Raw genomic sequence first — 144,179 nt, 5'->3', positions numbered from 1 at the left:
GATAGGGTACGTCTAGACTACATGGCTCTGTTGACGGAGCCATATAGATTTGTTTATTTGGCAAAGGGAAATGAAGCCGTGATTTAAATAATCGTGGCTTCATTTAAATTTAAATGGCTGCCGTGCTCTGCCGCTCAGCTGTTTGTCGGCAGATCTGGGCAGTCTGGACGCTCCCCTGTCGACCTTAAAGCCCTTTGTTGACCTCCCCGGTAAACCTCATCCCACGAGGCATAAAGGGGAGGTCGACAAAGGGCTTTCAGGTCGGCACAGGAGCATCCAGACTGCCCCGATCTGCCAACAAACAGCTGATCATCAGCTGGTCGGCAGAGCACGGCAGCCATTTAAATTTAAATGAAGCCGCGATTATTTAAATCACGGCTTCATTTCCCTCTGCCGATCAGCCTAATCTACATGGACGGAGCCATGTAGTTTAGCCACATCTTTAGTGGGCTCTGTATTTAGGTCACCTAAACATTTTTCATTATATTATATTATTCATTATATTAAAATAAAAATTAATAATAAATATAATACATTGATTATATAATGAAAGACTACAAGATACTGCATGCATACAAGTGAGAAGAATTAAATCTGCCATGCCATATCTCTAGAGTTCCTGACTTTGTAAACTAAAACAATGTTTTTTAATGTATATAATTTTTAACCTTCTGTGAATTAACTTTGAATGCAGCAAGGTGCTTAAGCTTGGTCTACACTACATGCTGATTTTGTTATAACTACATTGTTCATGGGTTTGAAAAATCCACACTCCTGAGCAATGTAGAAGGTTCTACATCAGCAGAAGAGCTTCTGCTACTTAGCTATAGCCTGTCATAGAGGTAGAGGAATTAAGCTGACAGGAGAGCTCCCTCTTGTCAGCTTAGAGTGTCTTCAGTAGACATATGACAGCAGCAACAACTGCACCGGTATTTTTGTAATGTGGACCTGCCCTTATTCTCTGTCCCATGGATCGGAGTATCTGCTATTAAGTTCAGCTGAGCTCTTGGCTTTTTGAGTTCACCAATCCAAACAAGTCATTGATAAAATGGAAAGAATCCTGAGATCAACAGATTTTATGGAGTTCTGAGGATGATCAGGACTATAAGAAAAGACTGAAATATGTATAGGTTGGCTAACAGATCAGAAAGAGCAGAGTGATTACCAGATATGTGATTGGCATCAATGTTAGGAAAAGGGAGAAACTGTACAGTGTCTCTGGGAAGAAGTGGTAGGATGAAGATGAGCAGAGGAATCTTAAAGTTAATAATGAATACTTTCCTAGTAATAATGCCAGTTTTTCTATGGAGTGGTCTCCCAGTCTCCCAAGGAATATATTACAATGGAGGATCCATCACCCGAGTTATTCAAAAACACATTGGAAAGATCCTGCATTTTGTGACAGATGGATTCATTAGGGCTCTTAGGGATTTCTGTCTTAGTAGTCAAATGCATATGTTGTAAATCAAAGTTTTTCCTGAATAAGGAATTAAAGACTGTCCCCACAGTTATCATATTTCCATTGGCCAAATCTTCAGAACTATTTCACTTTCTGAAACTGCTATTTCCTGCAGAACATGAAAGAGCAGATGAAAGGATGGAGTTACTTTCATCAATATCTTATTTCCTTCCTTTAAGGTATTGGGCTTGGATTATTCCAGTGTCATTTGAATTCTTTCTTTGTTTGTAAGAGAACTGTTCCAAACAATTTGTTTATAAAGTGAAATCATTGTATTGCATTAAATTGTCTTTCCCCATTATGTTGCTGTCAAAGAATGATGATAAATATAAACCATCAAACATGGCAAATTTGTTTTCATTAGGAAGCTTTTCAATTGTGTCTGTGTGTTGTTTCCTAAGCTCCTTATATGTAACCTCTAGGAATTGCCGGGAGATGAGAGGCACACAGATTGCCTGCCTGCTTTTTATTTCCTCTCCTGAGATTTCACTACTGCTTCTAGCAAGCTTAAAATAATCTTTACACAAACAAATCTATTCTTTTGTCTTACTTAGCCTTATCTATCAAGCCCATTTCAAGAGTGTGGATATGAGCAAAATAATTATATGCATTTCAAGATGTTGTAAGCTACATGCAGGACCTGAATACTAATGTGTTTCAATGCGTTGGAATTGGAAGCAGATAGCAGGGCAGCGCCACATTGATATTTCTTATATAACTACAAGGTCTTTTATTGATGTCACTAAAACTTATGTATGTTTTGTATTGAAGCCTAAACTATCCCAGGAATCATGCAACATCAGAAATATTTATTTTTCGATCACCTGAAATAATATTTGGAAAAAATGAAAAATAAAGTAACAACAGCAGTGGATACACAAAGAAGCTGTAAGCATATTTTCACAGTTATTGCTCTGCAGCTACATTAATTGATATTTTGTCATTTCACAAATCCCTCAATGTACATAACAGCAAGGGTGGCCCATTTCTCCCGTTGGACTAGAAAAAGTTTAAACTACAAATGAAACAATTCTAAAGTAATAAAAATAATGAATAGAATAAATGTATATATTGTATACGCTCCTCCTTCACAAACTAGTAGAAACACAATTGTTATGTCTATGTATTATTTATTAATCTGTTCACACTTGAAATTCCATTGTACTTGCTCTGGGTGTATAGTCAAGTGGAAAATGCCCTGTCCTGAGATGTACTATCTTTTATGATTAGTTAAAACTCCATACAAGGAACTATTTCATTCTGGGGAGCATAAAGAAAAGATTAAAGGTTTTCAGAATGAACACACTGTATTTCAGGGGACTTAGAAAATGGTTTATGTTTGTATTTAAGTTGCTTTTTTCCAAAGGGACCTTGCATATATTGCAGTTCCCATTTACCTAACTCTTGACAGCACACAAGATTTAAGGTAGGTTGCAAAAAAAGCACATGTATATCCATAAAAAAATAAACTGTATTCAAGCACTGGGAAAACACTTTTTATTGCATTTATTTTTCTTTGTGAGTTTGGTTGATTTTAGTGTTCATAGAAATGAGAGATTTATAGCAACGGCTGTTTTGAGGCACAGTGCTGATAGGAGCTATGCATGAACATCTCTATACATCTCTGCAAAGGCACTTCAATCCTGACTTACAGCACCTCTGCTGTTTTAAGTGCTGGCTAACTATGCATCCCCTGAGCAGAGGCTGTCATGCTTGTGTTGAATTGTATGGTGGTTTTGTGAACTAGACGTTGTTTCACAGGGGACTGTAATGAAACCTCGAAACTAAATTTGCCTTTCCCTACATCCATGAGGTAAAGCTAATGTTTCAAAGATATGCACCAAGCACATTATTTCACAGAGGCAGAACAGACTGGTAGGATGAGGCTTACAAAGGCATCTCATTACTGTTATGTAATGTTTAAATAAAATTAATTTAGTTGCTAAATGCAAGCCTTAATAATAAGACCACAGTTTCCATGAGGACTCCTTGTGGTTCAAACTGCACCAGGAGCACATAGGTCTGGGACACTGTGGGTACGTCTAGACTACAGGCTTTTGTTGACAGAGGCTTTGTCGACAGATACTGCTGACAAAGCTTCTGTCGACAAAGAGCGTCTAGACTGCATCCAGTTCTGTCGACAAAGCAAGCCGCTTTGTCAACATGAAAGTGTAGACGCAAAGGACAGTGTAGATGCAATAACGCCTTCTGTCAACAGAACTCTGTCAACAAAAGGCATTATTTCTCGTAGAATGAGTTTTACCACTGTTGATAAAACTGCCGAGTTCTGTCGATGTTATGTCGATAGAACTCGGCGGTAGTGTAGACGCAGGTATAGTTTTGTTGACAAAAGTCCACTTTTGTCGACAAAATCCTGTAGTCTGGACACACACTGTGAAGGGACAATGGATAATATTTTTCTGGGGTTAGAGACCTGTAGAGGACTAACAGCCCCACCTGTTGCATCTAGGAAAAGCCTGGCTGATCCTTACAAAGGGAGGAATAGAAACCAGAAAAGAAGGCTGCAGTACATGCCAGACACTAGATCAAATGCTGTCAGAAGTAACTCCAAGAAACAGATGGGACAGCAAGGAGACTGGGAAAATCTCTATTATCACAAGAAAAAGGCTTTGAGGTAAGAGCCAGGAACTTCAGGGTCAATGAGTTCATGGAGTAAAGAGCAGAATTAGGGGATATGAGCTGAGGGGAGAGCCTGTGAAGCACTGATCCAGTTTTACTTTAAGAAGCCTTGAAATAAAATCAACAGTAATTAATATAAAGATCAATAGTAATTAATATAAAAATTATCTTGCCTGAATTCTATGATACAGACCCAGGAAGGATTTTCCCAGAAAGGACACTGGCTTTGCAGGCACAGGCCTGGGACCAGACAGAAGAAGGTGCTATAAGGTAGGACCTTTCATATTCTTCTCCATATACCCATATGTATCCCACAAACCTAGTGGGTGAGGTTCACTGTCCCTTGAAGTGATACTTAGGGTATGTCTAGATTACATGCCTATGCAAATAGAGGCATGTAAAATAGGCTGCCCGACATAGTCAATGAAGCAGGGATTTAAATATCCCCGGCTTCATTAAAATGACCACCGTGCTGTGCTGACTCAGCTGATCATCGGCACAATGTGCAAGTCAAGTCGTGGATCGATCGACAAGGGAAGCCTTTGTCAACCACTCCCTTATGCCTTGTGAAATGAGGTTTACAGGAGCAGTTGACAAAGGCTTCCCTTGTCAACCAGTCAGCGTCTTGACTGGTGCGCTGTGCCGACGATCAGCTGAGGTGGAACAGCGTGGTGGCCATTTTTATTTTAATGAAGCCGGGGATATTTAAATCCTGGCTTCATTGACTATGTCGGGTAGCCTATTTTACATGACTCTGTTGGCAGAGGCATGTAATCTAGACATACCCTTAGACCACTTACAGTGAGAGATAAGAGCAAAGGAGCTCTACAGCTTAAGCTGAGAGCCAGGTGGCTTTAGAGCTCAAACTGTAGGGGTATGTCTACACTACAGCACTAATTCGAACTAACTTAATTCGAATTAGTTAATTCGAACTAAGCTAATTCGAACTAGCGCATCTAGACCTAAAAACTAATTCGAATTAGCATTTTGCTAATTCGAACTAGCATGTCCACATTGAGTGGACCCTGAACCGAAGTTAAGGATGGCCAGAATAAGTGCCAGCAGGGCATCAGGTTAAGACTTAGAGCGTGGAGCTGCTGTCTCAGGCTAGCCGAGGGTTGTGCTTAAAGGGACCCGACCCCCACCCTGGACAGACAGTTCTCAGGGGTTCCCCGCTCGCTTGTCTACCTCGATGAGGGACAGCAAAGCAGTCCTGGCTTGGAGTGCCCTGAGTGCTGCAGGCTGCCATCTGGGGGGAGTCAATCAGGGGGCTGCAGGAGAGCTTCCACCCCGAGGAGACCACAGAGCCAGCCCAGTCCTCCCCATAGGGGGCTGGTACCCCATTCCTCCCTCACATCCTTCCACTTACCCCTCCCTAGCCCCCTTCCTGATGTACAAAATAAAGGACACGTGTGTTAAAAAATAGAAACTCTCTTTATTGAACAAAACTCGGGGAGACTGGGAAAAGGAGGTGGGAGAGGGGAAGAGAGAGAGTGGGAAAGGGGAAGAGGAAACCTGGGAGGAGGGAACTGGAAGGGGGAAGACAAAGGGAAGAAGGAGGAGGGGAAGTATCAAACTATGGTACACTATATCTTCAGTACTGTGTACAGATGTGATCTCACCCCAGAAAAGATATTTTGGCCTTGGAAAAGGTTCACAAAAGGGCAACTAAAATGATCAGGGGTTTGGACCAGGTCCCATATGAAGAGAGGCTAAAGTGACTGGGGCTTTTCAGCTTAGAAAAGAGGAGACTGAGGGGGGATATGATAGAGGTCTATAAAATCATGAGTGGTGTGGAGAGGGTGCATAAAGAAAAGTTCTTCATTAGTTCCCATAATAGAAGGACTAGAGGACACCAAATGAAATGAATGGGTAGCAGGCTTCAAACTAATAACAGAAAGTTCTTCTTCACAAAGCAAATAGCCAACCTGTGGAACTCCTTTCTGCAGGAGGCAGTGAAGGCTAGAATTATAATAGAGTTTAAAGAGAAGTTAGATAAATTCATGGAGGTTGGGTATTAGCCAGATGTTATTAGCCAGGGGGTAGAAATGGTGTCCCTGGCCTCTGTTTGTGGAAGGCTGGAGATGGATGGCACAAGACAAATGGCTTGGTCATTGTCTTCAGTCCATCCCCTCCAGGGTACCTAGTGTTGGCTGCTGTTGGCAGACAGGCTACTGGGCTAGAAGGACCTTTGGTCTGACCCAGTACGGCCATTCTTATGTTTTTATGTTCTAAGCTCAGGGCTCATGGTCGGGGGGTCTCACTGGACCACCTTGATTTTCATGCAAACCTGCTCCTGGGTGGCCAGGCTGGCAGCTATCCTGCCCTAGACGGCCACTTTGCTGTGCCTACTGTGGAGGTCGTGGACGTTAGCGGCTTCCCCTGAAACCTCGATGAGGTCCACGATGTCCGCACTAGACCAGGCGGGCGCCCGCCTCTTGCGGCCCCGGGCAGGCTCCTGGGAGCCACCAGCCTGGTCCCGGGAAGAGGCAGAGGGCTGGGTGGCAGCGGGTGGCTGGCTCATGTCGTTCCAGGTGTAGGGTCTGCTGGCTGGGTGCTGGCAGGCTTGCACCTGGCACGGGCACTGTAGCCAGACCGTGCCCCCTTAAGGGCTCTGGGGCCGGGAGGGGGGCAGATGAGTTTCCCTGGTCATGCCCAGAGTGGCCACCAGGGCAAGCTGGGAAGGGCTAGCCTCTCACTAGTTCGAATTAAGTGGCCACACAGTCCTTAATTCGAATTGCTTAATTCGAACTAGGCATTAGTCCTCGTAGAACGAGGTTTACCTAGTTCGAATTAAGCGCTCCGCTAGTTCGAATTAAGTTCGAACTAGCGGTTTGTATGTATAGCGCCTATGAAAGTTAATTCGAACAAATGCCTGTTAGTTCGAATTAACTTTGTAGTGTAGACATACCCTAGAGGCTCCTACACTAAGCTCCAGAGGTCCCAGGTTCACCTGTTGGTGATTACACATACACACATTGAAAAATTATGAAAGGCTGCTCACACTAATAGAGCATGAAACAGTAGATGCTGGTTTCACCTCTGCCATGACACAGAGGCTATGTCTAGACTACAATCCTCTTTCGAAAGAGGCTTTTTCAAAAGATACTTTCAAAACAGCCTCCTTTGAAGAAGAGCGTCTAGACTACAACCAGTACTTTCAAAAAAGCTATCCGCTTTTTCGAAAGAGAACACCCAGGCAGTCTGGATGCTCTCTTTCAAAAAAAGCACAGTATGCATTATATAGCACCTTGTTTCGAAACAGCACTTTCAAAAAAAGGCATTATTCCTCGTAAAACGAGGTTTTCTGCGATAGAAAAAACTGCCGCATTCTTTCAATTTACTTTCGAAAGAACGCGGCAGCAGTCTAGATGCAGGGGAAGTTTTTTTTTGAAAAAAGGCTACTTTTTTCGAAAAAACCCTGTAGTCTAGACACACCCAGAGTGTGAAACTGTCAAGTACATTTCCATCCTGAGTACAAAAAAAAAAACATATACTAGGCACAGCATGCAGACTTGCCTAAGGATATATAATAGTGGTGGCAAATGTCCAACCTTTTAACACTTTCTTTGCATTGAAAGACTAAATGTACCTCTGTATCATGCCATTATGTGACAATTGGGTTTGGAACAGCCTAGAGACTAAGTTTCAGGCTGCTGGAATGGAGGCATTTTTAAATTTCGCAACCACCCATCTATTGTATGGAAAATTGACTCTATATAAAGAGTGTCTATAAATGAACACTCTGAATCCTTGCTACCTGCATAAATTGACTGACTTGGAAACTGTGCTGGACATGCATGGAAAGAAGGGTGTACATGCATTGAAAGATAGATGAGCTATACTTCTAGAGCTGAACCTTCCTCATTCCCACAAGGGGAACAAACATAAAGGCTGTACTGTACGTTAAAAATAATAGATCACCCCCAGTTCCTACAGCTGTTCAGGCTGCAACTTTATTTAATTAGCTGACAATATTAGTACAATATGTAATAAACAATTGCTTTCCTAATTTATTTTTATGCTCCCCAAAGAATTCTTATAGTCTTTTATGGTTTCCTTAAATATTTTTTGGCACGGCTGATTTAATTTCCAGATTTATCTTATTTTGAAAGTGTTAAAAGTTGCCAAAGGCAGCTCTTCTGCTCAGTCTTTTCATTCTCTCTCTTGGAGTTATTCAACACTGGTTAAGTCTACCAACTCCTGAGAATCTTTCTCTGAACTTTACAATTTCATCCAGTTGCATACTCTCCAAATCAGCTGATCAAATCACCGATTTATTTATTTTCACTTTAACTTGGTGAATCAGGTGAATGAGTGGTTTTTTTCTTTTGCTCTTGGAGCTACCTTTCCATGGGAAGTAGAGGGAAGAGAAGAGAAAAGAGGAGATTTTCCATATAAGTTTTCTGTAACTTGTAAAATGTATTGAGAATATACTTAAATCAGCTACAATGTTAAATAAGTATAAAATAGCTAGAACTGATGCAACTGACCAGCCTCCTAAACTCAGAATATCAGTCAATTTAGTTCCTCTTTATTGCTTTCATTTTTGGCTGTCATTCTCTGTCTCTGATCCATATGAAAGGGATTATAAAGTTTAAACAAAAACCAGGTGTTTTCCCTTGCCTGTTTGAACTTGAGTGACTCCTTGATAAAAATATATATTATTACTATTTTTATATTTTATATTTTACTGCAGTTTATCAAGAAGAAGCTTTTACAGAAAATGACTTAGTGGCATAAGTGACAAAGTATTTTGCTATATGTATCATGTGCATGTGGGTGTGAAATAATTTACTATTATAGCCTATATTATTATAGTTTTTTTACCGATGTAGGGTTTGTTTTATTTTGAGTGGTTTCTAGTCCTGTGATATTAATTATCATTCTAAAGCTTTGGAAAAAGTTAAAGATTAAAACCTGGTGATTTCAAATATTCTCCTATTATAATTATCTGTGCTGACCCTTCCCTGCCACTGCCTTTGAGTCTCAACATGCTTCAATATTCCTAGCTGCTCCCTGAAATCATTCTTGTCAGTGTCCAAATCACTTGCAAGTGGGGATCAGTTTCCATGCAATTAAATAGAATGGCATGATCTTTTATTCTGGTAGGGAAGGATCAATGCTGCAAGAATGCTTTCCTCCCTCAGCACCGGCTGGCATACACTGTGAAGCTCAGAGTTTCTAATGGGAAATCAGTACCCATAAACTGAGAATCTTTAGCAAGGCAAAGGATCTATACATGAAGTCAGCACATAATTATTATTTCTTTTATTTTCACCTTCCTAATGTTAAAGGTAGGTAAATTAGAGGCTTAGTAGTAGGTCTGTTTAAATCATGACTCTTCAATATACTGTAAAACTATGTCTAATGAAGTGAAGTATGTAACAGTTGATAAACAGGTAGAAAAATCTCATTGCAGGAACACATTTGTATGTGTAGACATGCAAATGCATTTTGCTCTAGCAGATGAATTTGAAAAATAATATAGATTATGGCCTCCTGCTGATAAGAAAATGGAAAACCAGCACTGTCTCCAGTACCTCTGATATCATTGTCTGGTTGTAAAAACAGGAGACACTAGATGTTCTTCAGTTAGGCCACAACTTTTTCCTAATGTCAGGGAGTACCTAGCAGATGAAAATGCACAGTGCAGGTAAGTCCCTCATCATTGACATATCATGGAACATATTGTTAATCCTCCCCTGTTTATATCCTTGTCCCCAGACAACCCACTGCAGGGATCTCACCACCCCTCAAATCAGGGCTGGCTCTACCATGAGGCAAATGGAGGCAGCTGCCTCAGGTGCCAGACTGTGGAGGGGTGTCACTAGGCCCCAGAGTGTAGAAAATTGTGTCTGCTCTGGTTAATATCTAGATAGCAGAGCAGTACCATGAGAGGAGTAGAACAGGAAGAAGGCAGAATCAAGACTTTTCAAAGTTTGGCACAAGCGAGGAGGCATGGGGATGTCATTTGAGCTCCCTGCCTCAAGTGCCAAAATGTTGTGGGCTGGCCCTGCCTCAAATGAGGGGTATAGGGCAGCAGGCTCCCTCCCATGTCAGTTTTAGCCTCCCCAAATATCCCATTTCCAGTCATTTAAAGAATACCTCTTTTAAATCCTTTACCAATCCATTTTATCTGATCACCATATCTACTCCCTATGAAGTATCTGTGCTGTATATCCACCACACGGAGGCACCAGCCATTAGATTGGCTGTGACCTTCCTCTTCCACTACATGTCCAGATTCCCAGACATCTGTGAAGGCCCTCTTTAATATCAGCCCAAAATGTGTCAGCTCCTAAGCCTAGCAGGTAGACACTATCTTCCCTGAATAAGTATGGTGTGATGTGTGCTACGTCTAGATGAGAAATATTCACCACCAAGTCCCATGCTACCTATGGTTGCCTATTCACATATATCCTAGCCTTTCTGACCCCAAAGGGCTTCACAGCTCCCTGCCCAATATGGCATAGCATCATGTATAACCAAATATTTTTTATTTATTGAAGAAGAGCCAGGATCTGCCTCAAATCCTCTTAGCTCTGATTAAGTCCATTCCATTATGTGTCCTAAATCACTTCCCCCAATCACACAATCACAATCACAGCTTGCTCCTGCGCACAAGCCCCCATGGATCAGCAATAGCAATAGCTGGTCCCATAACATACCTCCTCCTGTAGTAGCAAGAAAACAATTTGAGAAGCAACTTCTGAGACTACTTCACTTCCCACCACAAATTCAATTAGTTTACCAAGGAGTGTTTGCTTCCCCAGGATCCCTGGGGCAATCCAGAAGGCAATCCATTTGCTGGATAGACTACCTTCAGTTCCACCCACCCTCCAAACTCTTGCCCATGTAGGAGGATCCAACCTCCCTATCTCTCATGTCCACTTTGCCTACTCCAAGCTGTGTTGGAGCTCTCTTACCTCAACTGCTCTAGCACACCTACTATAGCTAGCTGAAAGTTGGGGGATGTGCCCCTTCTGTCCTCATTGATCTGTTATGACCTTCAGTTTGAAACTTTCTTTTTCTCTTCTTGCTACAAAAGGCCTTCTACTGTCACTGCAGGTAGAAATTGAAGGGCTCCTCCCCCTGGTCCAGATAAAAGAAGGCTTTCCCTGCACCCTTATGAATCTAAATAGTCTCCTCTCTATTCTGGACGGTAGAGAAATGGGCCTGGCCTGAATCCACCAAAGCAAGTGTCATCTACTCCTTAAGGAGCACACACACACCTTTTTCCTGAAAGCCAGACACCGGTCCTTATGACTTATTCTGTGAGTCTTAACATTACAGTTGAGAGTCATTCAGTATAGTCAATTCACAAGCAGATTTCGCCAATTGTAAAAGAACTCTTGACATCATCTGAATTATGGAAATCTTTGAGGAGTATAATGCACTTCAGCTAATTTGCATATCAACATTCAGTAGCATTATGTTAAGTAAATGCTCCATTATGTTTTCCTCCAACAAAAGTTTGATCCTCCATCAAAAGACAGGACTTTTACAATATTTTTTTTATATAAAACATGCAGGTTATGTATCTAGAAAAAAGTGGATGAGGATTGAAAATGAAATATTAAATTAGTTTATACTACAGTAACAATGCCACAGGTTATTCGAAGGCATCTAATAGACAAGAAATAAGTCTATTAATATGGAATAGAAATTTGTCCTTTGAAACTTTTCCCATTATTAATATAGAAATCACATAACTTCAATAATGCACTTTATGCCTTTCTTTAAAATTGATACTTGGTCAGAAACAACTCAGCTTGTGCGGTTTCTGCAACAAGTGAATTTTCCACTACTCCAGGGACCTAGGCTTGCTTATTCTATAAAAAAATGGGAATTGAGAAGTTTTCAAATGCTTCAGTTACAAGGAGATGGGACTCCTGCTGGGTGCAAGCATTATAATAATTCTGAAAGAGGTAGATTAAAAGAGAGGGGCTCCCTGGTGTGCTACAGACATTGCTTTTTGTTATCACTCTTGAAAGGACAGATCTCTGACAGAATAGAAAAGTTTTATTGTTGAGACAAGCTATGCAATTAGTTATTTTGAAAGGATCCCTATATAATATTTCATAACTGTATCACTTAGTAAACACTAACTTAATTATTTGAAGCCCTGAGGAAAATAGTTGAATTAATAAGAATATAGTATACTAGACGATTTACCCAGTGTTGGGTCTTTAACTCAATTATTTTTTTATTTTTGGAAAAAAATGTGAATGTACATGCTTTAAATAATTGCCCTGGGCCGGGGATGAGGGGTTCAATATGCAGGATACCTCTGGTACAGAGGACTACCACAGCCCTCTCTCACCTCAGAAGCTTGGGGTCAGAGGAGAAGTGCCTCTCCATGGCAGATGCAGCTCCAGTAGTCACAGCTGTGGGAGGGGTGCTTCTCCCCCGGCTGAGGCAGATCCAATTTCATCTGTCCTCTGAACTCTCCAGATTAATAGTAACAGAATAAAATTAATTCAACACATCAAGATTTAATGGAGGAAAAAATCCTCCACTTTAGATTGAGTCCATCTTCTTGGAGAACCTAGGGGCCAGATCCATAAAGATACTTAGGCACTGCAATGCCTAGCCCATAGGCACTCTGCCAACAAGGGGTGTAAAAAGAGGTGGAGGAGGAAGAATTGCAGACCCACCAGCTGTCACCTTCCCTCTTAGCTTACATCTGAACTGCAAAGGTTAGCTTTGTGACTGGGACCTGCCACCCAGATAGGAGGAAACATGCTGGGGCCATCCTCCCCACAACTGGGGAGCCCCTGCTAGAGTACTGCCACTGTGGCCTTCTAGGGAAAGCCCTGGCAATTCCCTGATCTGGTCAGAGCAGCAACATGGAGGAGACTGCAGTGTGGATACCAGGCCCAACCTTAGGGCAAGGCATGCAAGGTGGTTGCCTTGGTCCCCATGACTTCAGGGCCCTGGGCTGCCCGGCGTCCACCCACCTGGCTGCTCGCTTGCTTCCCTGGTTGGGAGCTTCCCGGCTACATGGTGCAGCCAACCACAACATGCCACCTTGCGCCCCACAAACTTTTTGGCTGGGCTTGGTCGATACTGAGTTGCCTCTTGGGAAATGAGGATTCAGAGAACCCATGGAGGTGAGGAGTACTTCTTGCACTCTGCAGGCAGAACCCTATCATGGCACCAGTGGCCTGAACTTAGAACATCCCAGCACTTTCTTCCTTTACATCAGCCCTGAAAACCTACCTGAAGCTGGTCCTGTCCTTGCCAACCCATGTCCATATGGCACACTTTCCCTAGAGTGGTGTCTATAGAAGGACAGGAGAAAGGTCCTTTCCCTGGGACTACTCCTTAGAAAAATTCTCATTGGCTTCTACAGCCTGCTGAGAGTAACCAATAGCCTTGAGGTTAGGGTGCTCCTCTAATACACAGGTAGACCTGGGTCCAACTCCCAGTTGAAAGCAGGAATATGAGCTTGGGTTTTCCACAATTTAGATATGAAACATGCTCTGAGGACACTTACGCGGCTGTGTCCCACTTTTAAGGTAAGCATTCCCAAACCTAGTATGAGAATCTCTCTTCAGGGCATCAAGGATTTCACTTGAAGTAGGGCTCCGAGCAGCTTATTAACTGTGGGGCAGTTAGGTATCTTCATATAACCCTTCTGCCAGATGAAGCCTGCAGCAGTCAGAGCCAGGTTCAATATCAAGGGATTCCTCTCTCTCCATCCAATACAGAACTGGCTTGGTGGACTTAGACATGTGAACAGATAGATAAGTACCTAAATATCTTTTGCAGCTCCAGATAAGATAACTTAGAATGCTGATCCCACAACCTTTTTGTATCTACTTGGTGCAAACAAAATCTGTAACCGTGGTGTCTTGTCTGATACCAAGTCTCAGAGGGGTAGCTGTGTTAGTCTGTAAGTTTAAGAAAATGAGTAGTCATGTGGCACCTTAGAGACCAGCAAATATATATCATGAGCTTTCATGGGCAAAATCCACTTCTTCAGATGAACTTGGCTCAAAAAAAAGGGGGAAAACGAAAAAGGGGGGGGGGAGAAGTACTTGTCAATTGTAGTGCCAGTGCTAATGAGAATTGTCCCATGCTTAGTTTTGATCTCAACTGGGTGTTGAATGTAAGGAAGAAAAGTAATAGAGAAGTAGCCGTATTAGTCTGATCTTGGTAAAACAAACACAAAAAGCAGTCACATAGCACTTTAAAGACTATCAAGATGGTTTATTAGGTGATGAGCTTTTGTGGGGCAGACTCACTTCTCCAGATCACATTTTGAAAGTGAATTGGCATGACCATGATATAACAGAGGGATACAGTGAAGTAAACGAATTATACAGTAATGAATCAGCTTCATAGAATAGAAGGTGGGGGTGAGGGAATGAGGAAGAGACAAGGAAGGAGAAAATTGCTTATTGTAAGAGTCAATTAAGTGGCTAATCTGGAGTTACTATAAATATCAAAAGGTGGGGAGGCTGTCTTTGTAATGTGTAAGGTATTATCATCTAAATTAAGGCCCATTCACAAAGTGTTGAACTTTAGCATAAATAAAAGTTCTGAAGTATCCCTCTGTAATCTGGTGTTAAAGTCACTTTGAAGTAAGATGCATGTTGTCAGGTCTTTAAGGGAATGGCCAGTTTGAGTAAAATGCTGGCTAACAGGTTTCTCTGTGTGGATTTGTGAGCACTGATTCTCTGATGTCTGATGTCTCATTTGTGAGCATTGATTCTCTGGAAAAGTGACTGACCAGTTTGTCCAATATACATCGCAGAGGGACATTGCTGGCACACGATGGCATATATCACATTGCTGGATGTACAGGAATATGAGCCCTTGATCGTATAATTGACATGGTTAGGTCCAGTGATGGTGTCTCCAGAGTAAATATGTGGATAAAGCTGGCAACGGGGTTTGTTGTAAGGGAAAGTTCCAGGGTTAGTTTTAATGTGGTATGCCCGGTAGCTGTTAGTCAGAATCTTCCTGAGGTTAGGTGGTTGTCTATTGGAGAGTATAGGTCTGTCACCCAGAGCCTCTCAGCGTGTACCATTCTGTTCCATTTAGGTTGTAGGTTATTGATATTGCACTGGTTTGAGTTGGGGGCTATAGGTAAGAACAAGTGGTGTCCTATTGTTGATTTAAAGCAGAGTTTATAATGGGTCATCTAGTTCATGTCTTTGTTCAAGCCCCGTGAAACAGTGTCAAATTTGTGTATGAAATTCCTTTGTAGAGAATGGCTACTTTTAAATCCATTAATGAGCATCTAGTCAGGTTAAAATGTTCCCTTACAGGTTTCTGTGTTACCACGTCTAATAAATGCTGCCATGGTACTTCATGGGAATTGTTGTTTGTTTACTTCATGTTCCAAATCTTCTCTGTCAGCTGGGATCTTTGCTCAGATTGCATCTCCTATGATGTGCCACAGGTGGTGAAGCTAATCACCATTTGGAGCCCCATGATCACAGTGCCTAATGGGGGGATGGAGCCAAGTTTGGGACCCTGGCCACAGAACTTAATGAGGAAAATGAGGCAACCAAATTTCACGTATGGGCATTCTTTCACCCAAAGATCTGGCAGGATCCCAACATTGCTAGTATTATTAACAGGTCCCATATAATCCATGGCTATGAAATTAGTCACACAGCTTTGGCAGAGAATTGTGTTGTAGCATCTCAGCTTCTCATTTAGGTGCGTCTTCACAGCAGCGTTATTTCAGAATAACATAGTGTTTGTCTATACTACAAACCATTATTTTGAAATAATGCTAAACTGGAGTACTTCTTTCTCTGACTACTGTAATCCTCATTTCACAAGTAGCAAGGGAAGTCAAAGGAAGAGTGTTCTTCCTTCAACTTTCTTCTGTGTAGACAGAACCAAAAGCTGTACTAAGCTATTTCAATTTAAACTACGCAATTGATGTAGCTAAAGTTGCATAGTTTAATGCAGCTTTAGCCCTGCTGTGTAGATGTACCCTAAGTGTCTAGTCTTAGACTACATTCCTCTTTCGAAAGAAGAATGTGAATGAGGCAAATCGAAAGTTCAAATGAAGCGCAGGTTTAAATATCCCACACTTCATTTGCATATTTGCATTCGAGCGCTTTTTCAAAAAAGGGTTTTTTGAAAGTGGAAGTGCAGTCTAGAAAGCGCACTCAAACCCCTTTTTTGAAAGAACCCCATCTAGACTGCGCTTTCACTTTCAAAAAACCTTTTTTCGAAAAAGCGCTCGGACACGAATGCGCAAAAGAAGTGCGGGATATTTAAATCCACACTTCATTTGCACTTTCAATTTGCCTCATTTACATTACTCTTTTGAAAGAGGAATGTAGTTTAGACGTGCCCTTTATGTATTTGGGATTATCCATACAGAGATTTAGCTAGAGATATGCTAGTGTTAAAATCTAGAGATCACCAGCCTGCTTAGCACTAATTAATCATGTCCTGCTGCCATGCACTGAGTGCTTTGATTTACTGCTGATCAAAGAGTGTTAGCACATAGCAAACTAGTTCACTGTAGATTTACGCTGCAACTTGCCATGTACTAATTCTCTTAGAAAATGTAGCCCTATCTATTCCAGGCCAGGGCAATACTGCAGCATGTAGCTGATATGGTCATCTAGTCAGTTGAATTCAACAATGGAGTGCTGCTAGAAGAGCTTGTCAAGGTAGACAATCAGGAAAAGGTATTTCAAAAACTCACAGGATTTTAAAAGCTGGTGGGCTTCTGGTCTCTGTGACGTCTGGGCAATGCAGTTTACAAGCATAACCCGAGTTTTCAATTTGGGGCATTGAAATAGCTGCTTGAGGACTGTGAGGGTACGTCTAAACTACATTGATCCATCGACGGAGCCATGTAGATTTGTTTGTTTGGCAAAGGGAAATGAAGCCACGATTTAAATAATCGCAGCTTCATTTAAATTTACATGGCTGCCGCGCTGAGCCGACAAACAGCTGATCAGCTGTTTTCGGCTCAGCGCGCTAGTCTGGACACTCCCTTGTCAAAATGAAAGCCTTTTATCGACCTCCCCGGTAAACCTCATCCTACGAGGCATAACGGGGAGGTCGATAAAGGGCTTTCAGGTTGGCGTGGGAGCGTCCAGACTAGCGCGCTGAGCTGACAAACAGCTAATCAGCTGTTTGTCGGCTCAGCGCGGCAGCCATGTAAATTTAATGAAGCCACGATTATTTAAATCGCGGCTTCATTTCCCTTTGCCAATCAGCCTAATCTACATGGCTCCATCAATGGAGCCATGTAGTTTAGACACAGCCTTAGGGTTGAGAAAGGCACTTTCTCTATTTTGTGCTGTGATAACAACACTTCTCAAGGAGGAGGTGTAAAATGTTGACTTATTGAAAGGAAAGCTTATATCACTAGGTGACATAATTTAAGTGTAGACACATGGACATTTAGTTTGACACAAGGTAACTTACACTCTTCTAATTTTTCAGGATAAACCAGCCTTTAGCTGCACAAGTGAGAGGCCAGCAGGGTTCAGAACCAAATTGAGAGGCACAATCTCTCTGCATGGATAGAATTAGTCTCCTGCAGATTTTTGGGGAATACATCAGATTTGGCAATATTTCCTATGTCTTACTGCACAGGGGTACTTCACTCCTTCACGTACTGATAGGCGAGGAAATCTGTGAGGGGGGACCACCTCAAATCACTTTTCCATTAGAGGAGATTATCTGGTCCCAAGTTTTTAGACTGAGCTTCTAGTGCAATAAGCAAAGCATTTCCCAGTATAGTATCTCTATTCACTCCCTTTAAATGTTTATGGTCGTGAACACATTAAGAATTAGAGAACTCAGTGTTTGGCACATAAGTATTATAATGTTAAATCCTTAAGTAAAACAAGAATACTAAAATTGGAGAAAGCTGACTTTTATGGATTCAGAGATACAGTTCTCAGAAAGTAAAATGGCTGTTTCACTAAGGGTGTGTCTAGACTACATGCCTCCTTCGACGGAGGCATGTAGATTAGCCAGATCGGAAGAGGGAAATGAAGCCGCGATTAAAATAATCGCGGCTTCATTTAAATTTAAATGGCTGCCCCGATCTGCCGATCAGCTGTTTGTCGGCAGATCGGGGGAGTCTGGACGCGATGCCCCGACAAAGAAGCCTTTCTTCATCGACACAGGTAAGCCTCGTGAAACCAGGTTTACCTGTGTCGATGAAGAAAGGCTTCTTTGTCGGGGCATCGCGTCCAGACTCCCCCGATCTGCCGACAAACAGCTGATCGGCAGATCGGGGCAGCCATTTAAATTTAAATGAAGCCGCGATTATTTTAATCGCGGCTTCATTTCCCTCTTCCGATCTGGCTAATCTACATGCCTCCGTCGAAGGAGGCATGTAGTCTAGACACACCCTAAGAGTGGAGGGAAGAACATCAGTAAGAACCAGTAACACAATTAAGCGTAGGAAAAGCTCTCTCCTACATGGATACTAAAATGAATAGTTGGAAGTAACCCAATGTCATTTAGCACATTTATATTTTAAAAACATGTTTCAGATTCTGTCCTGCTGTCCGTGCAACAATTAGATGTAAAATGTTGTATGGATTTTTTTTTCTGAAGCCAAAATAGAGATCTGAAAGGATTAGTGGCAGAAGGAGGTCACTGGGCTCTTAGTTGTCAGTATAGTGACAATATGTTGCTTTACAGCAAGATAAAAATAACATTGAAATGAAAGAGACTAATTTCAAGGTACTGGTCTCTAGCCTCTTACTTCTGTTCAATGACATCTTAAGGCAGCTTTTACGATGAAGTTAAATGACAGCATATGGCAAGACAAGCAGCTAAATATTTTCACGCTTCTGGTCCCATACTAGTCATCAGCCATTGGAGATATTGATTATATGGGAGAAAGATGCAGGCTGCTAACAAAACTGACAGCAGCATTCTCACGCATCATTCAGTATTGAATAGCATACAGCTACTTGTCAAAGCAGCAAATGTCTTGTCTAGGCTTCTGTCCACAAGGTCTTGCTGACTATTATCTATTTCATGAATTTTAATACTTTAAAGAAAAGTGAATATCTGTAAGGTCTGTCATAAGTACCATTGTGGAAAACAAATCAAGTCTGAGGACAGATTGAAGTAAAAGAAAAGTGTTTTGCACGTACTGTATGAAATTGCTCCGATATTTCATTTCTTCGGTTTTTACTTCACTTGGTGTATGTAAAAGGATATCCTATCATTCAAAAATGTGCCAAACGTCTTCTCTAAATAACAGCTTTCAAGCTACATTGGGGTTGCTCTGAAGAAACTTCCCCACTCTAGGAGCTGCACATTGTGAGAATATTTTATACCTAATCATAAAATGAAAATGTGCTGTGTCTTAGAAACAGCCTGACTGTGTGGTGTGCAATGGGTTCTTAATCCCATTAATGAGGGTCTTTGGCATTTTTATAATGAAATAAGAATGGTGTTTTCTAACACTATGAATAGCATATCCCTTCTACAGAGTTTTAATTGTTATTTACTCTCCCTGCCATTCTGTTAATGGGAGATTTGAATAGATTGGGCTTTTTTTTTTTACATTATTTCAATATCAAGTTAAAAAGAGAAATAAATATTCAGGATGTAGAATGCTGCACTTGCTGTAAGCTGAAAGTGAACTTGACCCTGTCTATTGGCTAAACATTTTTGCAGACATCATTAAATCTGGTTGAGGATAGAAGGTTAACAATGAATCTGGCATTGTTTGAATGTTCACTGAACTGAAAGCTACAGTTATCTCTAACAGCTAATAGACATCTTTTTTCCCCATTAGTGAAATATTTGAACTGCATGAACACTTTAACCATGGCACATACTAAACCAACAGCAAAACAAAACCATCCTTAGCATTTGCATACATTTCCTAAATGTTTCTGATTTTAAGTAAAGTTCTTCTGTCTCATCTCTTCTAATTACATGGGTCCCAATATTACTCTTCTGAAAAATAATCTCCTCAGCTCTATATCATACATATACTTTTCTGAAGATTTATGAGAAAGTAAATTTTCAATTCTTAGTGTTTTTTACAAATTGGACAGGAGTAGAGGTGCAAATGCCTCTGCAGATCATATCTTAGCTGTAGTTTACCTGATAGCTATACTCCTTGGTGGAATCTAAGAATGCATTGCATGCTCATGATGAAGTACTAACAAAAAAACCCTAATAGACAAATAGCAAAGATTGATTGGCATTTTAGTAATTTTTTTTCATTTTAAGAGCACATCAACTGAACAAAAAGGCTAGGGAAGTGCTTTATTCAACTAAATAGCCCCACTGAAATCAATGAGGATACACTCATCTGACTAAGCTTTACTTATGTGAGTTAGAGTTGCAGAAATAAGCTCAATATTGGTAGCACAGAGGAATATGTTTTGGATAAAAAGACTGCATCAAGACTAACTTATTGTGAACCTGATTTAACAACACTTGCAGTGAAATAGGGTGGAAAAACAATCCAAGCTCCTTAAAGTGCCCAAAAGACATAGGGGGAAGATGAGGATTTCCACATGTCATCAGGGAAATAACACTGCAGATGAAGGGATGAATAACAATAGAAATGTTGTCAGCTTAGGTATAACAGTCAGGCCATATCTACATTACACGGAAGATTGATGCTGCCACAGTCTGTCTTCTGTGTTCTATTTAGTAGGTCTAGTGAGGAACTGTTAATTCAAACCTAGAGGGTACCCCCATTGCCACTGGCACTCCTGTTCTTCGTAAAGAGTAAGGGAAGCTGATGGGAGCATTTGATCCTGTTCACCTCCTGCTGTGTGGATGATGATTTAAGATATGTCAACTCCAGCTATGAAATTAACATAGTTGGAGTTGGTATCTTAAGTTGACCTGCCCCTTTAGTATAGACTAGGCCTCAAAGGGGTAAACTTCCTACTTGTTCTGGAAGATTGCCTGTACCTGTAGATGCAGAGGTAGGAATTCAGGAAAGAGACAGAATGGCCAGACTTTAAGACACAGATTTTCCTAAAAAGCTTCCATTATAAAATAACTATTTAATTTAGAGTAAGAAAAAAAGACAGTGTGCTTGTAAACAGAGGTCATCTAGCAATAAGACAAGAACTGTAATGTGCCAGATCCTCAATTGAGGTAAAATGGGACATACTTCAGTGGAGCAAGACCAAATGACTTAAACTAAGGGTCTAATTCAAAGAGAGAACAAATACTAGGACTGAGATTTAGGCATCTGTATCTCAAATAGTACTGTTAGAGAGTTTCTCATGATATCAAAGGCAAAAATTAAAACCCTTGGAATATTTGGAATGTGCTATTTTCCCCAACATTTTCAGAAGACTATTCATTTTATTAAAGAACAACAGCAAGCAATTATGGTTCCATCTCTGGCTTTTAAACATAGCAAGAAACATGTTATTGAGGCTTTTAAGAATATATGTGGTTTACCTCACAAGGACATTCATCTAGTGTTATAAATAATAATGGAGCCAATTATGCAAGAGTAGAGTGTCATGGTCAAGTCCCATGTTCGCCATGTCTGACTCTTCTGATGTAAGATTATTATAAGTATAATATTGAAGAACTGTCTGGCACAGGCTGTTTAATACGCATGGGCTGTGTCTAGATTGCACCCCTTTTCCGTAAAAGGCTTTTTGATCCCAGCCATTCATGTTAGTGCTCACAGCACATACACACACTAAGGTCAAAATTTATTTGTTTGGCAGGTGGGGGGGGGGGGATTCTTTTCCCATAACTCAAAATGTCCAACAGCTACTTTCTTCAAATGTAAAAGAACAAATCACTTCGCCCTGAGACCAAAAATACAGGTTTTCATCGTCAAGGTGACATTTTCAAATTAGAAACAAGTAAAACAAGGGAGTTATAGTGAAGCATTCTACCCATTGTGTTTGCCACTGAAAACTCAGTCATTATAAGTAGATTGGGTCCCTTTACTTTTTTATTATTAAATTAGTACTTTGATACAAAATCAAAAATGATATATTTACAATACATAATTTGAAACCAGGTTATAAATGTTAATCTGACACAACATGCATCATATAAAAGTCACACAATATATAGGTGTAAATCAACCAAAAATTGTCATATTTTTGGGCCTGAAAATATATTCCTGTGCTTGTGAAGCTTACATAGCATAGCACAAATCCCTCTGGGTTCTGCAGCCTTGTGCCACAGTCCCTAATGAGTGAAAGTATGATCTCTCTGAAAAAGCTTGGGCAGTATGAATTTTGAACTATCGAAGTTGGTGTCTGAGCTTATTTAAGCTCTGAGACTGCTGAGAGAACAACCAGCAGAGCCTGCAGATACCATGGCTACCACTGCATAGCTCACAGGTATAATTGGCTGTTGTGAAGTACAGAAGCTTGGGTGTTAGCTCAGGTCAGTAAATTACTGAATAAGCTCACACGAGGTGTGTTGATTTTACTGAATTCGTAAAGAATACACAAAACAAAGGAAATGCAACAGATGGTAAAGAAAATAAAAAAATAAACATTGTCAGGCCTTGGGCCACCCTTCATATAAATAATACTATGAAAAACAAGAAAAGGCATTAGAAGATGTCAAACCAGTCTACTGGCAGGATCTAAAAAAAATATACCAGCTACCCTTTCAACTGTTTTAAAAGAGAACGAAAAAGTATAGTACAAAGCCATATTTTATTTCAAATTATAGTATATGCCATATCTTATTTCAAATTTTATACATTTTTTTTGGCCTCAGGTATTAACCTAGTGCCCATTACTTTTTTTTTTCTGATGCCAAATCACTTGCATCTATTTTTTGCTGAAAGTTAAATATTTCAAAACTGCTTTAGGGTTCTTCCTAAAGTCAGACTGTTACCTGTTTAGATTTCTAATGCCACAGCAGCACTATTCTTGACTGCAAATAAAATGGACTTTGGCAGCCCCTGGGAATTGGACCTGTTCAGAGCCTTGCAGTGGTTTGCCTTGAGAAGGAGATGGACTCAGTAGCTGTAGCTTATACATTTCTTCATAAGATTTCCATGTGTCTGTCACTTTTTCTTAGATCAATATAAACTTTTGTTAATGGTTATTTATAGTTTTCAGTCAGGTTAGAAATCAGATCACCTCAGCCAAAACCAGAATGTGCAGAGGGGCATCACAGAATTAAAAATCATCGGCAAAATGTTTAAACTCTAATGAACCCCCAAAAAGGAGGCTTGTTTAGGGAAAGGTTCGGCTTGGTTCATGTTTTGTACAGGTATCAACTTGTCCACACTTATCTACTGGGAAGAAAAACAGATTCTGAAAAGTCATCAGTCAGGATAAGCAGCTGGGGGGGGGGGGGGAGAGATGGTACAACTAGTTCTCTACATGTAAAATTAAAGACGAAAAGTCCACAAAAATGTGAGAATCCCTGTTGTCCTTTTCACATGTGGAAATCTGGTAGACATTCTTTAATCAACTGTAGACTTGCAGCATATCCACAGCACATTCCAGGTCTGGTATTTCTATTAGAACAACAACTTGCTTGGTTTTTTTTAAGTCAAAGATTCTCAGCACAAAAATCAAAACATTCTCTAATGGCATTTCACAAAAGCTTACAAAATTACATTTAGAGGAAAGCTTTAGTAGGCTAGTTGGAAATTCAGATAGTTCCTTCATTAGATTTCTCAGATGAAGCATAGTTTTCACCTACAAAACTTGTTTTTCATACTTAATAGAGGTGCTTAAAAAGCATTGTTATTGTACTGAAATCTGCTGTACAGTACAGAGTTGGAAGGATGTAAGCAGTCTTGTGTCATCCTAGTGGAATTTTTTCTCCTGCCTACCTAACTGCCCTGTTGTCCTTCTTCATATCTTCACCTTCACGAGCAGAATAAAGTGAAGGTCAATATAGATCAATACAGAGTCAATGTAGACAACTCATTATTTACATTAACTATTGGTGGCTTCCAAGATGTACCCCATAGTTTCCCACCCTGATCACTCTGGCACGGCACGGCACAGCACGGCACGGCATGGCAGGGCTAGGAAAGCTCCGGCCAAGGAAGCTCCCAGACTGCAGGGCCTGAAGCACAGCCCGCTGAAGAAACAACAACCCCCGGAAGGGGGGGGGGTTAAGAAACTGACATGGGCACTGCCGGAGGGCAGTGTCCTGAAGAGGATGCCGTGGCCTGGAGGGAATGGGGGAGATACCACCCAAGGCAAGGCACACAGCTGGCCAGAAGGAGCTAATTCCCAGGACAAATGACTGGTGGTGCTGTGGTGGTGAGTGAGCCCCCTCACAGAGCAAGGACACAACAGTGTTATTCTGGAAAAACTGATGCTATTTCAAAATCACAAAGTGTGCATCTACGCAGCAAGTCATTATTTCAAAATAATTTCGAGACAGCTGACTTCTTACTCCGATTCCTGTAACCCTCATTTTATGAGGAGTAAGGGAAGCCAAAGGAAGAGTATTCTGCTGCTATATACTTTGTACTATATAGACAGCACCAAAAAGAAAAATTAAGCTATTTCGAATTAAGCTATGCAATTGATGTAGCTGAAATTGTGTAGCTTAATTTGACTTTAGCCCTGCTGTGTAGACATACCCTTAGATTTTTGGTCTCAGCTCTGAATTTATGTTCCAGATCTTTATAAAATGAATTAATGTATCTGGAAGTTGGAACTTCCTTGTTCCCAATAATGTTTAAAGTCCCAAAAATATATATAGCCAAAAATAAATCTATGGCCAATCAATCAATCTTGTATCCATGATTTATTGCTGAATAAACACGTCAGGACCTAATCCATTCATAATAATACATAACCTTAACAAATGGAAGTGTTGACTCAAATTCAGAACTTCCACCCTGTGTGAAATTTGGGTATTGTTTATAGTTGTTTTGACTGCAAAGAAGAACAAAAACACTAACATATGAAAAAAGGCAGAATAAATAATTTTAATACAATCTTTTTTATGGCATATCAGTGTATTACCAGGAACCATTTTGATTTTCCAGAAGCTACATTTTCTGTCAAAAAAAACCTTTTACATGGCAAATTCCTGACCAGTTCTACTTAATAATTGTGACAGTTACATAGAAATATGGAGAGGAGACAAGACACATTGACACAGATCTTCCTCTACTAAAGAAAAAGTCTGCAGGAAAGGACTCTGGGGAATGAATCAATATGACAGTTCCCATGTGTTGTTTCTCCCTCTATTGTTCCATTCTGGATGGAGCTGTGCCCTCTTCTGCTGAAGGTTTGATCTCCAGAGTTTAGCCTGAATAGGAAATGAGTAAAATCTGGCTAAAAGCGTCAGGATGTATCCCCGTAGAATATGTAACATTGAGAAAAAATCCCTTAATTTTGAGGACTACACTGTAATCTAATAAGTAAACCCTGGAAATGCACATTCATGTTTGATTTCAGGTGTTTCAAAATCCTTATATTCCCTTTAAAAAAAACCATTTAGGTCTGGCGTTGGTTCAGTCGCAGCCCAGGCCTGAGTAGCTTTGATGCACAGATATACTTACTGTCACACAGATTAATTTTTTGTTAACAAAATATATTTCTGATGCAGTTCCTTCAGTGACTCCCCTTTTCTGATTCAGAGGGGGAAGATATTGAAATAATTAGATACTGACCTTTAACAGTATAGTCCTCACCATGCATCCAACAAACCCTACAGACTGGCACATCCAGAGGAGAGAAGTTTACCTTTGTTTACTGAAGTTCTTCCCTGGCCTCTTCTCCCTAAGGTCCTGTGATCTTCAGATCACCAGGAGCTGTGCTCTGGGAAACTCTGACACAGCCATACAAGGTGGTATGGGGGAGACATGTATTTGTATGAGGGAAATCCTTAACTTCCGTTACTTGGCCATGTTTAAATTAGTCACAATCAAACTTTCAGTGATATTAAAAACAGCATTTTTCTTAGTAGAAATAATAATCAGTGTAAATTATAGACCAATTCCTTCAAAACCAATAGCCAAAACAGCTGATTTTGAGCAACAGTTTATTTTTTTTAAAGGAATATATTAAAAACAGGGTTTTTTTCTTTTTTCCCATGTATTTCCCCCAGGCTAGTATAACTGTCTAATATTACGTAGTTAAAATTGTATATGTCCAACTCAACTCTGTGCAACTATATTGGCTGCATTATAAATTCCTACAAATAAATCTTAATACAGAAACCACACACTTAATTTTAATGACTTGGATGGCAACACTCTAATTCTAATGGTCACAGATAAACCCCTAATGATAGTTGATTGCAAAAAAGTAGCATTAATCAGTGATTTCTCATTAATCGCTGTAGTAATAATCAGACTACAAAGCCTGTCTGAACTCAGTCAACAGGCTCCAAGTGTTATGGTGCACTGCTTAAGATCTCCCTTCTTGACTGCATTGCATGCAGGTGAATCAACTCTTCTAGAACTCCTTGTCTCCAGTACCATCACCGAAATAGTAAGAGAACATTAACAAGTTGTTATATACCTTGTTTAAATCATAGCCATTGAACATGAACAATTGTTTAGGAGTTCCTTAAGTGAAGATACAGTCTCTCATTTTCCATTTCATTTGGTGGGAATGATGGGCTCATTTTTGTAGGCAACCAGATTGGCTTACCGGGGAAATCCTTGGTGAGCTTAAACACAAAAAAGAAGCTTGCAAGAAGTGGAAACTTGGACAGATGACTAGGAAGAAGTATAAATATATTGCTTGAGAATGCAGGGGAGTTATCAGGAAGGCAAAAGGGCAATTGGAATTGCAGCTAGCAAAGGACGTGAAGGGTAACAAGAAAGGCTTCTACAGGCATGTTAGCAATAAGAGGGTGATCGGAGAGGGTATGGGGCTCTTACTGGCTGAGGGAGGTAACCTAGTAACAGATGATGTGGGAAAAGCTGAAGTACTCAAAGCTTTCTTTGCCTCTGTCTTCACAGACAAGGTCAGCTCCCAGACTAACGCACTAAGCAACCCAGTATGGGAAGGAGGTTGACAGCCCTTGGTGGGGAAAGAACAGGTTAGGAACTATTTAAAAAAGCTAAACATACACAAATCCATGGGTCCAGATTTAATGCATCCGAGGGTGCTGAGGGAATTGGCAAATGTCATTGCAGAGCCTTTGGCCATTATCTTTGAAAACTCGTGGATATCAGGAGAGATCCCGGATGATTGGAAAAAGGCAAATGTGGTGCTCATCTTTAAAAAAGGGGAGAAGGACAATCCAAGGAACTACAGACTAGTCAGCCTTACCTCAGTCCCCAGAAAAATCATGGAGGGGATCCTCAAGGAATCAATTTTGAAGCACTTGGAAGAGGGGAAAGTGACCAGGAATAATCAGCATGGATTCACAAAGGGCAAGTCATGCCTCACCAATCGGATTATCTTCTATGATATGGGAAAGTCAGTGGATGTGATGTACCTTGATTTTAGCAAAGCTTTCCATATGGTCTCCCATAATATTCTTGCTAGCAAGTTAAGAAAGTATGGATTGGATAAATGGACTGTGGATAGAAAGTTGGCTAGACTGTCAGGCCCAACGGATCGTCATCAACGGCTTGATGTCAGGTTGGCAGTCAGTTTCTAGTGGAGTGTCCTAAGGATTGGTTCTAGGACTGGTTTTGTTCAACATCTTTATCAATGACCTGGATGAGGGGATGAATTGTACCCTCATCAAGTTTTCAGATGACACTAAGCTAGGGGGAGAGGTAGATACATTGGAGGACAAGGATAGGGTCCAGAGTGACCTGGACAGATTAGAGGAATGGGCCAAAAGAAATATGATGAGGTTCAACAAGGACAAGTGCAGAGTCCTGCACTTGGGACGGAAGAATCCCAAGCAGTGTTACAGGCTGGGGACCTGGGGGTTACAGTGGATGAGAAGCTGGATATGAGTCAACAGTGTGCCCTTGTAGCCAAGAAGGCTGATGGTATATTAGGTTGCATTACCAAGAGCATTTCCAGCAGATCTAGAGAAGAATATTCCTCTTTATTCGGCTCTGGTGAGGCAACGTCTGGAGTATTATATCCAGTTCTGGCCCCCCAACTGTAGAAAAGATGTGGATGCAATGGAGAGGGTCCAGTGGAGGGCAATCAAAATGATTAGGAGGTTGGAGCACATGACCTCTGAGAAGAGACTGAAGGATTTGGGTTTGTTTAATCTGCAGAAGAGAAGAGTGAGGGGGGATTTAACAGCAGCCTTCAACTTCCTGAAGGGAGGTTCCAAAGAGGATGGAGAAAGGCTGTTCACAGTAGTGACAGATTGCAGAACAAGGAGCAATGGTCCTTGTTACAGTGGGGGAGGTCTAGGTTGGATATTAGGAAAAAACTATTTCATTAGGAGGGTGGTGAAACACTGGAATGGGTTACCTAGGGAGGTGGTGGAATCTTCATCCCTAGAGGTTTTTAAATCTCAGCTTGACAAAGTCCTGACTGGGATGATTTATTTGGGATTGGTCCTGCTCTGGGCAGGAGTCTGGACTTGATGACCTCCTGAGGTCTCTTCCAGCTCTATGATTCCGTGATTTTAAAACATTTTGCTGAATACATTTGACAAGTTAATTATTGGAATTTTTTTTAATTTATCCAAATTCCTTTTAATTTGCCAGAATATAATATTATTCATTTGTTTTCAAAAGGAACACTACAAAATCAGATACATTTTAATTATTTCTCATCTATTATTTTTTCTCCAATAAATGAAAGTGGAATCGTACAAAAATGGATAAGTGTTTTTAAAACTGTTTTCCTTATCAGCACATATTGATTATAAACTTATGAACCAAACAAGACACTTCACTTATTTATTTCTCATTTTATAATATGCTGTAAATTAGATTTTGGCCTAGCTAACTCTTCACATTTGGGATTATTCCAAACTTCATGTGGGGTGAGGATTTCTGAGATATATTGACTACATGAGTACAATCACACAAACACAGATCATTTGTTGACCCAGTAATTTGTATCCTGTTATGAGGGCAGATGCAACAAATCTCACATAACAAATAAGCTGAAACAAAATACAGGCCTATGTAGCACTTTAAAGACTAACAAGATGGTTTATTAGATGATGAGTTTTCGTGGGCCAGACCCTATTTGATCTGAGGAAGTGGGTCTGGCCCACGAAAACTCATCATCTAATAAACCATCTTGTTAGTCTTTAAAGTGCTACATAGTCCTGTATTTTGTTTCAGCTACACCAGACTAACACGGCTACATTTCTATCACAACAAATAAGGATATTCATCTAAATGGCGCATTTTGTAAGATTTTTTTCTAATCTATTTACAATATATGCCTCTTAGAATGAAGAAGCTAGATCATTAAAGAGAAGCTAGATAATTTCATGGAGGTTAGGTCCATAAAAGGCTATTAGCCAGGGGATAAAATGGTATTCTTGGCCTCTGTTTGTCAGAGGCTGGAGAGGGATGGCAGGAGACAAATCGCTTGATCATTGATTGACCAAAAGGAAACGACGGGTGGTGGTGGTCGGGGACTCCCTCCTAAGAGGGACTGAGCCATCCCTCTGCCGTCCGGACCTGGAATCTCGAGAGGTGTGCTGCTTACCGGGAGCTCGCATTCGGGATGTCACTGAGAGGCTTAGCAAGCTGATCAAACCTTCAGATCGCTACCCCTTCCTGCTTCTCCATGTAGGAACGAATGATACGGCCAAGAATGACCTTGAGCGGGTTGCTGCGGATTATGTAGCACTGGGAAGAAGGATCCAAGACTTTGGAGCGCAAGTGGTGTTCTCGTCCATCCTCCCTGTTGAAGGGAAAGGACTGGGCAGGGATCGTCGAATTGAGGACGTAAATGCGTGGTTGCGCAGGTGGTGTCGCAGAGAGGGCTTTGGTTTCTTCGACCATGGGACTCTGTTCCGGGCGGAAGGATTGTTAGGAAGAGATGGGATCCACCTAACGAAGAGAGGAAGGAGCATCTTCGCGGGCAGGCTTGCGAACCTAGTGAGGAGGGCTTTAAACTAGGTTCGTCGGGGGACGGTGACCAAAACCCTGAGGGGAGTGGGAAAGTCAGATACCGGGAAGAAATGCATAGAGCAAGGAGCGAGAAAGGAGGACCCCAGTTTCGAATGGAGAAGATAGTGCAATCAACTGGTTACCTGAAGTGTTTGTACACTAATGCGAGAAGCCTGGGCAACAAGCAGGAAGAACTGGAGGCCCTGGCCCAGGCCAAGAAATATGATTTAATTGGGATAACAGAGACTTGGTGGGATGACTCGCATGACTGGAGCGCTGTCATGGAAGGGTATAGATTGTTCAGGAAGAATAGGCAGGGGAGAAAAGGAGGAGGAGTTGCACTATATGTAAGAGAGCACTATGATTGCTCTGAACTCCAGTATAAAGAGGGAGAAAAAATTGTTGAAAGTCTATGGGTCAGGTTTAAAGGAGCAAACAGCAGTGATGTTGTGGTTGGTGCCTGCTACAGGCCACCAAACCAGGTGGATGAGGTAGATGAGGCTTTCTTCGAACAACTGAGCGAAGCTTCCAGATCGCAGGCCCTGGTTCTCATGGGGGACTTTAATCACCCTGACATCTGTTGGGAAACCAATACGGCAGTACACAGGCAATCCAGGAAGTTTTTGGAGAATGTTGGGGATAACTTCTTGGTACAAGTGCTGAAGGATCCGACCAGGGGCCGTGCACAGCTTGACCTTCTCCTCACAAACAGGGAGGAACTAATAGGGGACGTAGAGGTGGGTGACAACCTGGGAAGCAGTGATCATGAGATGGTAGATTTCAGGATCCTGACCAAAGGAAGAAAAGAGAGTAGTAAAATACACACCTTGGACTTCAAAAAAGCAGATTTTGACTCCCTCAGAGATCTGATGGAAAGAATCCCCTGGGATGTTAACATGAAGGGGAAAGGAGTCCAGGACAGCTGGCAGTATTTTAAAGAAGCCTTATTGAAGGCACAGAAAGAAACCATCCCGACACGTAGCAAGAGAGGCAAATCTGGTAGGAGACCGGATTGGCTTACAGGGGAAATCCTTGGTGTACTTAAGCACAAAAAGGAAGCTTACAGAAAGTGGAAACTTGGACAAATGACTAGGGAGGAGCTTAAATGTATAGTTCGAGAATGCCGGGGGGTTATCAGGAAGGCGAAAGCGCAAATGGAGTTGCGACTGGCTAAGGATGTGAAGGATAACAAGAAAGGTTTCTACAGGCATGTCAACAAAAAGAAGGTGATCAGAGAGGGTGTGCAGTCCCTAATGGATGAAGGAGGTAACCTAGTGACAGAGGATGTGGGGAAAGCTGAAGTACTCAATGCTTTCTTTGCCTCTGTATTCACGGACAAGGTCGGCTCCTGGACTCCTGTGCTAAGCGACGCAAGATGGGAAGAAGATGGACAGCCCTTGGTGGGTAAAGAACAGGTTAGGAACTATTTAGAAAAACTAAACGTACACAAATCCATGGGTCCAGAATTAATGCACCCAAGGGTACTGAAGGAGTTGGCAAATGTCATTGAGGAGCCTTTGGCCATTATCTTTGAAAAGTCGTGGAGATCGGGCGAAATCCCGGATGATTGGAAAAAGGCAAATGTAGTGCCCATCTTCAAAAAAGGGAAGAAGGACGATCCAGGGAACTATAGGCCGGTCAGTCTTACCTCGGTTCCTGGAAAAATCATGGAAGGGATCCTAAAGGAATCCATTTTGAGACACTTGAATGAGAGGAAAGTGATCAGGAATAGTCAGCATGGATTCACAAAGGGCAAGTCGTGCTTGACCAATCTGATTAGCTTCTATGATGAGGTAACTGGCTCAGTGGACATGGGAAAGTCAGTGGATGTTATATACCTTGACTTTAGCAAGGCTTTTGATACGGTCTCCCACAATATTCTTGCCAGCAAGTTAAGGGAATGCGGATTGGATAAATGGACGGTAAGATGGATAGAAAGATGGCTAGAAGGCCGGGCCCAGCGGGTAGTGATCAACGGTTCGATGTCAGGATGGCGGTCGGTTTCTAGTGGAGTGCCCCAAGGTTCGGTTCTAGGACCTGGATGAGGGGATAGATTGCACCCTCAGCAAGTTTGCAGATGACACTAAGCTAGGGGGAGAGGTAGATACGCTTAAGGGCAGAGATAGGGTCCAGAGTGACTTAGACAAATTGGAGGATTGGGCCACTAGAAATCTCATGAGATTCAACAAAGACAAGTGTAGAGTCCTGCACTTGGGACGGAAGAATCCCAAGCATAGTTACAGGCTGGGGACCAACCAGTTAAGTAGTAGTTCTGCAGAAAAGGACCTGGGGGTTACAGTGGATGAGAAGCTAGATATGAGTCAACAGTGTGCCCTTGTAGCCAAGAAGGCTAATGGCATATTAGGATGCATTAAGAGGAGCATTCCCAGCAGATCCAGAGATGTCATTATTCCCCTTTATTCGGCTTTGGTGAGGCCACATCTGGAGTACTGTGTCCAGTTCTGGGCCCCCCACTACAAAAAGGATGCGGACGCATTGGAGAGGGTCCAGCGGAGGGCAACCAAAATGATTAGGGGTCTGGAGCATATGACCTACGAGGAGAGGCTGAGGGACTTGGGTCTGTTTAGTCTGCAGAAGCGAAGAGTGAGGGGGGACTTGATAGCAGCCTTCAACTTCCTGAAGGGAGGTTCCAAAGAGGATGGAGAGAGGCTGTTCTCAGTAGTGACAGATGGCAGAACAAGGAGCAATGGTCTCAAGTTGTGGTGGGAGAGGTCCAGATTGGATATTAGGAAAAACTATTTTACTAGGAGGGTAGTGAAGCATTGGAATGGGTTACCTAGGGAAGTAGTGGAGTCTCCATCCCTAGAGGTGTTTAAGTCTCGGCTTGACAAAGCCCTGGCCGGGTTGATTTAGATGGGATTGGTCCTGCCTAGAGCGGAGGGCTGGACTTGACGACCTTCTGAGGTCTCTTCCAGTTCTGATTCTATGATAAGGGGATGGTTGGATGAAATAACATGATCTTGGTAACTAATTGACCATTCATTTCCAGTTGGAAATAGGTCAATGGAGGGATGATAGGAGTTGCTATAGGGAACTTTCTGGGTGTCTGGCTGGTGAGTCTTGCCCACATGCTCAGGGTTTAGCTGATCGCCATATTTGGGGTCAGGAAGGAATTTTCCTCCAGGGTAGATTGGCAGAGGCCCTGGAGGTTTTTCGCCTTCCTCTGTAGCATTGGGCACAGATCACAGCTGAAGGACTCTCTGCATGTTGGGGCCTTCAAAGTATTGGAAGGCTTCAATATCTGAGACATAGGTGAGAGGATTATTCTAAGAGGGGTGGGTGAGATTCTGTGGCCTGCACTGTGCAGGGGGTCAGACTAGATGATCATAATGGTCCCTTCTGACCTTAAAGTCTATGAGTCTATGAGCTTGATCATTGTCTTCAGTCCACCCTCTCTGGGGCACCTGGTGCTGGCCACTGTCGGTAGACAGGATACTGGGCTAGATGGACCTTTGGTCTGACCCAGTATGGCCGTTCTTATGTTCTTATGTTAATAATCATCACTGGCCTTGTCTACACTAGTAATTTTGAGACCTGCAGTCCCCAGTGGTTGTTGTTCCACTGATGATAGCAGCAGTTTAAATAGCATTAAATGGACTTACCCCTTTTTAATACTGAGGTTATGTTGACACAAAGCAGCTTAGAGAATGTTTATTGGTGTGGCTAGACAAACGTACTAGCTCTGCTCAAGCTAGCATACTAAAAACAACATAGTGACAGTGGGGGTACAGGTGGTAGGATGGGCTAGCTGCCTGAGTACATACCCAAGGGGGTTGTCCAGATTTGTACTTGGACTGTTATAACCATTATGGAGAGGTATGCTAGTGATACCCTTGATGGAAATATGCCCATTGTAATTACAGGTCTGAAAAACTCTAGTGAGGTATCACCATGAGGCTCAATTCTGAGGTATATAAATATCTTCATAAAATTTATACCAGAAAGTCAAATTACTGAGTGAATGTTGCTGTCACTGAAATAGAGGATGGGGGGGGGGGGGGGGGGGGCAGTGCATGAGGTTGGAGTTTATTGTAACACATAGGTTTTTCTTCCTCCTTTAATTTCACCCTTTTGCCATCTCATCATAAAAATGACACCAGTTTATGAGCATATAACTTAAACTTCAACTTAACTAAACTCCTTACTAGATTTGTATGGGCAGATATCTTGGGTCAACTAGATCCAGAGTAATTTCAGTCCTGGAGAAGCCTACTGATAATAACAGCCCCCTCTGACTGCTACATTAGAGTCATGGGGATTAAAGAAAATCTCTTAAAAGCTAAGCCTTGTAAATTCTAGTTTAAATATTCTGTAGTGCAACCATTTTACTGACTAAACCTGTGACTGTATTATTATTGTATGAATGTTTTTGCATACCTATAGTATACAAAGAGAAGTCCACTGCCATGGAGAATTCACAATCTTACTTAGAAAATTCAGAAAATTTGGAATTTGTTGCCATTAGTTTCAATAGAGATAATATTTCACCCATCAAACCTAAATGTGCATTACTTAGAGAAAAGTATTAGTTTAAAGTATCTGATAGTCCAACTGTTATATGATAATTTTGTCTGTTTTTAATTCTATGCACAGGACTATCTAGATGAGGGAACATCACAGACTGAATGTATAGGTGGGGAGAAGCCAAAATATAAACCAAAATGGAGCTATTATGCTAACACCAAAAAACAGCAATAAAGTTTGATGGAATATTCAAATATAGGAGTCTGTAGAAGCTGATAGGGGCTAAGTGTAGGTTTATCAAAAACTCTTAAAATTACAAGCTATAATTGTAATTTATAAGGGATTTTCTAGGCTTGCTTCAAGACAAGACTAAGGGGCTCGCAGGGAAGCATTTGGTAGCAAGCAGTTTGTAAAAAGCCAGTCTAAAGTAAGATTGGTTAAGTTGTGCTTCTTTAAGGGAGCAACCTTCTCTCTCTCTCTCTCTCTCTCTCTCTCTCTCTCTCTTTTTCTTTCTCTCTCTCTCTCTTGTTTTTGGTGTTTTCTGTGAAAAATCCTGACCCATGTCGTCATCATCCTCTCCAACCCAGGCCAGGGCCTTCTTCTTAGGTATGGCATGATAGGGCCAAATTATTTTCCAATTTTAGTATGTTTTACTTTTTGGAGTCAAAGGATATGTCTACACAACAAAACTATTTTGGGATACTTCTGGTATCCCAAAATAGCTATTCCGCATCTTTGAATATGCCTGTTATTTTGAAATATATTTTTAAATAACGAGCGAGCTATTCCAGCATCCCTGTAACTCTCATTCTATGAGGGTTGAGGGATTTGTTGAAATATAACTTTATTTTGAAATCTGGTGCTGTATAGCAGCACCAAATTTCAAAATAAGCTATTTTGAGGTCAAGGTGCTGTGTAGACGCTCCTAAACTGAGCAATTTCCATTATGGTAGTTCTCTTTTATGCACAATTTTCAACCACCTCTCTTTAGTTCAGTGTATTTTACATCAAAGTTAAATTGATCTCTGAGATCCCCTTTTGGAAAATAAATAAAAAGCAGTTTTTGCATGCTTGCCAAAAATTCACAGATATTTTCTTATTTTTATGGTGTTCTCAGATAAAAAAATATATTTTGATTAAAAAAAGTCTGTGGTAGGTATATAATGTTTCTTCAGTATCTCTATTATGTTCTTTTACTATAGCCCGGGATGTTGTTGTGGAGAACATAAATCTTTAAGCACAACAAATATTGCTTTTACCCTCAACAAAGTTAGGAAAACAATCCTTTAGTTTATCTGTATCTTCTTTAACATTTGCACAAAAATGCTGCTTAATATATGTTGCAAAATCTTTTTCATTCAATTGCAAAATATCCATGGTGTCACTGGCAGCCATTTTATCTTTTTTTCATTCTTTATAATCCCACCATCAGCCCCAGACTTACTTTGTTCTCTGTGTAATTATATTTTGCAGAGTCTTAAATTTTCCCACAATGCACCATTTACAAAGAGCTAAAACAGCCACAATTTGGGAGGGTATTAGGAAGACTGAGATATGGGTTGGTGGACTCAAGCTTCCATTGTGGAGCACCGAGTTGTGACACATGATTTAACAATTCTTAACCCGGGATTACAAATGAATGAATAACCCAGGATCTGCAAACTCGAGTTCTCCTTGCCCTGGGCTTACACTGCAGAGTAGACATACCCTTAGACAACCCATATCACATGTTTCTCTCACAACCCCATGTAGCCTGCAAGCAGGCCCAGGAAATCACTTAAAATTTATTATTCAAATGACACAGTAAAATATTTGTCTTTTTAAATACAAGAACAGTGCTGATATAGATCTCCTGCTAGATAGATTACTGGCGGCCAAGCTTATTTTAGCTCCCTGCTCTCTTTGAGTACAAGACTTATCTAAAATATCTCAAAAAACCACTATTTAAAACACCTAATATGTACTAATCAAAGCAATGTGCCCTGGATGACTACTTTATGTGCAGTGCAACTCCTTTAAAAACATCACATAATCATATGCTTGACTTTTCCTTATTGAAAAGCACTGTGGTTGGTGCAGGAAGCATCCAGGTTCAAAGTTTGTTCTTCTGTGCTCACTTCTTAGATTTTTTTTTTTTTTTTTTTTTTTAACCATTGGTCTGAGAACATTTTTCTTCATTTTAATTGGTCATATTTTTGAAAGTTTTTTTCTCCCTCTTTTTAATATGTGGAATATTTTAAATTACTTTATGTTCAACAAAAGCTGCCTTAACCTTAAAAACATAGTACTGTATCTGCAAAACTTACTAATTTGATCAATTTTTCTTATTGCCCAGAATTATAAGAATTTGATTTAAAAGACTGTAGCTAGGACTGAATCACAACATTTTGGGTGATTTGATCTGAGGAAGTGGGTCTGGCCCACGAAAGCTCATCATCTAATAAACCATCTTGTTAGTCTTTAAAGTGCTACATTGTCCTGCATTTTGCTTCAACATTTTGGGTAATATTTTCCATAATGCCTGTATGATGTAGGAGCCTAAGTCTCATTGAAAGTGAGTGGGACTGTTCACAGCTCCAATGGAAGTCAATGGAATGTGAGCTTTGACTACAAAAAATGATATGCAATGCTATATACTCTGAACACATATATATTCTTCACTTAGAACAGTGGACCCATTGAACCACAATTTCTGTGGAAACTGGGGTTAATATATCACATTAGTGAAGCACTCAGATATTATAGTGATGGACACCACAGGGAAGCTCAGAGCAAAATTAATAATTCTGTATAGTGTGTAGTTAATAAGTCATGGATACTGTTGAACAAGGAGAAAGAGGACCGAATAGCTTCTTATTCAAAATATAGTGGTAGACTTCTGTTAATGTTACAAATTCAGGTTTTCATTGTATTAATGCAACAAAACCAGACACAAATATCCCAACTACTTGGAACACGAGGTTGCCATATCTAAAGGAATATTGTACATCCAATTTTTTAAGTCTCAGGGTTAAGAAATTAACTGCTTTCAATTGAGCTACTATTTTAGCTACTTGGTCACCAATGAAATCTTCCATAGCATGCCCCACACTGGCAACTAACGCTTTACCACTAAATATGGGTATGTCTACAGTACCCTCCTAATGTAGGCATACCGCACTACTCATGGAATGAGGAGTACAGCTAGTTTGGATTAGGAAGCCTAATCCGAACTAGCTACTCCATGCCGCGTGTAGCCGCACGGCACGGGGTTCGAACTGCCGGCATTTAAAAATGGCGCCGGCTGGCTTCATGCAAATGAAGCCCAGGAAATTCAAATCCCGGGCTTCATTTGCAAATGCGGTATGCCTACATTACCCTCCTAGTTCGAATTAGGAGGGTAGTGTAGACATACCCAAGAAGAGTCAACTGCAGCTCCAAGGGTCCCTCTACACATCACTGTAACTCGAAATAATATATGCAGTTTGAGCAACTTATTTTGATGCTATTTCAAAATAGCTTATTTCATTATTTGGTGCTGTCTACACAGCACCAACTTTTGAAATAAAGTGCTATTCCAAAACTCCTCATAGAATGAGATGTCAGAATAGTGATCTCAAAATAATTGGCTTGCTGTGAAGATGAAGGATAGCTATTATGGGATACTCTGGTATCCCGAAATAGCATTACAGTGTAGATGTACCTTAAAATGCTCATATTAAATTCAAACAGGTTCATCTTTCCTTCCTTTCAGTTGGCAACTATTTTGGTTCCTCTTATATTTTCTCCTGATTTTCCTTTTCATTTGTTCCTGAGGTGCTTATAAATCCTTCCAGATGCTGAGAGAATGAAAGGGATGATTATTGAGGTAACACAACAAATGTGTACTAAAAATGAACACTTTTATTTGATGGCTAAAAAAATACTACACTACTCCTTCAGATAAAATATGCATGTATTTCATAAATCATTCTCCCCCACTTTTCCGCCATTCTCTTTCCCTTTATTCCTAGCACCCTAGGCTTGTGGTTCAGTGACTGATAGGTCAGGGCAGATGATTTACCACCACTTTCCTCACTTATGGGAACAAATCAAGGAAGAACATCTCTAAAAGTAACACCAGAGCTTCATTCTAGGCTCAGCAGTAGCTGTTGTCAAGTGGATTCACTGAATCTTGGCTGCATCTCTGCAAATCACTGTACTCTTTTTAGGTTTTACCAGCTTTCTAAAGGCTCCCAGGCAGACAAGAAGTTGCAACACCTTTGTACTGAGGGACTCTGCTTCCAAAGACTGTGTGCCTAGGGGTATGTCTACACTACAGTGTTAGTTAGAACTAACGGACGTTAGTTCGAACTAACTTTAATAGGCGCTACACTAGCGCTCCGCTAGTTTGAATTTAATTCGAACAAGCGGAGCGCTTAGTTCGAACTAGGTAAACCTCATTTTACGAGGATTAAGACTAGTTCGAACTAGCTAGTTCGAATTAAGGGCTGTGTAGACCCTTAATTCGAACTAGTGGGAGGCTAAGGCTTCCCAGGTTTCCCTGGTGGCCACTCTGGCCAACACCAGGGAAACTCGTCTGCCCCCCTCCCGGCCCCGGACCCCTTAAAGGGGCACGGGCTGGCTACGGTGCCCGTGCCAGGTGCAAGCCTGCCAGCACCCAGCCAGCAGACCCTGCACCTGGCACGGATCGAGCCACCCACCCGATGCCCCCCAGCCCTCCCCCTCTTCCCGGGACCAGGGTGGCGGCTCCCGGGAGCTTGCCCGGGACCGCAAGAGGCGGGCACCCGCCTGGGCTAGTGCGGACATCGTGGACCTCGTCCACTATCTCCGCATTAGGCACAGGAAGGTGGCCGTCTAGGGCAGGAGAGCTGCCAGCCTGGCCACCCAGGAGCAGGAGTGCATGAAAATCAAGGTGGTCCACTGAGACCCCCGACCCTGAGCCCTGAGCTTACAATGGCCGTCCTGGGTCAGACCAAAAGTCCATCTAGCCCAGTAGCCTGTCTGCCAACAGCGGCCAACCCTAGGGACCCTGGAGGGGATGGACCAGAGACAGTGACCAAGCCATTTGTCTCGTGACATCCCTCTCCAGCCTTCCACAAACCTTGGGCAGGGACACCACTCCTACCCCCTGGCTAATACCACTCCATGGATCCAACCTCCATGACTTCATCTCACTTCCCTTTAAACTCTGTTCTAGTTCTAGCCTTCACAGCCTCCTGCAGCAAGGAGTTCCACAGGTTGACTCTTTGCTTTGGGAAGAACAACTTTCTGTTACTAGTTTGAAGCCTGCTACCCATTCCTTTCCTTTGGTGTCCTCTAGTCCTTCTTTATGGGAACTAATGAAGAACTTTTCTGTATGCACCCTCTCCAACCAACTCCTGCTTTTAGAGACCTCTATCCTGTCCCCCCTCTGTCTCCTCTTTTCTAAGCTGAGAAGTCCCAGTCTCTGTAGCCTCTCTTCATCTGGGACCTGTTCCCAATCCCTGATCATGTTAGTTGCCCTCCCCTCTCCCAGCCTTTCTCTTCCCCTCTCCCACCTCCTTTTCCCAGTCTCCCCCAGTTTTGTTCAATAAAGACAGATTCCATTTTTGAACACAATTGTCCTTTATTTTGTACATCAAGAAAAGGGGCTAGGGAAGGGTAAGTGGAAGGAGGTGAGGGAGGAATGGGGCACGAGCCCCCGATGGGGAGGACTGGGCTGGCTCTGTGGGCTTCTGAGGGTGGAAGCTCTCCTGCAGCCCCCCAATTGCCCCCTCTCCCCAGATGGCAGCCTGCGGCAAGTGTAGCCGGTCTGATGGCCGAGTGGTGTGATGTGCCCAGTGTGGGCACTCAGGGCACTCCAAGCCAGGACTGGTTTTCAAGCGGGGCACCCCTGAGAACTGTCTGTCCGGGGTGGGGGTCGGGACCCTTTAAGCACAGCCCTCGGCTAGCCTGAGACAGCATCTCCACGCTCTAAGTCCTCATCTGATGCCCTGCCGGCACTGCTTCCGGCCATCCTTAAGCCCTGTTCAGGGTCCACTTAATGTGGACATGCTAGTTCGAATTAGCAAAACGCTAATTCGAACTAGTTTTTAGTTCAAGACGCGTTAGTTCGAATTAGCTTAGTTCGAATTAACTAATTCGAATTAAGTTAGTTCGAATTAGCGCTGTAGTGTAGACATACCCTAGATGTGCACAAGAAAGCAGCTTGCAAAAACCAGAATTAATCTGGGCCAGAATATGAGAAGTACAGAAACTTGTAATGTTTGCTGAGAGATTTCACACTGAATTCAAGTATAAAAATTAAGGAATGAAGTAAATAACTAATTTCTCATTGTGAAGATGAAATACTTCTTTACAAATGAATTAGCAAGACCATGTTCTGCTATTTGCCTTTATTTAAAGTTCAACATTATTAACATTCAGTGGAAATGAAAAAAATACCCTTTCTAGATTAATTTTGTTTCTCATATATATAACTTTTCTTAATTGTTTAATTTTTTTTGTTTTTGCTGCCCTAGCTAATTTCACTTCATCAAGTGAATGGAACAATTAAGATGTTCAGAGCCAGGGGTTAATTTAGCTACTCTATTATGAGACATCAAAGAAAGCATTAAAGAAATGCAATTTTAGATTAATTATTTTTTCCACAGTTACTGTTCAAGTCTCTGCCCCTACCCCCAGAACTATAAACTTAACTCCATGTAAATAACAGAAAATTCTCTCTGAGCCTACTTCATTTCAGCAATTTTAAAGTAATAAACTCTGATCTAATGTTGTGGAGCATCTAGCATAACATGTTCCAAACAGTTATCCATTGAGAACTTCCTATTGTCTTGCAGAGAGCTGGCTGGTGACATAGAGGCTGTGTCTAGACATACAGGCTGTGTCTGTCGACAGAGAGATGTAGATTAGGCACATTGAAATTGCTAATGAGGCAGGCATTCAAATATCCCGTACTTCATTAGCATAAATATGGCCACCATTTTTTTTCGAAATGGAGCTTTTTTTTAAAAAACGGCAGTCTAGATGCAGATCTTTTGAAAAATAAATGTTTTTTCAAAAAATCCTGTATTCCTCAAAAAATGAGGTTTACAGGATCTTTCAATAAAGGGTTTATTTTTTGAAAGATCTGCATCTAGACTGCTGGGTTGTTTCGAAAAAGCTGTGTTTAAAAAAAAGCAGCGGCCATGTTTATGCTAATGAAGCACAGGATATTTAAATCCATGCCTCATTAGCAATTTCAACATGCCTAATCTACATTTCTCTGTCAACAGAGAGATGTAGTCTAGACGTACCCATAGGCTACGTCTAGACTACATCCCTTTTTCGGAAAAGGGATGTAAATTAGACGTATCGCAATTGCTAATGAAGCGGGGATTTAAATCTCCCTGCTTCGTTAGCATAAAAATGGCTGCCGCTTTTTTTCCGCACGGAGCTTTGCCAGAAAAAAGTGCCATTCTAGACGCTGATCTTGCGGAAAATAAAGCCTTTTCCGAAAGATCCCTTATCCCTCTTCAAATAAGGGATAAGGGATCTTTAAGAAAAGGCTTTATTTTCTGAAAGATCCCCATCTAGACTGGCGCATTTTTCCGGCAAAGCTCCATGCGGAAAAAAAACGGCAGCCATTTTTATGCTAAAGAAGCGGGGGAGATTTAAATCCCCGCTTCATTAGCAATTGCGATACGTCTAATTTATATCCCTTTTTCGAAAAAGGGATGTAGTCTAGATGTAGCCATAGTGTCCTAACTGGCTAAGAAAAAGAGAATTGAGGAAAAATCAAATGAAAAATAAACTGTGTGATTAACTTGTTTTCAAAATAGACAAAATATATATTGTAGTAAAGATGAGTAAAATATGTAAATATTTTCTGCTACTTCTATCTCATGTGCAACCAGTTGCTGCTCATTTAGATTAAGTTTTAAAGGAGCCTTGCTGGCCAAACATAATACAGATCATAGATGAGGGTGTGAAGGGATGTTTCCCTCATGCTTATGAAATGACTTATGAAAACAAATAGGCATAACTCAAGTACAGGGGTGGCCCGTGGACCTAGCAAACAAGGCAGTTGCCTAGGGCGCCGTGTACCCGGGCACCCAATGATGACATCATAGCCATTGATGGCCGTGCAGGCGGGGGCACCGATCGTGCCTTCCGCCTAGGGCGCCAGCTGCTGCAGCCGGCCTCGGGCCACTCCTGCTCAAATATACTTGGGACAAATTGATTCATGTAACCTATTAATCTTAATGTCTTAATCCACTGAGCCTATATATCTTATTTTGGTGTATGTATCATTCTTTTATGTAAAGTTAGATATGTGGAGTATGGAATGGTTTATGGTTTATAAATGTGCAAATGAAAGCCATGAAAGGTGTTACCAATGCTGGGATGCCTCAATGTTTCGGCAGTCATAGGTGAACAGCCCCTTTTGTCTTTTATGTCTTAGAAGGTCCTACGATATTATAAGACCTCCCTAACTGGTAGGGGCTGGCCAGGTAATTTCCCATCTCTGTGTGGAATATACAAACAGAACTCTGGCCCAAAGTGGAGCTCTAAAACAAGGGAAAGATTAGCAGGGTCTTTGTCTTTTGTCTGGCATGGCACACCCTAGAAAATGAGCCAGAAATCCCAGGGAAAAGGAGACTTCCCTGGATGGGAGGCTTAGCTGGAAAAAGAACAATTTTAGAGTGAGTTTGTAATAAGTTTGTACTGAGGTTTTAGTGTTAGAATTAGCTAAACGATTTCTGTCATTTTAAGTTTGTATTCTACTTTGCTCTACCTGTTCTCCCTTATAACCACTTAAATCCTACTGTTTGTACTTAATAATATCCCTTTTATTTACTATCAAGCCCAGTGTAAATAATTGTTACCTGGGGAAGCAATCAGGGTATGTCTACACTAGAAAGTTAGTTCGAACTAACGGACGTTAGTTCGAACTAACTTTCCTATGCGCTACACTAGCGCTCCGCTAGTTCGAATTTGAATCGAACTAGCGGAGCGCTTAGTTCGAACTAGGTAAACCTCATTTTACGAGGACTAACGCCTAGTTCGAACTAGCTAGTTCGAACTAAGGGCTGTGTAGCCCTTTAGTTCGAACTAGTGGGAGGCTAGCCCTCCCCAGGTTTCCCTGGTGGCCACTCTGGCCAACACCAGGGAAACTCTATGCCCCCCTCCCGGCCCCGGACCCCTTAAAGGGGCACGGGCTGGCTACGGTGCCCGTGCCAGGTGCAAGCCTGCCAGCACCCAGCTAGCAGACCCTGCACCTGGCACGGCACAGAGCCACCCACCCGATGCCCCCCAGCCCACCCCCTCTTGCCGGGACCAGGCTGGCGGCTCCCGGGAGTTTGCCCTGGACCGCAAGAGGCGGGCACCTTCCTGGGCTAGTGCGGACATCGTGGACCTCGTCCACGATCTCCGCACTAGGCACAGGAAAGTGGCCGTCTAGGGCAGGAGAGCTGCCAGCCTGGCCACCCAGGACCAGGTGTGCATGAAAATCAAGGGGGTCCACTGAGACCCCCGACACTGAGCCCTGAGCTTACAATGGCCGTCCTGGGTCAGACCAAAGGTCCATCTAGCCCAGTAGCCTGTCTGCCAACAGCGGCCAACCCTAGGGACCCTGGAGGGGATGGACCGAAGACAATGACCAAGCCATTTGTCTCGTGCCATCCCTCTCCAGCCTTCCACAAACTTTGGGCAGGGACACCACTCCTACCCTCTGGCTAATAGGACTCCATGGACCCAACCTCCATCACTTTATCTCACTTCCCTTTAAACTCTGTTCTAGTTCTAGCCTTCACAGCCTCCTGCAGCAAGGAGTTCCACAGGTTAACTATTTGCTTTGTCAACAACAACAACTTTCTCTTACTAGTTTCAAGCCTGCTACCCATTCCTTTCCTTTGGTGTCCTCTAGTCCTTCTTGATGGGAACTCAGGAAGAACTTTTCTGAATGCACCCTCTCCACCCAACCCCTGCTTTTAGAGACCTCTATCCTGTCCCCCCTCCGTCTCCTCTTTTCTAAGCTGAACAGTCCCAGTCTCTGTAGCCTCTCTTCATCTGGGACCTGTTCCCAACCCCTGATCATGTTAGTTGCCCTCCCCTCTCCCAGCCTTTCTCTTCCCCTCTCCCACCTCCTTTTCCCAGTCTCCCCCAGTTTTTTTCAATAAAGACAGAGTCAATGTTGGAAGAAACGTTATCTTTATTTTGTACATCAATAAGAAGGGGGGCTAGGGAAGGGCAAGTGGAAGGAGGTGAGGGAGGAATGGGGTACGAGCCCCCGATGGGGAGGACTGGGCTGGCTCTGCGGGCTTCTGGGGGTGGAAGCTCTCCTGCAGCCCCCCAATTACTCCCTCTCCCCAGATGGCAGCCTGCGGCAAGTGCAGCCGGGCTGATGGCTGAGTGGTGTGATGTGCCCAGTGTGGGCACTCAGGGCACTCCAAGCCAGAACTTCTTTGCAAGCGGGGCACCCCTTAGAACTGTGTGTCCAGGGTGGGGGTCGGGACCCTTTAAGCGCAGCCCTCGGCTAGCCTGAGACAGTATCTCCATGCTCTAAGTCCTCCTTTTATGCCCTGCCGGCACTGCTTCCGGCCATCCTTAAGCCCTGTTCAGAGTCCACTCAATGTGGACTTACTAGTTCGAACTAGCAAAACGCTAGTTCGAACTAGTTTTTAGTTCTAGATGCGTTAGTTCGAACTAGCTTAGTTCGAATTAACTAATTCGAACTAAGTTAGTTCGAACTAGCGCTGTAGTGTAGACGTACCCCCAGTGTGTATATTCCCCCTTTAATTTTACCTAAATAATTCATTTGGGGTTCTGATCCCATTTGAGGAGTGGTATCCTGGGAATCTGGGTGTTAGTCCTTTTGCAACTCTTTGTGCAGCTGGGGATGTCAGGGTCACTGCCATTCCTATTTCTCTTTCAATGAGTAATGGACAATATTCCTATTCCCCAGATGTTGCAAGTTCTGTCCTTCTGATGGCAAAGGAGGAGGCAGCTCAAGGCTGCCACAACTATGGCAATGCCTATAGCCCTTATTTCACCTTGTGATGCCATATCTGAGGCCACTCCTGTAGGGAACCAGGATGGAAGAGTATCAGCTATGCACTACTCCCACAATTTTCACGTCCATCCTAAAAGAAAAGGTCTGCACAAGAGGCAGCCACCCTCTCTACATAAGGCCTATGTAGGGAGGTGATAACCATCACCATTTTGCTCTGGAACACAAGTCATGGTGAGGGACACTAACCACTCCCCATGGAGTAGAGAACTCGGTGTTTACTTCCCTCCCTTCCCAGCAGAAGGAATTGTATGTGTGCAGATTCTCTCCCCTTCCCCCATCAACAGACTGTCATCACAGCAGAGGACTTCTGCTACCTTTTTCCCTTATCGGAAGACTTGGTGTTTCTGAGATAGCTCCATCTGATGTGTTAGCAGTAGGTGGCCCTTTTGCTGGGGAGGCAGGGATGTGACCTACATAGGACCTTATGCTAACAAACCATGTGTACAGCAGGAAAGACTTTTACACACCACTTCTTTTGCCAACAGATTCTACAAGCTAGGGAGATTCTACATGCAACTGAGTCTGTGTGTAGCCAGCTCTCATGATTTTACCAAGAGTCTCAAAACAGCCATATTTTCAGAAAACCTCAAAGGCTGGTATCAACAGATGTCATGAGAACCTCAGATATAATTACAACAGCGAATTGTAGCACTCTTGGCTGCATAGAAAGTTGCACAGCCAAACATTCAGAAATCACAAGGCAAATAAAAATAATACATACTGTATTAATATATTTTAAAGCTTATTTTAAGACAGTCTTGAGATTTTTGGACTGACTCTCATTTTTGAGATTTTGCAATACACATCCAGGGTTTCGTATTTCCTGAATATAACCCACTCAAGTATAGGGAATAGAGAAACCACCTGCCATCCAAACTAAATAGTACAGGTCCCTTGCCAGTGTATACCACCACTGCAAAGAGTGACAGAGAAATGTTGAGAATGGGGTTACATCTGGGGTTGTGTTTACTTCCTTCCCTCAACTTCCTTAATCCTGTCCTGCTTCTTAATCTTTTTCTAACCAGTTTTTGAATTCCCTTGATTTTTTTCCATCGCAATTCCTCTGAATGAATCTCACCCTGCCCTAAAGAGGACTGTACATGAGGGTGCTATTCCAATAATGTATGGCTGTGTCTAGACTGCATCCCTTTTCCATAAAAGGGATGCAAATTAGACACATCGCAATTGCAAATGAAGCAGGGATTTAAATCTCCCCCGCTTCATTTGCATAAACATGGCTACCGCTTTTTTCCGGCTCGGGGCTTTGCTGGAAAAAAGTGCCAGTCTAGACGGGGATCTTTCGGAAAATAAAGCCTTTTCGAAAAGATCCCTTATTCCTCTTAAAAAAAGGAATAAGGGATCTTTTGGAAAAGGCTTTATTTTCTGAAAGATCCCCGTCTAGACTGGCGCATTTTTCCGGCAAAGCCCCGAGCCAGAAAAAAGCGGCAGCCATGTTTATGCAAATGAAGCAGGAGGGATTTAAATCCTTGCTTCCTTTGCAATTGCGATGTGTCTAATTTGCATCCCTTTTACGGAAAAGGAATGCAGTCTAGACACTGCCTATATGTAAGTAGATCTGGCAAAGCTGTCACAAAAGTGTGCACCCCAAATGCACATAGCTCTACATATTTGGCCCACTGTCTTGTTATCCCCTCAGTTCTCCCTTCTGTTGGGGTAGTGCTGGGATGATGCATCACACGTTTTAACATAGAGTAAATTGGAAAGCAGCCTAACGCTCACTAAGAGCAATCTACACAGCAGGGCAACAGTCAAATTAAGCTATGCAACGTCAACTACATCAATGGCGTAGCTGAAATCAAAATGGTTTAATTCGGCTTTTGGCGCTGTCTACACAGCAGGAAGTCGAAGGACGAACACTCCTCCTTCGACTTCCCTTACTCCTTGTAAAATGAGGGTTACAGGAGTCAAAGTAAGAAGTCCTTCAGCTTGACATTATTTCAAAATAGAGGATTGCAATGTAGTTATTTTGGAATAACATCCATTATTCTTAAATAATGTTGCTGTGCAGATATAGTCTAACAGGCCATAAAGTGAACAATATTGTTGTTTGCATTCCTTTACGATATTATGCAATATTAAATACGTGACCTGAGGGGAAATTAGTTATAGGACTGTAGTGTTATGCTGAGTTGAATAGCCATCTTTTTAGGAATGGGAAAAATTTAACTTTTAAGGTAAATAAATGCCTTAAAGGAATTGTGAATTTCTTATTGCAAAAAACGATCTATGCCATTATGTTCCCACAATTATCAAGGATAGCAACCAGCCAAAAATGTTCATATTAAAATCCAATTCAGCCTATAATTTCTTTTCGAATTAAAATACAAAAATAAACAAGAATAATATAATTTGACCAAAGCATTCAGCATGAGTTTATTATACAAATAGAATACTTATAGCTGATACCTTACATTTAGGTTAAGCATGAAAGATTAGTATTCACTGGAGCCCATCACCTTCCTACTTTGAAATTTTTGCTGAATTTCTTTTAACTTCTCAAAGGCTTACATAGGCTCTTCTCCAGATAGGGTTTCAACTTCCCAGTCCTTTCAGAGTTGTAGTTCTGTTCCTGTACTATCCCAGGAAACCTGTGGACCAAAAAAAATCACTGAGCCACGTAGGATTAGAAGGTTGAAACAGGTCCTCTGAAATAATACCCAAATCAAGGTGATGTCCCCTAATTATAAATAATGCCCCCTGATTCAAAATTTTGAAAAATGTTGCTACAGGTTCAACTTCTCAAATCTGAGACTCTGTGGTCTGGCATCATCTGTGGTCTGGCAGCCAGGAGCAGGGGCCAGTTGATAGGTCTCAGGACTGGAATCCCTGGGCCAGAGCCAGGGGCAGAAGGGCCAGATGTGGCCCAGAAGCCCCAGGCCAGGCCAGCAGAGGGGTGCTGGCAGTAGCAGAGGTGCCAGTGGCAGCCCAGAAGCCCCAGGTGTGCTGGTGGCAGGGTGGCCAGCAGTAGCCAGGAATCTGCAGCCAGAATCTCTATGAGGAGCCAGGAAATTGCAGCCCCAGTGGCAGTGGTGCAGTGGTTGGCGTGCAGGGGCCCAGTGGCCAGGGCCATGGCCAGGAGCAGGCCAAGGGCCCATATGGGAGCCCAGGAGTGTGGCCGGCAGCCAGAAATACAGCTCTCCTATAGCAATACAGTTTGGACCTTCCCTTCTCCACTTTGGACATCTCCTAGTCTGGCAAACTTCCTGTTTTGGAACCACTCAGGTCCTGAAGATGCTAGACCAGGGAGGTCCAACCTGTATTGCTATAGGAGAGCAATAATCTCAAGTGTTTGTGTATATGTGAATGTGAGAGACAGACAGCTGGTTAGTCCAAATGATCTAAACATACTGTGCATTATGAGACAGTGGACAATGACCAAAGTTCAAATGCCTTCAACTACCCATGAAAAAGTGTATTCCTATCTCATTCTGGTTACCTCAGTTTATTATATATTTTGCGAATGAGATAAAAGCAATTAAAAATTGTGTATCAATTTTACTATTATAAGATTTAATGTGCAGGATTTGGGCTACGGTGGACTTTCAAAGTCACCTGATAATACAGAAGGGCAATTATGCTTTAGGTTAGTGAACATTTACATTTTGGGAGCACTTTGAAATCATTGAGCAGTGCTTGGTGAAATATGCACAGGGATACTGCACAGGGACTTCTTTGTTTGGTTTGCAAACTCTCTGGGTATGTCTACACTACAGCGCTAGTTCGAACTAACTTAGTTCGAATTAGTTAATTCGAACTAAGCTAGTTCGAACTAACGCATCTAGAACTAAAAACTAGTTCGAACTAGCGTTTTGCTAGTTCGAACTAGCAAGTCCACATTGAGTGGACTCTGAACAGGGCTTAAGGATGGCCGGAAGCAGTGCCGGCAGGGCATAAAAGGAGGACTTAGAGCATGGAGATGCTGTCTCAGGCTAGCCGAGGGCTGCGCTTAAAGGGTCCCGACCCCCACCCCGGACACACAGTTCTAAGGGGTGCCCCGCTTGCAAAGAAGTTCTGGCTTGGAGTGCCCTGAGTGCCCACACTGGGCACATCACACCACTCGGCCATCAGCCCGGCTGCACTTGCCGCAGGCTGCCCCAGAAGCCCGCAGAGCCAGCCCAGTCCTCCCCATCGGGGGCTCGTACCCCATTCCTCCCTCACCTCCTTCCACTTACCCTTCCTTAGCCCCCCTTCTTATTGATGTACAAAATAAAGATAACGTTTCTTCCAACATTGACTTTGTCTTTATTGAAAAAAAACTGGGGGAGACTGGGAAAAGGAGGTGGGAGAGGGGAAGAGAAAGGCTGGGAGAGGGGAGGGCAACTAACATGATCAGGGGTTGGGAACAGGTCCCAGATGAAGAGAGGCTACAGAGACTGGGACTGTTCAGCTTAGAAAAGAGGAGACGGAGGGGGGACAGGATAGAGGTCTCTAAAAGCAGGGGTTGGGTGGAGAGGGTGCATTCAGAAAAGTTCTTCCTGAGTTCCCATCAAGAAGGACTAGAGGACACCAAAGGAAAGGAATGGGTAGCAGGCTTGAAACTAGTAAGAGAAAGTTGTTGTTGTTGACAAAGCAAATAGTTAACCTGTGGAACTCCTTGCTGCAGGAGGCTGTGAAGGCTAGAACTAGAACAGAGTTTAAAGGGAAGTGAGATAAAGTGATGGAGGTTGGGTCCATGGAGTCCTATTAGCCAGAGGGTAGGAGTGGTGTCCCTGCCCAAAGTTTGTGGAAGGCTGGAGAGGGATGGCACGAGACAAATGGCTTGGTCATTGTCTTCGGTCCATCCCCTCCAGGGTCCCTAGGGTTGGCCGCTGTTGGCAGACAGGCTACTGGGCTAGATGGACCTTTGGTCTGACCCAGGACGGCCATTGTAAGCTCAGGGCTCAGGGTCGGGGGTCTCAGTGGACCCCCTTGATTTTCATGCACACCTGCTCCTGGGTGGCCAGGCTGGCAGCTCTCCTGCCCTAGCCGGCCACTTTCCTGTGCCTAGTGCGGAGATCATGGACGAGGTCCATGATGTCCGCACTAGCCCAGGAAGGTGCCCGCCTCTTGCGGTCCAGGGCAAGCTCCCGGGAGCCACCAGCCTGGTCCCGGCAAGAGGGGGTGGGCTGGGGGGCATCGGGTGGGTGGCTCTGTGCCGTGCCAGGTGCAGGGTCTGCTAGCTGGGTGCTGGCAGGCTTGCACCTGGCACGGGCACCGTAGCCAGCCCGTGCCCCTTTAAGGGGTCCGGGGCCGGGAGGGGGGCATAGAGTTTCCCTGGTGTTGGCCAGAGTGGCCACCAGGGAAACCTGGGGAGGGCTAGCCTCCCACTAGTTCGAACTAAAGGGCTACACAGCCCTTAGTTCGAACTAGCTAGTTCGAACTAGGCGTTAGTCCTCGTAAAATGAGGTTTACCTAGTTCGAACTAAGCGCTCCGTTAGTTCGAATTTAGTTCGAACTAACGGAGCGCTAGTGTAGCGCCTAGGAAAGTTAGTTCGAACTAACGTCTGTTAGTTCGAACTAACTTTTCAGTGTAGACATACCCTCTGATATTAGGACTCTGAGACTTTGATGTTTTGCAAATCTAGATATTATTCAGAACTGTTCACTGAATGCCCAAAAAATGTTCCATGGAGAATGGATTGATATTGTGCTACTGGCTCTCCTCCTTGTTTCCAGCTGCTTTTACAGGTGTTTAGATTTTTTATTATGGAGAGCCTGGAGGCTTGTAAAAAAAAGCACTTGAAAACAAGAAAGAGAAAAGCAGGCTGGTTGCCTCTGCCAGGATCTATTGCTACATAGATAGAGAAAGAGAGGAAACAGGTTTCACCTTCAGGGCCAGAATCTCCCAGGGGAGAAACAAATATGGTAGATGGGCAGGTGAGAAGGAGAGAGAGAAGAGGGACAGATTATTGGTGAGAACACCCTGGGAAATAAGAAATTAGGCAGCAAGGAAGCACATTCAGAAGTGGGGGATCAGACAACTGGGAACATCTGTAGAGAGAGGGAAGAAAAGGGGGTTAGATGGTAAAGAAGCAAGTATAGGGAAAGTATAGCAAGTATTGGGAGGGACTGAGAGGAAGAAAAATGGATGAGGTGGGGAAGGGAGAGAGGAAGAAAAATGTACTCTAACTTTTTTTTCAAAGGAAGAATGAAGCACATTGCTTTAGATACCTAACTACAGAGGAATACCAAATGACAGCACTGCAGTAGAAATGAACCCTCAACAACTTTCTTGATTTCCATCTCAGCCTCCGGTGTATATTACACCTGAAGAGTGAAAGAACAGAAACTTGTGGACTGCAGGTCAGAGCAGTAAATCCTCTAATGCTACACAAAAGGCCTCCCAAAGAGAAAACAATGGTGTTGATTAAGCATACCTCAAACTGGCTCTGACACAGACATGATAATAGTTTGTGGGCACTGAGATATTAGTCATTTAAATATCCCGCGCTTGATTGGCATATTCGCGGCCGGTCGCCATTTTAAAATGCCGGTCGCCCGATTTAACTTGCCGCATGTAAATGCAGTAGTCCAATCCAAAACCCTTCCCTCAAATTAACTGTTACTCCTCGTGCAATGAGGAGTAACAGTTAATTCGAGGGAAGGCTTTTGGATCGGACTACCGTATTTACATGCGGCAAGTTAAATCGGGCGATCAACATTTTAAAATGGTGACTGGCCGTGAATTTAAATCCCGTGCTTCATTAGCAACTTCAGTTTGCTTCATTTGCCTCCCTAGTCCAAACTAGGGGGCAAGTGTAGACATACCCTTAGGGTGCATCTAGACTGGAAAGATTTTGCACAAAAGCACCCTCTTTTGCACAAAATCTTGCTGCCTGTCTACGCTGGTCGCAAGTATTTGCGCAAGAGCACTGACTTTGTACTGTACAAAATCGGTGGTTCTTGCGCAAATACTCCGACGCTCCCTCTCAGGGATAAGCCCTCTTGTGCAAGTATTCTTGTGCAAGAGGGCCAGTGTAAACAGCCAAGTTAATTTCTTGTGCAAGAAAGCCCGATGGCTAAAATGGCAATCAGAGCTTTCTTGCACAAGAAAGCATCTATACCAGCACTGATGCTTTTGCGCAAAAGCACATGCCAGTAAAGACGCTCTTTTGCACAAATACTTTAAAAAAAAAACGTTTCCGTTAAAAGTATTTGCGCAAAATCATGCCAGTCTAGATGCACCGTTAGAGTTTTGTCCTTTCCTAAAACTCAAGTTCTAAAACAAAACATCTAAATAGCACATATCTTCCAGCACTGTGAAGAGTACATATATGGGTTCACCCCTTATTCTGGGTAGAAATAGCAGTGCAGCTGTTGAGGCATCGCTTAGAAACTAAAGACAGGATTGAACTCTGTATGTACCCATGTACATACCCACAGTTCATTATTCACCTTCCAGTGCCTCTCCCATCTATACTGCTATTTTTTTAGCTGGGTAGTGTCCTGCTGCCTTTCCCCATCACCATAAAAGTCTTCTATAGTGGGGAAAGGCTCTGGTAGGGAAGGCAGCAGGGAGTCTTGGTAGATAGGAGGCATCTGGAAAGGCTGTAGCAGAGAAAAGAGGAAATGCTAAAGCCTTTCCCTGCTGCTCCCCCCGCCCCCACCCCCACCCCCACCCCCACCCCCACCTCCACACCAAAGCCCTTCACTGAAACATGTAGGCACACACTCCAGTGTGGATGTAGCTTGCGTTCCACTGTGGTATGCAAATTCAGATATCCAACATGCCAATGTCACAGGTATGCAGAGCAGACATAGCTTTGAAGGAATTACAGATGGCATGTATTTTCTATCCTAAGGAGTGTATTGTAGCTACATAGGTCAAAGTAAAAGGATTGTAATATTTTAATCAAAGGCAAATTATTCATCTTAATGCTTACTATTTTAAAACAAGCAACACAGGGATTGTGTGGCTATTTGGTTATCATTTAAAATTATGCATTGTGTGAAACCAGAATTTGTACATAAGATAGGAATCACTATGAAGAATCAAAACCAGCAGTTAATCTTGTCTATATCCTAACTCAGGGTACGTCTACACTGCATCCCTAGTTCGAACTAGGGATGCAAATGGAGACAACCGAAGTAGTTAATGAAGCGGGGATTTAAATATCCCGCGCTCCATTAACATGATCTCGCCGGCGCGCTAGTTCGAATCACAGCTGATTCGAACCAGGAAGTGTGCGCCGGGACGCGTTAGTTCGGACTAAAGCCCTTAGTCTGAACTAATGTTACTCCTCAAAAAATGAGGAGTAACATTAGTTCGGACTAAGGGTTTAGTCCGAACTAACGCGTCCCGGCGCACACTTCCTGGTTCGAATCAGCTGTGATTCGAACTAGCGCGCCGGCGAGATCATGTTAATGGAGCGCGGGATATTTAAATCCCCGCTTCATTAACTACTTCGGTTGTCTCCATTTGCATCCCTAGTTCGAACTAGGGATGCAGTGTAGACGTACCCTCAGATGGTAGTCTGCCCTAGATGCTTGAGACAAAGTAACCCTGCAGTAGGAAGTTTTAGAAAAACCTACCTTCGGGAAAAGTTTCCGTCTAACCCTGAATCATTAGCTGTTAGTTTGTCCTGAAGGTTGAAAGTTTGTACTTTTTCCAAAACTCATGATTGTTGTTTTTTTAATATCTAGTATTGTTAATTTAGATATTCTTGTTATCTCATTATGGAATCCTTCTAATGTATGGGCCTCAAAAACATCGTGTAGCAATGAGTTCCACAGGGCATCAGTACTTTATGTGGAAAATATTTTCTAGTATTAGATTTGAAATTTTTACCTTTTCAGTTTCATTGAATGCTATTTTGTTTTTCTGTTATGGAATGGTGAATATAAATTTCTTATATCTTTTCCTTATTTGTCATTTTTTATTTTGCATATTTTATCATGTTTCCTCTTTCCTAATTAAACATTTCCAATTCTTCAAAATCTCTATTCATATGGAAGTTTATTTCTGTGCCTCTAACAATTTTCACTGCCTGTAATTGAACCCCCAGAAATAAATAGAAATAAACGGCACCATTGGAGTCTCTTTTTTTCAAATAATGTAGAGTAATATGGTATAACGTTTAAAATTCAATGTTATAATACAGTAAATACTGCCATTTATCCAATCCACTTTAACTATAAATATACAGTCTCAGTTATATTTAATAGAAGCATCTGTTAAACAACTCATCTTCAGATATTTTTATTTTTATTTTTGTTGTGTTTTAAGGTATTTTAAGGAAAAGAATTTCTAGTGCCTGTAAAGAACATTCAATATTTTTTCCGCTTTAGGAGGGGGTCTGAAGAAATGGAGCAAGACATTGTCATTTTAACATTAAGAAAACTTTCTAATCTACAGCAATAAAATATTGTGTGTGTAGGCACTTCAAGTTCTGATCCCTTTTGTACAGTGTATGTCTGATATATACTGATGTACAAAAATGCTGTAGTCCCTTCCTTTGGCAGTATTTACTGTGCCCTCTTATATAACTCTTTTCTTTGAGGAGCTGGCCCTTTAAACTTGTTGCATTTCTAAAATGGCTGTTTTGGCCTGGGCTGCTGGTTGCTGCATCTAATTCCCTTCTTATTGGTAAGAATTGTTATCTTCTGTTACCTTCTCCCTCTGTCTGAGGAACTGGTATAATCTCACACTGTGGGGCAGACAGAAGGCTGGAGTATACTGACAATAATAGAAATAAAGAAGTAATAATAAGAAAAGTTCTCTGCTTTGATGAACTGAACAGATTCATGAAGACATTATCTAGCACCAAACAGTAGCTTGCTGTTAATGTGGTTCCAGCTCAGGCTTGTCCTTCTGTCATGCTTTATCTAATGGGCTACAATTGGGGAGAAGGAGGAATGCACATGAAAAATGAACTGTGACTAATGAACAATTTGGTCATTAATGCTCAGATCAAGATATATTTCTGACTACTCTTTTGCTTTGTATCCAGTGGTTTTCTATGCTTTCTAAATCTCCAGGGAGTTGTCCATTTCCTAAGAGGATAAATTCTGAGAACAGTCTAATTTCTGGGGAGTTAGTGAGCTTGTTCCTGATCACAGTCCTCTGGGTTAAGGAGGATCTGTGCCTTATGACCCACCTATCCCCAGTTCCTCCTTTCCACGAATAACCACTTCTCTGCTAGCTGGCCCACCTTTCTGCTGCAGAGCCATTGGGGCAAACTGTCATCATGTGCTTGTATGTGCCCTTAGGCTTTGATTCTATCTTGAAGAATAGACAGCTGCCACAAACAGAAGGGCCATGAACAATTAGACCCACTGCACACTCAGATCAGAAGGGCTCTTCAGTGGTTGTACTGAAGGTTAGGAGAAAGGGATACAGTGTGATTTGTGGAAGGGAAGTGTGAATAAGGGAACTGTGATGAGATGGAGTGTTTGCCACTTGTTTGAAGGAATAAATTATAAAAAGTATCCAAAACTTCCATATTTGCCCTAAGTATATTTTACTGAGGTTAACTACTTAATCTCAGAGGGGTGGGTAGTCTATAACTTTTAAAAAATGAGTAGTTCTGTGGCAATTATGTCTCTAAATTGCCACAGGACTACTTATTTTTTAAAAGTTATAGACTAGCCAAGTTATAGACTCATCTTAGTTCTTCAAGGTTTAAAGCAGATTTTCAAAGTATTCATTACTCCCGAGTGTTAAAAGTGTGAGTTGACTCTGAGTTTGCTGCAGTTGTTTGGCACAGTAATACAACACAACACAGCTTGACAGTGGCATGATCAAATTCATAACGCCTTCATCAAAAGTAAGGTTGATTCCTAAGTTTTGACAGATATTGAGCCACTCTGCAGGTTCCAGGAGCTGTAAGTAGATCCATGCTGCTTTGGACATCACAAACACTAGCACTCTTGCAAATCGATTGCCTCTAGTCTTCAAGCCACACAAACTCAATTCATGTCCTGGACATATTTTTGCTTTAAAATATCCAGTGAAAGATAATGGAGGTTCCCAGTTCTGATTTCACTAACGACATGATCCAAATTTCAGTGAAAAGTTAGAGGCATAGGGCTGGGATTCAAAAGACCTTGAGTAGGTCACATCATCCCTTTGTGTCTCAGTGGCATCATATGCAGAATGAAGATAATCCCCTCTTGTGTAAAACACTATGAGTTCTATACATGAAAAATGCCATGTAAGAGTGTGGTATTCCATAGTTCTATTAGATTTCCTCTGTCTGTGAAAATTGTTTCTTTATCCTCTCGCTCACATAGTCTTCATCTGAGCTCTCTCCTCAACTGCCCATGATACCCTCTTCTTCCTTACCCTGATTCCCCCACTCCTTTTTTTACCCACCTACCATATCCCCTCCTTAGCAAATCCACTCCCCTACACAACCATGTAACTAACATGAAACTTGTTTGTTATATCCCTTTCCCCATCCTGTGTGTGTCTTATATACTTAAATTGTAAGTTATTCAGGGCAGGAACCATCTATTAGTCTGATTCTCATAGAACTGAGGCCTTATTCTTGGTTTAACCTTAGTTGCTACTGTAATAAACATATTAGTAATGGATATTACCAACTACAAAATGGGAATTGGACCATATCTTGAAGTGATTATCTCTGTCTCTATCTCTATGATTTACCTGGTGTTGCTCTGGTCCTTAACTCAAATAAGTTTTGTTTTTCTTTATTTAATTCATTTTTAAAGATGAAGAGTTCGGTATGCAGGCTGCCCCAGGGAGAGAAGACATCCCCAGCCATCTCTCTCTCTGCAGCAGCTTAGTGCCAGGTGAGAAGTGCCTGTCTATGACCACTGCAGCAGCAGCAGGCACAGCCGAGGAGGAGTGCATGTCCTCCGGCCGCAGACAAACAGACACCCAAACTCTCTGAAATATAAACTATATAGATGTCCCTTTCTCTGTCATGGCCCCCTGATGGCCCAATGCAATTATAGAAGTCCTGGTCCCCTTCTGTGGTCCCTTGCTATCCACCTGTGGTCATTGTGCAGTATAACTGTCCCTCCTGGCAGACCCTCACTTTCCATTTTATGAGAAACAATCAAATTCAAGACCCATCCCATAGTCCTTACACAGCCAATCCTTACTATGCTCCAACCTATGATAAGAGGAATCCATATCTCAAATTTGATGGTGCTAGCTCAAAGGGTATGTCTACACTACCCTCCTAGTTCGAACTAGGAGGGTAATGTAGGCATACCGCACTTGCAAATGAAGCCCGGGATTTGAATTTCCCGGGCTTCATTTGCATAAGCGGGGCGCCGCCATTTTTAAAACCCCGCTGGTTCGAACCCCGTGCAGCGCGGCTACACGGGGCACGAACTAGGTAGTTCGAACTAGGCTTCCTAGTTCGAACTACCGTTACTTCTCGTGGAATGAGACTTCATTTGCAAGTGCGGTATGCCTACATTACCCCGCTAGTTCGAACTAGCGGGGTAGTGTAGACATACCCTTACTGTTTAGGAAGAGTTCTTGAACAAATGCACTCACAGACCAATGGACAGACAGACACATGATTCTAAAATATATCATAAGATATATATCAGTAGTAGCTCCACCGGAATCAATGGAATTATGCCAATATTCAAGTCTCATTTTTGAGAAAAGATAAAATATGTATTTTTAAAAAACAAGATGAAACACTAATTGAATTGCACAAAGAAATGAGATAAGAGAAATAAAAGATAAAAAACCAAAAGACATAAAAATGAGAAAACCTGAAATGCTCTAATCTGTCATACAGTAAAATATCTTTCAGCAACAATGATTCTGAAATAAATGTTTTTCTTTCTACATTGAAAGCTATTTGAGGAAAAGCACATAAAGAAAAATAACTAGGAAATAGTGGTCTACAAGTCAAATGTCAATTTAGTTTCTAGCAGGCTGATGACCACATTGCCAAAAAGTGGCATTAACTGGCACTTTGCTGGAAGGCTCAAGGCCAAGTATCAAATGGTCATGGAGGCATACCATTTACAAAAAAATCCTTTAATTAATGTTTGAGGAACACTGGTGGGAGAGTATGGACTGTGAGCTGCTGCTTCTTATTGCTAAGATGCAGCCTAGCTACTTTTACCATAACACAAACACTAAGGAAAAGACTAAAACAGTCCAACATGAGAAAATATTATTAAACTTTCAGTAATACAATAGTGTTCTTTCTTGAAGACCTTCTGAAATAAAACACTTTGCTATACAGAGCTATTTTAAAGGGGATTAGTTTCATGGCCTTTCTGAGAACAAGAAAGCAGGCCTTTCCCTGACAGAAGGCAGAAAATACTGCTATTCTCTAAATCCTAACTGTTCCAGCCTTTTTTGACTATGAAAAATACATCAGTATTTTGGAAATAAAATCCTCAGAAAGATAGCTAGGACTAAGTTTACTTACAATTGTTCTAATCTTGTTTTGTGGATAAATAAAATATGTTTGTTTTTAGTGCTGACAAAAGTAACTTTCTTGATTATTAGATTCACTTAAGGATTTTTGGACGAGAGAAAAATTAAATCTCACTGTAAACTCAGATGGAATTCACCAAAGCAACTGTCAAAGGTTTAGCTGAGACTGGTTCTTTACTCCTTACCAAAAGCAACATTTGGAATGCCAAGAAAATAGACCTAATATTCAGGAAGCTATTCATAAATATGTGGTGACTTTATGCATAAATCTTCACTTATCTAAATTTGCCATGTTTGAACACTGTAGTGCCCTCTCATTTTCAAACTTAGAAAACAATGTGGAGACAAGGCCATTGCCATGAGAGTCTATAGAGTTAAACAAATAGGATTATTGTTGATTACATGTTTTTGCAGTTGTTATGTGCCTAAAGACATAAGGCCACATGATAGTCCAGGTACGTGCTTGAATGCTTCCAAGTACATTCCTGTGAAAATCCATAGAGATTCAAACACATAACCAAGGGCACAATTTTGTATCTTATCCTACTGAAATCAATAGAGATTTTACAATAGACATCTATGGAAGAAAGATTGAGCCTTAAGTATTTACAAAGGAATATAAACTGTCATAGACTATGTAAAAAGGATTTAATTAGAATTACAAGACATGTAATATTAAAGAAGGGTTTAATAATACTTTTCTCATTTGACATTTAAGAATTTTAATTAAGATGATGCCAAACAAATTTTCTATTGAAGCCCAGTGATGTTTTCTCATCCAGGAGGAAATATGTGTTATTTGCTTTTCTCTAGTTTCCAAAACAATGCAAACCAGCCAACAAGAAACCAATCCTGAAATGCTAATAAGCTAAGAATGTTGGCTTTAATGAGCTAATGTAATTATAGCTTTTTCTACTGATGATTAAATCAAAGTACTTAGAAGATCTCTGTGTGTGGCTTTTCTCAATAGCCACATTATAAAAAATAACCTTTTATAGTTAAGACGCAAATGCCAAAAATGTGTCAATATTATGGAGTATATATTCCTCTATGTACTTACACAGAATTGCAGTCAATGTTAATAGGAATTACACATGTTTATTAAGTGACCATTTTCTCACATGCCTCTTCATATATTTATATCTTATTAGACTGACCATAGAAATGGCCATACTGGGTCAGATCAAAAGTCTGTCTAGACCAGCATTCTGTCTTCCAACAGTGCGCAATGCCAAGTGCCCCAGAGGGAATGAACAGAATAGGTATTCATCAAATGATTCTTCCCATTATCTATTCCCAGCCTCTGACAAATAGAGGCTAGGGACACCATTTCTACCCATAAGAGCATAGCTCCAAATGAGGCTTGAACTCACAACTTCAACATTGCTCTACTCTGTACAAATACAGTACTGTGTGCTAACTGATTGCACCACCGGAGCCATATTAGTGTTTCTAAATTTTGCTGTTATCTGATCAACTATATGGTTCAAATTGTTCACTCCACTTTATGATAAAAGGGGATACTACTGAAGCAATATTAAAGGAGAGAGCTCTGTTAGACTTTATAAACTACATCACCCAAAATATTCTTGCCCAGACATGGAGGTTATACAGCCTATACAGACTAAACCATTCGTGATTCTACCAAGACTTATACAGAAAGATAGAAGTCATGTATTTCATATCTTAGATTTCCACAGCTCTTATCACTTTAATTTTTAAACGTTCTCCTCATCTGCTGGATCACTCAGGAGCAAAGTGTTTGAAATGACCTGTAAATGATTTAACTTAGGAACACAAAGATCATCATACCACAGCAGTTCAGTTATTCATTTTGTCTGATATCCCGTCTCCAATAGGGTCCAGCACTAAACATTTTTAAGAGAAAGTACAAGAATCCTCACTAATGGACAGGGTTTTTTTAAGAAATTGTCTATAAAGGAAGCTTTTTCCTCATGTCTATCATTGGAGGGGGTGGGGCAACAGAATTGCCAGGCTACTGTGCAAGGTGGGGAGGCGGGGGGAGGCTTTACTCTCTCATAAAGGGCAAGACCTTGGATGGAAGAGGTATGGCCTGAGGTGGAAGAGGCAGGACTGATGCTAGCCTCTCCCTGCCAGCCTTTCAGCTCTGCTCTTCAGCATCAACCAGCACTTCAGCGGTGCTCTACATAGTCTGGGGCTCTAGCCACCATCACTGCTGAAGCCACGGGGCCACGGGGCCTTTTGAATCATTGGGCCCTGGAGCAGTTGTCCCTTTTCCTCACCCACCCTCATCGTTGATCCTGTCTATCATTTAGAATGAGAGTTTATATTTCCTTGTTTTGTATTCTGCCTTTTTCGTACAAACTTTTAAAAATCCAAATAAATACTGGCCAAGATTTTTAGAGATAGCTAGGCAGGCAGGGTGCAATTTGCAAACACATTCTACATTTGCCTACTACTCCTCCCTTTTAAGTCAATGGGAGTTTTACGCCAATGCTGAAGGATTTGTTAAACCTCATCTGTAAACACCGAAGTTTGAGTGATTGTCGACATATTCCACTCTTGGTGTGCGTGCCCCTGCCCAACGCATGCAAAATTGGATTCTTTTGGCCAGTAGTATCCAACGGGGTTGTGCCTTTACCCTGGATATCCGTGCTTACCCTCCCAACAAGGGCTTAAAGGATGAAGTGGGCCCAGATATCCCTCAGTTTCTTCTTGTCACCCATGACAGCAATATAGACCCCCAACAGTGCTTCTCTGCACACTATGCTGATTAGTGCTAGAAAGCTGTGTTTCCCATTGGCAACATACAAAAAATATTTGAACCGGGTTCTGCTATTTGCCTTGGATTTCTTCCCACTCCTCAACAACCTATGCCCCTGTGGAGACTCACATTGTCAAAAGAAAATCTATGGGGTTTAAAACCTGCCTTTCCTGTGAAGCATCAGTGCCACTCGGTGATGGTCACTCCAATTTCCTATTTTGTTTAGCAGAGGGACATATTATTCAGCAATCTACTGTGTGTTGCTCCTTCTGGAAGCAGTCTCTGAAAGCTAGAGAAGGCCATAAAATTGGTTCTTTTTGAGTGCTCTAGACAGGCACCCTCAGACACCAAAATGAGTGATAGAGATATAACTCTAGAGTCTGTACCAGTATGAGATGTTCCTACTATTTATCTCCAACCAAATAGACAACTGTTTTTAAAGCCACCAACAGCAGAATCCATGTGGGCAGTCACAAAGAGCTGAGTGCACGTGGACAATCGCTCAAAAAAGAAAGATTGGTTATGTTTTCTACAGTAACTAGTTCAAGATGTTTTGTCCACATGGATTCCATGACCTGCCTTTCTTTCCTTTCTTCCTAGAGGAGTCTGTAATAGGGAAAAAATTGAGGGGCAGTTGGACTACTCCTTCTTTTATATCCTCAGGATATGAGGATATCTGCGGCCCAGGAACGGCTCCATAAGATATTGTTGGGCAAAAGGACATGATTTTACACATGTGGGGTCATGGTCACTATGAGTGGAATCTGTATATATAATAAACCTTGAAGATCCATGGTTACTGTAAGATAGATAATCTTTTTAGGTATCTAATAAAAATGCATTTGGGGAGTTTATGCATAAAGTATTTTTAAATGCTGGTTTAGCCAAGCACAAACTGGTATGTGCCTTTAGTGAGACTTCATATTTTGGGGGCATTTTGAGCCTGGTGATATGTATTACAGGGATTATTGAACTATGTGAGAAGGAGCAAAACACTGACTCTGGAAAGTTAAACTCATTCATGGTCAATGAGACATAGATCGATAATTTTGCGTCCCTTTTGTAAAATGGAACTTTTGCGCTGTCACAAACATTTTTCAAAAATTTACCCACTGTCTCTCAGAATTTGTGTAAATCTCAATGGGATTGTTGTATGACGTTTATGTGTGCAAGGCTTCAAAATCAGTATTAACAACTTCAGGGATGTTAGTGAATATTGCAGGAAGTAGTCATATTGAGGTAAGCTTGTTCACAAAAACAATTCTTTGTTTGCTGGATGAAAATAGCAAGCAAAAGGGCTAAACAAGGATTATATTTAAGATTTTAAAAGCATATTACAAACAATAGTACTTTAAAAATGTTTCTAGAGGGATAGTGAAAAGAGAATATTTAAAAAACCTCAGGGTATATGAGTAACTAGTGGTTATTTTAGCAGCTTAGTAAATGAGGACATTTTAAAAACTTCTTCATGTTCTAATAATTAATTTTGAATTTTTGCCAAAGTTTAAAAGGATACTTAGATTCATTTGAGAGTTCATTTTATGAGCTTAGCTTGGCTAATTATGTTAAACCTAAGAGTAATAAACCAACAAGATTTACAAACATTTAGAAAAAAATGTCCTAAATTTAGCCAAAAATAACAGGCAATGGAATGCTATTGATACAGCTGCAGACAGCAATTCTTCCCTGGCTCTTCATTTCTGACTACATTAATATTGTTCACGTATTTTTTCTACCAAAAAATACAGAAAGCAAAATACTTTAAAAGTTATCAGGACTCCGCCTGATAACTAGGCTGGAGTGGAGGGGAACCTTGGAACCCCTCCCAATCCTCAACAACCCCTGCCCATGAGGGGTAGGAATTATCTTCTAACAATGGAACACATTCACACTCCTGGACCAAATAATACAGCCTAAAGATTGTGATAGCAACCAAAGCTCACTTTGCTCATCTCACCCATCCAGGAGATTTACATAGTGCAGCAATATAGCAAATGGACATATTGGCATTTCTACCAATCTTCTGCTGGCTTATTCACAGCTTCTCTTCTCTAGTTCCTTTAGTATCTAAATACAACACATAATTAAAGAGCACAAAACTCTCTCCTTTCTTCCAGGCAGTAGAGTCTGATTGAGATCATTACTTATCCCTTATTAGTATTGTGGAATTATTCCATAGTATTTTAAGAACATTGATTCTAGGGGACATTTTTAATAAAAACCTATGGTTTAAGCTTGATTTCAAACTACATCAGGTCTGGGCTAAGTCTGAGCTAGTCTAGTAAGAATTTTGACAACCACATGATTCATATGCAGCAGGATTTTAGATTTATCACTTTTACATTAATATCTTGAGTCAACTAAAATTCTCCATTATGAAAGAGGACCCCAAAATATTCTTTACTAGAATATTTACCTGGCATTGCTCAGGTCCTTAACTCTCCATTTACATCATCGCTGTAGGATGGGGCTGGCGATGACAGGTTCAGTGTGCAGGAGAGTATGTAGTTGGCAGGGATTCTGTCTGCAAGAGAAAGAACTATGCAGCCTCTCCCACCACAGCAGGTTGGGGCCTGGTGAGAAGTGCCTCCTCCTGGCTGCTGCAGCTCCAGTGGACACAGCTGGGCAAGGGGTGCACATCTCCCAACTGGGGGACAGACAGAGGCTCTTAAATATATTATAGATAGCTGTCCCTTTTTCCACCCTTACCCTCTTCTGCCCCCGGGGTGCTATAGTTATGCTGGTCCCCATCTTTGGCCCTTTTCTTTCCCTGCTTTCCACCTCAGCCTCTGATGCCCCAATATAGTCATTATATAGCAAGCCCTCCCTTTGCATTGAATAAGAACCAATCCCATTTCAGGCACATCCCATTTTCTTGGCACAACTGAACACCTACCTTGCTTTATGATAAGAGGAAGCTGCTGCATACCAAATTTGGTAGTCCTAGCTGTTACTGTTTTGGAGGAGTTCTTGAACAAAAAGACAGACAGACAGATTCAAATATATAGGAGATTAGAGTATAAATATATAACAAGTTGAAGTAAAACACTGGCACTTAAAAGAACCTCACAGGAATCACAAGAATGATCATATTCTGCATGTGGGGGACAAAATCTCTTAGGGTATGTCTACACTGCCACCCTAGTTCGAACTAGAGTGGCAGTGTAGACATTCCCTTAACAGATTTGTGTAGGCTCTCATCTGTGCAGGCCCTGATGGAGGATCTTTTAGGGATAAGTGCTATGCTACAAGTGATAGAGGATGATGATTCACAGTATCTCCAGTGCTGCCACCACAGGCAGAGCTCAAGCTGCCTTCTTCTGTGCAATCTTTGGGGCCTTCATCTGTAAAAACATTGCAGTTCTCCTCCAAAGTAGGAGGACAGCACACTCCATTTGAATTCCCAGGCCTAATATCTGTCACATCTACTCTCTTGAGACAAAACAAACAACAACACACATCCGCCATTCATCTAATACATGGGACACCAAAAAGTCCTAAGTTTTATTCCATAAGTCTTCCAAGGATACATAGAAAATTACCATACTTTTCACAATTTGAATTGAGATTGTAAGATCTTCCTTACCAGAAAAATAAAATTGTTAACAAATTCTTCTATTTGATGGCCTCACACTTCAGCTGCATACAGCCTTCTTTTTTTGGTAAAGTTAATTTAGAAACAGCAGGGAGTCTTTTAAACTGTTAGTTTAAATTAGAGCTGGATGGATATTATTAGTCAAATATATTAGTTGGGGAAAAATTTGTTATTCTTTGTTGCATAAATTATTTAGCAAATAATTGCTTTCCGTATTTAATCAGTTTCAGTTGGAATAAACTATGGAATGTGTTTGTTTTGTTTAATATGGCTACTTGTAAATGTATACATCTGGGAACCAAAAATATAGGCCATACTTATAGGATGGGGGGGAGGGGGAGCTTTATCCTAGGAAGCAATGACCGTGAAAAAAGATTTGGCGGTCATGGTGAATAATCAGACAAACATAAAGACCCAATGTGACACTGCGGCCAAAAGAGCTGATACCATCCTTGGATGCATAAACAAGGGAATCTCAAGTAGGAGCAGAGATTGTTTTACCTCTGTATATGGCAATAGTATATCCAGTTGGGATGTCCACAATTCAATAAAGATGTTGATAATTTGGAGATGGTTCAGGATTAGAAAACATGACTAAAGCTTAGTAGTGAGGATTCTGAAAGCCAGTCCCCTTACTTCTATGTGCATACACCCCTCAAGTTGCGCTGCTGTAGTCTGTAATCAGAGCCCTAGAATTGGCTGCAGAACCCCCCACTCTGCTATTTCACATGCCTATACTTATGGTGATAGACTCAAATATGTCAATTTAGGTAACTTTAAAGATAGAAGATCAAAGAATGGCTCCATTGCAATTAAAGAACCTCTGGGAAACAAATATTTAGCATTCTTCAGTATAGAAGAGAATGGTATAACACAATCAAGTGTCTGGAAGTTAAGGCTAAGCACATTCAGAATGAAATGAGAAGTAATTTTTTAACAGTGAAACTTGTTAACCATTGGAACAGGTTGTCAAGGGTCAAGGTGGATTTTCACTGACAAGTTTAAAACAAAGATTGGATGTTTTTCAAAAACATACATGTAGGAATTACTTTGTAAGAAGTCCTCTGGCCCACGTTATACAGAAGGTGTGACAAGATTACAACAGTCCCTTCTTTCCCTGGAAGCTATGAAGTTCATATTACAATATGGTCATTTTATCTCCCCATAACCTATAAAACATTAGTTATTATAATAATGCCCAATCCTAATAAAATTAGTTATTTCATATCAGTCTCACTGTACATGACTGTTTTCATGCTGAAATTCATTCCCATGAATAATCTAGCTTTCAGTCACAAATGTGAGTAGCCTATTATTTATTTTATTTAATTCCCAGTCTTAAATTTTGATTTGGAATTCCTACATAATTTTAATTTTTTTCTGTTAGATTTTCTCAGAAAAAAAAGTGTAAACCAGCTCAAGAACTACACTATCCATTGTAATACATGCTCAAAGGTTTGTCTATTCAATATAATCTAACTTTTTTATTCATAACATAATTTACCATACCTTAAAAAAAGTTAGATATCTCTTATGTCACACCAGATCCTAAACTTTGGTTGCCTTGGTTTAACTACTAAATTACATACCTGAAGATCACTTGGGTAATTCTAATTTTTAGATGGGCTGAAATAAATTTTTATCATTTGAAATTTATCACCTACTAAAAGTAATCCGTATACTTCCCCTGACAGAACCTTCTTGCACAGGCTAAGTGAAATCAGGTATTGATTTTAACATTTGGTCTGAAATTGCACAGCTGAAAATGGCCTTGTTCGTATACCGTACATGTGAACTAGTGACCTCATTGATTCCTGCCTGACATTTGAGATCTCTGTGCACACTGCTCTCTTAATCTTTCAAAGCCTTTCTTAATTCCCAGGAAGACGGTGTTTTTATTTATGCACATCCCTTTCCCATCAATCCAATTGCAAGAAAGGAAAGGTGAGTCCATCACCACATGAAAATATGGCACAAAGACTTTACAGCAAATCCCCTTGCCTTTGTAAACTCATCCATCAAAATCCATTGAAAATATTTCAAAATCACTGGACCTTCCTTTCCTGGGTTGAACCTATTCAAGTACACATAATTCTGATCAATGCTCCTATGGTCTTCCGAAGTTTCTGTGGATCTTTAACTCCTGCCTTCTCTATGTTCATCAACCTCTGGATAGGAAAAGATAAACCCTAAGGAAAACTTAAGAGTAAATATTCAAAGAATTCTTTCTTTCTCTAAAGTGCACATAATGTTGTGTTTTAGAATGCCGGTTTATCAAGGAAAATGAATGGCATACACCTGAATATAGATGCGGCGAGGAGTCCTGTGGCACCTTATAGACTGACGAAGTGGGTCTTTGCCCACGAAAGCTTATGCTCCTATACTTCAGTTAGTCTATAAGGTGCCACAGGACTCCTCGCTGCTTTTGCAGATTCAGACTAACACAGCTACCCCTCTGATACCTGACTATAGATGGTTTGTGATACCTTTTAAACAAATACAATTGCAATACTTCCAATGCAATTGCTAGACCACAGTTCAAAAAAATAAAACAAGTAGCCTTTATAATCATGGTAGAGAGCTGATTATTATTCTGAACTATATTTCATAGGGCTTGTACAAGATTAAGATTGCATCATTTACCCCTTAATGTAGAGATTAAATCTTTGGACTGGGCCTTATGTAAGGCTTATGTCTTAAGATAAATTTAATACTAAAAGATTGAACTTCCTTCTTTGAATATACAACTTTTTGTCCCTAGCAGCACTTAGTTTGGAAACCTTCCATCATTCAAATGCCAAAACCCCCCTCAGTCTGCAGCAGAACCCAGAAGCAGGTTTTTTTGTTTGTTTGGTTTTGTTTTTTTTTGTTTGGTTTTGTTTTTTAGATGAGACAGGATCCCATGTTCTTCCTTCTTTTACACAGGAAAAGGGAAAATGGCTATAGGAGAACAAACAGGAGACTGTCTTTCCATCAAGACATTTTTTTTTGAGCTTCTTAGTGATCGACTATGTGTAATAGCCAAAAGCTAGACAACAGTGTGTTACAGAGCCTCAATCTTAGAGAACATGGAGGATAGAAGTTGGGTCACAAAATCATCTGGCTAGCCCTCAGACTTGAACTTCTATAGATGTGCTCAGCCATACTGAACACTATGCTAGTTAGCCTTCCCATCATTTAACAGAAAACGTTGGTATATAAAATGATGAAGTATGAGAGTTCACTATGAAACACAATTCATTTTTTCAGTCAAGTGCATGAGATGACTAACTAGCAAGAGGATAGTAACAGAACTACTGAATATCAGTTAAAATCTGTTAGGGTCTCTCAAAATGGTGTTGCACAAATGATACACAAAAACAACAGAAAGTTACCTGCATTAATTCTGAACCAAGGAGATGCATGCATCTTCTGGCACTGTTCTTTAAGATGCTAAATTATAGCATCACAATAATGATGCTTCAGTTAAGGTTGATTCAGACAGTGATCAAACCATATGGTATTTCTTACAACAATGACCCAGCAAGTGTTTGTGAGAAATACTTGAACAGTACAGTCTGTGCCATTCCTGTTCATGTGAATAAATTCCTGGCTTCATTTACCAGTGCTGTCATTCACACTACATTAAATTCACTTATGATAAAATTTGTTTTCATTTGTCAAGTGTATTTAAGGATCCTTTGATTCTTTGTTTTTAATATCGTTACAGCCTCCTTAGTTAAGTAAGTATTAAGCTAGATATTTATCTGTACATATGAATTATCACTGACAATTAGGAATGTCAAAAAATTTAATAGTGATTAATCGCGTGATTAATCAGGTGCGACTCCCCTTTGAAATGCTGCCACGGCATTTCAATGGGGCAGCGCTGCATGGAGCCCGGGATCAGCTGGAGTTCCCAGCTGACCTCAGGCTCCATGCAGCACTGCCCCTTGGAAGCCCTGGAGTAGCCTTTACAAGGGACAGCGCAAGACAGTCTATGCAGCATTTCAGGGGAACCCTGGGCTCCACGGCAGCTGCCCTTTAAAATGGCACCTCCACGTCTCAAAGGTGGCACCTCCACGCCTCAGGTTCCGCTGCTGCAGGGAGCCTAGGATCAGCTGGGAATCCCCAGCTGACCCTGGCTTCTGGGGAAATGCCGTGCGGAGTCCAGGATCAGCTGGGGAGTCCTCAACTGACCCAGAGCTCCACTACCTATTTAATCCCTGCTCAGCTGTGCGGTGACTCCTTCTCCACGTGTTTCAAAGGGACAGTGGAGCCCGGGGTCAGCTGGGAACTCCCCAGTGGATCCCAGGCTCTGGGTTGCACTACCCCTTTGAAGCGCTGGAGTGGCACTTCAAAGGGGCAGTGCAGCATTAATGCCTGCGATTAATGCATTAAAAAATTAACATGCTAATACTGCCCTGCGTTAATCACAGGCGTTAACGCATGTGAATTGACAGCCCAACTGAGAATAATGAAAAATTGGCAAACTAGTAAAACCTAAAAAAATGCCCTAAATTTTGTCATTCTCTGAAGCGTCATTCTCCTTTGTATAAGAAAAGTTTAGTTTTCATCTAATAAGCAGAGATGAGAATTTGTGTGATTGCTCATGTGAACAGCCTAGAAGAGTTTTGGAGTGAGGTATTCTAAAGCCCAATAACTTTTAAGTAAGGCATGAATTTAGAGACTACATGTCATCTTGAGGGGTATACCTTGTTCATAAACGTACTATTTCAAATTCCCCATATTCTATAACATACCAGATTGAAAGATAATATGGAAGTTACCCTAGATGATCATAATGGTGCTTTATGACCTTCACAATCTATTATCTTATTTAAAATCAATTACCAGTTTAAAAGGACATATAATCAATTGCATCATTTTTAATATTAAACACCTGCCTTGTTTCTGTGTTCTCATATAGTGTTGAAACTCTGAGACATGCTGCAGTGTAAAAATGATTCTATACAGAGAAACTATACATCAGTGACAAAGAACATATTAGCATGTAACAAAAAGAAAAATAATTATACAATATGTCACCAAATATTTGTGATATAAAATAAGAGTCATAATTGCATCAGAGTTTTCCATGTTATTAGACTGTATTGAACACTGGAATTTGATGTGTGTAAAAGTTTGACTCTTTAAAAAGACTTCGGGGTTTAATGAAAATTTCAAGGATCATAAAATATATTTTGGATTAAACTATTGTCTTCAAAGGGAAATCTCATTTAAAAGCAAAAAAAACAAAAACAAAATAAACCAAAACCCGTCCCCTCAAGACCCAACCAAACAAAAAGCCCTAATATTCATAGTAAAAAGAAGCTTTCAGCCACTTTCTGACACCCATGCTGATGTTGAATATTGTCGTACTTCTCAAGGAGCCTGCTGAAATTAGTGAGACAACTTCTGAAGTAAAGTGTTACTCAGCACAAAAGAAGGAATCAGCATCTAATCTTGGAAAGCAAACAATAAATATTCTTATTTGAAATTAATTTCTCACATTTCACTTAGAATCGCTCAGGGGATTAAAAACATGTTGTTGTCCCAAAACATACTTTCTAGACCCAGATAAATCTACAAACTTCTCTTTCAAATTTAGAACCCACCATTTAAGATTGCATGTTGTATCTGGTAACATGAATTCTCTCAACTCTAACTGTACTTTGTGTAGCTCAGGAACTATACAATTGCTTTGACATCATTATGGTCTCTGCCTAGAGAAGTAAATCCTTGCAGTCATATAATTTTTCCACCTTATGTGACTTGCATAAGAAAAACAAAAAATACATATATAGGAATAGCAGCTGCATTTGTAACTATGTGTAACTGCTGGGAAGTCCTGAGTTCATCAACAACCTTTGAAATTCACTTACTGTCATGATTTATGTTCTCTGTCAGCATCAGCCAACTTAGCACATACATGATATATCCCAGATATGACACTACCTGCTGAGGAAGAATGAGACAAACAGCAGGCTTGCCATTATCAGTCTTTGCTGTATATTACAATTAAGTTCCTATACTGTATAGGTGTCTGCTTCAATGAGAATTCCGCTTGGAGAGATTGTTTATATCCATCATAGATTTTTGTACTGGGTGGACAGAAATATGGAGATGCAAACCTCGACTCCAACTTGATTCAGAAAGGAAATCTCCCACCTCCATAATCTTTCTCTCAATCCTGGAAGCAAGTGTCATCATGATATAAAAGCATTATCCTTTAAGAACAGAGTGGAGGATTCTGGATATTCATGTGACTTGAGGATTTCATGCGATTTTCTGAACAGTGCAGTGTCTAATGCTGAACATTATAGAAAAAGAGCTAAGTAACTAGCTGGATGGAAAAGCCATATTTGTGTGTCATATGCAGTTTCTGTATGGACAAGTGAAAGTACTTTCGGCATCTTGCCCAGGTTCTGATGTCTTTAAGGGTTGCAAGGCAGAGGCTGAGGATGCTCTGAGGTGCTCCTGAAATCATAGGAGCAAGTTGACATAAAGGGCTAGAGAAGCAGAAAGGCTACATGGTTGACCTAACTTGTACAAGCTAAAATGGCCCATAGGACTCGTGGGAGTGCACTGCACTCAGAACATCCTTCCTCAGAACATCCCTAGCTTGCTGAGATATGACCTTTGGACCAGGAAACTCTTCATCAGTGAGTGAATCCTTTATGGCAATGGAAAGTAAATTTAGCAGGGTTGAGGATTTGGCCCATATCTTTTTAAAACACAAACCTAGGAAGAGGAATAGAAGGTGTTGGGTAGCCACCAGGAGCCACTCTGTACTTCAGTGTTTCAGGTCTGCAACATAATATGAACATCCACCAGTTTCATTATGCCTATGTACAAGGACTTGAAGAGTCAGGTAGATTTCACTAGAATAGTTCTTTAAGAGCTAATAAGTAGAATGAAAGCTCAAATTCCAAAAGTAAAAACTATCACTTAAAAGTGTTTTTTGATCTTTCTATTTCCTTTAGTAGTTTAACACAGATTTGTGTCATTATTTCTGATGTTTCATCTGTCATGCTATGATCTTACGTTAAGAAAGAAAAAGACAGTTTGATTTATTGACAGTTAATTAGCAGTCTCAAGAATGCAGAAGCATAGGGAGTATTTAAAATGTCAGTATGAACTAGCAAGGGAGAAAATCTTGTTGAAATGCATAGAATTCCTGCCCTGAAAGTTGAATATTCATGTGGGATTTTTAAATCTGTTGCTCTTTAAGTGTCTATTATATCGTGATGATCATGTTGTTATTATGTGAAGTGATGAGATTTTTGTATCTGTTCAAATAATACAGAGAAAAGGAAATTCACTAAACAAGATGCAGGAACTGCTACTTCAATAATAGGTTAAATAAACAGGGTTTGCTAGTTGGAGTTATTTTCTGGGAATTCTGTAAAATACATCTGGAATGTTATGGGTAATTTTTTTCATTCTCATAAGGTCTTTCAGTCAAACAGTGGCTCTTTTCATTTATGGAGATCTTGATCAAGGCTTCCAGTCCTACTTGTTCCTTAATGCTTGGATTTGTGATACACAGGTAGGGCATATGTTAGGTATGTGCTGTTCATCTTACCATGATACAAGACGTCTGGGTGTTGATTCAATGCCCACTGAAAATTAACAGGAGACTTTATGTAATTTACAGTGAGTATTGGATCAGGTCCCTGGTTAATTACACTAGCATGGTAGGGTGGAAGTTCTGAATGAGCTGTGGAGGATCATTGTATGGCTCAACCAGCCTGAAAGCTGGCATAGAAATTTCTATGGTTGTATTAAACCCTCCTGGCATACTTCAACTTTGGGATGAAAATAGCCTCTCCTCATCCATGCTTGTTTTGCTGCACAGTGCCAAATTACTTGGGCTTTATGCTAAGTGAGGTGAATTTCTCATCAAAAAGTTAAAACACAAATGGTATTTTATATATAAGGAACTCCAAGAAATTAAACGCCATTCCTTTCATTCTTTTTATCTATTGTTCTCTCATCTCAAATTCAATCATTCTTAAAGCTGACTTCCTAATTTCCTGTATCATTTCTCTCATGTCTATTTAATCTGCACCTGCTGCTAAAGCTCTCCCTTCGGCATGGCCGAAAGAAAGGATGCCACTCTCCTGTCTTCAGCTGGCATGAAAGACTCCCAGTGCAGCTTAATTTGTCATCCTGAGAGATAATTAGATTTAACTGTGGGATGCTTACTATCTTTTAAACTTCACTACTGACTGAACACTCACTTCCTAGAGGTTAATTTAACTGGAGAGATGTGTTTCCACAATTAAAAAGGAATACAGAAACAGGGAAGCTGTACCCTTCAATGGGTAAAAGTTGCTTGTACTTCTTTTTTGGTTCTGTGTCTTGGAGTCTATAAAATGTAAAATGAAAAAGAGAAATATATTAGTCCTGATCCTCAGCTGGCATGAATCTACATAACTCTGGATATACCTCAGTAGATCTATGCTGATATACATTAATTGATGTTTTGATTGTTTTTTTTAATGTATTGGGGTGCTTGCTGAATGCAGGGTCTCCAGCTATTGTAAACTTTCTGTAAGTTTAACTGATCTATTTAAAATGAGGATTCCTTGGTTATTGAAGTAATCATATCAAAGAGACTTTTGAGATGAATATTTTTGTGTATCTCTATATCTCTGTTTAGCTTTGACTAATAAAAATCTGCTTTTATTCAAAGTGAATAAAAAAGCAGTGGCTTACAACTGACAAGAAAATTGGCATGTTTACAATAATCTAAATACTTTTTGAAGTTTAGGTTGAGCTAGATCTATGAAAGACCTATCATTTGGCTTTCCTCCCCCGCACTCTCATGTTTTGGGTGCTTGGATATTTCAATGACTGTCAAGAGTGCTATCGTCACAGCAAAAGCCTGCCATATGCAAAACTTAGAATAGTTTTAGTTATGATTGAGCTAGTGATATCAAAGAGAGTCCTTAGGAAGCTTTGTCACGATGTGCCTGTGGTTTGCTTTCTGTTTAGAAAATAATATGTGTTAACTAATGCCATTTATAATGGAAGTACGTGTTGCACTCACATTGGTATCAAATGAGTTCAGTATGATCAATGTTAGGCCCATGACTACACAGAGAAATTGAGGGTGATTTTAAATTCCTCATGAAGTATCACTGGCATAAAAATACTAACATGATTAATGAAAATGGCTTTCATACAGTTCTTTTGCTGATTTTGATGAAAATACCAGTGAAGAGTTAAAAAGCATAAATGGGAATAAGCAGTCAGGGTGTGCAAAATGCTATGACTATAGTTAATGCCATAGTACAAATGCACATAGATGCATATCATGGCAATAACACCCAATAAACTCTTAATAAGGAACCACATCACTTTCCCTGGAATGCTGTCAATCACACCCAGGATAAAATAAAATTCCCCCCACTGCCCCCAGGTCAATCAGTGACTGGGGAGAGGAAGCCTCTCACTCCCTGGCCTATAAGGAAGCTCTGTGCCGAGAGTCAACCACCAGCTGACCAGCAGCAGGTAGTTGACTTTAAGGCTATGTCTTCATTACAGCGTTTTTGCAGAAAAACAGCCGTTTTTCCGCAAAAACTAGCGAAGCGTCCACACCTCAAGTGTGTTTTTGCTCAAGAAAATTAAAAGAACATCTTTTTTCTTTTCTTTTGCAATTGGTATTCCTCTTTCTATGAGGAAGAAGCTTTTTTGAGAAAGAGTACTTTTGCAAAAAGGCATGCGTGGAAAGGGGGTAGTTGCACAAAAAAGAGGAAAGAGGGAAAAAACACAGGTGCCCTGGTGGCCATTCTGTGCCTGCCAATCAGTGCTTACATTCAAGAGAGCATCAATGAAGTCTTGATGCTCTCTTTCGCAAAAGCACATCACTTTTTTGATGCGCTTTTGCAGTGTGGAATATTTCTTCTGACAAAAGTTTATTGCGCAAAAAGCCTGCAGTCTAGGTGTAGTCAAGGTGTTGAGCCCCTTGCAGGGTGAGAGGAGACTTCATGGGCTTCCCCTGATTGGCCTGGGGTTGGGGGAAGTGCATGAAGTTTCCTCCCACCTGGCCACCGTCCTGCAAGGAGTGTGCAGCGCTTAGAAGCACCGTGCCCCTCACAACGCATGAGGAAACTTGGTGTGCTGCCCCTCCTCCTGCCCTGGAGGCCAATTAGCACTCCTTGCAGGGCAGGGACAGGGTGGGAGGAGACTTCATGCACTTCCCTGATTGGCTTGGGGGCAGGGGAGCAACAGGACCTCCGTGGGCAAGATCAACTTGCTTGGTAGGCCAGATCTTTTGCCCACCCGGATCTAGACTATCCCTGACATCTGCTTTAAAAATCTACAAATTTATTCTAGAGGTGAATTGACACTTAGCAAGTTATTTCTTCTTTCTCTAGTTTTTTGTATACAAATTTGTTCTTATTTACTTTTATAATTCACTACTTGGCAGTTTATTTTTGTGAGGTTTTTTTATATTATAAATGTCATTTAGAAGATATGACTGTTCATTTTTACTTATGATCATACACAAATGCAGAGCAGAGTGAAAGTATTCAGTTCTGTATCTTTAGCTTACCACAGTGATATTTCTTCTTGATTGTTAGAGTCTAGCAGTATGTGACATTACTATTCTAGGATGGAACTGAACTGAAAGAGATTTCTCAGTGAAGGCAGTAAAGCCTTCCATGACAAGCTTGGATATCAAATGTTCCATAGAATCTCCTCTTTTTGATACTTGTAGCTTTAGAAAAGCCAGATGCGCCTAAAATGTTAAAAATGAAGCCTCTAACTATATTCCAATAACAGTGCACTTTAAAGGGTCCTCAGGATTTCCTCTAAGGAGTTGTATTGAAATGTCATCTCCACAAAGCTTTATAAAAGGCCTCATGAAAGCAAAATTCATACTTGCAGTGTTTTTTATGCCTAGTTATTCACCAGAGAGCTTGTTTATGAGGGCATAGCAAAGTGAGGGAAGACTTAACCTGCCCTGTGATTAAATATAAAACTTGATAAGGTTTAAATTTAAAAATGGACATTTCTTAAAGCACCATAGCAAAGTACACGATAGAAAAATGTTACACTCAAAAGCACTGAAAATACACTGATTATGAAGTTCAGTGCTTTAAAATCTGAATACGAAGTTAACTCATGAAATCACAATTTGTAATTGTGACACTTCTTTTCTTAGCTCTCCATTACCAAATGCTTTCTTCTGTATTGTCAATACTCTAGTATTTGTGCTGCTTGTTTTTTATACTTTTAAATGGCACCATTGCTAAATATAAACCAACAAAATATGTACAGTGAAGAACTGAACTCTCTGTGGTTGAACTAGGCATTCTCCAGTCACAGCTCATTTAATGTTCTACTTCAATAAAAACATAACATGTCTTCTTCTCACAAAACTTTGGCTATTTGGTCTTTTAGTAATGCATCCATTGAACTAGAACCTTGTTGTCACCCTGTTGGGAGGGAACACTACCAGAATCTCTGTCAGAATTGATCAACCTGGATTTCCTTCTTTTGCTATGGAACTTCCTAATATGTAGCAGCTGGCAAAATCACTCTTAGCATCCTGGGTCCTGCAAACTTTTGCTGTCAAGGAGCTGATCCTATACAAAGGCTCTCTAAATGGCTGACCCTGGCCTATTATAGTTTAAAATCTGCTGGGTTTTGCATCTGAGCACTTGCTACAGGGAATAGACAAATTTTACACGCTTGATAGAATAATTTTTTCGAAACTCCATATGGAAAAGTTGGTAAAGGAAGCTGTTTTTTGTAACTGAAATAACTAGGATTCAAATGCATTGCCAGGTGAAAGCAGATGATTTTCCACAACTCAAATAGAGGTGTGTGAAATTTCCAATTTTTAAAGCTGAAAAATTCACTTGCAATAGTTCCATGTCAAAAATTCTCATTCTCTTCTGAAAACAACCTTTCATTTCCTCCTCTCCCTCTGCCCATCCAAAAATAATCCAATGCAAAAATTTTCTGGGTTGGATCCTTAATTACAGCAACAATTATGTACACAGCTTTAGTGGTGTCCATTACACTGATGTCCTCTTTAAGGTTCAGTTATGTTACCCAAGCAGACTAAAAGGTCTTTAGCATGAATGAGATTCAGGACAGTTATGCTTTGCTTTTTGCAGATTCCAAAGAGATCATATGTGTGTGAGAGAGGGAAAAATCTTCCCCCAATGTTGATGGAGGTTTGGTCTGCATCTTTGTACATTACTAAACATGAAACAGAGGCTAGAATCTTGTATTCTGCAGCTGGACTGAGCAACATATGTGTACAAGGGCAACGGGAGTTTTGTAAAAATTATTAAAAGCTGACAGTCAAGTAGGATAGGGGTTGAGATAGAGTCATTTATAATCTCAAGAGGCTTTTGGCTTTCTGTAGATGTAGGCTAGTTCTGTATTTTAAAATAGTGGCAGCTTGTTTGTTTAATGGAATGATAACACCCTTTTGCAAAAGGGATGAGTCATGGGCCATTAGAGTAAGCAGTGCTGTTTTGTGGTTCCTGCTCCTGATGTCTGTGTGAAACTAGCATACAGTCTGACTTCATCTGCTGTTTATTACACTCCAAATGATTGACCTATATGGAGCCTATTTACTGTTATCCAAAGAAACTGCTGATTTAGTGTTATCTTCAAGTGAGTGAATCAGTGATTCTGGAGACTGCTCAGCAGGCTAGTAAGACTTTCATAAACTGCTGTCAGGACTGTGCAAAAATGATTGGCAGTGACTGGAAACTAACTGGGCCATTGTAATTACACATTGTTGCTTTCACCACAGATTTCTTGATCAGATTTTTAATAGTAGAAAAGTGTTGAGTAAAATGATTGGTGGGAGACCCCAATATGAGTAGGTGAAACCCCCATTTTTTTTGGCTGAGGTACATAAATATTTTACTGTTCATTTAAAATACATATTTAAATTATTAATGAGTAATTAATTTTTAATAATATAAAATTATTTCAAGTGCAAGAACACTAAAGTTTTCACTCTATGAGATCATAAGAGGTTCTCATAGAAAGGAATGATCCAAAGAATGGGAGAAAGAAGAGGCAGTAGAAACAAAACCATACCTCATCTTTTCTGAGATTGGGTCAAGTATTTATTTCCTTTCCCTCTATTATTGAAATTCCTAATAGAGGGTTTAGCAGATCTATTAATGTCTCTTGGACCAGTTTCCTTTTTTATATTATATTTAGAGACATTTGCCAAAATATGCAGGGAATGTAAATAGTAGGGGAAGATCTAGCAAGTGCAGTTTCATATTAGCAGAGCTTCTCCAATTTAACTTTAACTATCTATACAATCAGTTTGAAACCCAGCGAAAGTCATCTATACTAAGTAGATGTGTTAGTGCCATACATAGCCTTATAAGAATATGATCCAAATTTCACTTTTGGTACAATATAGGAAATTTTGTAAATTTATAAGTGGATTATAAGATTGTCCAGTAGTCTTTTCATATCCTCTTTCTTCCTCTAACACAATAATCTTCAGGAGACTTTTGTATTAGTTTTGCTTTTTCATACTATTTTGAATCTATGAAGCTTTCCCCAGACTCAGTACTCAACATGCCTTTCTGTGGTTTATCTAATCCAAAACCAGACCCGTATCATTTCCAAGAAAAACAGAAATACAAGTTTGTAGGAAATGTTTACACTCATTACTAAAGGTATTTCATGCTAATAAGAGAAAGTGAAAAATTATAATTTGAAGAAGCCTTTGGTTAATTATTCTGAATGAATTTTTCTGTCCCTTTTGACCTCTCAGACCAAATTCAATTGTTCTCTCTTTACATACTCCCACAGATCCTGATTGAATAAAATGTCCCAAATTTCTTTTATAGAATACAGATGTGCTTGCTCCACTGTGATCTTAAAATAAAACATATTATTGACAGTCTAACTGAATGACACTGGTATCCATTTTGTTTACTAGAGCCAAATGTGGTATATGCAACCAACTACATAAATGGTCTGCAATGTTTGTTTGTTTGTTTTTCATTTTCATTTTCTTCTTGGATTAGGGAGAAGTAAATCAGGCAACAGAGTCTCAATGAAAAAGTAAAAAACAACAGTGAAAGGAGGGAAATGCCTAGTGTTAATAAAGAAAACATTAACAGAGAATGAAAAGAACACTCTCTAAGCAAAAAGATGGAAAGAGAAAGTAAAGAGATAATAGAAGATGAATAGAAAATAGAGGCTATAAGAAACAGAGAAGTAAATCTGTGCAACATAGAGAATCAAGTAGGGATTTTGCCACTGCTGTTAATTTTATGTGGAAGGCATTCCACAACATGATGGGTAATAGTATAAAACTCTAAGCCCTGGTCTAGAGTAGTAATTTAGTTCAAAATAATCGCCCCCAGGTCGAATTTATAAGCAGTATGGCCACACTACCAAGCCCATTATTTCAAAATAATGGGCTGAGGAATTCCAACTCTGTACTCCTGCTTTTCATGAGGAGTAAAGCTAATTCCGAAATAGTGTTTTAAAATAACGGTAGTATGGATGCTCCAGGGCCACTAATCTGAACTTACTGGCCTCTGGGAGGACTCCTGCAGCTCCCCAGAGTGCTTTCTGGGGCTCTAAGTCTGAGGTAGCATGTCCACATTAGCGGAACCTGCCTCAGATTAATTTCAAGGCTTCCCTGTTGTGAGGGAGTTCTTAAGTCAAATTTAGTAATTTCACAATAGTGTTGACATGGCCTGAAAGAGATCCAAAATGGACAGTAGCATGGAAGAGGTGAGCAGAATAATGGGTAGAGAATGAGATACAAGCAGAGAAGCTGTCAGTGTCTAAGAAAGACAGATCACTGGGGGGGCAAGAAAAAGAGGCATGTCCTGGGGAATTTACCACAATACTTGAAAAAGCTGTGGTATGCAAAGTAGGTGAGGGAATGGGGAGGAGAAAGGAAGTCAAAGAGGAAAAAAATCAAGTGACTTCTTTAATTGCCCTTCCTTTTTCCAGAGGGGGAAATGAATATAACATAATACAGCGAAACCTTTGTTATCCCAGCACTTTGTTAATCAGAAATCTTTGTTAAGTTATCATGAGCGTGCCGGATAACACAGGTTTTACTGTAAATAGGTAAACATAAATGTACAAACATGACTGGCAAGGTCATCTTCTGATTTGCCAAGTCTACTTTTTCTGTGAGGGAAATTATTCAAAATTAAAGGTATAGTGCAACATTCTACTATTTGGTCAATTACAACCATGAAACAAAAGAGTCCCTAGTATTTTTGTAGTAAAATGAAATACAGGGCAATGGGAATAAATGTTATTTGAAATTTTCATGATAAAAGTTTAAGTGTCCAAAACTGAGATTGTCCTTAATGGTATTATACATATGATTGGGTGAAGGCACTTAAATTAATATTTTCTGTTTGTAAAATTAATAGCTTTATGCCATTTCAAAAGTCAGTGTTTGACTCTTTACTATAGCTGTTTTTATACAAGATGATATAATGCTCAGAACCCCCACAGAAATCCCTCTGAGCTTTGAGCTAAATTTAAAGAGCTTTATCTTAAACATTTACAGGTCCTATATGGATTCAGGTACTTCAAAGCTCTTCCAACAATTCTTAGTTTTACACATTGCTACAACAGCAGACTATTTCAGATATTACAGTTCTTTATATACAACATATCTAAAGGCAAACAGCTGAGGAAACATGATATTAATATGAAGTTAAACATGAGTTCTAAATCCACAAAACAGAGACAGTCAGTCAGTGCACCCTTTCATTAGTAATGGTGTATTCAGTTGTTGATATTTCATAAGTGTACAGTAATATTTATTTCTTTGCAAATCGATTATTGTAGAAAAAGCATTGCACCAAGTATTTATATTTGCATTACTAAGTACATTGCTAAAGGCAATAGGTGTTTTGTGGGATCCGCTGACAGAGGTGGATCAAGAATGCTAATACAGTCAGACATGAAAATATTTCTATAAAGATGTCTTCATGTCTTAGCAATCCAATTCACTATCAAATGAAATAGATTATTTTACATCTGGAACCATAATCAAACAGTAGAAACAAAGGTAATCTTAGATTTATAGATTCCCTGCCCCTAAATGTGTATGAATCCCATTTTCTTTTTCACTCATATTCTTTGCTCCTAGGCATTTTTTTCCTTTTGTTACTTTACTTCTAGGGTAGGGTCAAGGGCTGCTTATCCTCATGAAAATCAGTCGGGGGCCGCATAAAAGCGAGAAGCAAAAAACAAACAAAACAAAACAAAACAGAACCCTCGCTGACATGGCCACTGACTGAGAAGGAGAAAGACATTCCCTTCACACACCAGAGCCTGGGGGGGGGGGGTGGCAGGCTAGTAGATTTTGTATGCTACAGCCCCGCGGTGGGATGATGTGTGGGTGGAGCTAGTACTCCAGTGCAGGCTCCCCATGCTGATGGGGGAGCCCTGAGTTTTGGGGGCTGAATCCAGGCAACCGAGGGGCCACATCCGGCACCTGGGTTTGAGATTCCCATCCTCATTTTACTCCTTCATTTTTCTTAGAGCTCTCAGACTTTTGTTTTATTCATAGATTATACTAAACATGTGTTCATTAAAAGATATATTTCCCCAGAACTTACTATTTCCTTCATGTCTTCCTCTCTGCTCTAAAGCTAACTCTCACAGCTCCAAGATTTGGCGATTCTTTTCAATCTTTGATACAAAACCCAGGGCTTCTCCTCTGGTATAATCCATGTTTTAACCCTTGATATATGGTCCATGTGCTTTAGTCCTTCCAGCCTCTTTTTTCTCCTTTTTCTGTCTCCATCCTGTCTAGGTTCTAAATAAGGGTGGTCTATTTAATATGAGACTTGCATTCAGGGATAATTGTATGTATGAGTACCATGCTACCATTTCAAAGTGTATCAGACCCACCAGATACTCTGTGTGCTATAGTCAGCTTTTCCATTATAGAATAATGGTAAGGTGCAACTTGCAACACATAGGAAATGTTTACTGTTATGATATGCACACATACACATATGAGCCATTCTTTCTTGTAAAGAGATTAATTCACATCCCCAAATGAAACGATACAGTTTGAATACTATGCCAGGCATTAAAGAGTTGAAGTCAAGCATTATAATACAGTATAAAGGAGAGCAGAATACTGCAAGAAGTCAAGAAAAATGAAATATTTTGCTACCTTTTAAATTTATCAATGAAGTTGGAGCATACAAGACCTGCTTAAGAGTTGACTTTTTAGAGAGTGCAGTAATGCTATCCAAAACACTTTATGTTTTCCCTGCAATACTCCTGGTTAATAAGTTTGACCCAGTGGGTGACAAATCAAGACAAATATCTAATGCAGTAAGTTGTTTTTGTATTCGCACTTCATGAGGATTGAGCACGTCTGTTTGATTGCTTGTTTGGTTATAGCAGTAAAACCAATAATAAAATACAAGTTCAAATTAACAAGAAAATGAAAGAATTTAGAAGCATCATTTTACTAACCCACAAGAGCTAAATGCTTTTGGATTCCTTACCAGTGAAGAGTAAATGTCTATTACTGTGAGCAAACGAGGCATGAGACATCATCATTAGCACAACGGTAAAATAAAACATTCAGGTTTTGATGATAGCAGTTGAAACAAATTCCTTTTATAATGGTTGTGTTTGAATTAGAGATGTGCCACATGTACAAAAAGTAGAGTTAGAGTTTGACTCCACTATGAAGTATTACAAAATTCTCCCCTCTTCTCCCCCACTACAACAGAACCTAAGACACTCTTTTTATATCCAGAGCATCAATGGAAACTTCCAGTCTTCTAAGGTTTGCAAGTACAGTGACAGATCTTTCAGTGACTTGTACTCGTTTTAATTGAATGACACAATAAAAATACAGACAGTGAAAGGAATATAATAGGACCAGTCTAATAATCTATGAAACCACCATATATGTGCAAGAAAATCAATATTTTGTCTATTTTATGTATTTAATAGTCATATTCACTTTCAAAAAGTTTCTAATCTTTTTAAGTCATAAGTAATGTGTCTGTCACGTGGGCAATTTCAAGGCAAATCAGTTAATGCAAATTACTGGTGTTCCTAGTGAATCAATAAAGGAGAGAAGCAGGTATTTCCAACCCCCATACTATCATAGAGCATTCCCAAAATATCACCAGCAGTCCACATTCTGAAATGAATAGTACAATTATTTTGAAAAATGGTGCCTCTGTGAGTGATGATAAATAGTCAGTGGTTCAGAACATAACCCCAAGTTCAGAAGTGTTCAAAACTTCATGTGGCACCTTCCCATTGTATCAGAGCAATGACAATAGAATGTAGTCTGAAAATAAACTGCAAACTCTTTAATGTTACAAGGATTTCTCCATAAATAAACTTTGTAACAACTCGTCCTTTTAATGAGGAAAGATTGACTCTAGTGACTTATTCATTGTGGATGTTTCAAAACTGAAGAACATCAGATGGAAATATATGTTGTTATAGTTTATATGTGATAATATTCTGACTTGTTAAAAGATAACCTTAAGGCATATGTCAGACAATGTTATTCTTGGCTTGTTCATGTCAAACTTCTTACTGGCACCCCAATAAAGACCGTTTAGAAGATAGTTGGAATAAGCCAGGTCCTCCCTGGGAAGGTGTTTACAACCAATTTTCAGATGCTCTTGCATAAATGTAGATTTTTTTCTACATATGTTTCCTGTTTCCCAAAACTATCTGCATAGAATAGAAAGATTTCATCACACTGCAGGATTTGCCAATATTCCAAAGGCTATAAATTATACTCACATGGAAATAAAGGAGCCTTCATCAGTATGCACATGAGTTTTGTAATTAAAATCAGTATCCTTCTGTGAATGTCCAAATGATAAGTGCAATTATAAAGATTACATTAATTTTATGAACATCTGTGTAAAATGTACAAAATCATGCTGATCTGTACATATTGGAATATTCTTACTTATGAGCCCTATTAAAGAAAGAAATATTTCAGGCTTTCATCTTTTTCATAAATAGCTTAATCTGTCACAAATATACAGAGTAGGTGGGAACTGTGGCTCGATTTGCTAATTTGCATATTGGGCCAGATTCACAGCCGGTGCACACTGGTATCACTGTCTTGATGCCTCAGTGGCGTAGATAATAGGAGGGCTAAGAGTGTCAAGCATCCTAGTGGCTGGAGCACTTTTTTTTGCAGATTTCAGCTTAGTCAAGCTGGTTTAAGGCTTGGAGAAGGTAATTGCACCTGGCCCTTCTACTCCACCAAGTCCCAGCCCAGGATCTTATGTAAGTCAACTTCTGAATCTGGGACGTGTCAGCAGGAAGTTTATGTCCACTGCCCTCAGCCGCACTCCCTTCAGTTTGGATAATGGACCTTATAGTACAATTTGCAGTGGTGGCTTCTCCCTTGTAGTGTCCAATCACAGACCTTGTTGATGTCCTTCTCTGGTCCTTGGTTTCTTCAGGCCGTGTAACCATATGTTTGGTGGGGCTGGAACCTCCTCAAGGTTCTTGGACTTTAGTCACCCAACCCTGTCTTAGGTTGGGTAATCCTAAATCTCCTTCTTAGTCTCTTCTGGCAAGAGGGACAATATTTGTTCCCTGGTGACTTCCTTTGCTGGCACGCTAGTGACTCTTCCCCTTAGGTTGGGAGACAACTCTCTTTTACCCCTTCCATGCTGGTGGACAATTTTTTTCTGATTCATCATTATATACATTGATTTACCCCAGATGTGAGCCTTTTCACAACTGTTTTTTGTTGTTGTCTACACATCATGTAAGGTCTGAGGGTATGTCTACACTACCCCGCTAGTTCCACGAGGAGTACAGATAGTTCGGAATGGCTACGTAGTTCGAACTATCTAGCCTGTGCCGCGTGTAGCTGCGCGGCACGGGGTTCGCACTAGCCGGCTTTTAAAAATGGCAGCGCCGGCTTTATGCTAATGAAGCCCGGGAAATTCAAATCCCGGGCTTCATTAGCAAGTTCGGTATGCATACATTACCCCGCTAGTTCGAACTAGCGGGGTAGTGTAGACATACCCTGACTGATTAATTATATCAGTGATGTTCCACAGTTGGCTAAATCTTGATGTGTGTAAACGTGTCTTGTAGGGTTTTCTTGGTACAGGTGGGAGATGGGAAAGTTTGTGCCCAGTGAAGTACGAAATATGCTTAGCCTCCAAATGCTGCCATTGATTTCCCTTACTCCTCGCAATAGCAAGGGGTACTAGCAGCAACTGAAGCACCTTTAGCATTCGATTTTCTAGAACCACTGTATTGAATCCTGGAAGATCAATCACCAGAGTGTTGATCCTCCAGTAAGGGGAGACTTGGCCTTAGTGTGTAGGTCATGCAAAAGTTAGTCTCAAAGAGAGTTCTACCATCTCTCTATATCCTGCTATATACATGGCATCTCCTCTATAAGTTGCCCCGGTATACATCCGTTTTTCACTAAAGTCATTGACATTTGTAGGAACTGATGCATTATAAGTCCTCCCATTCCCCGTTCTTAAGTCTTGCAAAAAAAAAAAAAAAACCAATTTGTATAAATGGAAGTCTCTATAAGTCCAAGTTTTTTGTAACGTATCTTGAACTTATAGCAAGGACAGCCTGTACAGATCTGTGAAGATATTTGAACTTCTCTCCTGCATAGGCTGGAGAGAAATCCATCAAGAAGATGTCCTCTGGATGTAGATCTCTTTAAGACAATCAAGTTCTCTTCAACTTTCATTTTCATGGGTTAAAACCATGTTATTTCTACTGAAGTCAGTACAGTTATTCTAGTTTTACCCTCATGTAAGGCTACGTATACACTAGCCCCCTAGTTTGAACTAGGGAGGCTAATGAGGGTGACCAAAATTGCTAATGAAGCACAGGATTTAAATATCCTGTGCTTGATTAGCATAATCCCAGCCGGTTGCCATTTTGGAAACTGACTAGCATGAAGAAACTGCCCGCTAGCTGGGGGTGTGCCCACTCTTCCTGGACCCCCTCAATCCTAAGCCTCCTACCTCCTTCCCAGGGGCCCTTTAGGGAGGATGGGGGAGAATGTGAAGCTCCTCCCCCGATTCATATAGAAACACATGAGTCTGTCCCTTTTGTCAGGGAGAGAGGGGAAAGTGCACAGTTTTCTGTATTGCTCACACTGGCTAGGATCGCACTGGACCTGCAGAGGCCATGGAGAATTGCTTCTCACTTGGCCCCAAGGTGCTGCAATGAGAGAGGGCTGAGGTAGTTGTCACTACCCAGGCGGCAGCCTGTATACTAAATCACTCATCACCAGCCCCACCCCAGAGCAATGATTTAAATGAAGCATGTACATTTTCATTTTATTTAAAAAAAATGATTTAAGGACCTGAGCAACCCTGAGTAAATCTTCTAGTATTCTGTAAAATGAAGTTTGACCCTATTTCCTATTCTTTTGTAGCTCTCCTGTTCATTAGCCCAGTATGAGGTTATTCAGCATAGGGGAAATCATCTGACCTTTTACCCAGCTTTGGGAGACTACACCAAAGGCTCCTTTGTGTGCTCTGTGTTGTGCCAGTGGGTGCACCTCAGACCAGATCCACTCAGACAAACCACAAGGAACAGGCTTTATTCTGTAAAGAACATAGAACAGGGTTACAATTCAGCAACCTCCTCTCTTCTTGCAGCATATGTGTTCCCAGCTCAGTCAGTGCTGAGATCCTGCTGAGAGCAAAGGATACATTGTACAACACTGGCCCCTTACAAATATGTTCTAACTCCCACAATAACTAAGCCCCACAACAAACAAGCCCATGTTCTCCCTTTGTGTCACTTAAACTCCTCCCTGGGTTTTCTATAAACACTTTTTGGTCCTACCTGTAAAGAACATACAAAGGGATTACAGTCAGCCTCCTCTCTGCTTGCCAGCCTACCTACTCTCCACTCTGTTAGGGCTGAGACTGTGCTGGGAGGCAGAGGGTACATCCTGGAAGGAATCAGGAGCTTCTCCCAACATGTCACAGTTTGTGGTCCACAGCTTGTAGTTCCCTGAGCAGCTCTTGAAGCATTCTGGAATTTGGGCTATACTTTCAAGTAGCATGCCTTAGCAAAGTCACTTTTGAAGCCTAGTTACTAATTTGATGTAATCAGTTTCAATAATGATTATAAAATATTGTATCTAAATTAGTATCTTGGTTTCATTTCTTCATTTGAATGACACAATAATTGACTAGTACTCAATGTTAAGCCAACTAAACTATAATATTTTTAAACAAGTTTGTTAGATGTTCAGTGGGCCTCATCCTCCCTGAATTGACCTCATTATCTCTAGCCTTACTCTTGATTGGTATTCTTTTCTTATGCCTGTATATATATATACCTGAATCTAGAATTTCCACTACATGCATCTGGCAAAGAGGGTCTTTACTCACAAAAGCTTATGCTCCAATATCTGTTAGTCTATAAGGTGCTTCAGGACTCCTCATAGCTTTTTCAGATTCAGACTAACACAGCTACCCCTCTGATACTTGATACCTATGCTTATGTTTCATAATATTTGTTTAATTATTTTCACCCAGAAGGATTAATGATGGCACAATAAACTGTGAAACAAGTCTATCATATAACTTATTAGTACACAGATTATAAACTAAGGGACAGTAATATAGCTTTTGAAGCTTTATGATATCAAAAATATTGCTGCATATGCACACTAGATTCATGCTAGTAAAACCCTTGCATATGCAGCAGCTTCTTTTCCTAATAAAATGGTTTTTTGTATTTTGTCACCAAAAGACGTATTTTAAAAAGACATTTCTGAGTTATGGGAATACAAAAGAGCATTTGAAAATGCTAATTTCTAATTTTGTTTCCATTTGTGCAACTCGTTAGCAAAACATGTCTGACTTTAAAATGTGTAAGAGTAACACTCGTCCTGAGCTACACATTTTTATGTTAAAGGACAACCAAAACTGAGTGTGTTTTCACATCACAGTGGCAATAACACCTGAGTTCCGTGTAAATTATTGACTTGCCACCTTTATAGCTTTATTTTTGCTGGTTGTTGCTATAATACAGGAACTTTTTTTTTCTAGAATAGAGGCACTCAGAAAGGAAACCTTTCACCCAGTGCTGAAATACAGCCACTGATGATGGAATACATCAAACATTTAACTGTGCATAGTAATACAAAAGGGTAAAAGAAATGAATAATAATATCAATACTTTGCACACACTTTACTTATGGTGAAATTCTAGCTCTATTGAAGTAAATGACAAAGCTCTCATTCACTTCAGAGGAGCAGGGTTTCACTCATTGTATCTTTTATCTGAGATCTCAAATCACTTTACAAATGTGGGAACATATTTCCAGGAGAGATCATTTCTTACTATGCAGAAGAATGCTGTACCCACTTGAAACTGCAGGAGAGATTTTAAACACAGAGAATGTCATCGTATTAAAACTCATAGCCTATAGCAAAATGAAAGTTGCATGACTGTTCAAAAAAGGTAGAGTAAGAATCATATGGCTCCCATAAGATCCTCCTCAAGCTTTTCTAGGATATCCTTGCTCTTACAAAAAGTGTCATGAGACTTTTTAATAGCACCAAATCCAAATGGTCAAGGTTTTGAGTTTGCATTTTGGGCAAAACAGGCAAAACAGCTTGCTACTCATTAGAGACATTTTATGGTGCTAATTAAACGCAGATTCTTAGGGCAGGTTCCCATTTTCTGAACACCAAAATTACTTGCTATAGCTTCTGATTTTCACTAAAGAGCTCCACCCAAGGACCTCAATAGCAATAACTCATGGATTTAACAGAGGCTAAGCTCCATTAAACGTCTGTCCAGAATAGTCTAGGTTTACTTGGTTTTGCCCCAGTGCATAGGACAGGACCCAATGACTTCTCAAGGTCCCTTCCAGTCCTACATTTCTATGATTATATGATACAACTTTGAACACAGAGACAATTTTTGCAGGTTTCCAGTGGTCTTCAAGGGCTGTTCCTATGGTTTCAATTGGCTATATGGGTATTTGGCTATATCTCCTCTACTCTAGTTACAAATTTGAGATGGCAGCTAGTAAGAGTTGATGCAGAAGCCAATATGGCAATTGTGTGTTATCTGAGGCATCCCACTGAGCCACAAGAATCTTTCAGTAGCTGGCTACGCTGCTGTTACAGCTGCTTTGTGATGTCAGAATTCTGGTGAAGAGTAGAAAAGGGCCCAAGATATTAGATTAACATTGAGACAAATGAAATAGTCATAATCCCTCATTCTGGAAAACATGTCAGAGAACAGGGGATAGCAGATATTTCTAGAAGCAAGTGTTATTCAGAAATCCTACACACTGACCAGGCCAGCACATTTTAGCTTATGCAAATTGAAATCACAGCCTGAGGCATTATGTACCTCCTGAGTTAGCGGAAAACAAAGCTATTTTGCGCAGCTCTCCAAAACATGTCATTCGGTCTTTCAGCTCTGGGAGCACAGAGTTTTTGATACAATAAGCAAATGCAAAATTTATTAGGGTTAATTAGAAGAGTTTTAGCCATACAGCAATATCTGCTTGAGCCTCTTCATGTAAAATGACATACAAGTGTTGTGTTATTTCACACTGGAAACAGGACATACATTTTTAACAGTGAGGGGAATTAACCATTGACATAATTTATCAAAGGTTGTGTTTGATTTCTCCATCAGTGACCATTTTTAAATCCAGATTTTTTTTCTAAAATATATGCTTTAGAAATTATTTTGGAGGAGTTCTGTACATGGGCTATTCAGGTCAGACTAGATGACCACTATAATCTATTCTAGCCTGGGAATCTATTATCTATAAATGTTGTATAAAGTACAGTAAAAGTGCAAGATGGCACATAGAATTTCTGAACTGAGCTAACTACACCTGAAAATACAGTAAGAATTGCAAAATAAGATTTCTGCATCCCAGAAATGTATTTGGTGATTGAATAGGGAGTTTCGTGTACACAATTCTATCTCTGTTTGCTGTTTTCCCTAGTAGACATAAATAGAACTATAGCTAAGTCTACAGAAACATCCACATTCCTGAAAATCAGATCTGGCAATGTAAAAGAATACTCTGTCATTCTGGAAGGAAGAACGGAAGGATGGATGGATGGACGGACGGAAGGAAGGAAGGAAGGATGTGTGAGAAGTAAAATTATGCACCACAAAAGGAGTAACAAAATGATCTCATCATGTTCACACAAATGTTCAATGTCAGCAGCAACCTCACAGTTTATTTTGAGTCAATACAGATATTCTATATGGGTACATCTACACAGCAGTGTTATTTCAGAACTGATGTTATTCTGAAATAACAAAGTCCGCATCTACACAGAAAACCACTATTTTGACCTAATGTCAAGCTGAAGGACTTCTTATTTCGATTCCTGTAACCCTTATTTTATGAGGAGTTAGGAAAGTCAGAGGAAGAGAGCTGCGTAGACAGCACCAAAAGTTGAAATAAGCTATTTCAACTTAAACTGTGCAATTGACATAGTTGCAAGTTGCATAGCTTATTTTGGCTTTAGTCCTGCTGTGTAGATGTGCCCTATGAGAAAGAGACAATATCATTATTATTGCTTGTATTGCAGTAGCAAGTAGAGACCCCAGTTGTGGCCAGGACCCCATTGTGGTATGAGATGTATAAACACATAGAGAGAGATACTTTACTATGAAGATCTAATTTGAGATGAGACATGGCAAGTAAAAATGAAATACATAAAAGGGGAGAAATGGAAATAAGACTGATTTGGTTACATAGATAGCTATTGTCTCAACTTGTAGAATTTTCTCTTTTCATTGAATGAACTATATTTGATTGAGTCACAACCAACCCATCATAAATTCAATTGGCTGATTTTTATGGGTGTCACTACAGAGATGTGTCTTGAATTGGTGCTCCTGGTCTTACATATTCATTCAGTAGAGTGTCCATGTATAAAGGGGAGAATCAAGGAAAGTACAGAGATAATTTTGGAAGAAGCTGATGATTGGCATCTCTTTGGGAGGTAACTCCAGATGAGTATAGCAATGGGCAAAGTTTTGAATATTTATTCAATGGAATAAAAGCTCCTTTGTATCTCCAGGGGAGCTTACAACAGAACATTATCAGTCAGGTCAAATGTGAATGATGTGTATTATGGTGTGAGATCATCAAAAACATGAACTCAGACTACACACCTGTAAATTATTATTTGAATTGAGATAGCACATACAGGCCAGCTGTATTCAGGGCTCAACAATATCAGGAACTATACGCACACAGAGTAAGAAGCAATTCCTGATTCAAAGAGCTTACAGTCTATTATAGACCAAGGGTGGGCAAGAGCACATCTGTGGGCTGGATTTGGCCCACGGCCACCTTGCCTTTCCTCCATTCCCAGGCCAATCAAGACCTGGGGTCAGGGGAGTGCACGAAGTCTCCACCAGGGTCATGTGATGCCAGAGGGAACTACCAGCTGTGCAGAACTTGTGGTGGTTCATTCTAGGCACTGCATACCCCTTGCAGGGTGGGCGTGGGGGGCAAAGACTTCACGTGCTCCCCCATCCTGGGCCCTGATTGGCCTGTGGGTGGAGGTAGCATGCGAAGTCTCCTCCAGCCACTAAGGGCATGATGTGCCTATTGGGAACCACCAGCTGTTACAAATAATTTCTCTCTATACACCAGGAGGTGTGGAGCAAAGACTTCACATGCTCCTCCACCCCCAGGCCAATAAGGGTCTGGGGACGGAGGAGCATGGGAAGTGTCCTGGCCTCGCCCATTCCTCCTGAGGCCCCTGCCCCTCCCAGGGTGGCTTGGAGCGACCCAGAAGTGTGTGAAGTGACCCCCCTTCAAAAATTATTGCCCATCCCGATATAGACAAATGATGTACTTATGAATCCCAGAATAGTCAATAAATTATAAAATAGAAATCAGATCTGAGAGAACAAGAAGATGTGGACACTTGAGTTGAATGCCCTTTATGTGTTTTAATTTAGCTTTTTACCATGAAGGAAGGTATTCCCTAGATTTAACATGAGGGTCACCTCCTTAAGCCACTAATACATTGCTGAATGGCAAAAAGTTAAGATTTTTTTCAAGAGTATCCACTATATTTACACGCTAGGTGTTCATATTCTTACACATCCTACTGTTTGACATGTATTGTTGAAAGATACCCTATCTGGATGTTTATCTGTACCCATTATTTCAACATCTGAGAACTTCACAAACATTAATGAAATTATCCACATAACACTGCTGTAAAGTAGGGAAGTTGTATTATCTCCAATTTACAGATGAAGAAATTAGAAGAATAAAGGGAGAGAGTGTTCAAAATCAGTCTATGCTGGCTTTACTTTTTTGCCATTGAAGTCACCACAGATTTCAGTGGGAGCAGAAAACTTTTCCGTTAAAAGCATTTCCAGAAAATCATGCCCGTGTAGACGTAGCCCTAGAGTTCTTTGAGAGGGGTCAATGAACATGTGGACCGGGGAATCCAGTGGATTTAGTATACTTAGATTCCCAGAAAGCCTTTGACAAGGTCCCTCACCAAAGGCTCTTAAGTAAAGTAAATTGTCGTGGGATAAGAGGGAAGGTCCTTTCATGTCTTGGTAACTGGTTAAAAGACAGGAAGCAAAGAGTAGGAATACATTATCAGTTTTCTGAACGGAGAGAGGTAACTAGTGGGGTCCCCCAAGGGTCTGTCCTGGCACCCATTCTATTCAACTTATTTATAAATGATCTAGAGAAAGAGATAAACAGTGAAATGGCAAAATTTGCAGATGATACCAAACTGCTCAAGACGGTTAGGACCAAAGCAGACTGTGAAGAGCTTCAGAAAGATCTCACCAAACAAGTGATTAGGCAACAAAATGGTAAATGTAATTTAATGTTGATAAATGTAAAGTAATTTACATTGGAAAACATAATCCCAACTAAATATACAATATGATGGGGACAAATTTGGCTACAACTACTCAAGTGAGAAATCTTGGAGTCATTGTGCATAGTTCTCTGAAAATATCCACTCAGTGTACAGCAGCAGTGAAAAAAACAAATAGAATGTTAGGAGTTAATTAAAAAAGGGATAGATAATAAGACAGAAAATATCTAATTACCTCTATATAAAACCATAGTACACCCATATCTTGAACACTGCATAGAGATGTGATCACCTCATCTCATAAAAGATATATTGGCATTGGAAAAGGTTCAGAAAAGGGCAAGAAAAATGATTAGGGGTTTGGAACAGGTCCCATATGAAGAGAGATTTAAAAGACTGGGACTTTTCAGTTTAGAAAAGAGGAGACTAAGGGGGGATATGATAGAGGTCTATAAAATCATGATTGGTATGAAAAAAGTGAATAAGGAAAAGTTATTTACTTATTCCCACAACATAAGAACTAGGGGTCACCAAATAAAATTAATAGACAACAGGTTTTTTAAAAAAGGAAGGTTTTTTTCACTCAGCACACAGTCGACCTGTGGAACTCCTTGCCAGAGGATGTGGTGAAAGGCTAGAACTGTAACAGGATTCAATAAAGAGCTAGACAGATTCATGGAAGTTAGGTCCATCAATGGATATTACCCAGGTTGAGTAGGAATGGTATCCCTAGCCTCTGTTTCTCTGGAAGGGATCACATGAGGATTACCTGTTGTGATCCCTTCTTTTGGGGCATCTGGTATTGGCCACTGTCGGCGGACAGGATACTGGGCTAGATGGACCTTTGGTTTTTATGCCCGTTCTTATGTTCTAAATGTTCATCTTCTCACTCATTTTTTTTTTACAATGCTTCTTCAGTACAGCATCCTGTAGATATAATTTTTGCTTCAATAGAATCTCTTTTTTGGAACATCACACCTGTTTTTATATAAAATCATAAGAAAAGTGAACAAAGGACAAAGGATTATATTCCAACTTCTCTGAAAAATAAGGTATTGACTTCTTTGGTATCATTTGCATTTATAAAGTAGACTCAACAATCTAATGAGTAAATTAATTACATTAGGACTACACACTGATAAAAATTGCACAAGATAAAACCAACTTGGAAAAACAGACATTGACTCACATTTTTGCAAGATCAAAGCAATACCTCTGTTCCACTTTAACTTAGGCTCAGTCAGATTTTCTAGAACAAAATTCTGTTTGAGAGAGATTATATTTCCGTTGTGAAATGTTGTTGGACTTCTTTGTCAGCAAAAGTGACTTATTTTAAAATAAATAAAAAGTTATAGTTAATTGAAAAATATTATGGGGCCACATGTAATTTGATTTTAATAAGTTCTCATTGATTTCAATGAGTTCATCTTAAGGTGGCATGAACAATGGAGGGATGCTTTTGTTTCCATAGTGAAGTGTTTTTACCTAAATTAACTATTCAGGGATGATCTAGATGGTGTCTGGTCCTGTTGTGAGGGCAGAGGATTAGTCCCGATGACCTCTCGAGGTCCCTTCCAGACCAAGTGTTTTATGATTCTATGATTTTATCAGAAACTTAATTGGATAATCTTGTGGAAGGATATAATGTTTTCTGTGGAATATTAGACCCTTCAGTGATTACATTTGGAAATGTGAAATATTAAAAATAAAGTGAAATTATATCTTAATCTTTGTTGCAACCTCAAGATTTTTTTCTCTGAAATTGTTGAAGTTGTTACTGTGAATCGGTTATTTATGGGAGGAAGGCTATAAAGCATTGAGATTAACTTTAGTTTAATAAGATTTTTTTTGCAAATAACAGTTTATCAGGGTTTATTTGTTTGTTTTTCATTCTATATAGAAAGGCAGCATGATTTAGGAAAACAACATTTATTTTCTTGTCCTTTAAAAACTTGGTAATGTGCATAACTTTATGCACATGGTAGGACCATGGTCTTCAGTAGGCTTATTTTCATGCAGAAAAAGATGCGATGCACATGCTTTAGTCATTGTAACATCAGAAATAAAACTAATTATTTTCAATACTTGACCCCTCTTTTTCCCTTCCATTCTTTATAAAAAATCCACCAAGTAATCTCATATTAAAAAGAGCTGACACATTACAGCATATCTGCCATCATATATATAGTAGTACAATGTCTGAGAGTCTGTAACTCTGAAATGCTGGCTGTTCCCTCTGGGGGGCGCTGTTGCCTGAAATGCTGGCTGTTCCCTCTGGGCGGCCCGTGCTGCATGGGGAGTGCGGGGCCCAAACAGCCACTTGCTCCGCTCGCTCCCCCGCGGCAGCCCGGCTGAGTGGTTCAGAAGTCAGCCAAGTGCCATGGCGGGAGGGGAAGAGGGGCGGGACAGTGACGTACATGGCCAGGGGGCGGTGCCTGGCCATGTACCTCACCGCCCCTCCCCCCTTCACCTCCTGCCATGGCATTGGGCTGACTTCTGCGCCGCTCAGTTGGGCCGCCATGGGGGAGACCAAATGGATGCTTGCTCCCCTCTGGCGGCCCAGCTGAATGGCACAGAACTCAGCAGAGCGCCATGGTGGGAGGCAAAGCGGGGGCGGGGCGGTGACGTGCGGTGTGACAGCGGCTCCAGGCCCCGTCCCCTGGATGTGAACGTCACCACCCTTCCCCTCTTGGCTTCCCGCTGTGGTATTTGGCTGACTTCTGCGCTGCTCAGCCAGGCCGCCACGTAAGAGCAAGTGGTGCAAGTGACCATTTGGGCTCTGCGTTCCCCCGAGTGAGAGGAAAAAGGGGGAGGAGAAGAGAGAGAGAGAGGCAGGCGGCAGAGGAGAGCTGAGAGAGAGAGGGGGGAGGTAGTGGGAGGAGAGAGAGAGAGAGAGATGGAGCGAGAGACCGGAGGCTCAGGAGAGAAGACCGACGTGGAGGAGAGACCTGAAAATCCCATTTTATGATGGGCTAATTGGCTAGTTTTTTTAAGATTGAAAATGTCATTAGAATTCATTGCACAGATTTACTGCACATACACAATCCCCATATTGATCCAACAGATCACAGACTATGGAACCATTAATAGCCTTTAATTATAATACATTTTGTCAGTGATTCATAAATATAAATGATGAAAGTAAGTTTTGGTATGAAGTGCTATAAATATTTCTAAGCAATTATTGTGGTATAATTTATTCAGATTATACCTTTAAAACATCCTAAACTTGTCTGATAAAGTGAGTAATATTTTTAAAGTCTTAATTATGCACTGAACTTATAACCAGTATATTCTTCTATATGAAGTTAAACCATGCAGCTAAATTCCACATCCTGGCTTGTAGCAGACACTAGTATGACTGCCAGTGTTTATCAGCTTTCATATTTCCAAGAATCAGATGGAAGGATGCCAATAGAATGAGAAACTTTTATCTACTACTAAGCATCTAATAGCATACGGGTCTTGAGACTCTATCTCTACAGTACTGCAAGCTAATATATGAGAGACGTCTCAGTAACTAGATTACCAACTCCTGAAATACATGCATTTATGGAACCTTAGAGTGAAGGGGGGAAACACCTGCTATTACAAAACAAATGGAGGAATTAAGAGATTCGCAGAAACTATTTTCCAGGGATATTCATTCAAATTCAAAACTTCAGTCTGACCATGCGTGCAAATCTTTCTGGTTAGTTACTGTGAATTTTGGAATGACTGAGATGTACTCTTTTTTATGCCTGCAAAAAGTGAAACTGAAGCTTGACATTGAAGCATTTATAAAAAATTAATGTAAAATTCTATATTTGATAGTAATATTAATTCTTCCAAATTCAAGGGGGTGGGGGGAGAAATACTGGCCCCACTTAATTCAATGACAAAATTTCCATTGAACATTATGGACCCAGGATTTCACATATGCTGCATTGTAATTTGTAATCTAATTTGGAAATCTTCAGTGATCAAACAGATATGATATCACAGCTTATGACGAGCATAACATATATGGCTGAGTTTGAATTCTGATAACATTCCCAGCAAATTGTACATGAACTATTCATTTAGGGAAATATATTTCATCATAAAATTTCCAAATAACTTTAAATAACAAACCAATTTGCATTTATGAACAGAAAAAGAAACAAACTATGATGCATAAGTTATTCATTAAATATTGCTGCTCAATTTAGTAGTCAGTCCTTTTTATGTAATAATTTTAATGTGTTTACAGTATAATTTCATAAATGCATTTTCTTATGGCATTATTGTAAAATATATTGAGACATGTGGAAATAAAAAAAATGATACTTCAATTTCATCTTATATTAATATGAATTATGCAGTATACATTTAAATATCTAGCCTGAATTTAGCTTTCAATAAGATTTCCTATAGTTCAAATTGGAAATCTACTCAAGTTGGAATAAAGTTTTTAATTATACCCCAGTAGGTCTGTTGCTAGGCCCTAATGCATTTAAAGAAGACAATGACTGCTCACAAGTTCTTGGGCTTTTTGTCTACAATAGGTATAGATGAAATGATGGGTTTAGTTGGACACACATTATTGCAGAAAATCCCTCTTCTATGAAAATATTGGCTGCATCAATATTTATACCTTGACATTTGCTAACATTTATGAGCAGGAAACCTGCCTGAATATTATTACTTGGAGGTTTTTGTTTAGTTTGCTTTGGGTTTGTTTGGAACTTTTTTAGTAGCGTAGAAAACTAGGGGACAGATTTATTTTTAAAAACTGCTGCTTTTGGAAGAATGGGCTCAGCATGATGAGACTTCCATATTCATTAAAATGAAAAAGAAGAGAAAGAAAAGAGGGCTTTAAAATGGAATAAGCTCCTCATTGTTCAGTTCTTTCATTCAGTATAGTTACATGCAAAGGAGGAAAAAAGTGTTTTCAAGTCCAGCTTTGTCATTTTTCCTTACATCTCTGTCATATGGTCTCTGCTGAAAAGAGAAGGTAAGGGAGTCAAAGTGTTCATATATATGTATACCAGTGAGACAGATTTATTACAGGAAGCTTCTGAGAGACCAATTAATATGACCAGGATTGTCAAAATATATGTACCATGAAGAATACAGGCAACCCATCCAAACGCCAAGAAGGTAAGGTCACATAAAACAAGAACAATAGGTGACAAACTATCACCATGAAGTATAGCCTGAAATGCAAGTTCTATATTCATCAAATGAAATACAATGGTATAAACACTGACTTGTCTAGAATTGAGTTTTGAAATCTTTTTATATATGGTGAAAAATTAAATGAATGTGCTTTCGTTATGACTCAGAGATAGCATTGATGGTTTTTGGCAAGTTGGAGTCAAAAGACCAAAGAGGATAAGAATGGTCTCTGTCAAAACTTGCACCCACCTGTATAGGAGAGGAAGGAAGGTACAGTAGTCAGTATAGTAGTCTGGAGTGTTAGAAATGGAGTTTCAGTTCTATATTTTGTAAGATGCTTCCTGTGTGATCTTGCATAAGTTCCTTTGTCTCTCTGGGCATGCCTAACCTACCACTGGAAACAAACTTCCCAGCTCAGGTAGATAGATTCATGCTAATTCATAGCAGTGTAGATATTCCAGTGAAGGTGGTGGCTTGAGCTAGTCATCTGAGCGTGGACCCACCCTATCCCTTGGATCTGAACTTGGTTGGCTAGCTCATTCTGCAGCATACAATACACACTGCTATTTTTAGCATGCTCATTCAAGTCCAGCTGCCACAAATCCAAGAGACAGTCCCAGCTGCAGTGTAGACATGCCCTTAGAGCCTCAGTCTGGGATTGGCAGAACTGTTTTATTAAAGCAGGGCCAACTTATTTCAGTAATAGAACACCATAAACTTATAAAAAAGTACTGGAACCAAGTGATACCATGAGATGCTATAAGTCATTCAAGACTTCTCGGTGGAAAAAAAATCCCTTCAATTTAAGCGCATGTTTAAAAATAAAATCAATGCAAAGAAAGGAGAGGGGAGGAAAGGTTTTAAAAGGTCAATAGTCAGCATTTAAATTTAAAAGATGGAAACTTTTTTACAAGAAATTTCTTAGAACTTTTCTAAGTTTTGAGAATTATACCTAGACATAATAGTTATATCCAAAAAGGAAAAGAGAAAACAAAAATCAAACCAAAACCCACAAGACAATATTTCTCGGTAAGAAAATCATGAAATTGTATGATTGTAACCATGAAATGTAAAATCTGATTAATGAAAAGAATTTTGCAAAAAAATTCCTATAAGTTAAAGATCTTGTCACTTAGTAGTGTACAATTTATGAAAAAGTGGGCCATATAATCCACTGTTAATCCCTACTCCCTAAATACCTAAATATTTCCATAAAATTTTGATCTGTGCAATTTGCTAACAGGAAATAGTGTGACAAAGTCAACATGCAGAATCTATAATGTTAGAAATATTGTCAATATTATTCTTAAAATCTAGTTAGGTAATGAACAGAGCTCTGACATATTTACCAAAAATGATTCTCTGGAATTTTTTTCACTGTAAAAAGGAAAGGAAATTAGTTTGTGAGAATACAATGCAATGTGTAACGTATCTATGAACCCAGACCTGAGCAGATGTGGAGCTTGAAATCTTGTCTCTTTCACCAACAGTGATTGATTCAATTCAAAATATTACTTCAGCCACCTTATTTCTCTAATACATACATCACATACTTTTTCACTGGTTGATGATTATGTCTAACAGAATGTTCAGCATGTTTTCCTTAATAAGTCATGTGATACTTTCCCTGGTATTTTTGTAAAACGAATACATTATTTTTAGTCATCATTGATCGATGGATGTCAAGTAACATGTCAAATTACAATAATCAACATTAAACTGCACTGAGGGTCTTGTGAAGACCAAGTCATATTTTTAGTTGTAATCAATGGCATTTAAAATGTAAAGAGTAATTGTAACAAAGTGTTTCCATTATATGGATTGTTTATGTGATGTGATATAGGGTCAGAGTTCTGGTTGTTTGGGGACACTAGATTCCTAACATTGTTTATTATTTTATTATTATCTTCAACAGCTATAGCGTTGTTAGAGCACTTTTTTAAAGTTCTGCAATTTAGTAACAACCTTAACTATTTTAACAAAAAATGTCTGTTTACATCTACAGATTCTTTTAATATGACTCTTCTCTGATCCAGTTTCAGTCCTCTAAGCAGGGTTCTAGTTCAGTTTTCTAGCCTTCTTTTATTCCTGCTTCCTGAAATAGGGCTATCTTGCTGTCGCTATAATACAGATTTCAGCATTATTTAAGTCATACAGCCTGATTGGTTGCATTGCTTTTGCATGAAGACTGAGATTAGGTAAACCAATCTGACTGAGATTAGGTAAACCAATCTGCTTTCCATCCTCAACTTCTACTGTAGTTAAAATGGGAAAAAGTTGCTCATAAAGCATTGCAATAAAATAGAATTTCAATAGAAAATTTGTCTGGGATGCAATATGAGTTACACATTTGTATTTACCTGACTGCACTGAGTATGCATAGTAATGCATAAACTTGAGTAGGAAACATTTTCATTTATTATTGACAGAAGGTAGATTTGCTTGTTTGTGTATTTATTATAATAATATATTTATTATTATTTAATTATAATTTATAATGTATCATATTTTTCTGATATATTTTCTAATTTAGTTAAATAATTTAGGGTCTGATCAGAAGCTTGTTGAAGAAAATGGTTATTTTTATTTTGGAAGTTTGCCATTGACTTTGATAGAATTTGGATTAAGCCTTTAATGTTTATAGTTATTACCATTTTGTTAAACAAAAATGAGTTTTTACAAGAAGATATATTTCTACTTTACTGAATATTTGTTTTGTAGTTTTAATTTCAATGTACCGCTAACAATGTACACAACTCTCAGTGAGAAAAAAAATGTAAACACTCCAAAAGCCAGAAAAGAGGACACATATTTTGAACATATTTTCAGCCTGTTCTCTTTTAATAATTGGTTATCTGGCTTGCAAAATCAAAATGTTTGAAGCAGTGATTCAAAATGTTTGAAACTCATTATATTGTTTCTACCATATGAGTGACATAAATTGCAAAATAGTGTACAGGTTTAAAAACTTGTAACTCCTTGAATGATGATAATTTTAAAGACTTAGGATGCATCTACACTGCACCCTTAGCTCGAAATAAGCTAATCAATTTGAGCTATGCAAATTGTTTAACTTATTTCAAGTTAATTTCAAATTGGCTTATTTTGTAATTTGGCGCTATCTACACATGGTACAAGGTTTACAGGAATGTAAGAATAGCGAGCCCATTATATTTTGAAATAACAGGTTTGCTTGAAAGACATTGGCAGTATCCCAAAATAGCACTGTAGTGTAGACATACCTTACGTGTCATTCTAGCCCCATCAAAGTCAATGGGGCTAGAATGTCAACCTGTCACTCAAAAAAAGAGCCATTCTTAGGGTACGAATGAAGTATCTTCAAATTAGGTGTCTTCATCTCTGACATTGTTACAAATAGTGAAAGAGAAGATTGGAAATGGAAAAGAAAATAAATCTAATTTACTTATCATTGCTTAATCAGATTAGTTTTTGTATTTCTCTTAGTTTTGAAAATGAAATTAGATGATCCAATTTCATTTTTTTTATAACCCATCCATCAATTTCTCTTTCCAAATATTCATCCACTACTACTGTCCCACAACATTACAAAGGCTGCAGGAGGAAATTCACATAATTTTTTTATTGTGAAAAATTAGTTTGATTGAAAAGAAGCTTTTAAAAATATGATAATGCAAAATGTAATTTTCTTTCATTTTTTCTTTCAGGAGCTTCTGGTGGTATCAGATATCTTAAAAGCAATATGGAGATAATGATGATTATCTCTAATTATCTTTCTGCATAATCTTGTAATAAGTTGTCTGGTTTTTTTTAAGTACTGCCATACATGTATTATACATGTAAAAAGCACCAGACCACTCAAAATCATTTATACACATATTATAATTAACAGTTATTGTACTAGCTAGCTTAGTGCAACCGTTTGAACATAGACACACAGTCCGCTGTCCAAGATAGCAGCTCTGTTACATATTGGCATTTTGTTTGGTTTGGGAAAGAATGAGCACTTCTCTATTTATAGTGTGTCTTAAAAATTGTGGGGTGGCAGCAACATCTTAATAAAACTATTTGCTCTCTGCAGACACATGGGCTCATCTAGACTACGCGGAACAGTTGAAAGACGAACCCTCTTCCCCTTTGTTGAAAAGCCGCTCTTCTTCAAAAAATGAGGTTTACGCAGCTTTTTGACAAAGGGGGGGTTTGCTGAAAATGCTGCATCTAAACTACTTTCACTTTCGAAAGCTCTGCTTTCAAAAGTGCAATCGGAAAAAGATATGCAAATTCCACGGGAATTTGCATATCCTCTTTCAACTGTTCCGTGTAGTCTAGATGAGCCCTAAATTGTTCATTGTTGACTTGCAATGGGAGTGCTCTTTTTAAATCTAATTGCATGCCAAATTGATCAGGTTTCTCCGTATTTGGGAAGGACTTTTGTCACTGAAAGGAAGTGGCATGTTTATGCTCTCTGTTAACAAGAACGTGGCCAGGTAGAGCACATGAGTAGAAACCAGTTTGAGGGATAATACAAGTACTACATCTATCATTTGCTAGCACAAGGGAACTGGAGAGAACTGTGCACTTTAGGGATTGCACTGCTTAATTGCAACTGCAGGTATTGCCTCTTTACAATGAAGTCTCCTTGCATTTACTTTACTAGTTGGTTGACAGCCTTTGTGTTAGGATGTCAGGGGTAACAGACAAAAGCGGCTGGAGTTGTTGAGCTGGGCAAGAACAAAAATATTTTGATACATATACAAACATACATGTACACACCCTGAGTGGCCAAGCTGAAACTAACAAAATACAGCCAAGTGCCAAACAGATTTGGCCAAAGCAACTGCCCTGCTTGCCCAGCTTAGAACTCACCTGCGTATAATGATGCTCAATTCATCTATGATTATTGTTATAGATGTGACTAGATGAAATCTTGTTTGAATTGAGGTAGAATTTGCAGTCACAGTTAAAGCCCAGATGTCTTGGCTTTCGTGTATACGTATATATTCAGAACAAAAGACAGTTCCTAACTCAAAGAACTTACATCCAAGTACAAGATGAGAGACAACTGTTGGATTCAAAAACAGACAGAAAGGGTAGAAATTACACTTAACAATTGATGTAATAAGCAGCAGTCACAGTACATCATCTGTCTAGACACTGAGCCATGGGCCTTGCTCTAAAAAAGATCATTGGTGGTGAATGACAAAGGGAAATATTCCTTTAGAGGAGATAGCAGTCACTCCACCGACATTGTGTGTGAAGTTTGTGAAATTTCCACAGATCAGCAACCACAGATGTAAAATAGGCCTAAAAATGCATCCCGTAAGCATATACCATACATGGATCCTACAAAGATATAATAATATAATAATATTTCCATTTCCCCATTTTTTTAGTTTAAATAATTTGTCTCCCTAGTCATTTGATATTGACCCTAAGAATGTTAAATATAGATTAATCAACTAATTGGATAGTTGATGCAATTTGCATAGACTATTGATTAGTCGGTAAGGATACCTCTGCCTTTGAAATGTAGCAAGAGCTCTGCTGGCTCTTGCTACATTTCAAAGATGGAAATGCCTCAGGGTGCACAGGACCAGAAGGGGACTCAAGCAGACCCCCATTGGCCCCATGCTCCCTGCTTTTGAAATGTACAAGAGCCACGGGGGGGGGAGCAGAGAAGAAAGCCCCCACGCTTGTACATTTCAAAAGTAGGGAGCATGGGGCCAGCAGAGGACTGCTTGAGTCCCCTGCTCAACTCCTGCTTCCATGGTGTTTCTGTTTTTGACTTGTAGTGAGATCCCCACTCTTGCTACATTTCAAAGGCGGAAGTGCTTCCAGTTCCTCGTTGTGTCCCTTCCCCCCTTCCCAGAGACAGTCCTGGGGGAAACTGGCTTTTAATCTGGCTCCTGCTCCCCCAGCACTAGCTGCTGCTCCCACCCTTGCTGCCTTTCTCTTATAGAGGCAGCAAGGTGTGTGTGTGGGGGGGGGGGGTGGAGGTGGCTAGTCGAGTCATTAGTTGACCATTTGACTAGTTGCTTACGTCCCCACTTGATCTATAAAAGGATGACCAACCTCCATCAGTACATCCCCAGCTGGTGACTAGTGGAACTTCTGCAGATTTAGGACAGTTGGGAATAACCAGCTAGCAGCTGTGATTTAGCTGATGGCATTTCACAGCAGGGCACGGTGGGGCATGTTTACCTCTACAAAATGCCACAGAGGCCCTATGACAAGTTTGTCAAGGTGAATAAAGACCACCTAAAAGTAAGTTTTGCTGGCCATGTGAAGTTCAGTAGTCTTGCAAGGCAGTTCACCGAGAAGATGGGAAATTCTTATTTCAAACAAAGGATGTCAGCTTTGACAGCTGTCATGTGTACCTCAGAAAGCTAGGGCTTTCCTTACAAGCAGCTGTTGTACCTGGGCAAGTTAAATGAGCAAGTGGATAAACAGAGTAAGCTGAGGTGCTGAGGTGGAATGGAGGAATACTGGCTGAAACAGGCTTGGTGCAATGTGAAGTCTAAAAAAGAGAAGAGTAAATGTGGCACACATACAAGAGCCAGCACAGACATTTTTCTGGATTTCAGAATGAAGTGACCTCAGAAATATTTGAACTGCTGGGTCCCAAAAAGGCCTCAATAATAAAACCATAAATATGAGAATGAAAAAAAAAAGGCACAACTAGAGCTTGGACAGTCAAACTAATGGGTAGGGTCAGGAGTTGAATCAAGGGTCCAAGACCAGATGCAGCTCTCAGGAGCAAGGCAAGAATTAACAGCGGATCAGGAAAGAGGAACAAGGAGCAGGGCAGGGAAGCAGCATTGAGGGACAAGGCAGGGTTCAATACAGCACCAGCCAGGAATTCACCATTTCATGAACAACTTTCTGTGCCTCCCTTGGATTTAAATAAGTCTGTCAGAGTAATCAATGAGGCTGAGCATTCCTCCAATCAGGACATTGGTCAGTAGGGCCTCTGGTGGTGCTAGTGTTCCATAAGTCACTCAGCCCAGTATTTAGTGGCAAACTACTGGGTCAGGTGGTAATTGGGCTGTACAGAAAGTCTAGGGCTTCATGGACCCAGATTCAAAACCTTGAAACAAGGTGTAATGTATAGACTTCTGCAAGGAGGCTTGCAAAACCATGAGTGCAAACTAAAGTCAGCTTTGCTAGAAACAGCATGTGAAGTAGGCAGTAAAGAAACTAGTACCAAAAATGTAGATTTGGTGCTATAATCCTCAATTCAAAGACTCTGTTCAGAAGAAAAAACTGTAACTTTTAAAAAGTGGAAGTCCAGTGGCTCAAGCAGTGATGGCTTATAAAGACTGCAAAAGGTATGTACAGATAGCTACAGATTTTACTTATGATAAGCTATATAACCAAATAGGAGGAACAAACTCACTAAGGCAAAAGAGAAACCCATGAAGGATTGAATGATTTTGCTTATATTAGAAATGAATGTGATATATTGCAAGCAAACGTTGAATCAGTCAATACAGTATGGAGTGATAATTTTGAAAGAGTGTTGAATGACAAGTATCCAAGGGTAAGTCTACACTACCCCGCTAGTTCGAACTAGCGGGGTAATGTATGCATACCGAACTTGCTAATGAAGCCTGGGATTTGAATTTCCCGGGCTTCATTAGCATAAAGCCGGCGCCGCCATTTTTAAAAGCCGGCTAGTGCGAACCCCGTGCCGCGCGGCTACACGCGGCATGGGCTAGATAGTTTGAACTACGTAGGAACGAGGAGCGTAGGAACGTGGAACGAGGAGTACAGATAGTTTGGAATGGCTACGTAGTTCGCACTAGCCGGCTTTTAAAAATGGCGGCGCCGGCTTTATGCTAATGAAGCCCGGGAAATTCAAATCCCGGGCTTCATTAGCAAGTTCGGTATGCATACATTACCCCGCTAGTTCGAACTAGGGGGGTAGTGTAGACATACTCCAAGAGAAGAATTAAGAGCATGTAAGATTGAGAGAGAGAGTGACTATACACAAGGGTGGCCCTAGACTAGCTGCCAGCAACTGGCGCCCTAAGCGAACCATGCAATCGGCACCCCCACCTTCAAACCCCTCAATGATATTGCACTACCATTAGGTGCCCCATTTAACTTGACACCCTAGGTGACAGCCTAGTTCATCCCAGGAGGTTTACCTAGGTGGTCAACAAATACCTTTGATGTCGACACCCGCGTGTCCAGACTATCGCACTGAGCCGACAAACAGCTGATCAGTTGTTTGTCGGCTCAGCGCGGCAGCCATGTAAATTTAAATGAAGCGGCGATTATTTAAATTGCCGCTTCATTTTACTATGCCTGGTAGCCTAATCTACATGCCTCTGGCGACAGAGGCATGTAGTCTAGACGTACCCTAATATTATGATTACTGAAGGAGAAAGACTCCCCATAAAGGAATTTACAGACCTTAGAAGAGAAAATGAATGTATGTACCTAGGATCAGTGACTGCTGACAATGGTGTCCTCTGAGCTTAGTATCATAACAAAGCTCTTAGGTGCAAATGGTGAGCATTGATCCCAAGTCTCTGGGACAAAAAGATGGCAATAATAGTTAAAAAGTGTGATGTATAAAAGTGTAATTCAACCCATCCTAATATATGCCACACAGACATGGCTGGACAAAAGATAGACAATTAGTATGGTCTCCACCACAGAAACAAAGATGTTAAGATAGTCAAATGGAATGAATGAAACACATTCTTGATAGGACACAAAATGAGGTTGTGAAAGGGCCTAATGAGGGTTGCCCAATTTAAGATTACTAGTTGAAGAAGGCTGGACTACATTGATACAGACACATTCAATGGAGACCTTAGAGTTATATTGGTAGGCTTTGCAATGATTATGAAGAAAAGACAGTCAAGAGTGAGGCCAAAGATTCAGTTATCATAGACCAGATAGCAACGGACCCTAGAAAGACCAATTTGTATGAGAGTCAGGAATACAATCATGAGTTTGGAAGAGGGCTATAAAAGTTACCAGTGTTGAAGGGAATTGGTAGCAAGCAGGAGGAAGAGAAAAATTAAGTTGACATTGAAAAGTTATTGCACTATCCAGCAGTCTTTTATCAAGTGTATTATCAGAGCTGCTAAAAGAGTCTTTGACAAACAGCTGCACTAGGGAAAAGAATGGAATATGGGGTTATTTTTAAACTGAAATTTCTGGACTTATTTCAGAATTTATCCCTGTCCATGATAGCCAGATCACATTTATTTTTTATTACTTATTAAAGACTGTTGCTTCTTATTTAAATTCTATATTTTGCATAAAATATGAAAGTTAGAAGTAGTCACAGATTAATGCAACATAGGTAATCAGTGTCAGTTTAACCTTTTTCAGACCACCTAGCAGGAATGAAACACACGCTTTAAGGCAAGCTGTCCTCTTCTGCTTTCTAATTTAGAAACATGTAAAAAAAACATGTTCTGCTGCCTCTATTTTCATAAATTGTTTTTAAATTACTAAATTTACATTCTAAAGTATTATGTATATGTGACATAGGAATGAATGAAACACAAGCTCCACTCTCATGATTTATGATGTAATAAAAACCTATTAGTGAAAAAACAGCTTATTATCGTACATTGGTACTTTGTTACCAATAAATATATTCAGAGTTCACTTCCAGTTATAATACAAAACTGATCATTGGCAGTCTGCACCAGTATTGAAGCTGAGTTAACTACTTGGTACCTCAGGATTAGGAGCTCCTTTTGTTATCTCCAATCTGAAGTGTATTATTTTGTCACATCAAAAAACCTTTTAGCATAGAGGGCTAAACTTTTATTTAATTACTTTAGTTATTTAGCAAATATTGAATATCACAGCTGTAGTTATCCATTGTTTCCATTAACACAGCAGGGTATGCTTGGACCAATTCTCTAGGCAAAACATTTATTTATAGAAGGAATCTCAGGGCATAAGGAATGCATGAGTGTGCATAATTGTGCCATATATCTTTAAACCCAGATTATGCACCTCAATTGCACTTTACAGTAGCATAATTCACCAAATGTGTGAATCAAAGTCAAAATATTGGTTGGTCTTAAGCATGGACCAGGACTTCATAATCCTGCACTCATTCTGCATATGCAATATAACTGTCGCCATGTCAGTCTCAGTATACTGGGACTGCGCACTGTAGGGTTCCTAATAACCTAACTGCCTAGGGGTGTATGACATTTATACAATTCATTTGTAGGTTTAAAATTCTTCAAGGGTAAAATTAACACTTATGTGGAAGGCCTTTAATGGATCCCACTTACTCTCCATATTAAGTTTTAAGTGGCATCTGAATGGTAAATAGTGTCCTGTGGGGGAGACTGTCAGGAGGGTAAGAACATAAGAATGGCCATACTGGGTCAGACCAAAGGTCCATCTAGCCCAGGATCCTGTCTGCTGACAGTGGCAAATACCAGATGCCCCTGAGAGAGGAAACACAACAGGTAATCATAAACGTCAGGTAGTCAGGGAAGGTGCATGACACCCACATATTCTGGAACGCCAGCCTCTACTGGAAGACTCACACTGGCACTTTTTTCCCCCACCACACTATCAGGGTCAGGGACATGGACGTGTCCATTTGCATGATGGGGGATGCAGCCTATACTTTGCTCCTCTGGATCATGAAGCCCTACATGGTACACCTTGACCAAAACAAGGAACAATCAACGTCCGGCTCAGCAGGGCCCGCATTGTTGTGGAGGGTGCCTTCAGCTGTCTCAAAGGGAGGTTCATTTGTCTCCTCAGCCTCCTGGACCTCAGCAAATTGAAGGCACACCAAGTCGTGGTAGGCTGCTGTGTTCTCCACAATATTTGTGAAAATAAGGGGGAGATGTTCCTGCCAGGGCCTGGGGCAGAGGCCAAGCAGCTCACGTTAGGCTTTCAGCAGCCATCAAGAAGGCCCATCAGTGGGCTGTGCACATCTGAGAGGCCCTGAGGGAGAGTTTCAGACAAGGACATCTGTGAGACTCTCTCCTAGGTTTCCCCACAAGGGGCCTCTGCAGTGCCCCAGTGTGCTTTTCCTCACCCACCCCTTCCTTCCCTTGTCCTCCCCTTTTTCCCCCCTCCCCTCTGGGGAGGGACTGAGAAAGAACCTGGAAAGGGGGAGGAAGCAAAAGGTGGAAGAGGATGTGAGACTCAGGGATGGGGCTGTGGATGGTACCTGCCTTGGGTAGTCCCACCACTTTATGTGCAGGGCCCTCAGCTGCCATGTGGGCGGGGGGAGGGACTGAAGGAAAAGCTGGAGGAGCAGGAGTGGGTGTGGATGCAGGTATGGGTGTGTGGGAGGGGGTGGGGATGGCGGCTTGACTGTTCAATTGCAGTGACCAGGCGGTTGGTGGTGCTGCTGTATGCTGTGCACATGTGCCAGGCCTTCTGGGAGAGCTCCTGCCAGGTGGAGTGGCACAGCTTTCAGTCAGCATGGCACTCCTCCAGGTCTGTGTACAACCTACAGAGACTACTGTAAAGAACAGAGGCAGGCTATGTGTTCCCGCTCAAGGTCCTGGTGGGGTTGGCGGCACCTGTGGATCTTACAGGATCAGGAGACTGGTTCAGGAGATGTGGCTCATGGCCCATTTGCAGCTGGTGCAACTGTGAAGAACAAAGAGAAGGCCAATCATCCAAGGAGACACTGTGCAAGAAGCCTAGATCTCATCTCTGAGCTGACACCAAAAGGTCTCAGGTCAGACGAAGGCAATGTGCTTTGAGCAAGGCCATCTGAGGCCTGGACAGCGGGTCCTTTCCTGCAGGGACACAGATGTTCCAGGGGGGAGCCTCACTATCCTCATGCTTGGGGGGCAAGCCGGCATGGGAATGTGGCGGCCAGGAGTATGAGCCTACAGGTGGGGACCGGGAGGGGGGAGGATGACGGAGTGAATTGGCTTCCCTCCATTCTGCGCATATACTGGGTCTCGCAATGGCGGTATCCTACACAAAGAGAGGATGCTGGAGGAGAGGAGGACAGTGTGTTGGGGGGAGGTATGTGTGAGTAGTTGATGCTGCTTGCTGGGGAGGGTGCTTCTGGGGTCCCCCCCACATCTTTCCCTTCCCAGCAGACTCCTCTGGCAGGGGCTCAGTGTTCTCCACTTCACAACACTGTCCCCTGGAGGAGGATGCCCCTAGAGTATGGGCATGACATGTGCCATGTGCGGTATTGCTGTGTGCGTCCATCACCCCAGCATCCTTAGTCATGGCTTGTGATGGGAAGATGTCACACCAGGAGGTAGAGGGTAAGGCAGGCCTCTCCAAGAACCCTGTGAGCAGAAGCACAAGGTTCATTTGTGGCAGCCTCATTGCAGCTGTGTGCTCTGGCCTCCCACCTTGTGTGTTAGGGAAAGTAATGGAACTCCCCTGATGGGCCTTCCCTGGCTTCATCTGGGTGACATTCTGGGATGATCTCCTGGCTGGTGGGCATTGTGTCCAGGCTGGTCTCCTCATCTTCCTCCTCATCATCCACAGCCACACCCTCTGGGAGGTTGATGATGGGCATCTCTAGCCCAGAGTCCACAACAAAGGTGGGGGAAGGGACTGACCCCTCCCAGGATGTGGTGGAGCTGGTCAAAATAGGGGCAGGTCTGGGATGCTGCCCCTAAGCGGGAGCTGTGCTCCCTGGCCTTCGGCTCCTTGACTTTCATGCCTTCAGCTCCATGACCTTCATGTGCCCCTGCTCCAGGTGTGGCTGTGTCCATTCTGGCCCAGGCCATCAGCCATCCATCTGTAAATATCTGCATTCTTGCATCTGTTGTGGAGATCCTGGAGGCTTGCTTCCTCTCCCCAGACCTCAATGAGATCCAGGATCTCCATACCAGACCAGGAAATAGCCCTTCCTTTTTGCCTCTGGTCAGGGACTTGAGAGCTGGCTGCTGGCTCCCTTGCAGCTGTGTAGAGCTCAGTGGGAGCATGAGATGGCAACAGAAGCGGTGAAAGCTGCTACTGCGTGGCACAGGGCTAGAAGGCCTTCCTTGTGCCACAAGCTCTTTCCCCTGTGGCTGCACATTTATAAGCTGCTGGGGAAGGGGAACTATAGAGTTCCGATGAATGTAGACAGAGTGGCAACCAGGGCATCTGTGAGAATTCCTGGATATTTTGAAATAATCACAGCTGCACTGTCTACACACACCCTATTTCAAAACAACTCTTTTGAAGTATGTGTTATTCCTCGTGAAATGAGGGTTACAGATTTTGGAATAAGAAGCCTGTTATTTTGAAATTATTTCGAAATAACGGGCTTGTTGCATAGGTGCTCACCTTGTTATTTTCAAATAATGTTAGTTATTTTGAAATAACGCTGCTGTTTACATATTCCCTAAAGTGCCACAAGACTCCTTGTTGTTTCGCAGATACATACTAACACAGCTACCCCTCTGAGTTTTTTGTGTAGTGGGTGAATTCAGTTGCTTATGGTTATTCTCCATCTTACTAATTTCTAATCAAGAGCATAAACAAGATATTAAAGAAATCACTTGCCATGCTAGATTTCTTAGTAATGGAGAGCTGCGGTGTGATTTTCTCATTATCAAGAGAATAAAAAACAAATCAAAACAAAATCCAAACCAAAACAAAAACCTCTGCTCCTCTGATGTGATCTCTTTAATGACAAATTGGTATAACTAACCCTTCTTTGTCTTCTGTGCATTGTGTGTAATACAGTGTTTCTCAACCTTTTTTTATAAAGTACCCCTTTAAAAAAAATATAAATACCCTTAGTACCTACAGTTTTCAGATACACAACATTTTTTGTACTATTGCAACACATTTGTTTAAACAACTTAATCGTATCCTGGCAGGCGATGAAATTTTTGGGTGTAAAAAGAACAAAAATAATAAAGTGCTATAAAACTTAAAACAAAATCAGTTTTCTCCAAATTTCAGTTGTGTTGATGTATTCCCCAGACTTCTCTCAAATACCCCTAAGGGTATTCGTACCACTGGTTGAGAAACACTGGTGTAATAGATTATAATCTCAAATTCTTCTTGGGTGAACTAATGTATTCCCTTGATTTGCAACAGATATGTATACTTTTAACACCAGGAATCAAATACGATTAGAAGTTCTTGAGCCAAAATATGGATTTCTCAGAAATGTTGAGATGCATATAATTAGATAATGTTTCAAACAGCAACCTGATTTTGTGATCAACACATTATTAGTAATAACCCTTCCTTAAGCCTATATTTTTATTTATCTTAACTTAAGAGTGGGACAGTTTATCAATTACTTTCCTTAATTTTGAACTTCTTGTACATGGGAGACTGTGAGTCACTTTTGTTATCAGTAATAAAGAATAAGCAGTTACAGAACAAAAAGCTAAATGAAACTTGAAACTCTAATCCCCAGAAAGGAAGCTTTAAATAAAATGTAATTCCAATGTTTTGGGGAAATCGATTTAGTAAAAATCAGAGAGCTGTGATACAAAACACAAAATTTGAGTTTATTTGCATGTGATAGGTTTAGGGTATTTCTATAATAGTAGAATACTATCATCAGTCATTTTCTTTCTCCTTTTTATATCTTTTCCTTAACTTCTTTATCTTCCTTCTATAAATTTTTACCCCATTCTCTCAATTTTTTAAAATTATTATGAATGTAGCTATCTTATCTACCAGTTTGAATAATCTTTTATAGAAATGCTACTTACTTTGAAAAAGGCAGTGCCCCAGAAAATACTTATTGAGTGCAGAGAGTGAAAGTATCTTATTAGATTCTGTAATATTGAAACACCAAAATAGATTTTTCATCAAACCCAAATGCCCACCTATCCCCTGACTGCCCAAAAATTCAAGCAGTTGTCAACTGTCCTTCCCATACACTATTTGAGAGGTGCATCTACCTTCTCAACTGCTTAAGCCTGCTGGATAGTTTTTCAGGTAGTCAGAAAAAGAAGAATTCTTGGTATTCAAAGAAGATATTATTTTTATATTCATCTGCCTACTCCCTCTCCCCCCCCCCCACATGCACACACACACACACACACACACAAACTAAGCTAACAGAATGCATATAGAAACCATTCATATGGGGATGGGAAGCTTTTAGGAAATAAGAATCGGACAAGAAATTATGAATAACTTCATTGTTCCTGTGCCTGCGTAATCATGTTCAGGCTTGTTGCCTTAATACCTCTTGCCAAAAGAAGATGAAAGACTTCAGAAGGAGTGCAGCATGTTCACTCCTGAACAACATACTACCTTGTCCTGGCAGGCAAGAAAAAAAAACACCTTAGATAAAGCCAATTTTATTTTTTTCCAACATGAGAATTGGGGAAAGAATCTATACATTGAAAGTGCAACCCACCCATTCGCTTATTAGACAAGCTGCTGGTTTATGGATCAGGTGTCAAATTCTGAAGAGTTGTTATGGTTAACAGACCTTTGCAAATGGCATGTGTTCTGCATATAAAATGTGAATGAGCTAGGAACTGAATCCTTATTATATGAAACATGAGGAGGATGAAAGAGTATCTGTGGTGGATCAAGAGACTATATTGAGAATAGATGAATATGTGATTTGTAATTTATCATATAAAATATATAAAATTGAGAGAGGAACTTTTAAGCTACTATGAAAGTCAATAAAAGAAAACATCTAGAAGGGATTTGGCAAAAACTTATATTACTGAACAATCGAGATTTTATTTAATATAAAAAGCATAATTTTAGACAGCACATTTTCATCACAAATATAACAATACCTGTAGTCAATGTCATATAATAAACATATGCTGTACCATGTTCACTCCTTTTACAATTTCCAAACCAGTGGAATCTCAAATGATTTCAATAGATGAGAAAGTAATGGAAATGAAAAGGTTTAGCTGAAAAAAGAAAAAAAAAATCAGTGAACACATCCAAGAAGTCTCCCTTTGAGAAAGTCAATGTGCAGTTTTATTTGTTGTGTGCCTCACTGAATTGGCCTATATTTTCAACTGTACAATGTTGGAGTAAATTTTCTAACAAAAACCAGTGATCAGTGTTTTGTGGTTGAAGGATAAGCAACTTCCACTTTGTACCTGCTTACAACGGCACTTCTACATATAACTTCAGACTTTAGTTTTTTATAAATTTTCCACACATTTAATGAAGCTTCACAAGTGTTTATCATAATGGAAGAGCAGCAAGAAGTAGCATGGTATGTAGAAACATTCTACACAGAAAATAAAGTAGAACTTTAAAAAGATTATCCTGGGTCAAACCAATGGTCCATCTAGCCCACATTGTCTCTTCCAACAGAAATTAATTGTTGGTGCTTCATAGGTAATGAACAGAATGGGCAATCATTGAGTAGTCCATCCCTTGTTGTTCACTCCCAGCTTCCAGCAAACACAAGTATTACATCCTAGGCCATCCATGCTTGTAACGGTTTCCATTACTTTATACAGACCTTTTAACCATTTTCAGCTTCAGGGTGATGTTTGGAGTGCCTGCGCATGCTGATTGTGATGGTGTGGAGATGGAGGAAGTGGTTGCATTGTTGTGAGAATGTTATGTGGCAATAAAGGGTAGCAAATGAAGGGTACTGCTATGAGTGGCTATGGGTGTTTGGGGTCATAATGTATCTTGGTTCTGGTGATTTGTGTTGATTTGAGAACAGGTAACATCCTCTGTTCAGTCTCATGCAATCAATACAATTCTTGCAGGCAAATTAGCTATAGAGTAAAGGTGGTGGTTGACTGAGTTACATGTGGTATCACACAATGATTTAGGATTCTTGCTGTGGCATAAGTAAATGCCATTCTGTGTGTTTTACATGTGTGTAATGCATGTACTTGTGGGTCATAACATAAAAATGGCTAATTTCCTGGTTTGAAGATTACTAGTTTTTATATAGTCTTTAAAAGACTTATACAAATTTCTAAGCTGTCATGGTTTAATTTCTGTAGTCATCTTGAATAGACCATAAAAGAATCGGCCTAACAATGGATTGTGGAGCTGTTTTTCCAATTTACTCTGACATTGGACTTCTTAAGGTTGTGGATTTCCCATATCTCTGGGCATTTAGACACTGACTTTGGGCATTTAGACACTGGGGAGATTCCCAAATCTGCACCATCCTTTGTGGGTGATGAATCTGAGGAACTGTCCCATATTGAAGTGTCATTAGAGGAGGTTTTGGAACAAATAGAAAAACGTAATGTTAACAAATCTCCAGGACCGGATGGAATTCATCCAAGGGTTCTAAAAGAACTCAAATGGGAAATTGCTGAGCTATTATCTGTGGTTTGTAACCTATCCTTTATATTGGCTTCCGTACCTAATGACTGGAAGGTAGCCAACATGACACCAATATTTAAAAAGGGCGCTAGAAGCGATCCTGGTAATTACAGACCAATAAGTCTAACTTCAGTACCGGGCAAATTAGTTGAAACAATAGTAAAGAATAAATTTGTGAAGCATGCAGAAGAACATAATTTGTTGGACAAAAGTCAACATGGTTTCTGTAAAGGGAAATCCTGTCTTACTAATCTACTAGGGTTCTTTGAAGGGGTTAACAAACGTGTGGACAAGGGGGATCCAGTAGATATAGTATACTTAGATTTTCAGAAAGCCTTTGACAAGGTCCCTCACCAAAGGCTCTTGTGTAAATTACATGGCCATGGGATAAGAGGAAAGGTCCTTTCTTGGATTAAGAACTGGTTAAAAGACAGGAAACAAAGGGTAGGAATAAATGGTAAATTTTCAGAATGGAGAGGGGTAACTAGTGGTGTCCCCCAAGGATCAGTCCGGGACCAATCCTTTTCAACTTATTCATAAATGATCTGGAGAAAGGGGTAAGCAGTGAGGTGGTTAAGTTTGCAGATGATACCAAACTGTTTAGGATAGTCAAGACAAAAGCAGACTGTGAGGGACTCCAAGAAGATCTCACCAAACTGAGTGATTGGGCAACAAAATGGCAAATGAAATTGAATGTGGATAACTGTAAAGTAATGCACATCGGGAAAAATAACCCCAACTATAAGTACAATATGATGGGGGCAAATTTGGCTATGACAAATCAGGAAAGAGATCTTGGAGTTATCATGGACAGTTCTCTGAAAACTTCCGCACAGTGTGCAGCGGTGGTCAAAAAGGCAAATAGGATGCTAGGAATTATTAAGAAAGGGATAGAAAATAAGATCCAGAATATCTTACTGCCCCTGTATAAAACTATGGTACGCCCACATCTTGAATATTGTGTACAGATGTGGTCTCCTCACCTCAGAAAAGATATTTTGGCCTTGGAAAGGGTTCAGAAAAGGACAACTAAAATGATTAGGGGTTTGGAACGGGTCCCATATGAGGAGAGGTTAAAGCGACTGGGACTTTTCAGTTTAGAAAAGAGGAGACTGAGGGGGGATATGATAGAGGTATATAAAATCATGAGTGGTGTGGAGAGGGCTGATAAAGAAAAGTTATTTATTAATTCCCTAAATAGAAGAACTAGAGGACACCAAATGAAATTAATGGGGAGCAGGTTTAAAACTAATAAGCAAAAGTTCTTCTTCACACAGCGTGTAGTCAACCTGTGGAACTCCTTGCCAGAGGAGGCTGTGAAGGCTAGGACTATAATAGAGATTAAAGAGAAGCTAGATAATTTCATGGAGGTTAGGTCCATAAAAGGCTATTAGCCAGGGGATAAAATGGTGTCCTTGGCCTTTGTTTGTCAGTGGCTGGAGAGGGATGGCAGGAGACAAATCGCTTGATCATTGTCTTCGGTCCACCCTCTCTGGGGCACCTGGTGCTGGCCACTGTCGGCAGACAGACTACTGGGCTAGATGGACCTTTGGTCTGACCCAGTACGGCCGTTCTTATGTTCTTATGACTTTGTATAAGTTGCTTACTGCAGTCTGTAATTAAGAATTGCAGGAATCTGGCAGGGATCTGGCTCCCAGAGGAAAGAGGTCAGCTGGCTTATCTTCTCCAATTGAATATGAAGGACAAACTTTCTTCTGACCAGACTCATTAGTTTGAAAGAGACTCTGCAAGGGGTAAGAGTCAGGGCAGACTCTGGTGTAGCAAGTCATATTTCATAGAGTTATGGTGCAAACAAAAGTAGACCAGTAAAACATAAGTTAACACACATGGACTGACTCAGTGTGGCTTTTTCCATTGACATTACTGATTTTTTAAACATTGCTACATGTAAGGCATAACTTATTAATAAGGCAAATAAACCACATAGGATGCAAAAATCAGTCAAGAGAAAATAAATTTGTGTTTGTAGTTTCCTTTAAATTTTTCTCATTCCAACTAGCAACATTTTTAGATGACAGAAGTGGGACTAAAGGGGGGAGTGGCATGGAGATGGTAGGTGTGGGAAGGGAAGCTAGATCTATTTTTAATGGCAATGCAACATGTCAAACAACTAAAATTTAGCTAAAGGATATAACAATGTACATATGTGAAAAAGAAGGTCTTGTTTTCTGAGAGCCTGATTTGCTGTGGTTTGCCTTTTCTAGTAGAGAAGAATGAGTAAAATGAGAAATATTTTATTACCCCATTTTTTATAGTAGAGTTTCTAGGGATATGGAGGAAACTAGCATGGGATCATGGAATATGCTTCTGCAGGTATTTACACCTGGCTGCAGTGGCCTTTTTCACAAAGGCTGCCATAATTTGTTTACTGTCAACTTAATCAACCTTTATTTCTTTATTCAACTCTAACTTTTTGATGGAGATGTAAAAAAAGTGTTTCCTGTCAGGAGGCCTGATGTTCCTGTCATTTTCTCCTCACTAGCTGAGGGAAGAGGAACAGATTGCAGAAAATTGATAGTAGATCAGATTTCTTTTTCTATTCCCAAAAATGATGGTTAGAGTTGCTGGGTTGTATGAAAGAAAATACTAATTCCAGAATGCATGTGCATATCAAAATGATAGGCTTGTTATAAACACTACATACAGTACATTAGATCATGCATGACAAGCTGGATTAACAGTGAAGGTCTACACTACAGAATTTTGTCAGAAAACTGGACATTTTTCCGACAAAACATGAGTAACAGCCACACTGCAATCGTGTTCTTTGAAAAGTAAATTGAAAGAACAGAGGTTTTTATCTGGCATTGGTAATCCTCTTTCTATGAGGAAGAAGCCTTTCTCCAAAAGAGCTCTTTTGGAAAAAGGCATGTGTGGATGGGGAAGAGGGAGTTCTTTTGCAAGAAGAGGAAAGAGGAAAAAGTTCAGGTGCCCTTGTGGCCATTCTGCCCATAGTAACCACAGCTTACATGCAAGATAGCATGCATTCAGCGTGGACGCTATCTGTCGAAAAAGCATATCGCTTTTTCAATTTGCTTTGGCAGTGTGGTTGCTCTCTTTCGGAAGTTTTTTTGGACGATCTCTTCCAGAAAAGCTTCTTCTGAAAGTAACCTGCATTCTAGGCATAGACTTTCTTAAATAATGTCACAGGCTATTCACAAGCAGAAAAAAATAATCAGACAACAAATAAGGTATTTGTTATGAATGGCTCAGCCAGCCCTTGCTCTACCTATATTAGCAGCTTCTCATTAGGGCTCTAATAATATAAGATGAAGCAAGACAATATCCAATCTCAGATTTCACATAGGCACTAGAGTTTACCATCAGAACGTTGCGGGGGGGGGGGGGGGGGAGGTGGAGGGAGACTGGGACAGGTAGGGAATCAGGCAAATTCACCCAAGACATCAAAACATTGGATATTTAAAAAATATATTTTCACCATCATCACAAGCACTATTCTAGTTACAAAGGTGCATGCTTCTCTGGTGTTTCATGTATAATCATCTAAAGCAATCAATCTGAAGGACAAATACTAAATTAACCAAACAATAATCCAACAGAATCTGTTAGACATGAAATGAGGCAGTAATGACGGATTTGCTTATTATCCTTTGATGTACAACATTACTCCCTTTATGTACTCAATAGCCATTGGTATCAATAGTACAAATTCCCCATGCTTCAGTGGAAGAATAGTTGTTCTTTTTACAGTCTTTAATGAATTCAGTGCTCAGGATGGGCTTAGGCAACTCTGCAGGCCAAAGTCCTCTCTTTATCCACATAGGTATGCAAAAAAGGAAGAAGCAATATTATGCTTTAACCCTGACCTTAAAAGATGAGTGCTTACAGATAAGAGAACAATTGTAAGGATTGTTGTTATTGTCAAATCATTCCATATAAGCCAATCAATAGTCTGCTCACTGTCAGTCTGGCCTGATCTGACCTAGTGACAGAAGTAAAAGACTGTTTCTACTTTCCAGTCCCTGGAGCACCCAGTCTCCCACATTTGGGTAGAGTGTTGATAGCACTTTAGCAATATGGAGTTATGGTAGATATAGTAGGTAGGTATAAACTGTAGTTACACACTGATTTCATTTATACCAGTGTTAATCTGCTGTAACTCCATTTCGTTTGGTTTAAATGAGATGTAAATGAAAGCAGAGTTTGGGTTCAGAAAGGAGACAGGACTACATTTGTTTTTATAAACATATATTTAGTGAAAAGAAAGAACAAAACCAGTTTAGACATGTGACTTTTTATTCTTTGTTTTATTATATTACATCCACACTTATGTTAGGCACTTTGCACACATGAAGGATGGGTCCCAAGATTCTTATATTTTCTTTACAAAAATAGACTACTTGCAAGAATGAGAAATGTGGTACAACACAAGCTGAATTCAGGGTTGTAAACGAGTGAGCAAAGCACCTGGAAGGAAAAAAAAAAGAGGTAGAAACAGAGGCAACGGGTAAAGCCTCATGCAGAGGGACCCATGTAGGCTCCACTGCTGACTTACCTCCGCATGCCATCCAGCCTGTCTATAGAACACCAACCTTTCAGTCTTTAGGAAAGGAACCACAGGATCCAGGATTATGGTAACATGGTGACTCCAACAGATTGTGTAGGGAGGCTCAGAAGAACGATATCCACTCTTCCTGTCCAGGGGCTTAAACAACTGTGGCAGACCGGCCCTGTGGCAGACAGGTGCTCTGCATCATGCTGATGGCTTAAAGAAGATTTCCTTATCTTAAAAGAACCCCCAAAAGTTGGGTTCTACATGACTGAAGTACATTTCACTCACTGCTGGCTAAGTGATTACTGAGTGTTTGGGATAGAATATACAATATACTATTTATATTATATATAATGTATATAATATATATTTCAAAGTAAAACAGATTTAAGTTACCAGAAATTATTTTAAAACATAGTGCAAATGATTAGAAAAAGCAAAAACAATTTGGAAGAATTCAGAATACAATGGTCAACATAACTGAATACCTAATGTTAGGCACCCTAATCTCTATTTAGATTCTCAATCAAAAGTGTACTGATGTGTAGAACAAGGGAGCATCAATGCCCCTCACTAAAATTTACAAGTGTCTTTTTGACAATCTAAATAGGGGTTTAGGTTCCTAACTTAAAGCCCCAAAATTTTAGAATTCTACCCAGTAAACATACATGAATGGTAAGTTTATATGAGTTTAAACAAACAAACAAAAAACCCATGAAACACATTGGCTATGTCTACACTACATGGCTCTGTCGACAGAGCCATATAGATGAGCTTTGTAGACATAGCAAAATGAAACAGCGATTTAAATAATCGCTGCTTCATTTGCATCAAAATGGCTGCTGTGCTGTGCCAATTATCTGTTTGTCGGCACAGCGCAGGTAGTCTGGATGCTTGGCGGTCAACATCAAAAGCCTTTGTCAACGTGCCTGTAAACCTCATCACACGAGGCATAATGGGGCGGTCAACAAAGTCTTTTGATGTCGACTGCCGAGGGTCCAGATTACCACGCTGTGCTGACAAACAGCTGATCGGCACAGCGTAGAATCCATTTTGATGTAAATGAAGTGGCGCTTATTTAAATTGCCACTTCATTTTGCTATGTCTACAAAGGTCATCTACATGGCTCCGTCGATGGAGCCATGTAGTGTAGACATACCCATAGGCTATGTCTACATTGGCATCCCTTTCCGGAAAGGGGATGCTAATGAGACACATCACAATTGCAAATCTGCGGGGGATTTAAATATCCCCCGCGGCATTTGCATTTACATGGCTGCCGCTTTTTTCTGGCTTGGGGATAAGCCAGAGAAAAGCGCCAGTCTAGACATGATTCCCTGGAAAATAAACCCTTTTCCGGAGGATCTTTTATTCCTACTTTCAAGATAAAAGATCCTCCGGAAAAGGGTTTATTTTCCGGAGAATCACGTCTAGACTGGCGCTTTTCTCCGGCTTATCCCCAAGCTGGAAAAAAGCGGCAGCCATGTAAATGCAAATGCCGCGGGGGATATTTAAATCTCCTGCGGATTTGCAATTGTGATGTGTCTCATTAGCATCCCCTTTCCGGAAAGGGATGCCAATGTAGACACAGCCATAGTGTGGTGGTAAAGGTCCTTGATTTGCTTGGAATCCATTTAACTATTCTATTTAACCATTCTATCTCAGGGATACTGGACCTCTAAGGCCATGTCCAGACTCAGGGGTTTTTTTGGGAAAAGTAGCCTTTTCCCGAAAAAACTTCCCCTGCGTCCAGACTCAAGCCGCGTTCTTTCGAAATAATTTTGAAAGAACGCGGCTTTTCTTTCGATGGCGGTAAACCTCAATTTACGAGGAAGAACGCCTTCTTTCGAAAGTTCCTCTTTCGAAAGAAGGCATTCTTCAATGTAAAGAGGCCGTCTTCGAAAGAGAGCATCCAGACTCGCTGGGTGCTCTCTTTCGAAAAAGCGGATTTCTCTTTCGAAAGATCCGCCTGCAGTCTAGACGCGATCTTTTGAAAGAGGCTCTTTCGAAAGATGCTTTCGAAAGAGCCTCTTTCGAAAGAAGCCTGCAGTCTAGACATAGCCCAAGAGGCAATGAACCCATCCACCTATGACAAGCTAACTTGCCTCTACATATGGGAAAATGATTTGTCATGTGACATGAAAGGTTATGTTTCTAAGGCCGGATCTAGGGGTACAAGAAGTTACTGCAGCCAGCTACTGACAGAAAGGGTAATTAGCCATGGTGCTAGAACAGAGGACTGTGAGAATCTACACTGGAAGGATGATGTAAGGGACAGGAAGATCAAGATGTTGGTATTGAGTAAATTAGATTGTCAGAGAAGTCAAATATTATGATAAAGACATTGGCTGTGACAAAATTACTCTGGAAAAGCTCAGAGGGAAAGAGATGCAGGATGGCACACAGCCACCCATGGGCACAAAGCAGGCATATGGGAGGTGACCAACCCTGTTATTCAATTGTACTTTTTAGTTGATTCTACTGCTTTCAGAGTAGACAGCCCCAGGCACACTGCATGCTCTGAGAATATGATGGACTAGTGGAGAAACTGCTCACTAATATTGATACTTTAATAAAAAGTTTTGCATATCTATGTAAATGATAAATATATTTCTATCATCTGAAATGTATGTATTCAGTTTCAGTGCCTCTCTAGCAAGATTGAGAGATGGGCTGTAAGCATCCATGTTGTTACTTTATTGACATGTCTGTGGAATGACCTGAACCCATTCAGATTTTGCATTTATATATTTAAAGTCCAAGCAGAGCTTTCTGAAAGAAAGGCTAAAACTTTTGAACTCAAAATCTTCACTGAAAAGTCTTCTAAGCTTAAAAACCCACTACATGTCACAATTTAAGCTGCAAAAACTTTGAGATTTTCTTTGACTCACTACAAAAGTTTAAGTATAAGCTACTCTTCAAAACTTGTAGTACTTTAGTCTTCTTAAGGAGAAGAGTTCAAGTATTTTTCAGCTTACTAAATAAAAAAAATTATTTGCTAGTTCCCTGAAAATCCTACCTTATCCATGGTATAAAAACGAAAGAGTTTGTGGGATTTGGAAGATTTCTAATGTAGAAAAAAATCTTTCATGTGCTTGAGCAATTTATAAACTCTAGCAAAAAATAACCATTATAAGATTTATTTATAATTCTAAACTTGTTACAAACTGCAGAAAAAATCTTCCTTCAAGAGTTTGATTAGATTCAGCACTTCATATAAGTCTGTCAAAACTCTTCACTTTCACAGGCTCATCAGCTCATTTCACTGGTCAAAAAAGATAAAATATCCCTTTTTCTGCTCTTGTTGTTTTTCTTATTAATCAGAAGCTTATCATATGGAAATGATCATTCAGCAGTGAAAGACTTGCTCTTCTTTTTTAATTTTTTATTATTGTGCAATTTCACTGTAGTTCTCTTTCTTCATTTCATTAACTTATTTATCACTACAGAAAAATTAGTTCTCAGATCCACAAGGTGGATCTCTATTGTTTTACAGCTCTTCCTATGTCTCCTTGTTTTACACTTAACCATACTGTGCCACACTGGAGGAGTAATTAATGTTACCATTCATTTGTAGTACATTGGAACCATGGGTCCCTATTGTGCTAAACTCTGCAGAAATAGGCACTACACAGCAGCATTATTTCAGAATAACAGCTGTTATTCTGAAATAACAATGTGAGAGTCTACACAGCCATACTGTTATTTCAAAATAAATTCAAAATAATGGACTGTTTATTCCGACTTCTGTAAACTTCACTCCCGAGGAATAACACCTATTCCAAAATAGATATTTCAGAATAGTTGTAGTGTAGATGCTCTACTGCAGCTATTTCGAAATAGATCCTCCCCAGGGCCTACTGGGGCCCTAAATTGAGGTAGTACATTAGGGGAGCCTACCTCAGACTAATTTTGAGGCTTCCCTGTAGTGTGGCTGTGCTATTTCGAAATAAGCTATTTCAGAGTATTTCTTCCAGAATAGCTTATTTTGAAATAAGTGTGCAAGTGTAGACGTATCCTAAGAGACAGTCTTTACCTTGAAGAACTTGTATCCTTAAAATAAAATACAAAGGGTGGGAAAGTAAGTGTTATTATCCATTTTACAATTAAAAAAAACAGAAGTAGGAAGATTATGTAGGAAGTCAAAAGCAGATGCAAGACTTGAACTTTCTATTTTCCTTTTTAAAATTCTGGATCTATGCCTTTAGCTACAAGACCATTTTTCCTGCCTTGAGTAGGGAAGCTGACAGTCATGTGACCGTTATTGTACTAGTCCTGTGAATGAACACACAATTTTATTTACTCTTCTGGCACAACTGAAAGTGGACTGGTATGGTGTTCTGGTAGGAAATTGACTGCTGGACTGGGTCATTACACAGCTGACATTAAAGGACTTCCACAGCAGTTTTTTAAGGACCATACCAGCAAGACTGTCAATAGGGAAGGGGGAGGCAAAAGGAGAAGCTGCCCTGTGGCCAGGCAATGAAAAAGGGCTCATGGCCATTGATACTGCGACAGTGGGTCTTTAAATAACCTCCAGAGCTCTAAGTGGTGAAGCTAGCCAGCACTGAAGATCAGGCTGGCTCCTAGTCCTGGCTCTTCTGCCTAAGGCCTTGCCCCTTACAGGGGTCTGGAGCGGGGCCCCTGTACTGGTAAGTCTTTTAAGTTACTTTCACCTCTATCTCTAGGCTAGCATGACTGGAGATGTAATGCACTGTAACACATGTTGGAAGGTTAAGTTTGAACCTATTGCTATTAGTTTGAACACATTGCTGGATTCTAAATCAATTGTAATTACCAGGGAAAAATTCTGAGTATCATTCAGGTCACCTCAGTGAAGACCTCCAGTCAATGTGATGTATTAGTCAAGAAATCAAACAAAAATGTTAGAATAGGATAAAAATCATGCACATTGTTACAATGCTACTGCTTAAATCAGTAGTAAGCACTCAACTGGAATACTGTGTTCGGTTCTGCATATTGTATCTTAAAATATAGAATGGGAAATCAAGAATGAGCAACCGAAATGATCAGAGATATGGAAAGAATTATGTATGAGGATATATTGTAAAGACTGGGACTGTTTACAGAAAAACTGGGTAAAGTGGAACAAGATGAAAGTCCAAAAGAATTAAAAGTTTAGAGGAGTTAAACCAGGTACTCCTGTCCATGGTTTATAATAAACAAAGAAACATTTGATGAAATTAAAAGGAAGCAAACAGAAAACTGCTGAAAAAGCAAATACTTTAAGGCTATGTCTACACTGACCCATCTTGTGCAAAAAATATGCAAATGAGGAAAAGCGTGGAATATCACCACACCTCATTTGCATAATTAATTAGGTTCTGTTTTTGCGCAAGAGGCTTTTGTGCAAAAAGGACCCGTCTACATGGCTCCTTTTTGCTCTAAAACATCCTCATGCGCAAGAGCCTTCTACCACTAGAGCTCTTTACCACAAGTTGGTAGTGGGGTTATAAATTAGAAACTGTGAAGGGGATGGTCATTCCTAGTGGTCAGAGTCAAGTCAGTCAGACTCAATCCAAGTTAGTAATCATAATCAGGAATCCAGATCAAGACTAGGAAGCAATCGAAGGTTTATGGAGTCTGTTATCATTGTCAGTCCTGGGAGAGTTCCAAGCCATGGGGTGACATGGAGCAGACTGAACTACTGTTCCTTCTATGAGGTATATAGTACTTGCCCTCAGTCACCAGACTGGCTTGTGGAATGGCTGAACTGTAGAACAGGAATGATTCATGGGGCTTAATATTGCTCTAAGTCAAGGATGACTCATTACATTTCACAAGAGTTTAGCAAAATTTTAATGAATGGATTAGACATTTACACAAATAATTAGATCACCCAAAGTTATATTAGCAAATATTAAATAAATCAACAAATGTCATAAAGGATTTAAATCTATATACCTCAGGTCATAGCCAACTACTAATTGACAAAAGTTTAGGAAGAATATTGCTGTCTGAAGCAATTCTTCCATATTTCTACTTTTTGGGGTTTCTTGCAGATTTCTCTGGATTGTATTCAATTGGCCAATATTGCACACTAGATTAGATGGACCATGTAATGGATCCAGTACAGCACGGCTGTGTCTAGACTGGCCAGTTTTTCCGGAAAATCAGCCGCTTTTCTGGAAAAACTTGCCAGCTGTCTACACTGGCCGCTTGAATTTCCGCAAGAACACTGACTTTCTACTGTAAGAAATCAGTGCTTTTTGCAGAAATACTATGCTGCTCCCGTTCAGGCAAAAGTCCCTTTTGCTCAAAACTTTTGCGCAAAAGGGCCAATATAGACAGCTGAGATTTGTTTTGCGCAAAAGCACATCTAGATTGGCCACGGATGCTTTTCCGTAAAAAGTGCTTTTGCGGAAAAGCGTCCGTGCCAATCTAGACGCTCTTTTCCGAAAATGCTTTTAATGGAAAATGTTTCCGTTAAAAGCATTTCCATAAAATCATGCCAGTCTAGACGTAGCCCACATGTTCCTAGTAGGACAGTACTTAATGATCATTCACATCAAGAATGTTAAAACTGGAGAATGGAGGAAAATTACAACATTAAATAGTTTTCCTAAATATTTTTCTGTCAGGTACTTCACTTCACCTTTTCCTCTTCAGCAAGTATTGATGACAAATAATAAATAGGTACTACCACTTATTTGTATCTCAAGTGGCAAGTACAATGGGGTCCCACAATTGGTGAGTTCCTATGGTTTAAATATACCGGTAATAGAAAATAAATTTCTCATCAGGTTTTGATGAGAGAGAAGTAGAATCCTATTTATAAATGTCATTGAACCAACAGCAATCTGTGCCAATTCTAGTGATAAAATATTGTATTGGTCCTGCAAGTTTGGTTTGTTTGCCAGGAATTTAGGCTCACCTACAAATTCTGCTGTCTTCTCCTGTTCAATGCTCCTCACTCTTCCCCCACCCCTCAAAACCCTTTAAAAATGAGTCATAAAGAAATTTTCTCTGACCTCTTTGATTTAATAGTGAACTCCTAGAACAGAAAGGAATTTTATGATGGCTGTGTTGAACATCTGTCACAGGCTGCTATAATTCCTTGGATCTACAAAATTCATCCTGGCAGTGGGAACAGTTGAGATGAAAACAGTGAGAACAAACTGCTGTCCTTACTACTAGCCTGTGCCAGATTTCTGATATAATATATTGAGGACAGGGCAAAATTAGAGTGAGAGATGGGCATTTTTGGAAGGAAAAGGAATAGGTGTTATACTTTCATTTATTTTATTACCTTTCTCTGAACTTGTCTTTCAAAATCTTCCTCTTCAATCATTGATGTCATTGTCACTGTCTAACTCCTTTGCAATAAATATTTCACTTTGTCGTACTTTAAAAAAATCCAGCAGCTAATATATAGATTACCTTTCTGTTTATCATAATCAGCACAGATAAAATTAGGTCACATTTTTTATAGATGGGTGCTCACATTTATGCTCTTAAATCTATGTTTAGGCAGCTAAATACGGGTTGATTTTCACAAGTGCTTAGCATTCAGTAGTTTCTATTCCAGAGCTTCAGTCAGAGCTGATAAGTACTAAGCACTTGTGAAAATAAGGGAAACTTAACGTTAGGCACAAGTGTTTGAAGATATTGGCCCTGGTTAGTTAAGTTCTTTTTTCTGTTCAGGAATCATATTTGAACACACTTTGCACTTTAAGAATATATTTGCTATTAACAATCATTCAATTTGTGACCAAATTTCAGTGTGTGGTTTATTTGCAGTATTTGCTTCTTGGATTCTTCACTAGTTGCTGCTCATTTTAGTGAGTTAAGTCAAAGCTATCCCTTGTGTTCTATCTCCATGGCATTGTTGCTTCCTGATCAGATGACCTAACAATTTATTTAAGCATGTGCTGAGATTTAAGCATTTGGGTAGTTCCATTAAATGTATAGTGTTTCTCCTCTGTTCTTCTGGTTTATCAGATTCTTAAATACTTTAGATTTGGGGTTTGAATATTTACATAGTTTTTTTTTTAAATAGCAAATGATAGTTGCTTATATAGTCTCCTTGCTAAAGGGGCCTCTGACTTTTTTGGGGAGGATCCTTTGTGCTGCAATCTAGTCCTAGAGACTACTACTTGCATGAACCCTTAGGAAAAAGAAGGAAACAGAGGCTTGTCCACGCATTTTGGGAGAAATAGAGGCTCTTCATTTTGGTAGAGGGAGCCAGGCTGCTGTAGAGGAGCCTTTGTCCAGTCCTGGAGCTGTTTTGTTGCAGCTAGAGCCTGGGACTGAGAGCCTGTGCTTGGATGTAGCAGGCTGCTTCAGAGGCTGCTAATTGTCTCCTAGAGGGGAGACTCTGCCTTTGCCTGTGCTTGAGAAAGGCTACATAAACCTGCACACAGGAGGAAACTGTGAGTAACTGGGCTCTTTGGGAAAGTGCTGCCTAGGATATACCTCATAGATATAGAGTAACTCTGGGTCCAAAGAGAGGCAGTGACCAGCCCAATAAACCAGAGCTGCTGGCATTTGGTGGAGCCTGTTTCAATGGCAGAGGGGTTTTACAACTGGCTGCTCAGCTTGGACAAACACACACTGGACCTACACAGTGTTGTCTCCACTCCAGCTGCAGACCTTCAAGCACACCCACACAAGCATCTGGGATGCTGAAGCCAGAGGAGTGCACACTCTGGGGTGGGCTAAATGGTGGCAGTGCAAATGCCAGATCAATACGTTCCCTTTATTTCTGTGTACTCACTTTTAATCTGTTAAACCCTGTTTTTTTTAAGTTAAGTAAAGGTGTGTTAATTCTAATTTAATCAGTTAGATGTATATTATTTATAACTGTTGTCTTGGAGTTAGATCCAGATTATTGCTGGAATAATTTTATTCCTGGAGGCTCCCAAGGCACACCATTAAGTGTGTATAGGGCCAGCCAGGTGGAGGTACCACCATTGTATATTCTTTAGGAGCAAGGGACTGTAGCAAGGAGGTGGATAGGGAACCCCCAACTAAACAACATCATCACTAGGGTACTCAGGATTTCCTTTTATGTTAAAAACATCAGGTGCCCAGGCACATATGTGAATATGACCTGCTTCCGAGTAACCCAAGTAGGAAAAAGGGGGTTATACTTGTTGGCTGTGTCTAGACTGGCAAGTTTTTCCACAAAATCATCTGCTTTTGCAGAAAAACTTGCCAGCTGCCTACACTGGCCGTTTGAATTTCCGCAAGAACACTGACGATCTCATGTAAGATCATCAGTGTTCTTGCGGAAATACTGTGCTGCTCCTGTTCGGGCAAAAGTCCTCTTGCACAAATCATTTGCGCAAGAGGGCCAGTGTAAACAGCACAGTATTGTTTTGGGCAAAAAAGCCCCAATCGCGAAAATGGTGATCGGGGCTTTTTTGCGGAAAACCACGTCTAGATTGGCCGTGGACACTTTTCCACAAAAAGTGCTTTTGCGGAAAAGCATCCTGCCAATCTAGATGTGCTTTTCTGAAAATGCTTTTAATGGAAAACTTTTCCATTAAAAGCATTTTCGGAAAATCATGCCAGTGTAGACATATCCATTAAGTATAAGGAATAATAAATGCATCGGAGATACAGAATCAGGGAGAAAATAACAACATTGAATATTATCTGACTAATCAGATAAATCATGACTAACGAATCATGAGCAAAGTGAACATATTCTGAAGAACCAATAGGCCAAAATAGTTAAAACTATTGATCAGTTATGAATAGTGAATATAATGACTTAAAGAAAGTTCCATCATTCTTACCAGCAGATAAATTTGCCTTTAAGTTATGTAAGTGTAGCAACATATTAAAAATAATATGAATTTTAGGGAAAAAACCCAAAACATTTTCCAGGGTCAGAAAACATAAATTTATACATAAATTTTCATACCTGCAGTTTTGGGAAAACTCTTTCTTGCTCATACTGTGGTTGCTGAGCTCAATTTTCATTTGCATGTGTAAATTAATTATACATTTAACCACCATTGTTGCCTTTGCTAATTGGTAGTTTCCTGGTGTAAGAACTTGACTTTCCAAAAGTGAATACTGAAAAATTGGTCCAGAAATTCTGAACAGCCAAATGTAGGTTAACAGAGATTGTAGGTTAACCTTGTTTGTTCTTCTTATTTATGAGTAAACTTAAATATTAACCATCCCAGTTCTCCATAACTAGAGAATTCCCAAATGGCAGGGGAATCCTTATTGGCCTCTTAAGTTTACTTTACATCTCCATTGCATTACTGGAGTTCTTTCAGAATATTGCTTGTTACAAAAAAGGTTCAAATACAGCAGAGAATCAGAGTAGTTAGAACCACATGGCTTTGGCTTGTTTTCCAACTGGAGTGGGGGAAGACAAAGTAAGTGGCAAAGCTTATGTCTTGAAAAACATTGTAGTGTGATGAAAAAATTCCTTTTTGGTATTATATATGAGCTAGCTTGAGAGTTTGGTATAGCATGAACTGAAATGGAATTGCAGGTCCCAATAAAAGTGTTCTTTTGGATAAATATGGATAGGTTAATCTTTAGCTAAATAACTATAATTTTACCACTTTTCATGTAAAGTACCTAATTCAAGTTAGTTCACATTATTTAATTAAAGTATCATTTGAAATTATTTAAGGTCTTTCATATCATATTCATTTAACAATTGTCTGCAGTACTTTTTTTTCATTAAATCTTTATTTAACATGTTCATGTTAAGCCATTTACTTTAATAAATGTACTTCTATACAAATTTCACCCCTTGGATGATATTTTACTGCTTCTTGTGGGTTTCCCTTATTCATTTAATGTTTTCATTAAAAAAAAAACCAACAACAAACAAATCAAGGTGATCTGATGCTTCAAATTGGTTGTACTGTAGATGTAAAAAACTAAAGTCTGCATATGGTCATTTTCAGATAGCACTATAAAATTACTAATGGGATTGTAATACATTTTTCCTGATCTTATATGCAAACTTTAACTTTAAAGTATGTTTCTATTAGCTTTACACATAGTTATAATTACCAGAGTATATTTATTACAATTATTAGCACAAGGCACTAATGCTTATCAACACACTTGTCAAGAACAGACCATATTGTTGTCTGCCAGATCAGATACCATGGCAACACCTGGTTAGGGAAAGTTGAAGAAATATTTGTAGTTTTGCATTTGTTAGAACCATTGGACTATAACAGATATGTATTAATTGGAAGCATATATGACAGCTCACAGCAGATTTTCCGTAAGGGAGGAAAACATCTGCATCCATCAAGACTAAAGACTGCAGCAAGAGATGAATCAAATGCTATGAAGTGTGACTTCAAAAATGGTGTCACTCTTGTGAACCCATCATTTATAAGATGTGTGAGGGAAAATGTGAGATTTTGTTAAAATATAAATATATAAAAATTTAAAGAAATCGAGGGGCATCATCTGTCAAGCTAAAAGGGAGGGGGCTGGAATTATGGATTCTAAAGTGCCCATTAAAAACTTTGACAGTTCCAATCAAGAGCAATCCTCTTGATTTTCTGTTGCAAGATTCATGGCATCATGAAAAGTTCATTGCATACAGATGACAAACTAGTTTCCTGAAAGAGGCAGTACATAATACTAGGAGGTTCTTTAGCTGAACTAATATAGGAGTGTTTTTTGCCATGTCAAAAACCTGTACGCACACATACTCTTATAGGATGTATTTACATTTTATGATTATACACTGCTTTGTAAACATAAAATTGAATATAATTTTCTGTAAAAACTCCAAGGGTGGTTACAACAGGCTTTACTTCAGTAAATATGTAAAGTATCAGTGTTTTATTCCATTTTATTGCATTATTGAAACAACAGTTTAAAAAAGAGAAGATTGAGGGGGGACATGATAGCAGTTTTCAGGTATCTAAAAGGGTGTCATAAGGAGGAGGGAGAAAACTTGTTCATCTTGGCCTCTGAGGTTAGAACAAGAAGCAATGGGCTTAAACTGCAGCAAGGGAGGTTTAGGTTGGACATTAGGAAAAAGTTCCTCGCTGTCAGGGTGGTCAAACACTGGAATAAATTGCCCAGGGAGGTTGTGGAATCTCCATTTGTGGAGATATTTAAGAGTAGGTTAGATAAATGTCTATCAGGGATGGTCTAGACAGTATTTGGTCCTGCCATGAGGGCAGGAGACTGGACTCCATGACCTCTTGAGGTCCCTTCCAGTCCTAGTATTCTATGATTCTATGAGGACTTGGATATAATTGACAGCACGCTGATATTTTCAACTCTGTAAAAAATTATATTCACTTACTTGCTGTCAGCTTTTGTTGCAAACTGTTTAAGTTGTGTCTATTTATATGATGGATGGCAAGTCACTTAAGCCTTATCTGCACTTAAAATTAGGTAGACATAACTGCTGACTTGGGTGTCAGAGCCATAGCTATGCTTCTGGTGTAGATGCAGCTTGGTTGACTGAAGAATGCTTCCATCAACGAAGCTACAGTTCCTAGAGGAAGTGGATTACAGGAAGTCCCCAACTTACAAATGGGTTGTGTTCCACAAGTTTGTATGTCAGTCGTTGGAACTCAGAACACATTTTCCCATAGAAACAATATTATAAGTAGTAGTTAGGTTCCCATGTTAGCCCACAAAAGTCTATTCATCCCATAATGTAGCTGAAATACTGTATATTTGCAATGAAAAATAATAGATAACAGTGCTGTTGCAATATTAGTATTTAAACAAAACAGAAAAACAATAACATTGACTAAAAAATGTTTTTTTATTTAACCAAATGGTGGCGCTTGAGGAAAAGCAGGTTTAATTAGATGAGGTTGAGGGGCTTGATGACACTGGTTCCTTTAGGGCACTTTTCTTAAAAAATGTTTTTAAGGAAGTTCGGACAGTTACCATCTTTTTCCCGAGAAAAATTTCTTTGTAACATGTAAGGGCATTGCTGACAGCTAAGGAGACTAAGCCAAATCTTGGGGAGTTTAGGTCTTGCTCCTCCAACAGTGCCCCCTCAATCACTCTAAAAGCCTCACATTGTTTTTAGTATCAGAGGGGTAGCCGTGTTAGTCTGAATCTGCAAAAGCGACGAGGAGTCCTGTGGCACCCTATAGACTAACTGAAGTGTAGGAGCATAAGCTTTCTTGGGCAAAGACCCACTTCGTCAGATGCATCTGACGAAGTGGGTCTTTGCCCACGAAAGCTTATGCTCCTACACTTCAGTTAGTCTATAAGGTGCCACAGGACTCCTCATTGTTTTTAGTTGTGACTCTTTTGAGTGAGGGAGTCTTAGCCAAAACCTCTTCAGTATTCTTTTCTGCAACCATTTGTGCCTCCACTTGCATAAGGTCATCATTAGAGAGATCCTCTGCATCTGAGTCCAACAACTTTGCTACATCATCCACCTCTAGTTCAAGATTGATATTCTTTCCCATCTTAATTATATTTTCACTGACAATCTACAGAGGCTCCTCAAACCCCTTAAAATCATTAACAAACGGAGGGCAAAGTTTTTCTTCCAAGCCTCATCACTGTTGGTCTGTATGACATCATGCCAAGACTCTGCAATGTTCTTTACTGATGTGTAAATGTTGTTACCCCTCCAGAAATCTTTTCAGAAAGAAGCGTCTTTTCTTCCTGTAGCCTTAATTGCCTGAGGAAAGCTGCTATGGATATAGTAAGACTGAAATTGCCCTATAACTCTTTGTTCCATTGGCTGCACCAAGGAGGTTGTATTAGGAGACAGAAAAACAACCTTGATGTCAGGATAAAAAGCATCTAGGGAAACTGAGTGCCCTTGTGCATTGTCTAACACAATCACAATTTTGCAGTGAATATCATTTTTGGCATAATACAATTTAACTTCAGGCACAAAATTGTGAAAGAACCAGCCTTCAAAAACTGCCAAAGTTTCCCAAGCTTTGTGATTCAGCTTCTGTAGAACAGTCAGAGAAGCCTTCTTTATATCTTTAAATGCTGCAAGGTTCTCAGAATGGTAAACCAGCAGTGGCTTAAGCTTGAAATTCCCAGCAGCATTCCCTTCAAGCAAAAAGAATTAAGTGATCTTTTGCAGCTTTAATCCAAACATCATCTTCTCTTCCTTGGAGATGTAGATTCTGTCACGAACTGTCCAGTATCATCAACATGAAACACTTGAGGAGCACTGTTGTTTCCTTCCTTAATTATAGCTGCAAATGTCTCAAGAAAGGCAGTGGCTGCTTTTTCCTCAGCACTAACTAGCCACTTCCCCTCTCACCTTAATGTTATGCATGTTTGCCCTAGCTTTAAAATTGTTAAACCACCCATAACTTGACACAAAAGGTTCTACTTCACTTGCACTTTCATCCTTTCTTCTTCAAGGTTTATAAAGTCTAAGAGGCTTCTCTTGAATCAACATAAGGTTAACAGGCACTTTACACTGATGTTGGTCTTCAAGCCACAAAACCAACAATTTTGCCATGTCAGAAATTATACTACTTCTTTTTTCTTGCTATTATAGTTGAATGCATGGGTGTAGATATCTTCACATGTTCTAAAATTCTGTCTTGTTTTTTGATGATCATGGCAGTTGCGGAAAGATTTACACCAAGCACATACCTTGATAGAATTTCTCTTTTCTCTGACTGCTTTATTATGTATAATTTCACTTCAGAATGTATGGCTTTCCTTTTCTTTGGCACTGGTGTAACACTACCACTACTTTTTCCTGACCCACTCATAGTCAGGGTTGGCTCAACAATGGAAGGAATGCACACTACTTTCCCTCGGGAGGCAGCAAGCAAGCAACTGAGTAACACATGTACTTACAGGGCCAGCTTCACCCCATAGCTATTCTTGCAATACCCTGCTCCCAATCCCATGGGCTCTGAAATAAGCTCTTGCAAACCTCAAATCATCACCTCCCACTGTGGGCTCCCTGACAGCTCTTGCAAACCCCTGGCTGGAGTACACCCTCACAGGTTCTGCAATGGCTTGGTTGCCTGCAATGGCTCTTGCAATACCTCAGCTGTATGCCCTGGTGGGGCTTTGTGATGGCTCTTGAAATTCCCCAGCTGCTCTTCCCGCCCACATGCTGTGCACAGCTCCTGTTCACCAGGAGTCAGCGCGCAGCAGGAGAGAAGGCTGGAGGGCTCCAGCTGAACGGCAGGCAGCCAAGCATCTGGAGGCTAGAGAGAAGTGGCACTTTCCCCTTCACAGTGTCACTTCTCTCTGGCCAGCCCCCCAGTGTACATATGGCCTTATGGATGCCATACCTCAGTTGAAGGGTAAAATGAGGGTAATATTTCCCTACACTACAAAGTATCCCTCAATATGAAGATTATGTCTGCCAGAGGGAAGCGTCATTAATGCAACTTAAGAAGGCCAAGAAGGCCAATTCTTGCTTTATAGGTTTTTTCACATATGTGACAGGCCGTTGTTTGGGGAGAGCACAACCGCTGTCCGGGATGCGGTATTCTTTCCTTCCTCCTCTGCTGTTTCTCAGCCTCTTGAGCAAAGTGATTCTCTTCAAAAGACCCCACAGGGTGTTACAAGAATAAATACAGTGAAAATTATGAGATGTTTAAATATATGGCTCCTATCACCAGGGCAAGTACCTTGTAGAAGAGCAGTCAGATAAAGTACAATGCCCCTAACCTCACTCAAGAGCTACAATAGCATCCACAGATCTCTGGTGCCCCTTTGGGGGAGGAGGGCAGCAATACATTTTCAAAAGACAAAAATATAATTATTTTTTTCTCAGATATGTTACTTTTTGCTGTGTTTGATTGTCTTTTCAGCTGCCTGTTGTAGATAAATCATTCTGAAACATGATCTCCCCATGAAAATACCCAATGTGAAAGTGATAATTGGACCTTGATCAGAATGGTCTGCATGTGATGAAGAGACTTGGGATAGGGGTTGGGCTTTAAAGATGCTCTAGAGTAAAATGCTGGAGCTGCTAAAGTGTTACCATTGACTTCAGTGGAGCCAGAATTTCATGCCAAAGCTACACAAGATTACCTACTTCCAGCCTGCTGTTCTATAAGGGGTCAGTCAAAGCATGTCTATACAGCAGCATTATTTCAAAATAACTTACATTACTTTGAAATATCAATGTGAACATCTACACAGCAAGCCTGTTATTTCAAAATAATTTTGAAATAACTGGCAGCTTATTCTGAAATCTGTAATCTGTATTTCATGAGGAATAACGCTGATTCAAAAAAAATTAAAATAGGGTGTGTATACAGCGCAACTGTGGTTATTTCAAAATAAGTGGCCTCCAAGACATCTCACAGTTGCCCTGGTGGCCACTCTGTCCACACTCATGAGAACTCTATAGTTTCCCTTCTCCTGCAGCCCTTAAAGGTGCAGCCACAGGGGAAACAGTTTGTGGCATGATGCGAGCCCTGCTGGCACCACGCCACACAGCAGCACCCTACTCTGCTTCCCTGCTGCCATAGCAGAGCCCAGCAATCCATCAGAGCCCCCATAGCTGTCAGAAAAGATGCTGCTGACTCCCAAGTCTCTGACTGGGGGTGAAAGAGGAAAGCTCCATGCTGCTCTGGTGTGGAGATCTTGGATCTCACTGAGGTCTGGGGAGAGGAGGCAAACCTCCAGGATTTTCACACCAGGTGCAGGAATGCTGACATCTATGGCTGATGGCCGACTGCCTGGGACAGAAGGGCTACATGCGCACCCAGGAGCAGGTGCACATGAATGTTAAGGAGCTGATTCATGTGGCACCCCAGACCTGCCCCTATTATGAGCAGCTCCACCGCATCCTGGGAAGGGGTCATTCTCTCCCCCTGTCTTGTTGTGGACTCTGGGCTGGAGACATCCATTATCAGCTTCCCAAGGGCAGGCCCATGGGTGAGTAGGAGGACAAGCAGGAGGCAGAAGAGGAGGTGGAGGAAGACGAGTCCAGCCAAGACATGATGTCTGCCAGCCAGGAGGTGATACCTCCCCTCCCAGGATATCACCCAGAGATCAGTCAAAGAGGAACACCTATCAGTTGAGTTCCATTATATTCCCTTGACACACACGAGGAAAGGTGGCAGGCAGTGAGTGGCTGCATGTTCCGCACTTGGCCTTCTTGGCCTGGAGATTGCACAGCATCCTGTGCACATGGAGCACCAGTGCAGAGCAGCCAGCTGCAGGGAGGCAGCTGATCAGGAACCTTGCACTCCTGCTCACATGATTCCTGTACATGCCTTGCTTACTCCTGACCCCATGATGGGACTCCTTCTCACTGCAAGCCACCACTGAGAAGGCTGAGGTCATGGACACACACAGCTGTGTTAGACACAGCACATGGGCATGGCTGTACTCTCAGGGAGGCATCCACTCCCAGGCAAGCGTAGCGAAGCAGAGGACATCAAGCCTTTGCTGGGGAGACTGCCAAGAGAGTAGAAGAGGAAGGGACCCCAGTAGCACCCTCCCTGGTGCTCACCTACACCTCCTTGCAGGAGGAATAATGGTAAGATCTTTAATTCGAACTACCTAGTCCATGCCGTGTGTAGCCGCGGGCAGGTAGTCTGGACTACAGGGCATTTAAAAATGGCAGCACCCAGGAACATGCAAATGAAGCCCAGGATATTTAAATCCCAGGCTTCATTTGCAAGTTTGAATGCCTATATTAGTCACCCTAGTTCGGACTGCTGTTATTTCGAATGAAATGACTTTTACTCATGAAAGCTCATGATCCTATATATTTTATTAGTTTTTAAGGTGCCACGGGACTATTCATTGTTTTTTTAAATTACAGAATAACACAGCTACCCCTTTGAGGTAGCCTAGACTTAGACTTAGATTTGAACACAGTGGAATATAGATGCCATAACAAAGCATAGCTTTTCTCATCATCCACCCTCCTTTAAATTATGTGTTTTTAAACAGACATTTATCACTCTAATTTCAATATTCAAAGCTCCTTTAGCATGAAATACAGCTTAATGAAATTTGTTGTTTTCCCAATGTAAGGACATAGCATCATATTATAGACTAGTGTGATATAGTACCAGCTGCAGGTTGAATTATTTAGTAAATAAAGAATCTGGGTAATTTAAACTGAAGGCACTTAACATGAGATTGGAGCTGATAGAATTCTAGCTCTTGTCCTTGAATGGAAATAATACATTAATCTTGGGGAAAGGTCTCATATATGTTTTACTATGTGTGTTTTTAAGGGCTTTACTTATTTACATAAATATGAGGGGGGAAACATTCATGATAATTTTATTCTGAAACACCTATTAAGCATTCATTGCCTTCTAATATCCTATGATTCTGTTAGAAAGGAACACTTCAGAATCTTTGTATGGAGGGATGAGTATATTTTGTCACTATCTAATATGAAGGGCTTAATTGCTCAAAGAGAGTAGAATTTATTCATTTCCTTATGCCGCTCAGATCTTTTGCAATGCAAAAACCTTTAGTATCCAGTGTTGGCAACTTAGCACCTGAACAGAATCCAATAGGGGATAAAATATTGTTAAGAGCTATATTTTAAAAACCCACAATTAATAAAAACAATGTTATACAAGCACTATCTCCCCCATCCGCTACCCCCAAAAAAAACCCCTGCAGAGACTTCAAATCCTGGTACTCTTTTGAAACTTTAATATTTCAATGGATAATGATAAATTTGTGTCAATAGAAGAATGTACTTGTTTTAAAAATATGTTCTCTTCCGTTACTTATCTGTCATCTTGCATCTCAGAAATCCAACCTTTCCCCCGCTTGTATACATCAAAAACTTTTGTTTGAGAACTTTGCCATCTCTGTCCTTCATTACTACAACCTTGTCCGCTCTGGCCCCTGTGACTCCCACACTGCCTCCCTCTCATCTGTTTAAAACATAGCTGCCAAGGTGAACTTTCTAGCCCTTTGCTCTCACTCTGAATCCCATTGCTGCTCCTCCATCTTCTGTTATGCCAGTTTCAAACATCTTTTCCAGGCTTAATATAGCTTTGAAGTAGAACTGCAAAATGGTCAAGACACAACAGATTTGCCACTAACTACTAATATGTTTTTGCATTTTGATAAAAACTTGCACCCTTCCAGATTCATTTTGCAACCTCACATAATATTAAATTCTAGACAAGGAAGAAAGAGATCCCCCTTCTTCTGGAAGAATTAGTGAATAGTTTTGTGTAGCTGAGATAACTGCTAGTGAAGTCTAGCAGGTCTTTATAGTCTTGTAAAACTACATATGCCATGGACCAGATGGTGTTCAACACATTTTAATAAAAATGTGTGTAAATTATTCTGGTAACTCCTGATAAATATGCATTCTTTCTCCAATCTGGTTCCCTACCATAACAAATTAATCTGGCCCAGACTTCACTAATACATATTTGGAGAGTAACTACATACCACAATGTTCTTGTAGAGATGCATACTTTTTATTAAATAAGAATTCCTTTGACTTTGTAACTAGGAGATATACATCAAACAATTTAAGAAGAGTGATTCATACACATTTGGTCTCCCACATGCTAGAAGAATGAAGAGGAACTGCTAACTATTAACAAGAAGAAAGTTTAGACTCTTTTTAAAATGTATTTCAAATTCCAGAAAAATTTGCCTCCACATTTATACAATGGATTGTTTCCTTTATGCTTGACACAAAAGTCCCGTGAAGACTAGAATAAGAAATGGATGTCTCCTTTTCACTACTCAGTTATAATAGAAACCCTGCCAGCTGTGAACTGCAGTCCTGAGTTACTGGTATCACAACTGAAGGAAGAAACAATAATATCTCAGAAATTACTCCTGTTTATACTAAACCCCAAAATGGTTTCCTGGCTAAAAAGTTTTTAAAATGATACTTTTTTATTGACACAAATACATAATTGTTCACTGTACTCTAAGGGTATGGCTACACTACAAAGTTAATTTGAACTAACAGCCGTTAGTTCGAATTAACTTTAATAGCGACTATACATGCAAACCACTATTTCAAATTTAATTTGAAATAGCGGAGTGTTTAATTCGAACTTGGTAAACTTCATTCTACGAGGAGTAACACCAAATTCAAATTAAGTAGTTTGAATTAAGGGCTATGTAGCCACATAATTAGAACTAGCTGGAGGCTAGCTTTTCCCAGGTTGCCCTGGTGGCTATTCTGGGCCAAACCTGGAAAACTCTTCTGCCCCCTCCCAGCCCTGGAGCCCTTAAAGGGGCATGGTCTGCCCACGGTGCCTGTGCCAGTTGCAAGCCTGCCAGGATCCAGCCAGCAGACCCTGCATCTGGCAAGAGAAGAGCCAGCCGCCCGCTGCCACCCAGCCCTCCACTTCTTCCCAGGACCAGGCTGACAGCTCCCAGGAGCCTGCCCGGGGCTACAAAAGGTGGGCGCCCGCCTGGTCTAGTGCGAAGATCGTGGACCTCATCGAGGTTTGGGGGGAGGCCTCCAATGTCCATGATCTCTGTACTAGGCACAGGAATGCGGCCTTCTACAGCTGTATGGCTGCCAGCCTGGCCACCAGAGGCCACATGCGGACCCAGGAGCAGGTCTGCTGAAAAATTAAGGACCTGCGGCAGGCCTACTCCAGGGCCTCACAACCAGGGGCCGACCCAGAGGCCTGCCCTCACTTTGAGGCTCTGGACCACATCCTGGGGGCTCATGCAGTCCATGCCCCCCAGGTGGTGGTAGACCCTGGGGAAGAAATGGAGGAAGAGGAGAACGCCGAGAGCCAGGAGCTGCAGGAGCCTGCAGGGAGCCTGCCTAAGACCCAGGATTCCGGAGTCATCCCACAGAGCACATCTTCTGTGTTGTCTGAGGCCAGGGAGGGCTCCACATGTGAATGCCATCATGCTCCTCTTATGTGTATGGGGGGGTTGAAGAGGGAGCCCAGGGACCGTGCGCCTGGGCCTTGCCCACCATGGAGCAGCAGCTGGATGTCATGTGGGGTCCTGGCCCGTTCCCCACATACTGACCTCACCTTGCAGAGGTAGACTGGGTTTCTCCCACTTTGTCCCCAGGGAGAACTGACCACTGCTCTTGTTTCATCACAGCTGCAGCACCTGGGACTGCAGGGTGCACCACCCCACCTGGAACAGCCATCCGCACATGGGTCAGCAGGTGCACCTGCAACTAGGAGGAGTACCAGCGGCAGCACCTGCGGCTACTGGGGCAGTAGCTCCAGAACTGGGAGCACTGGGTCTGTGAGGACCTGAGGCTGTGGCTGTGGCAGCAGAGCTTCCAGGTGCTGGAGGAGTAGGGCCATGCCCTCAGAGGTCACCTCCAGACCCTGGTGGACAGGTTCCTGCCTCCTCCTGCTCCAGCCCCTGCGGCCACCTCCCGCTTCCTCCGCTCCCCCCCATCTTTCCTGGCCCCCCCCCCCCCGATGCCCTGGCACCCACAGTGCTGCAAGACGTGAGAGCCAGCAGGACCCCAAACTCTGAGCTTTCCCTTCCCTTCCTCCCCTTCCTCCCTTTTCCAGCTCCCTCCTCCCAGGTTTCCCCCTCCCATCTCTCACCCTCATTCCTCCCTCCCCCTACCCCAGTTATGTAAAATAAAAGAGATTTTTGTTGTCAAAACAGGTGTTTTTATTTTACATTAGGGAGGGGGGTTTGGAAGGGGAAAGGGAAAGGGAAAGGAGGGGAGGGTGGAAGAAGGCCCCAGTGGAGCATGCAGGGAGAGTTCAGTCCTCCTCAACATGGAAGCTCTCCTGCAGGGCTTCCCGGATCCAGACAGCCCCCTGCTGGGCCTCCCGGATGGCATCAATGTGGGGCTGCGCGTACTGGCCAGCCAAGTGTTCTGCCTCAGCCATCCAGGCTGGCAGGAAAGCCTCCCCCTTCCGTTCACATAAATTTTGCAGCACACAACATGCTGCCACCATGGGAGGGATACTGTGCTCAGCGAGGTCGAGGTAGGTGAGGAGGCATCGGAATCGAGCTTTCGGGCGTCTGAAGGTCCCCTCCACTACAATGCGGGCCCTGATGAGCCTGGCATTGCCAGGAGGGGGGTATGTCTACACAACAGCACTAATTCGAACTAACTTAATTTGAATTAGTTAATTTGAAATAAGCTAATTCGAATTAGTGCATCTAGACCTAAAAACTAATTCGATTTAGCATTTTTCTATTTCGAAATAGCATGTCCACATTGAGTGGACACTGAACCGAAGCTAAGGCTGGCCGGAACCAGTGTTGGCAGGGCATCAGGTTAGGACTTAGAGTGTGAAGCTGCTGCCTCAGGCTAGTCGAGGGCTGTGCTTAAAGGACCCGACCCCCACCCCAGACAGACAGTTCTCAGGGTTCCCCGCTTGTTTGTCTAACTCGAGGGACAGCAAAGCAGTCCTGTCTTGGAGTGCCCTGAGTGCCCACACTCGGTACATCACAGCACTCGGCCATCAACCCAACTGCACTTGCCACAGGCTGCCACCCGGGGGGGTCAATCAGGAGGCTGTCAGGATCCAGGAGGCCCTGCAGGAGAGCCTCCACTCCGAGGAGCCCGCAGAGCCACCCCAGACCTCCCCATTGGGGGCTCATGCCCCATTCCTCCCTCACCTCCTTCCACTTACCCCTCCCTAGCCCCTCTTCCTGATGTACAAAATAAAGGACACGTGTGTTCAAAAATAGAAACTCTCTTTATTTAACAAAACTCGGGGGGGGGATTAACTGGGAAAAGAAGGTGGGAGAGGGGAAGAGAGAAGGTCGGAGAGGGGAGGTGGAAACCCAGGAGGAGGGAGCTGGAAGGGGGAATCCAGGGGAAGAAGGGTGAGGGAAGTATAAAACTATGGTACGCCTGCATCTTGAGTACTGTGTACAGATGTGATCTCCTCACCTCAAAAAAGGTATTTTGACCTTGGAAAGGTTTCAGAAAAAGGCAACTAAAATGATTAGGGGTTTAGAACAGGTCCCATATAAAGAGAGGCTAAAGCGACTGGGACTTTACAGCTTAGAAAAGAGGAGACTGAGGGAGGATATGATAGAGGTATATAAAATCATGAGTGGTGTGGAGAGGGTGAATAAAGAAAAGTTCTTCATTAGTTCCCATAATATAAGGACTAGAGGACACCAAAATTAATGGACAGCAGGTTTAAAACTATTAAAAGAAAGTTCTTCTTCACACAGCACATAGTCAACCTGTGGAACTCCTTGCCACAGGGGGCTATGAAGGCTAGAACTATAACAGAGTTTAAAGAGAAGTTAGATAATTTCATGGAGGTTGGGTCCTTGGAGTGCTATTAGCCAGGGGGTAGGAATGGTGTCCCTGGCCTCTGTTTGTGGAAGGCTGGAGATGGATGGCACGAGACAAATGGCTTGGTCATTGTCTTCGGTCCATCCCCTCAGGGGTACCTGGTGCTGGCCACAGTCGGCAGACCTTTGGTGTGACCCAGTACAGATGTTCTTATGTTCTTATGTTCTAAGCTTAGGGCTCAGGGTCTGGGGTCTCACTGGACCAACTTGGTTTTCATGCAAACCTGCCCCTGGGTTCGCATGTGGCCTTTGGTGGCCAGGCTGGCAGCTATCCTGCCATAGACAGCCACTTTCCTGTGCCTAGTGTGGAGGTCGTGGACGTTGGAGGCCTCCCCCCAAACCACGATGAGGTGCATGATCTCCGCACTAGACCCGGCAGGCACCCGCCTCTTGCGGGTCTGGGCAGGCTCCTGGGAGCTGCCAGGCTGGTCCTGGGAAGAGGCAGAGGGCTGGGTGGCAGCTGGCTCATGCCGTGCCAGGTGCAGGTATGCTGGCTGGGTGCTGGCAGGCTTGCAACTGGCACAAGCACTATCGCCAGACTGTGCCCCTTTAAGGTCTCCGGGGCCGGGAGGGGGGCAGAAGAGTTTCCCTGGTTTGGCCCAGAGTGGCCACCAGGGCAATCTGGGGAGGGCTAGCCTCCAACTAATTCTAATTAAGTGACTACACAGCCCTTAATTCAAACTACTTAATTTGAACTAGGCATTATTCCTCGTAGAATGAGGTTTACCTAGTTTGAATTAAGCGCTCCACTAGTTCGATTTAAATTCGAACTAGCGCTTTGTATGTATAGCCGATATTAAAGTTAATTCGAAATAACAGCTGTTAGTTCGAATTAACTTTGTAGTGTAGACATTCCCGGGTTGAGGTGTCCCGTGTAGGGCTTCATTAGCCAGGGCTGTAGGGGGTAGGATGCATCCCCCACCAGGCACACGGGCATGTCCTCGTCCCCGACCCTGATGTAGCGGTCAGGGAAGAAGGTCCCAGCATGCAGCCTCTGGCACATGGAGGAGTTTTGGAACACCCTGGTGTTGTGCGCCTTGCCAGACCAGCCCACATGAATGTCTGTGAACTGA

The sequence above is a fragment of the Pelodiscus sinensis genome, chromosome 3 (assembly GCF_049634645.1).
Source record: "Pelodiscus sinensis isolate JC-2024 chromosome 3, ASM4963464v1, whole genome shotgun sequence".
NCBI classification, from domain to species: Eukaryota; Metazoa; Chordata; order Testudines; family Trionychidae; genus Pelodiscus; species Pelodiscus sinensis.
The sequence above is the reverse complement of the archived record's forward strand: the minus strand, read 5'-3'. Positions refer to the sequence as shown.